The sequence below is a fragment of the Rhinoraja longicauda genome, chromosome 37 (assembly GCF_053455715.1).
Source record: "Rhinoraja longicauda isolate Sanriku21f chromosome 37, sRhiLon1.1, whole genome shotgun sequence".
Taxonomy (NCBI): domain Eukaryota; kingdom Metazoa; phylum Chordata; class Chondrichthyes; order Rajiformes; family Arhynchobatidae; genus Rhinoraja; species Rhinoraja longicauda.
The window spans coordinates 5,370,746-5,473,262 of NC_135989.1; the positions used below are offsets into that span (position 1 = coordinate 5,370,746).

The 102,517-nt window shown below is 50.0% G+C and overlaps 2 protein-coding genes across 4 annotated transcripts; one reads left to right on the top strand and one right to left on the bottom strand.

Moving 5' to 3' along the window:
- Positions 1-2,709: 2,709 nt before the first annotated feature.
- Positions 2,710-11,796, bottom strand: LOC144610690 (volume-regulated anion channel subunit LRRC8D-like). Of its 2 annotated transcripts, none has more exons than XM_078429577.1 (3): positions 11,652-11,796; positions 7,717-7,826; positions 2,710-5,648 (listed from the first exon to the last, which is right to left on the bottom strand). In XM_078429577.1, exon 3 carries the CDS (start codon positions 5,644-5,646, stop codon positions 3,145-3,147), a length of 2,502 nt encoding a protein of 833 aa, XP_078285703.1. In that variant the 5' UTR covers positions 5,647-5,648; positions 7,717-7,826; positions 11,652-11,796; the 3' UTR covers positions 2,710-3,144. The 2 variants fall into 2 exon arrangements, with proteins under 2 accessions (XP_078285703.1, XP_078285704.1); XM_078429578.1 differs by having other exon boundaries at positions 7,717-7,841; positions 11,652-11,794.
- A 6,587-nt stretch (positions 11,797-18,383) lies between these two features.
- mcoln1a (mucolipin TRP cation channel 1a) lies at positions 18,384-73,997 on the top strand. Of its 2 annotated transcripts, none has more exons than XM_078429484.1 (14): positions 18,384-18,521; positions 29,965-30,197; positions 33,678-33,845; positions 36,672-36,828; positions 37,725-37,788; positions 42,331-42,427; positions 49,070-49,169; positions 51,029-51,144; positions 54,207-54,356; positions 56,962-57,063; positions 58,302-58,424; positions 60,209-60,415; positions 66,875-67,005; positions 71,630-73,997. In XM_078429484.1, the coding sequence occupies exons 1-14, from the start codon at positions 18,497-18,499 to the stop codon at positions 71,664-71,666; spliced, it is 1,710 nt and encodes a 569-aa protein (XP_078285610.1). In that variant the 5' UTR covers positions 18,384-18,496; the 3' UTR covers positions 71,667-73,997. The 2 variants fall into 2 exon arrangements, with proteins under 2 accessions (XP_078285610.1, XP_078285611.1); XM_078429485.1 differs by having other exon boundaries at positions 51,035-51,144.
- The last annotated feature ends 28,520 nt before the right edge of the window (positions 73,998-102,517 follow it).

A 102,517-nucleotide genomic window follows, 5' to 3' on the forward strand; every position in this document is an offset into this window, starting at 1 on the left:
CTAACTATGGGTGCCATCTGTACGGAATTTGTGTTCTCCCTGTGACCGCAGGGGTTTTCTCCGGGTGCTCCGCTTTCCCCCCACATGCCAAAAACGTACAGGTTTGTAGATTAATTGGCTTCAGTAAAAGAAAAGTTAATTGTCCCTGCTATGGTGTAGGATAGGTCTGGTGTGCAGGGCTCGGTCGGCATGGACACGGTGGGCCGAAGGGCCTGTTTCCACGCTGTATCTCTAAACTAAACATTTTCTGTGTTTAACCCTCCCTGGCCCTCTAACCCTGTTCGCAGATAGACACACAAAATAATGCTCTTTCTGAACACAGAATCAAGGCTAAATTCTACTTCAAATTTATTTCCAGATAAAAATCACATACAGATGATGAGCATTTAAAAATCTACTGATGAGACAAATACCCTGGCCACAGCAGGTTTGCTGGTGAAACAGATTCTTCCCCTTATCTTTGTTTATGGTAGATTTCAGTGTGATTAGTTGCAAATAAAACGATTGAAAGCCAGATAACTTCATTTGATTTTCCATCTCAAACTGATTCAGAGAATTTCTCAACTTTAAACACTGTGCTTGAAGTTATCGAAAGATTGCCACCATCATCATTGATCTCATGTTACACTAAAACATAATTAGAATAGCTCGTCCTGCCCTGGACCATTTGTTGAACATTTGATCCATTCCATTGGTGATTTTTTGCTTAATTAGTTTAATCAGGGTTTTGTCGCAAAGACAGACCATCATAATTAATCATGCTGTCCTAGATGACCAATATCAATCACTTCATTCAAATAGTAACTGTACAATACTCATCTGCCACTGTCTCTGGGGGGGTCATCAGCCCAATTTAAAACTTAAAGGATCATCCTCATGAAAGTAGACACAAAAAGCTGGAGTAACTCAGCGGGACAGGCAGCATCTCTGGAAGGAAAGAATGGGTGACGTTTCAGTTGTACAGGGCATTGGTGAGACCACACCTGGAGTATTGCGTACAGTTTTGGTCTCCTGACCAAAGACATTCTTGCCATAGAGGGAGTACAGAGAAGGTTCACCAGATTGATTCCTGGGAAGGCAGGACTTTCATATGAAGAAAGACTGGATAGACTCGGCTTGTACTCGCTGGAATTTAGAAGATTGAGGGGGGATCTTATAGAAACTTAGAAAATTCTTAAGGGGTTGGACAGGCTAGATGCAGGAAGATTGTTCCTGATGTTGGGGAAGTCCAGAACAAGGGGTCACAGTTTAAGGATAAGGGGGAAGTCTTTTAGGACCGAGATGAGAACTTTTTTTTCACACAGAGAGTGGTGAATCTGTGGAATTCTCTGCCACAGAAGGTAGTTGAGGCCAGTTCATTGGCTATATTTAAGAGGGAGTTAGATGTGGCCCTTGTGGCTAAAGGGATCAGGGGGTATGGAGAGAAGGCAGGTACGGGATACTGAGTTGGATGATCAGCCATGATCATATTGAATGGCGGTGCAGGTTCGAAGGGCCAAATGGCCTACTCCTGCACCTATTTTCTATGTTTCAGGTCGAGACCCTTCTTCTCGATCCGAAACATCACCCATTCCTTCTCTCCAGAGATGCTGCCTGTCCCGCTGAGTTATTCCAGCTTTCTGTGTCTATCTTCGGTTTAAACCAGCATCTGCAGTTCCTTCCTGCGCATCTTCGTGTGTTCATCGAAAAATTATTCTGAAACAATGAAACTGAGGGTGCAATACAAGAAAAGCGTTCCACTCTGGATGAATCAGAAATCATGTGTGTTCTGCAGCAACGAAGCAGCTCCCCTGACCCTGAAGGGAGACATTAAACAAACTACTGCAAGTTGAAACAAGACAGGTTCAATCTGTGCATTATTGTTCTTTAGAGTGGTTCTGTTACCCTTCAAACATTTATTTGTTACAAATACCTTCCAGTTCTGATAAGAGGATTACGCCAATACACCACAGCTTGCTCATTCTTACCCTACAAGTAAGGTCTTGTCAGCAGTTTCTGGTTTACAATATTAAATACTTTTCTGAAGGTTTAGGTTACAGGTCACAAAATGGTGAGAGTGCAAAAGGGAGTACGGGAGTGAAAGAACAGTGCAAGTGTCAGAGTGCAGACCAGGGAAAGCAAGAGAGACCGTGCAGAACAGAGGATGTGGAAAACGTGAGAGCAAAACAGAGAGAAGGTGCACATAATGGAGAAGCAGACAGCGTGGTTCAGAAAAAGAAAAACCCCAGATTTTGGAAATCTGAAATTAAAACAAAATGCTGGAAATATTAAGTCAAGGATGATCTGCAGGGATTGAAATGATTAAGAATTTGGAAAGATGACCTCTTGGGAGCCATCAACCTAGAACAGTAATTCTGTGTTTCCCTCTCCACAAATACCACTGACATTAAGACACAGCTGTGCTTGTACACATGTGTGTGTGTGTGTGACTATAAGTACATGTGTGCACATTTCTAGCATTTTCCATTTTTATTTCCGGATCTATAGTCCTTTGCTTTTTGAAACGTTTTAATCAATTGCAGTCATCCTGTGAGGACAGACTATTCCCCATGTTATAGATTTCTTCCTTATACATTGTGCCTTTTCCCCTTCTATCTATTCCCACTTTGAACTGGGGTAATTGGATTTTCCCTTCTGGTGAATAAATCAGAACCCCTCTTCCCACCCTGCAACCCCCCCTCTTCCTCCTTCCCCACCCCACCCCCCAAGACATGTGCTTCTGGAGGTCAAACACACACAGACGATGGCATACATCGCCCCAGACCTCACAGTTAGTACTGCCTGCTGCACATAAACCAGTGGCATTTACAAAGTTTTACCTTTGAAATAACAGAATTAATAATAACCCAGAAAATGCCAAAAGGACATGTCAGATCAGAGAGCAACTGGGGAGAGAGAAACAATGTCAATGAGCCTGCAGAGTTCCAGTCTATTTCCAGCGTTTTATTTCAGATTTCCAGCATCTGTAATATATTTTGGTCCCTGGAAGTTGCAGCGTTCCTTTTCCAAACCAGTGGAGCTTTTTCACTCTGGGACACTATTTCTAGTGAATTTTAAACAAGTTACAAAATCTTGCAAGATTCGCAGCACTTGGTCATTGATTCAAGGATAGAAATTCCCCCACGACAACGACAGGGAGACAAATTAAACAACAGATATAAAGTCTTGTTCAGCGAGGTTATCTTTGACATCCGGGGGGAGACGATCAAACAAGATATCCTCAACAATGAGATTGGTCTTCTTCAGTAACAAGCAGTGGCCAATCTCAGCAGGAAGTCTCTCCAAGTGGTTACCTTTCAGCTCCAGGTGAGTGAGTTGTGTCAACTGTCCAATCTCAGGGGGAATGCAAGTGATACAGTTTTGCCCCAGATGTAAAGTCTTCAGTTTTAGGCACAGGAAGAGTTGAATAGACAAGATCTCAACTTTGTTTTTGGTGATGGAGAAATGCTGCAGGTTCTGGAGTAACTGAATGTCTGGCGGGACAATTGTGAGCAGATTGTGGCTTAAGTCCAAGTGCCTCAGCTTTCGAAGGGTGAACAAAGCACTGGGCAAGGACTCCAGTTTGTTGTTGTTTAAGAAAAGCTGCTCAAGGTTTTTGATAAGACCGATGGTCGTTGGGATGGAAAGAATGGAGTTGTGCCAAAGTTTGAGGCATGACAGCCTCTTGAGGTGCTGGAAGCTGACAATCTCCTCAATGGTTTGAATGTTGTTGGACTTCAGGTCTATTTTCTGCAGGTTGGCAAGGCTGAATATTGCGTGTGGGATTCTCTCAAGCTCGCAGTTCTGCAGCTCCAGCTCGGAGAGAGTAGCTAACTTCTTCAGATTATTGAGCACCAGCAGCTTTGTGCCGTCGTTCTGAATGACCAACCTGGACAAGTGCGTGGCAAGTTCCATGACGTTGGAGGGGATTTTCGAGAGATTGCTCTTCAGGATAAGTATTTTCAGGTGCCTGAGCTCCTTCAGGGACTCCAGTCCAATGGCCTTGTTGGTTTCCGAATTCAGATTGCCAGAAAGATGCAGCTCCACCAGGTTTTTGAGTGAGTACACCCACAGAGGGATCTCGCCGATATCCGTGAACTTGACGTGCAAGATGCGAAGGTGATCTCTGAGGAAGTTGAAGGCAATCTGATCGACCTTCGCAGGGCAATGGTAAAGATAGAGCTCCCGCAGAGCTGCCATCTGGGACATTTTAGCCGGCAGCTTGACATCGGGAACCAGCTCCAACTTTAGCACCTCCAAGTCGCTCATATCAAAGACGGCCTTTGGGATTCCCGACAACATGAAGAGCTGCAGTTCCAGCTTCCCTTGGCTGTTTTTGGACACATGCTGCCTCAGCTTCTCGTAGGTCCACTCGTGGTTGAGGTTCATCTCCAGCAGTTTGTTCTCGCAACCTTCGGACAGGAAAATGGCAAACCTCTTGGAGTAGAGCTGGTCATATTGGTCCACCATGTGCAACAAAAAGGCAAAGTCGTTCTTCACGTCGGGGATGTCACTGAAGTTGCTCTCCTCGCGAACCTTCTCAAAGGAGTATTCTTTCAGAGAGCCCCGGAAGAGCCAGAACAGCGTGTAGAGGCACACCGATCCGTAGAGCGCAATGAGGACAATGTAGGCGATGAGGAGCTTCTGCAGCATGTGGGCCATACTATGAGTGCAGAAGAAGACAGCGTAGCCAGTCACGTTCTTTATCTTGGGCTTGCAGATGTGTTCGAATGTGATGGAGTCGACAAAGGTAAACGTGTAGCTCAGGATGATCATGAATTTTAAAGCCTTGACAATGGTCTGGCCAACGTAGAACTTGTAGATCAGGTCTCCGTCCTCAGTGTGGGCCCGGAACCTGCGCACCTTCTCGAAGAGAGCCTTGGCCTGCTCGCCATCCTGCTTATCCAGGATGTTCATCGAAGGCGATCCGGCGACGGGAGGCTCAAAGGTCACTTCGGGGCAGGAGGTGAGTGAGGAGCAGGTGTCGGAGTTCTCACTCGGCTCCAGGGTCACCGACTTGAACATCTTGGTCCGGTGCTGGCTGTTCTCAGAGTCTTCGTTGGCGGTCTCAGAAACCGCTTTGGTGGTCCAAGGCGACTCAAAGCACTTGCCCAGAATGGAGACAAAATGCTCCACCTTGGAGGAGGTTTTCGGGAACTTGAACCAGAAATTGCCACTGATCATCAGGATAATGGAGTGGACAAGGGCCACATAAGGAAAGTACTTGGAATACCACGGCAAGGCCTTCTGGTAACAAACCTGACTGATGTAAACATACTGCTGGTAATCCAAGTTTGTTTTATGGCCTCCTACTCTTCGTTCCTTGGTTGGAGGTAATGGTTTCACTTGGTTGTCACCCACAGGCTCTCCAGCCCTTCCTGGGGAACTGCTTTGATCCACACTCGCCCTCTCTGTGGAAGATTCCTGCTTGTCAGGCAGTGATGCTGTTCTAGGTAAGTTGCACCTCGTCAGGGTGTTCAGACTGTCCACGTTGTTGCACGGTAAACACGCAACTTTGTCGTTGGAAATGAGCAAGGTGGCCGACAAGAGGGACACCATCAGCATCACCACCACAAAGTAGTCCATCAGAACATCCCACCAGGGCTTGAGTAGTCGATGAGTGGAGTGACTCTCTGAGAGAGTGGCAAGCTCTGTCAGAGTGATCATGTCTGCAAAACAAAAGGGGCAACATTAAGCAGGAACAATTCACCAGGGACAATTTACAATTTTACCTAAACCAATGAACCTACAAACTTGCACGTCTTTGGAGTGTGGGGGGAAACTGGAGCACGCGGAGAAAACCCGCACGGTCACAGGGAGCATGTACAAACTCCGTACAGACAGCGCCCGTAGGCAGGATCAAACCCGGGTCTCTGGCGCTATAAAGCAGCAACTCTACCGCTGCGCCACCGTGCCGCCTTTTGGGCTTGTTTACATCTTCATTGGTGAATATACTGGGTTACATTGGTGGCATTCACGGTAGAGTGGTGGCATTCAAGTAGTTTAGTAGAGATACAGCCTGAAAACAGGCCCTTCAGCCCACCGAATCCACACTGACCAACGACCAGCCACCACTACCCACAGTGGCACAGCGGTGGTGTTGCTGCCTTACAACGCCAGAGACCAGGTTCGAACCTGACTACAGATGCTGTCTAAGCGGAGTTTGTACGTTTTCTCCAGTTTCCTCCCACACTCCAAAGACGTGTGGGTTTGTAGGTTAATTGACCTCTGCAAATTGTCCCTAGTGCGTAGGATAGAACTAGTGTTTGGGTGATCGTTGGTCAGTGTGGATTCAGTGGGCCGAAGGGCCTGTTTTCACATGGACACAGATGCAAGTCTCAGACAAGAGATTCAGGAATTATTTTAGTTTTAGAGATACAGCGCGGAAACAAGCCCTTCGGCCCACCGGGTCCGCGCCGACCAGCGATCCCCGCACATTAACACCATCCTACACCCACGAGGGGCAATTTTTACATTTACCAAGCCAATTAACCTACAAACCTGCACGTCTTTGGAGTGTGGGAGGAAAGCGAAGATCTCGGAGAAACCCCACGTAGGTCACGGGGAGAACGTACAAACTCCGGACAGACAGCAACCCTAGTCGGGATGGAACCCGGGTCTCCGGCGCTGCATTCGCTGTAAGGCAGCAACTCTACTGCTGCACCACCGTGGCCGGTTGGTGTCATGAAGATTAACTTTTTCATGCAGTGAGGGATAATGTATCTGGCTCAGAGGAGGGGTGGGGGAATAGATAAGAACTGAACGTACAGGGTGGGGAATTTACAGCAACCAATTAACCCACACGTCCGCACATCTTTGGAACATAGGAGGAAACCAAAGCACCCAGATCAAACGCATACAGTCACATACAAACGCTACACAGACAGCACCAGAGGTCAGGATTGAACCTGGGTCACTGGAACCAAACTGTAAGACAGCTGGTGCTCGAGTCCCCTGGAAGGGCGCCTGGCAGGGCAGTGGGGAGGGATTCACTGGCGGAAGTACCTAGTGAGGGGACAAATGCCTCAGCCTCAGGGGCGGCACTGTGGCGCAGCAGTTCAGCTGCTGCCTTATAGCGCCAGAGACCAGGGTTCGATCCTGACTACGGGTGCTGTCGGTATGGAGTTTGTACGGAGTGATCCGCATGAGTTTTCTCCGGGTGCTCCGGTTTCCTCCCACACTCCAAAGATGTACAGGTTTGTAGGTTAACTGGCTTGGTAATTTTTTAGATTTAGAGATACAGCGCGGAAATAGGCCCTTCGGCCCACCGAGTCCACACCGCCCAGCGATCCCCGCACATTAACACTATCCTACACACACTAGGGACAATTTTTACATTTACCCAGTCAATTAACCTACATACCTGTACGTCTTTGGAGTGTGGGAGGAAACCGAAGATCTCGGAGGAAACCCACGCAGGTCACGGGGAGAACATGCAAACTCCGTACAGACGGCACCCGTGGTCAGGATCGAACCTGCATTCGCTGTAAGGCAGCAACTCTACCGCTGCGCCACCGTGCCGATGCAAATTGCAAATTGTCCCCAGTCTGTGTAGGATAGGGTTTTAACCTGCAGGGATCGTCAACCGGCGTGGACTCTGAGCCGAAGTGCCTATTTCCACGCTGTATCTCTAAACTAAACTCAACTAATCAGATTCCTTGATTTTGGTTTTATTCCAAATCAATCAATTATTCCCAAAGAAAGTATGATAAAGCGAACAAAAAGTTAAATACTCACATAAAAATTGGAGTGGGCTTTGTGCAGCAGTCCCAAACTGATGGAGGTTTGCCGGTTAAAGCTCCAGTCCAGCGGTAACCCTAGTTACAATCACGTGTCCACAAACATAACTGTGGGAACAAGAGCTACTATTAATGTAACAAACTCATCTTTAATGCTTTCAAGGTCAAACCGATCAAATTTGCACTAGATGGAGCAGAGAGCCCAACAAGGATTTATAATGGGCAGCGATAGACTTCAGCCCAGCATGTCTGTGCAAACCATGATGCCAATTTAAACAGTGCATTTGTCTGCATGATCCTTTGATGTCACGTTCTCACATCTTACACTTCCTTATCTCTTATCTCCCCCTCCCCTGACTCAGTCTGAAGCAGGGTCTCGACCCGAAACGTCTTCCAATCCTTCTCTCCAGAGATGCTGCCTGTCCCGCTGAGTTACTCCATTGTCCCGCTGAGTTACTCCAGCATTTTGCATCTATCTTCGGTGTAATCTGCAGTTCCTTCCTACACACACTGTGCTCAAGGTTGCTGGAGTCGTGAGGAATGCTATCAAAGTACACAGCGTGCTCTCGATCAGCTCACAGTGCCTGTTCCGAACATAATCCCAACATTAACTAATCTCCTCTGCCTGCACAGGTTCCAAATCCCTCAATTCCCTGCATATCTATGTCCCCATCTAAAAGTCTCTGAAATGTCACTATCATATCTGCTTTCATCACCATTCCTGATGGCAAGTTCCAAGCACCCACCATTCCGTAAAAAAAAAAAATGCCTTCCACATCTCCTTTAAACTTTCCCCCTCGCACCTTTAAGCTCACCTCTCACCTTCACAGCAGGCAGTGAAGAAAGCTAATGGCATGTTGGCCTTCATAACAAGAGGATTTGAGTGCAGGAGTAAAGAGATCCTTCTGCAGTTGTACAGGGCCCTGGTGAGACCACATCTGAAGTATTGTGTGCAGTTTTGGTCTCCTAATTTGAGGAAGGACGACCTTGCTATTGAGGCAGTGCAGCACAGGTTCACGAGGTTAATCCCTGGGATGGAGAGACTGTCATATGAAGAAAGATTGGAAAGAGTGGCCTTTTATTCACTGGAGTTTAGAAGGATGAGAGGGGATCTTATAGAGACATATAAAATTATAAAAGGACTAGACAAGATAGACGCAGGAAAAATGTTCCCAATGTTAGGGAGGTCCAGAACCAGCGGCCACAGTCTAAGAATAAAGGGAAGGCCATTTAAAACTGAGGTGAGAAGAAACTTTTTCACCCAGAGAGTTGTGAATTTGTGGAATTCTCTGCCACAGAAGGCAGTGGAGGCCAATTCACTGGATGAATTTAAAAGGGAGTTAGATGGAGCTCTAGGGGCTAGTGGAATCAAGGGATATGGGGAGAAGGCAGGCTGATTGTGGATGATCAGCCATGATCACAATGAATGGCGGTGCTGGCTCAAAGGGCCAAATGGTCTCCTCCTGCACCTATTTTCTATGTTTCTGAACTGTGCCCGCTCATTGTTGACATTTGCCACCCTGGGAAAGGAGGTTTTGACTGTCTTCTCTATCTCATGATTTTATATAATTCTATAATGTCTTCCCCCAACCTCTGGTGTTCCAAAGAAAAGGGTAGGTTGGATGCCTGTGATCGATGGTGTTCCACAGGGATCTGTGTTAAGACTCTTGCTGCATGTAGTTTACTTAGATTGATGTAGACGTGAATGCAGGTGGCACGATCAGTAAGTTTGCAGATGACACAAACATCTGTGAAGTTGTTGACTATGTGGAAGGCAGTCTTTCTGCAGTTGTACAGGGCCCTGGTGAGACCGCACCTGGAGTACTGTGTGCAGTTTTGGTCTCCAAATTTGAGGAAGGATATTCTTGCTATTGAGGGCGTGCAGCGTAGGTTCACGAGGTTAATTCTTGGAATGGCGGGACTGTCGTATGTTGAAAGACTGGAGCGACTAGGCTTGTGCACACCCTGGTTTAACTGCACATTTCCCCTTGGTTGGCCTGTTTGCTGCCAGGCAGCTGCATTTCTGACTTGCTACAACTGCACATTACTTAAGTGGAACATTGCAACCAGTTTTGGTCATAATGAAGCATGGATCTACTCCAAGGCTGTGCAGAGAAGATTCACATGAAGCGATTCCTAGAATAGAGTGGTTAGCCCGAGGGAAATATGAGCAATAGTGTAATAAAAATAAACTACAGATGCTAGTTTGTAATAAAGACAGACATAAAATGCAGGAGTATAAGAAAATAACTGCAGATGCTGGTACAAATTGAAGGTATTTATTCACAAAATGCTGGAGTAACTCAGCAGGTCAGGCAGCATCTCAGGAGAGAAGGAATGGGTGACGTTTTGGGTCGAGACCCTTCTTCAGTCTGAAGAAGGGTCTCGACCCAAAACGTCACCCATTCCTTCTCTCCGAGATGCTGCCTGACCTGCTGAGTTACTCCAGCATTTTGTGAATAAAATGCAGGAGTAACTTAGTGGGTCAGGCAGCATCTCTGGAGAACATGGTAGGTGATGTTTCGGGTCAGGACCCTTCTTCAGACTGATTGTAAGGGGGGGGGGGGGGTGACTGGTAACAAGAAAAGATGAGCAATTGGGTCATTGCGTTTAGAAGAACAAAATATTTTTTTATTGAAACATACAGGAATCTGAGTGGCCATATCAAAGGTAGATGTTGAGAGGATGTTTTCCTTGTGAGAGAATCTAAAACAAGTAGACTCAAAATAATGGATGGGGTTGCAAGTCCTTGGGATTCTCTCACACAGAGATTGCAGGGATCGAAACAAATAATATATTTATGGCTGAGAGGGATAACTGTTGAGCAGGGAGGGAGTTGTGTGATTTTGGGAGCAAGCAAGGAAGTGGAGCTGTGTTACCAATCACTCTACGGTATCTCACATTATTCACCAGTGGAAGTGTATTGCGTTGGTCACATCTGCATTTTAAGCACCACTGTCAATGACTGACTCCAACCCCGACTTAGAATTTATAAGCAAGTGGAGAGGAAAGTCGTTCTACTTTCAGAACGTGATACATGTCTGAAGGGTCGAGACCCGAAACGTCTCCCGTTCCTTCTCTCCAGAGGTGCTGCCAGTCCCGCTGAGTTACTCCAGCATCTTGTGTCTGTCTGCGTTGGGTGTAAACCAGCATCTGCGGTTCCTTCCTACACATGAGAGGGGATCTTATCGAAACATATAAGATTATTAAGGGGTTGGACACGTTAGAGGCAGGAAACATGTTCCCAATGTTGGGGGAGTCCAGAACCAGGGGCCACACAGTTTAAGAATAAGGGGTAGGCCATTTAGAACTGAGACGAGGAAAAACTTTTTCAGTCAGAGAGTGGTGAATCTGTGGAATTCTCTGCCTCAGAAGGCAGTGGAGGCCAATTCCCTGAATGCATTCAAGAGAGAGCTAGATAGAGCTCTTAAGGATAGCGGAGTCAGGGGGTATGGGGAGAAGGCAGGAACGGGGTACTGATTGAGAATGATCAGCCATGATCACATTGAATGGTGGTGCTGGTGTGAAGGGCTGAATGGCCTCCTCCTGCACCTATTGTCTATTGTCCCCTGCCTGCAACTGGTCGCCACTCCAGCACTCCAGTGGGTGAGTGCGGGCGGCGGCACAAACAAAGCAGGCATCGTGTAGGGAGGAACTGCAGATGCTGGTTCACACCAACATGCTGGAGGTCGCTCAGCGGGACAGGCGGCGTCCCTGGAGAGGAGGAATGGGCGACGTTCCGTTTCGGGTCCAGACCCTTCTTCAGTGAGAGGGCAGGGGCTGCACATCTGCTCACCAACCGGGCAATGCTTGCACCCCCTGCCTGGCCAAGCAAGCCCAGTCCCGGCTCCTCAACGGCCACGCTGCCTGCACCTTCCCTCAGCTCTGCAGATCAGGCCAGGCCTCCATTGCAAACCACCTCCCCCTCTCTACCTGGCGGCGTCTTGTCCACGGGCTGGCGCTGGCGCTCTAGGCCTCGGCTCTGACAGCGGCGTCTTTGATCGGCAGGCTCGCGCGTGCGCTCTGGAGGCAGGAGACGGGGCGGGGCCACGGAGCGGAGTCACGTGGGCCACCGGGCGGAGTGGGTGAGCGGCGAGGTCACGTGGGCCACGGGGCGGAGTGGGTGAGCGGCGAGGTCACGTGGGCCACGGAGTGGTGTCACGTGGGCCACGGGGCGGAGTGGGAGAGTGGCTAGGTCACGTGGGCCACGGGGCGGGGCCTCGGGTATGGGCGGGGTCACGGAGGAGAGTCACGTGGGCCATGGGGCGGAGTGGGTGAATGGCGAGGTCATGTGGGCCACTGGGCGGGTCCTCGGGCTGTGGGCGGGGCCACGGAGTACAGTCATGGGGGCCAGTGGCGAGGTTACGTGGGCCTCGGGGCGGGGCCTCTGGCGGTGGGAGGAGCTACAGGGGGCGGAGTGTGGTCACATGGGCAATGGGCGGGGACTCGGTTTGTGGGTGGGGCCATGGCTGCTGGGGGCGGGACTCCTCGTGAGGCCGGGGTCACATGGGGCTGAGCTCCTCATGTGGCCAGGGTCTCATGGGGCTGGGCTCCTCTTGTGGCCGGGGTCACATGGGGCTGTGCTCCAGTCTAGACCCGTGACCACCTCCTCCGTGTGTGGGAGGGGAGCTGCTTTACGTCCTCGTGGTCCACCCTGGGTAGTTCTACAGAACTGGCAAAATTTGCAGCAAAATGTCAACGACGGTACTCTGAAGCACCGATTGCCACTTTTGATTGTTGTAGTTGACATATGAAAGAAAGAAGACCACCTCTTAAGGATAGTGGAGGGGGGTTTGGGGAGAAGGCAGGAACGGGGTACTCATTGAGAATGATCAGCCATGATCATCTCCATCTCATCTGCTCCGTCATTTGAACACCTGGCTTTCAAACTCTCTGGCCACACAAAATTAGTCATGGCAGTTGTCTACCGCCCTCCCAAACCACACCCATCATTCCTTTCTGACTTCTCTGACTTTCTGACCCAGTTCTGTTCTCTCTCCCCCTCAATCCTCCTCCTCGGTGATTTCAACATCCACATGGACTCCACTGACTCCACAATAACCGCTGACTTCACTGAAATACTCAACTGCTTTAACCTCACTCAACACGTAAATTTTCCCACCCATAACCGTGGGCACATTCTGGACCTTGTCTGCTCCACTGGACTAAATCTACATCACCTCTCTGGCTCCGACCCCACCCTCTCTGATCACTTAGCCATCACCATGTCCGTCAACATTCCCACCCCAGCTCCAAAGCAAAAACGCAAAATAAACTTCCGCAAGCTGAACTCTGTTTCACCTACCTCGCTCTCATCCTCCCTCTCTGAAATAATGTCCGCCTCTCCCTTCGTTGACCTCCACAGCCCCTCTGACCTCACTGACTACTACAACCGCACTCTCTCCTCCTGCCTCGACCAGCTTGCACCTATAAAAACCAAAACAGTTTCCTTCACCCACTCTGCTCCCTGGTTTACCCCTGAACTCCGCGTGATGAAAACTCATGCCCGTCAACTTGAAAGACTCCGCAACAAAACAGGTCTCACAATTCACTCCCAAGCCTACAAAGACCACATACAGCACTATAAAGATGCCCTCTCCCATGCCCACTCCACCTACTACTCTCAAATAATTCACTCTGGCTCCGGAAACCCCAAAACACTCTTCTCTACAATAAACAAACTCCTCAGCCCCCTGGACACCATCTCCCAATCATTCACAGTTGACAAATGCACCACTTTCCTTTCATTCTTCCAAAGCAAAATAGACAACATCTACAGCACCTTAACCACCAACGCACCTGCTCCCCCTCAAACCACCTGCCCCCCCTTATCCTGTCAGCCCCTGCCTCAGTTCTCCCCAATCTCCACCACCGACCTCTCTGACCTCTTCACAGGAATAAAAACTGCCACCTGCTCTCTGGACCCCATCCCCTCCAGCTTTGTCAAGGCCTGCCTTCCTGCTCTCTCTCCACTTATCACTGCAACAATAAACTCCTCCCTGTCCACTGGCATCGTCCCGCCATCCCTCAAAATCGCTGCTGTCACCCCCATTCTGAAAAAACCTGGTCTAAACCCTGACACCCCAAACAACTTCAGACCAATCTCCAACCTACCCTTTCTGTCCAAAGTTTTGGAACGTGCTGTAGCTTCCCAACTAAAATACCACCTCTCTACCAATAACCTGTATGAAACTTTCCAATCTGGATTCCGCTCAAACCACTGTACTGAAACTGCGCTTCTCAAAATCACAAACGACATTCTCCTCTCCTCCGACGCTGGCAACCTCAACATCCTCATCCTACTTGACCTCAGCGCCGCCTTTGACACCATAAATCACTCCATTCTCCTCACCCGACTTGAAACCTCCCTTAACATCACCGGCACAGCCCTATCCTGGTTTAAATCTTACCTCTCTGACAGACACCAGTTCATCTCCATTAACAACTGTAAATCCCCCACCGCTCCCCTCCCCCAAGGTGTCCCCCAAGGCTCAGTCCTTGGCCCCCTCCTCTTCATCCTCTACCTGTTCCCCCTTGGTCAATTAATCCGCCGTCATGGTCTCAACTTCCACTGCTTCGCCGATGATATCCAGCTCCTCATCTCCACCAAGTCAATCTCCTCCACCACACACTCTACACTGACAAACTGCATTACTGAAATAAAATCTTGGCTTCAATCAAACTTCCTCAAACTCAATTGCAACAAATCTGAAATCATCATCATTGGTCCAAAAATGCTCACCAAATCCACCCAAAACTTCATCCTCAACATTGATGGTCTCCCAGTATCCACCTCACCTCACATCCGGAATCTTGGAATCATCCTTGATCAAACCCTCTCCTTCGACAAACACATCAAACACATCACAAAGGCAGCCTTCTTCCACCTCAAAAACATTGCCCGTCTCCGTCCATCCCTCTCCTCCACAGCTGCAGAAACCCTCATCCACGCCTTCATCACCTCCCGTCTGGACTACTGCAACAGCCTCCTCTATGGCGCACCCTCAAAAATCATCAATAAACTTCAATACATTCAAAACTCCGCTGCCCGTCTACTCACACACACCTCGATCCGTGACCATATCACCCCCGTCCTTTATAAACTCCACTGGCTCCCCATCCCCCAGAGAATCCAGTACAAAATCCTCCTCATAACCTACAAAGCCCTCCATAACCTGGCCCCATCCTACCTGACCGACCTCCTCCACAGGCACACTCCCACCTGCTCCCTCCGCTCTGCCGCTGCCAATCTCCTATCCCCCCACATCCGGACTAAACTCAGATCCTGGGGGGACAGGGCTTTCTCCATCGCTGCTCCCACCCTATGGAACTCACTACCCCAAACCGTTAGAGACTCCCCCACACTCACCACATTCAAAACATCGCTGAAGTCTCACCTGTTCAGCACTGCCTTCAACCACTGAAGGTCACCTCACCTACTGTCTCCTTTCTCTGTTCATTTATTTATTTACTTATTTATCTATTTGTTAATTTCCCTATGTTCTCAAAATCTCTGTAAAGCGTCTTTGAGTTTATGAAAAGCGCTATATAAATAAAATGTATTATTATGATCACATTGAATGGTGGTGCTGGCTCGAAGGGCCGAATGGCCTACTCCTGCACCTATTGTCTATTGTCCTCCCGATCGCATCTTCCACCAGTATCTGGACCCCCTTTCGCCCACTTCCCCCCCCCCCCCCTCCCTCCCACTCTTCTTCTGCCCCTGGGACCCGTTCCGGTTCGCATCTCCTCTGGGACTCTGTACTCCACTCATCCCCCATGACCCGGTCATTTTTCACTGAGCTCCTCCACCCCAGGGGGCATCCTGGTGAATCTCCTCTGCACCCTCTCCAGTGCGATCACATCCCTCCTGTGTACTGCACGCAATGAGACCGCACCTGGAGTATAGTGTGCAATTTTGGTCTCCTAATTTGAGGAATGATATTGCTATCGAGGGAGTGCTGCATAGGTTCACCAGGGTAATTCCCGAGGATATGGGGATAAAGCAGGATCGGGGTACTGATTTTAGATGAGTAGCCACGATCTAATTGTATGGCGGTGCTGGCTCGAAGGGCTGAATGGCCTACTCCTGCACCTATTTTTCTATGTTTCTAATACTCCAGCTGAGGTCTGACCAAGGTTTTACAAAGTTGGAGCATAATTTTCCTGCTCTTGTAATCTTGGCCTAACTTATACGATACAATACGATAGAACTTTATTGATCTCAGGAGGGAAATTGATCAATGGGGGGAAATTAATGAAGGCTAGTATCACATATGCCTTCTTAAATGTTATGTACTTGTATTGCTACCTTCCGGCAGCGGCAGCATGTCGCCCGCCCCGGATCGCGGGGCTTGGGTCGCGGACATTTCACCGTCCAGCGCGGCCTAAGATAGGCCGCGGGATATTTCTCTGCTGGGCGGGGGCTTCAATGTCGGGAGCCACGACCGCCCCGACGTGCAGCAACAGCGGCAGCAGCAGCGTGTTCGCCCGCCCCGGATCGGACTTATCATCGGCGGAGCCGGCCGTCTTCGGAGGCTGCGGGAGCGGCTGCGACTCGCCTTAGGCTCGGGCCGCTGCGGACCGTCCGGCGCGGCCTGCAACCACAACAACCTGACCGCGGGAGAGGACAGCAGGAGAAGGGAAAAGACATTGTGGCCTTCCATCACAGTGAGGAGAGGACTGGAGGAGACTCACTGTGATGGATGTTTTCTTGATGGATGTTTCTTTTGTGTGTTTTGGGGGTTGTGTAATTTTAATGCCTATTTTGATGCTTTTGTTGTTGGACTGTGGGTGACTGAATTTCGTCCAATTTGGATGACAATAAAGCTATCTTGAATCTTGAATCTTGAAGGATCTTTGGGGATAGTTCTATCCAAGACTGCATGAAATTGCAGAGAGTTCTGGACACACCCCAGACTATCACACAAACCAGCCTCCCTTCCATTGACTCCATCTACGCCATCGTGGGAGAAAGCTATCAGGAGGGTGCGAAGATTCAAAGATGTGCTCACACCTTCTGATAAATGCAATGTCCCCACAGATCATCACACAAACCAATCTCCCTTCCATTGACTTCACCTACACCTCACGCTGCCTCGTCAAGGCCACCAGCATATTTAAGGACCAATCTCACCTGGTTACTCCCTCTTCTCCCTTCTCCCATCAGGCAAGACGTTCAGAAATGTGAAAACACAGCCCTCCAGATTCAGGGACAGTTTCTTTCCACATGTTGAAGCATCTCTGGAGAAAAGGAACGGGTTAGAACCCTTCTTCAGACCGGGAGTCAGGGGAAAGGGAAACGAGTCAAGAGTCGAGAGTGTTTTATTGTCATATATGTTCCAGATAGAACAATGAAATTCTTACTTGCAGCAGCGCAAAAGAATATATAAACATAGTGCATAGGGAGGGAGGGAACGGGAACTGTAAAAAATTCTCTCTCCCGAACGGAGACACGAACTTGTTTCTGTGTCGTGTCTCCGTTCCCGCTGCGGCCTACCACTGGCCATGCACCTGGGACCACCTGGGGCTCTGGTTCGCAGAGCCCGCGGCCCGGACTCACCACCTGCGGCGCTGGCTGCCTGCGGATGCTGCGGGAGCGGCTGCGACTCGTCTCCGGAGGCTCCGGCGCGGGCCGCGTGGACGTCGGAAGCCCGCAGGCCCCTGGATGGGGGCCGACATCGGGAGCAGCGGCAGAGGCCGCGTGTTCGCCCGCCCCGAATCGCGGGGCTTGGGTCGGCCCGCCGCGGACCTTTCACCGTCCGGCGCGGCCTGGAATAGGCCGTGGACCTTTCACCGTCCGGCGCTGCGCTTCAATATCAGGAGCCCCGACCGCCCCGACGTGGCAAGTTCACAGCCTGACCTCGGGAGAAGACGGCAGGGAAGAGAAAAGACATTTTGGCCTTCCATCACAGTGAGAAGGGACTGGAGGAGACTCACTGTGATGGATGTTTTCTTTTGTTTGGTGTTAGTGTATGATTGAATGTGTTATTGCATTTTTATTGATTATTCTTATTGGTCTTAGTGTTTCAACTGCGGGTAATGTTTCATTTCACTACACATTTATGTGTATGTGACAAATAAACGACTATTGACTATTGATACATACATGTGTATATTCGCGCGCATATGTGCACATAAAAAACAAACAATAGTAACAAGAATAGTCTATGTTGTGCAGATCTTATTTGGAGGTTGTAGTGTAAGAAAATAACTGCAGATGCTGGTACAAATCGAAGGTATTCATTCACGAAATGCTGTAGTAACTCAGCAGGTCAGGCAGCATCTCAGGAGAATGGAGGTTGTAGTGTTGTAGCCTCATCGCCCCTAATAGACCCAATGCCCCGCACTCCTCATGGTCCCGCTCCCGACCAGGCTCGTCGGAGAATGTGGGCGGGTCCACTGGATGATTGACGTGTCAATGTAACGTACCGTCGGTGAGTGTGGGCGGGGCCTGGGATGAATGACGTGTTTGCGTTACGTATCCGCGGTGAGTGTGGGCGGGGACGGGATGATTGACGCGTGCGTGTCACGTGTCCGCCGTGCGTGTGATCACGTGTCCGCGGCGTTCCCCCGGGGAATGGGGGCGGGCCCAGAGAGGGGAGAGGGGCGGGGGGAGGGGTGATTGACAGGCCCGGGGTGATTGACGGGCCCGGGTCACGGGACCATGGCGACACTGGGCAGGGCCTACGGCGGCGCCGGCGCGACCCGCGGCATCAGCATCAGCATCAGAGAGGGAGAGCGCTGGCCCGGGCAGCGGCAGCAGAAGCAACAACAACATGGCCGGGAGCGGCCGCGGCACAGGTGAGAGTCGTGGCGGAATCGTAGGGGCTGTGAGGGGGGTCTCCTCTTATTCTCTGGACTCTGGTATTCTCTGGACTCTGGTATTCCCTGGACTCTGGTATTCTCTGGGGCTCTGGTATTCTCTGGGGCTCTGGTATTCTCTGGGGCTCTGGTGTTCTCTGGGGCTCTGGTGTTCTCTGGGGCTCTGGTGTTCTCTGGGGCTCTGGTGTTCTCTGGGGCTCTGGTGTTCTCTGGGGCTCTGGTGTTCTCTGGGGCTCTGGTGTTCTCTGGGGCTCTGTTATTCTCTGGGGCTCTGGTGTTCTCTGGGGCTCTGGTGTTCTCTGGGGCTCTGTTATTCTCTGGGGCTCTCTACTCTGGGCTCTGGTGTTCTCTGTTATTCTCTGGGGCTCTGGTGTTCTCTGGGGCTCTGGTGTTCTCTGGTATTCTCTGGGGCTCTCTACTCTGTGCTCTGATGTTCTCTGTTATTCTCTGGGGCTCTCTACTCTGGGCTCTGGTGTTCTCTGTTATTCTCTGGGGCTCTCTACTCTGGGCTCTGGTGTTCTCTGTTATTCTCTGGGGCTCTCTACTCTGGGCTCTGGTGTTCTCTGTTATTCTCTGGGGCTCTCTACTCTGGGCTCTGGTGTTCTCTGTTATTCTCTGGGGCTCTGGTGTTCTCTGTTATTCTCTGGGCTCTGGTATTCTCAGGGGCTCTGTTATTCTCTGGGGCTCTGGTGTTCTCTGGGGGCTCTGGTGTTCTCTGGGGGCTCTGGTGTTCTCTGGGGCTCTGGTGTTCTCTGGTATTCTCTGGGCTCTGGTATTCTCTGGGCTCTGGTGTTCTCTGGGCTCTGGTATTCTCTGGGCTGGTATTCTCTGGGCTCTGGTGTTCTCTGGGGCTCTGGTGTTCTCTGGGGCTCTCTACTCTGGGGCTCTGGTATTCTCTGGGCTCTCGTATTTTCTGGGGCTCTCTACTCTGGGGCTCTGGTGTTCTCTGGGGCTCTGGTTTTCTCTGGGGCTCTGGTGTTCCTGGGGGCTCTGGTGTTCCTGGGGGATCTGGTGTTCTCTGGGGCTCTGGTGTTTTTTCGGGGCTCTGGGCTCTGGTGTTCTCTGGGGCTCTGGTATTGTAGCCCTGGATTCTCTGTCTTTTTGCGCATTGATCTTGTTTATTATGGGTTTTACTGAGTACTGTGTGTGACGTTATCTGTTGTGCTGCTCCAAGTATGAATTTCAGCATTTCATTTTGGAAGATTTGAATAAAACGCTCTTGATCTCCTCAATGGGGGAGGGGATTCCTTCTCTTCCCCCTACTCCCCCCTCAGTGAGGGGGTTCCTTCTCCCCTTCTTGGGGCACTGGTATTTACCTTGCCCTGTATTGGCTTTCCTCTTTTTATATATTGATCTTGTTTATTAGGGTGTTCACTGAGTTGTGTGTTTACATGTCTGTTGTGCTGCTGCAAGTATGAATTTCATTTTGGAAGATTACAACATAACACTCTTGATCTCTACAGTGATGGGGTCTCTTCTCTCCCCCTGAGGCTCTGGTCGGTATTCTCCTAGGCCTGTGTGTCTTTTTTATATATTGTTTATTATGGTGTTCACCAAGTACTGTGTTTCCAAATTCTGTTGTGTAGCACCAAGTAAGAATTTCATTGTATGAGAAAATAACTGCAGATGCTGGTACAAATCGAAGGTATTTATTCACAAAATGCTGGAGTAAATCGAGCCCACAAATCTCGGGAGAGAAGGAATGGGTGACGTTTCGGGTCGGGACCCTTCAGTACCAAGAATTTCATTGTTCCCATTTTGGGAAATGCGACAATAAAATGCTCTTGATCCACTTAGTGAGGGGTGTCCCCTTCTCTCCCCCTTGGCGCACTGACATCCTCCTAGCCCCGTCTTTTTATATATTGATCTTTTTGTCTATTATAGTGTTAGCCGAGTAATGTGTTTACATGTGTAGGAAGGAACTGCAGATGTTGGTTTAAACTGAAGATAGACACAAAATGGTGGAGTAACTCAGCGGGACAGGCAGCATCTCTGGAGCGAAGGAATGGGTGACGTTTCAGGTCGAGACCCTTCTTCAGATCAGAAGAAGGGTCTCGACCCGAAACGTCACCCATTCTTTCTCCCCCTCAGGGCTCCGGAGTTCTCTTTGTATCGTCTTTGTTTTTCAATATGGTGATCTTTTTGTTTTCTACGTGTATTACTGAATACTACGTTTATTTACCTGTTGGGCTGCTGCAAGTAAGAATCTTTAGTCAGAGGGTGGTGAATCTGTGGAATTCATTGCCACGGATGGCTGTGGAGGCCAAGTCAATGGATATTTTTAAGGCAGGGATAGATAGACTTGATTAGTGCGGGTGTCAGGGGTTATGCGGAGAAGGGAGGAGAATGGGATTTGGAGGGAGAGATAGATCAGCCATGGTTGAATGGCAGAGCAGACTTGATGGGCCGAATGGCCTAATTCTGCTCCTATCACTTATGAACTTATGACAATAAAACACTCTTGATACCCTCGATATTATAGACAATAGGTGCAGGAGTAGGCCATTCGTCTCTTCAAGCCAGCACCGCCATTCAATGTGATCATGGCTGATCATTCACAATGTCCTTCTGCCAAGGTCCTTCTGTTCCTCAATACTTCCTGGGGCCCTATTAATCCTGGTGTATGTCCTTCACCTTTGGTAGTCCCAAAATCAGCTCACATTTATCAGGATCCCATTTGCTATTTCTCAGCCCATTTCAGTATCACATTGATATCATCCAGAATTCTAATAGACAATGGGTGCAGGAGTAGGCCATTCGTCCCTTCGAGCCAGCACCACCATTCAATGTGATCATGGCTGATCATTCTCAATCAGTACCCCGTTCCTGCCTTCTCCCCATATCCCCTGACTCCGCCATCTTTAAGAGCTCTATCTAGCTCTCTCTTGAAAGCATCCGGAGAATTGGCCTCCACTGCCTTCTGAGGCAGAGAATTCCACAGATTTACAACTCTGAGAGAGTTGGGGTCCCTTCTCTCCTGCCTATCCCCCCCCCCCCCCCCCCATCCCTACGGTGATGGGCTATCTTCTACCATCACCCTTGAGGCTTTGGTTTTGCCTTTACATTTTTTTTTTTATAAACATTGATCGTTTTGTTTATTATGGTGTTCGCGGAGTACTGCATTTACATATCTGTAGGAAAGAAACTGCAGATGCTGGTCTAAATCAAAGGTAGACGCAAAATGTTGGAGTAACTCAGTGGTCAGGCAGCATCTCGGGAGAGAAGGAATGGGTGACGTTTCGAGTCATATCTGTTGTGCTGCTGTAATTAAGAATTTAATTGTTCCAATTTGGGACATATAATAATTGAACACTCTTGATCCCCTCAATCATAGGGTCCTTTTCTCTCCCCCCCCCTCCTTCTCACCACCATGGTAATGGGGTCCCTTCCCTCACCCCCCCCCCCCAAAGTGACAGGGTATTGTTTCCTTTCCCAGCCCAGCCTTCCACCTGTGAGATAGATAGATAGAGCTCTTAAGGATAGCAGAGTCAGGGGGTATGGGGAGAAGGCAGGAACGGGGTACTGATTGAGAATGATCAGCCATGATCACATTGAATGGCGGTGCTGGCTCGAAGGGCCGAATGGCCTCCTCCTGCACCTATTGTCTATTTTAGTGACGCTTCAGCGGGTTTGCAGCGGCTCCCGTTCACTTCTGCAGTGCAGTTGCCGTGGTTGTAAACTTTTGTCTTGCAATCCAATGTGTCCCACACAATAACACTGAAAATAGACAGAAAATGCTGGAGTAACTCAGCGGGACAGGCAGCATCTCGGGAGATCTTTTTCAGTCAGAGAGTTGTGAATCTGTGGAATTCTCTGCCTCAGAAGGCAGTGGAGGCCAATTCTCTGGATGCTTTCAAGAGAGAGCTAGATAGAGCTCTTAAGGATAGCGGAGTCAGGAGGTATGGGGAGAAGGCAGGAACGGGGTACTGATTGAGAATGATCGGCCATGATCACATTGAATGGTGGTGCTGGCTCGAAGGGCCGAATGGCCTCTTCCTGCACCTATTGTCTGTTGAGTGGGTGATCACTTGGGCAGCTTCAACCCCAGCGGTATGAATATTGACTTCTCTAACTTCAAGTAGCCCTTGCTTTCCCTCTCTCTCCATCCCTCCCCCTTCCTAGTTCTCCGACCAGTCTGACTACATTTTACCTCTGTATGCTTCGTTGTCCCCTTCTCCTAGCTAACAATGATCTATTCTACATTTTCCTTGAACTCCATCTCCTTTGATGTCTCGTTTTCACACCGTATCTCTATCTCCCTCTGCCCTGACTCAGTCTGAAGAAGGGTCTGGACCCGAAGCATCACCCATTCCTTCCGTCCAGCGATGCTGCCTGTCCCGCTGAGTTAGGCCAGCATTTTGGGTCTTATCTTTGGTGTAAACCAGCATCTGCCGTTTCTTCCTACACACAGTGACACCTTGTGCATCACACTATACGCGCACTCCTTTGCTGGAAAAGATGGCTAGAATTTAAAATACCAGCCTCATTTGATGGAATGTTTGTACATCGTGTGGTGGATGTGAAGGAATTCTGTATAATTTCACTCCAATCTTCCATGATCTTGGCTAATCGGAACTTAGTTTAGTCCCTTTGTTCAGTCTGAAGAGGGTCTCTGCTGCCTGTCCTGCTGCAGAACCTGCTGCCTGTCCTGTTGAAATACTCCAGTGTTTTGTGTCTAACATAGGTGTAAACCATCTCCTCCCCTTTCTGCTTTCTGCAGAGACATCTTCCCATCTCCTCCCCTTTCCGTTTTCTGCAGAGACCGTTCCCTCCATAAATCCCTGGTCCACTCGTCCCTTCCCACCCAAACCACCCCCTCCCCAGGCACTTTCCCCTGCAACTGCAGGAGATGCAACACCTGTCCCTTTAGCTCCCCCCTCGACTCCATCCAAGGACCGAAACAGTCTTTCCAGGTGAGGCAGAGGTTCACCTGCGCCTCCTCCAACCTCATCTATTGTATCCACTGTTCCAGATGTCAACTTCTCTACATTGGCGAGACCAAACGCAGGCTCGGCAATTGTTTCGCTCAACACCTTCGCTCAGTCCGCCTTAACCAACCTGATCTCCCGGTGGCTGAGAACTTCAACTCCCCCTCCCACTCAGTCTGACCTTTCTGTCATGGACCTCCTCCATTGTCAGAGTGAGGCCCACCGCAAATTGGAAGAACAGCACCTCATATTTCGCCTGGGCAGCTGTCCGCTTCCTTGTTCAACCTTTGCTATGATTCCTATCCTTCTCTGCTCAACTCTGCAATTTAACAGCTTGTTTAATAAAGTCAAGTTGAGTTTATTGTGATATGCATAAGCACAATGAGGTACATGAAAAGATTCGGACAATGCACATATTCAACACATGGATTTGGACAAAACATAAAATAAGTTACGCGTATAATTTTGCGAAACAGAGTGCGGCGGTAGAGTTGCTGCCTTGCAGCGCCAGAGACCCGGGTTCAATCCCAACTACGGGTGCTGACTGTATGGAGGTTCTATGTTCTCCCTGTGACCTGCGTGGGTTTGCTCCGAGATCTTTGGTTTCCTCCCACACTCCAAAGACGTGCAGGTTTGTAGGTTAATTGGCTTTGGTTTATACACTTTGTATAAATGTAAATTGACCCAAGTGAGTAAGAAAATAACTGCAGATGCTGTTTCGAATCGAAGGTATTTATTTCACAAAATGCTGGAGTAATTCAGCAGGTCAGGCAGCATCTCTGGAAAGAAGGAATGGGTGACCTTTTGGGTCGAGACCTATCTTCAGACTTAAATTCAGAAATTTGGAAAATATATGCACCGAGAGGCAGAATCCACCCTGGGTCAGGAAGTTGCTCTTCCACCTCATGCAGGAAGTGATTGAAAGGCAGACCAGGTTGTTACCACAGTTCACTCTTTCACCACTCTTGAAAACTGACTCAATTACGGCTTTGACATCCCTGGCTTCTTTTCTGTGGGAAACGAGATCGTGGACCCGTGACTGCTCCTCGTTGTCGAGTTTTGGAACTCCAGGGCTGGTGCCTGGATCTGGGTATCTCTGTACGGCTGGGGTGTGTGTGTGTGTGGGTTCGGCTTGTAACTGAAGCCTGGGTGTGCCCAGAGAGAAAGGAAATGCTTACGGAGACACAAGAATGCAAATGTTCCCATCTTGGCAGTGTAGGCAGTTGAAGGCAGAGAGATGAATGTGGGAGAGGGCAGTGAATTAAACTGGCAGCTCAGCATAGGCCCACCAGACTGAACACTCGCAGTCACTCGGCATGCATTTGTTTTCCACTGTGAGGTGTACTGCGTTAACATCATCTATGCATGACATTGCACGTCGACGGAAAGTGCTGCTTCAGCTGCAAATATACTTGTGTCCTGGGGCTGTAGGAGCAGAAAGGGCCGGTTTTGCATCTCCCACAGAATAACACACAGGATGAGAGCACCTACAATTCTTATGCAAAGCACGTAAAGGGAAGGAGACGGAATTGAAGTCACAGAATTGGGACTTCAATTCTATCTCTCCCCCCCCCCCCCCCCCCACTCTCTGTGTGTGTGTCTGTGCATATCTCTATCTGTCTCGTCCTCTCCACCTCCCTTCTGTCTTTTTCTCTATCTCTTCCCTCCCAACCCCTCCTCTCCAAGATGTTACTGTCCGCTTCCTTGTTCAACCTTTGTTCTGATTCCTATCCTTCTCCACTCAACTCTGCAATTTAACAGCTTGTTTAATAAAGTCAAGTTGAGTTTATTGTGATATGCATAAGCACAATGAGGTACATGAAAAGATTTGGACAATGCACATATTCAACACGTGGATTTGGACAAAACATAAAATAAGTTATGCATAAAATTTTGCAAGACAGAGTGCGGCGGTAGAGTTGCTGCCTTGCAGCGCCAGAGACCCGGGTTCAATCCCAACTACGGGTGCTGACTGTATGGAGGGTGTATGTTCTCCCTGTGACCTGCGTGGGTTTGCTCCGAGATCTTTGGTTTCCTCCCACACTCCAAAGACGTGCAGGTTTGTAGGTTAAAGAAGATGGGTCTCGACCCAAAACGTCACCCATTCATTCTCTCCCGAGATGCTGCCTGACCTGCTGAGTTACTCCAGCATTTTGTGAATAAATACCCAGGTTTGTAGGTTAATTGGCTTGGGTTTATATATTTTGTATAAATGTAAATTGACCCAAGTGAGTAAGAAAATAACTGCAGATGCTGGTACAAATCGGAGGTATTTATTTCACAAAATGCTGGAGTAACTCAGCAGGTCAGGCAGCATCTCAGGAGAGAAGGAATGGGTGACGTTTCGGGTCAGGACCCTTCTTCAGACCCAAGTGTGTGTCGGCTTGTGTTAATGTGGGGATCGCTGGTCGGTGCGGACTCGGTGGGCCGAAGGGCCTGTTTCCGCGCTGTATCTCTTAAACTAAAAACAATGGGGGAAAAGGGAGTGTATGAAGGAATTGCAGATGCTGGTTTAAATCAGACAGGCACAAAATGCTGGAGCAACTCAGCGGGTCGGGCAGCATCTCTGGAGAGAAGGAATGGGTGACCTTTCGGGTCGAGACCTATCTTCAGATTTAAATTCAGATATTTGGAAAAGATATGCACCGAGAGGCAGAATCCACCCTGGGTCAGGAAGTTGCTCTTCCACCTCATGCAGGAAGTGGTTGAAAGGCAAACCAGGTTGTTACCACAGTTCACTCTGTCACCATTCTTGAAAACGGACTCAATTACGGCTTTGACATCCCTGGCTTATTTTCTGTGCGAAACGAGATCGTGGACCCGTGACTGCTCCTCGTTGTCGAGTTTTGGAACTCCAGGGCTGGTGCCTGGATCTGGGTATCTCTGTACGGCTGGGGTGTGTGTGTGTGTGGGTCGGCTTGTAACTGAAGCCTGGGTGTGCCCAGAGAGAAAGGGAATGCTTACGGAGACACAAGAATGCAAATGTTCCCATCTTGGCAGTGTAGGCAGTTGAAGGCAGAGGGATGAATGTGGGAGAGGGCAGTGAATTAAACTGGCAGCTCAGCATAGGCCCACCAGACTGAACACTCACAGTCACTCGGCATGCATTTTGTTTTCCACTGTGAGGTGTACTGCGTTAACATCATCTATGCATGACATTGCACGACGACAGAAAGCGTGCTTCTTTAGGTGGGTGACAGGCTGCAAACATGCGATGGCGAACTGCAACATCTGCTGGGCAGCAGTTCAGTAACCACCCTGCATAAACAGAACTACATTGCCACAGGATCAAGTGCAGAAAATATAGATATTAAGAAATAAGTGTAGGAGCCATAGAAAATAGGTGCAGGAGGAGGCCATTCGGCCCTTCGAGCCAGCACCGCCATTCTTTGTGATCATGGCTGATCATCCATTTGTGTTTGTGCTGGATGCTTTGGCAAATTATATTATTTTGTCTAGATTTCTTGCCGTATTATTTTGGACACTCGGGGGCTGTCGTTAGATGAATGTAGATATATGGGCTAAACATACTGGGAGGAACCAGAATTGGGGCATATATCTGGAGACACGCGTACTGGAAGGGGTCAGTCACGGGGAGTTTGGTGAGATACAGCTCTTACCAGACCTACAGTGAGAGCTGGGAGCAGACGGGGAGAACAGGTCAGCCAGCTGTGACTTGAATGTGAAATAAGTACAGCCTGGTATATTGTGTAGGAAAATAGCTGCAGATGCTGGTACAAATCAAAGGTATCACAAAAAGCTGGAGTAACTCAGCGGGTCAGGCAGCATCTCAGGAGAGAAGGAATGGGTGATGTTTCGGGTCGAGGCCTATCTTCGGACTTTTTTTAGATTTAGATTTAGAGATACAGCGCGGAAACAGGCTGTTCAGCCCACCGGGTCCACGCCGCCCAGCGATCCCTGCACATTAACACTATCCTACAAGCACTAGGGGCAATTTTACAATTTACCCACTCAATTAACCTACATACCTGTACGTCTTTGGAGTGGGAGGAAACCGAAGATCTTGGAGAAAACCCATGCAGGTCACGGGGAGAACGTACAAACTCCGTACAGGCAGGATCGAACCTGAGTCTCGGGCGCTGCATTCGCTGTAAGGCGGCAACTCTACCGCTGCGCCACCGTGCCGCTTAAATTCTCGACCCAAAACGTCACCCATTCCTTCTCTCCTGAGATGCTGCCTGACCCGCTGAGTTACTCCAGCTGTTTGTGATACCTTCAGCCTGGTATGTTCTTCATCTTGTTTGCACAACTACTTCAATAAACAACTAATTAAACTGAAAGTACGCTTGGAATATCTCTGCGTTGGTTTGCCTCAAGATTCACTCCCTGTGCAGTAATGGCAATCGGAAAGGACTTAATTGGAAAAGATTGAAGGTGCCATTACAATAAGAGCTGTTGCAGAAATAGGAACAGTGGTGCAGCGGTAGAGTTGCTGCCTTATGGAGTTTGCATGTTCCCCCTGTGACCGCGTGGGTTTTCTCCAGGTGCTCCGGTTTCCTCCTACACTCCAAAGACGTACAGTTTGGTAGGTTAATTGGCTTCGGTAAAAATTGTAAATTGTCCCTAGTGTGTAAGATAGTGCTGGTAAAAGGACTATAACTGCAGATGCTGGTACAAATCGAAGGTATTTATTCACAAAATGCTGGAGTAACTTAGCAGGTCAGGCGGCATCTCAGGAGAGAAGGAATGGGTGACGTTTCAGGTCGACACCCTTCTTCAGACTGATAAACTCTCGTCGAAGAGAGGAGGTGAACGTCTTCAAAGTGGACATACCTTGAGGAGAAATCGCAGTGGAGCAGCAGGTAGTATAAGAAAATAACTGCAGATGCTGGTACAAATCGAGTCTGAAGAAGGGTCTCGACCAGAAACGTCACCCATTCCTTCTCTCCTGAGATGCTGCCTGACCTGCTGAGTTACTCCAGCATTTTGTGAATAAATACCTGGTGTAAGGGGTGATCGATGGTCAGTGAGGATGTGGTGGGTCGAAGGGCCTGTTTCTGCACTGCATCTCTTAAACAAAACGAGCCGCTGGTGGAACTCGGCTGGTCATACACCAGCACTATCCTACGCGCGGTGGACAAGTTCCACTGCTGCCCCCACTGCAAAGTCTCCTCAGATTATGCCCACTGTGAAGACATTCTCCGTTATGCTGCCTGACCCGCTGAGTTCCTCCAGCAGTTTAAGATGATAACTGCAGATGCTGGTACAAATCGAAGGTATTTATTCACAAAATGCTGGAGTAACTCAGCAGGTCAGGCAGCATCTCGGGAGAGAAGGAATGGGTGACGTTTCAGGTCGAGACCCTTCTTCAGTTCCTCCAACAGTTTGTTTTTTGCTCGTGATTAAGGTTTGGAGGAGAGGGTGGGGGGGGGGGGAGGGAGGAAGTGATAGCAGGGAGTGGGTTAGGAGGGAGGGGGTCGGGGCTGGGCGATGTTGGGAGTATTGAGAAGAGACTCAGACATGGGGAGTATGTGACCAGCTGGCCAGAGTCCATCTTGTGAGTGACCAGAGAGAGTTAGTGGTTGCAATGGGTGAGCTGGTGCAAAGGTCTCCCTTAATCTGCAGGCTGTTAATCCTTGTGTTTGATACCATTTCTCAGTTTATTGACTGCAGCTTTACTGCTTGTGTTAATGTTCAATCCGCCCTTTCACACAACAAAAAACACCTTAGTCACCTTAAGAAAGTAACGATGCCTTTTTAATTCACGCATGCGGGTGTGGGAGAGCAGCCCGAGTATGGCTACATGCTCGCTGTCCCTCGTGGTCCCACACACTTGAATTGTGCACAGACAGTACACTTACACCCGAGTATTCACGTGTAGTTAATTCCTCAGCACATTCTTATCTTTCCCGGCACCAGTTCTTGTCTGGATCAGACCTGTCTTTCTGTGTGGTTTCACTTAACAATCGGCCACTTATCTTTTTAGTCACGCCTTGGATCTGTTTCTTTTGTCATGCACAACATCGCAATTTCAGCTAATCACAGCATTTTTATCTTGTATCCACATATTTCTTGCCTGAGTCATTCCTCTGCAGTTCTAAAACTTTCATTTGCTCGTACTATGCCGTGTGTGGCTGTTCAAACAGGTGCCAGGAACACTTTTACTGGATATTTCAATGAGTACCACAGTATAATTATCTGTGGAATTCTCTGCCTCGGAAGGCAGTGGAGGCCAATTCTCTGAATGCATTCAAGAGCGAGCTAGATAGAGCTCTTAAGGATAGCGGAGTCAGGGGGTATGGGCCGAATGACCTCCTCCTGCACCTATTGTCTAATGTCTATTGTTAATTGGCTTGGTGTAAATGTAAAGATTGTCCCTAATGTAGAAGAGTTTTTAAATGTGCGGCGATAGCTGGTTGTTGCTGACACAGTGGGCCGAAGGGCCTGTTTCCGTGCTTTACCTCTTAAGGTGCACTAAGCGTGACATGAGGCTGCTTTATTAAAAGTGTGTCCTTGTGCTCTTTTGTCAATAGAAGGGGAGAAGCTGTTAACTCCCGTCAACAGCTATGGCTCTCAAGACCACGCCCACGTCGCCATTCCGCACGTCATTGTGTCTTCTGGAGCTCCGCCGGTCTTCCAAGAGGAAGAAATGAAGAGGAAACTGAAGTACTACTTCATGAGTCCCTGCGACAAATACCGGGCGAAAGGCCGGAAGCCTTTCAAGCTGGCGGTGCAAATCATCAAGCTCATCTCATTCACAGTGCAGGTAAGGGGTGACGCCCGCAGCCATCCTCTCCACTGGCGTGTCCGTAGGTGAAAGCACATGGCCGAACCTGGAATCTCGGCAACGGTACAACAGAAATAGTGGACTGGAGGCACAAGATACAGCATAGGCCCCGGCCCCTCACAGCATAGGCCAACACAGCATAGGCCCCGGCCCCTCACAGCATAGGCCAACACAGCATAGGCCAACACAGCATAGGCCCCGGCCCCTCAGCCCACTGTGTGTGCTGAGCATGATGCCGAGACAAGCTCTTATACATGCTCCATATCCCTCCATTCCCTGCCTATCCAAAAACCTCTTAAATGCCACTATCGTATCTGCCCGCACCAACACCACCGACCGGGCGGAATGACTTCTCACGGCGGTAGTGTAAGGAAATAACTGCAGATGCTGGAACAGATCGAAGGTATTTATTCACAAAATGCTGGAGAAACTCAGCGGGTCAGGCAGCATCTCGGGAGAGAAGGAATGGGCGACGTTTCGGGTCGAGACCCTTCTTCAGACTGAGTTGCGGTAGAGTTGCTGCCTTACAGCGAATGCAGCGCCGGAGACCCGGGTTCCATCCCGACTACGGGCACCGTCTGTACAGAGTTTGTACGTTCTCCCCGTGACCTGCGTGGGTTTTCTTCGAGATCTTCGCTTTCCTCCCACACTCCAAAGACGTGCAGGTTGGTAGGTTAATTGGCTTGGTAAATGTAAAAATTGTCCCCATTTTGTGTAGGATAGTGTTGTCGGCACGGACCCGGTGGGCAGAAGGGCCTGTTTCCGCGCTGTATCTCTAAACTAAACTAAACAAAACCACCTCTGGCAGTGCATTCCAAACACCCACCTTAAGAGCTAGATAGAGCTCTTAAGGATAGCGGAGTCAGGGGGTATGGGGAGAAGGCAGGAACGGGGTACTGATTGAGAATGATCAGCCATGATCACATTGAATGGCAGTCCTGGCTCGAAGGGCCGAATGGCCTCCTCCTGCAACTATTGTCTATGTAAAAAAAAAAATTGTCCCACACATCATCTTTAAACTTGCCCCTCTCACCTTAAACGTATGCCCTCTAGTATTTGATATTTCCTGTGAAAAAGGTACTGACTGTCTACCTTATCTATCCTTCTCATAATTGTATATTCTTCTATCAGGTCTCCCCTCAATCTCTGGAGTTCCAGAGAAAACAACCAAGTCTGTCCAACCTGTAGCTAATACCCTCTAATCCAGGCATAATTCTGGTATACCTCTTCTGCACCCTCTCCAAACCCTCCACTACCTCCGTGTATTAGGGCGTCCAGAATATGCATGCAATCCCCAAAATGTGGCCTAACCAAAGTCCTATAGAAGGTAGACACAAAATGCTGGAGTGACTCAGCAGGTCAGTCTGCATCTCGGGAGAGAAGGAATGGGTGACATTTCGGGTCGAGACCCTTCTTCTCACCTGACCCAAAACGTCACCCAGGTTTTAAAATTATACCTGCACCTCACTGAGTGGCACGGTCGCGCAGCGGTAGAGTAGCTGCTTTGTAACGCCAGAGACTCGGGTTCGATCCTGACCACGGGTGCTCTCTGAAGAAGGGCCTCGACCCGAAAAGTCACCCATTCCTTCTCCCCAGAGATGCTGCCTGACCTGTTGAGTTACTCTGGCATTTTGTGTCTACCTTCGATTTAAACCAGCGAGTGCAGTTTTCATTACGACACTGTCTGTATGTTCTCCATGTGACCACCTGGGTTTTCCCCGGGTCAATAGTCATTCCAAATTCTTGCCACATTCCAAAGGCATGCAGGTTTGTAGGTCGATTGGCTTCTGTAAAGATAGAACTAGTGTGAACAGATGATCAGGGCTGAACAGCTCGTCTCCACACTGTATCTCTAAACTAAACAGAATTTTGGAAGATGATAACCAATGCATTCACCACCACCTCCCCCAAGATGTGGAAAATGCAAGTCATCAGGCCCCAAGGTTTCATCAGCTTTCCACACCATTAATTTCGCCCACACTTTTGCAGATCTGCGAGCACAAGCTATTTCAACTACCACATTCCCACAGAGGCATGCAGGTTTGTAGGCAGCACCCGGAGAAAACACAATTGGTACAACTGATGCCGAAACAAGTTCGTAAGCGATAGGAGCAGAATTAGGCCATTCGGCCCATCAAGTCTACTCCGCCGTTCAATCGTGGCTGATCTATCTCTCCCTCCTAACCCCATTCTCCTGCCGTCTCTCCATAACCTCTGACACCCGTACTAATCAACAATCAATCTGAAGGGTCTCGACCCGAAACATCACCCATTCCTTCTCTCCCAAGATGCTGCCTGACCCGCTGCGTTACACCAGTATTTTGTGTCTACCCAAGAATCTATCTATCGCTGCCTTAAAAATATCCATTGACTTGGCCTTAACAGCCTTCTGTGGCAATGAACTCCACAGATTCACCACCGTTTGACTCAAGAAATTCCTCCTCTTCTCCTTCCGAAAGGAACGTCCTTTAATTCTACGGCTGTGGCCTCTGGTCTTAGACTCTCCCACACAGATATGGCACACTGATGCCTCCAGTGTGTGCAGACTTGACTCGCCTCAGCAGGTATTGCTGCAGAGGTACATCTGATGACAGAACCAGGGGTCACAAGCACGCCCGAAACATCGACTGCCCATTCCCCTTCACAGATGCTTGGCCCGCTGAGTTCCTCCAGCTGTTCTCTATTATACTGCTGCAGATTCCAGCAAATTCCAGCATCTTTAGGAGGCAACTCTAAAGGACTTTGTAGGGGGAAAAAAACTGCAGAAGCTGGTTTAAATCGAAGGTGGACACAAAATGCTGGAGTAACTTAACAGGTGAGGCAGCATCTCTGGAGAGAAGGAATGGGTGACGTTTCGGGTCGAGACCTTCTTCAGAGAGCACCCGTGGTCAGGATCGAACCTGAGTCTCTGGTGCTGCAAAGCAGCTACTCTACCGCTGCGCCACCGTGCCACTCTCAGTGAGGTGCAGGTATAATTTAAAACCTGGGTTTTCTCCGGGTGCTCTGGTTTCCTCCCACAATCCAAAGACGTACAGATATGTAGGTTAATTGGCTTTGGTAAATGTTTTAAAAAAATTATCCCTAGTGGGTATAGGATAGGGTTAGTGTCCGGGGACTGCTGGTCGGCGCAGACCCGGTGGGCCGAAAGGGCCTGTTTCCACGCTGTATCTCTAAATTAAACTAAACGTACAGGTCTGAAGAAGGGTTTCGACCCGAAACGTCGCCCATTCCTTCTCTCCTGAGATGCTGCCTGAGTTACTCCAGCATTTTGCGATACCTTCTTGGTGTGTAGGATGGTGTTGGTGTACGGGGAACGCTGGTCGGTCGGTGCAGGCTTGGTGGGCCGAACGCCGCATAGCTCCATCTGCAGTCCCTTGCTGTACACAGCGATGGGGAATTCCTGTTACTGGGGCAATGAACTCGTGTTCTGAACCTGATGCCTCGTCCTGTTTCCAACAGTTAATCCTGTTCGGTTTGAGTAACCAGATGGTGGTGGATTTTAAAGAAGAAAACACAATGACATTTAAACACCTATTCTTGAAGGATTACACAGTGGAATCAGAAGGTTCCTTTACCGTGTATACACAGAGGGATGTTTACGATTCTATTTTCTACGCGGTTGACCAGGTATGTTGCTCCATTGCATTAGTTCCTGTCAGGAAATGGGCAGGAGCCCAAATCTCTCTTCTCGCACTCCAATTTGCAGTGTGAGGTAACCACACCTGGTGAATATTTATAGCTTGCTTTGTTAGCTTGTATGCTAATACGAATAACTATTGTTTTGCATTCCAGTGCCCTGCCAGATTAAATGAACTTGTATTGTTATGTAAGAAAATAACTGCAGATGCTGGTACAAATCGAAGGTATTTATTTCACAAAATGCTGGAGTAACTCAGCAGGTCAGGCAGCATCTCAGGAGAGAAGGAATGGGTGACGTTTCGGGTTTCGACCCTTCTTCAGACCGAAACGTCACCCATTCCTTCTCTCCTGAGATGCTGCCTGACCTGCTGAGTTACTCCAGCTTTTTGTGAAATAATTAATACCTTTGTATTGTTATGTGGTGCCCTGCATTGCACTTAAACAGGTGGCGATGCAGTTCTAATACAGGATGTACAGCAGCCAGCTTATGTCTGGCAGCACCTGACCATGACTGCATCAAAGCATGTCAATGATAAATGTTGGTCACAACACCATGGTTATGGCCATTTTGTTGTCGGACAAAGGGAAGCTTTGCGTTCATGTGATATGCCATTGGAAGTCATTTAGATGGGAGCACGGAGATGTTGAGAGGGCTATGGGTCGCACACTGGGGTACCTGTGTTCTGGAGTGCCCACATTGGAGTGTGGGTGGGTGGGTGGGAGGGGGGGGAACACCCAGTGTGTAGGAAGGAACTGCAGATGCTGGTTTATACCGAAGACAGACATGAAATGCTGGAGTAACTCAGCGGGACAGGCAGCATCTCAATAGACAATAGGTGCAGGAGGAGGCCATTCGGCCCTTTGAGCCAGCACCGCCATTTAATGTGATCATGGCTGATCATTCTCTATCAGTGGGCGGCACGGTAGCGCAGCGGTAGAGTTGCTGCTTTACAGCGAATGCAGCGCCGGAGACTCAGGTTCGATCCTGACTACGGGTGCTGCACTGTAAGGAGTTTGTACGTTCTCCCCGTGACCTGCGTGGGTTTTCTCCGAGATCTTCGGTTTCCTCCCACACTCCAAAGACGTACAGGTATGTAGGTTAATTGGCTGGGTAAATGTAAAAATTGTCCCTAGTGGGTGTAGGATAGTGTTAATGTGCGGGGATCACTGGGCGGCACGGACTTGGAGGGCCGAAAAGGCCTGTTTCCGGCTGTATATATATGATATGATATGATTGTACCCCGTTCCTGCCTTCTCCCCATACCCCCTGACTCCCCTATCCTTAAGAGCTCTATCTAGCTCTCTCTTGAATGCATTCAGAGAATTGGCCTCCGCTGCCTTCTGAGGCAGAGAATTCCACAGATTCACAACTCTCTGACTGAAAAAGTTTTTCCTCATCTCAGTTCTAAATGGCCTACCCCTTATTCTTAAACTGTGGCCCCTGGAGAGAAGGAATGGGTGCGGTTTCAAGTCGAGACATCTGCAGAAGTGTCTAAACCGGAAACGTCACCCATTCATTCTCACCAGAGATGCTGCCTGTCCCGCTGAGTTACTCCAGCATTTTGTGTCTACCTTCTGGGGGAGACCCAGTGTTCTTAAGTGTGTCCCTCCCCCCATCGGTGGAGAGGGGGGACAGAGATCTTGAGTCTTCGCGTATTTGTGTTTTGGAGACGACTCATTTTTAGACTGGGTTGCACTTCACCAAAAAAACTCATTTTGTCCCTGTGTGTGTTATTTTTAAGTTAGTCCCACCCGGCAATCTCTGACAAGGCAATTTGAGAGTATTTAGCAGGTCAGGCAGCATCTGTGGGAAGACAAACAATGAATGTTTCAGGCTGTATGGAAAACCCTGGAGACCAGGAGAGGTCTGCATTTATTTCTTGTGTTTATCCCGTGAAAGATTTTAGAGATACAGTGCGGAAACAGGTCCTTCAGCCCACCGAGACCGTGCCAACCTGCGTTCCTGTCCACCTGCACTATCTTGCACACTAGCGACAATTTACAGGTCAATTAACCTACAAACCTGCACAAACCAGTGGTAGAGTCGCTGCCTTACAGTGCCAGAGACCCAGGTTCGATCCAGACCACTGGTCCCTGTCTGTGTGGAGTTTGTACGTTTTCCCGTGAGCTGTGTGGGTTTTCTCCGGGTGCTCTGGTTTCCTCCCACACTTGGGTTAAATGGGCTTTGTTAAAAGGCCGTGTGCGGGTCATTAGTCGGCCCAGACTTGGTGGGCCGAGGGGCCTGTTTCTGCACTGTATCTCTAAACTAAAACAAAAATGTTTGTTCCTTTTTCAATTGGAGATGTTCTTCACATCAGTAAAGGAATACAAGCCTGTGGAAGACTGAGAAAGGTCAGCGTGTGACAGCATGCCCTGCCACATCAGTGTGTTCCCCTCTAAATGGATTGCTTCATTACTGAGACCTTCCCAATGCCGGCTGATGCTACCAATCTGGAAGATGCTAGCTTAAAGTGAGATCTCTTTGGCAGCATGGTTAGACACACAAGATAGGAAGCGTGAAGAAAAAATGAGTTTTCCAACTGACATACCAGGTCATTTTTAATCCTGGACCAAATTCGCAAAAGTTTTGGTGCATGCAAGTCCAAAATGGCTGCTGTATAACCTACTGTGTCGGTAGGAAATAATCTTTGGTCCTATAATATGAAGAATTCCATTGAGATACAAATCTTTTTTATAGTATCCCTCCCTGGTAAGATTCTGCGACTTATTGTATGCTTCTTTCCTGACTGATGACTCCCATTGCATATTAAATTGTTACCCCATTATTTACGCTCATCCCCCACCAATACATAGTACCTGGCTCTGCAAAAAATGTCTCTGGGACGCTACGCCTACGTGTTTGAGAATGACGCGAATCACACCGGCCTCCATCTCTGCCAGCGTTTTTACAAGAAGGGCAGCATCGACCCTGCAAACGACACCTTCAACATCAACCCCCTGGTGATAACAGGTGAGTGACTGCCACCACCACCAGCACAGGACCAGCCTCACCCCGCTCACTCCTCCTTCGTCCCTCCACCATCGGGCACAGAAGCGTGCAAACACACACCTCCAGCTTAGACAATAGACAATAGGTGCAGGATGAGGCCATTCGGCCCTTCGAGCCAGCACCGCCATTCAATGTGATCATGGCTGATCATTCTCAATCAGTACCCCGTTCCTGCCCTCTCCCCATACCCCCTGACTCCGCTATCCTTAAGAGCTCTATCTAGCTCTCTCTTGAATGCATTGAGATAATTAGTCTCCACTGCCTTCTGAGGCAGTGAATTCCACAGATTCACAACTCTCTGACTGAAAAGTTTTTCCTCATCTCCGTTCTAAATGGCCTACCCCTTATTCTTAAACTGTGGCCCCTGGTTCTGGACTCCCCCAACATTGGGAACATGTTTCCTGCCTCTAGCGTGTCCAACCCCTTAATAATCTTATGTTTCGATAAGATCCCCTCTCATCCGTCTAAATTCCAGTGTATACAAGCCTAGTCGCTCCAGTCTTTCAACATATGACAGTCCCGCCATTCCGGGAATTAACCTAGTAAACCTACGCTGCACGCCCTCAATAGCAAGAATATCCTTCCTCAAATTTGGAGACCAAAACTGCACACAGTACTCCAGGTGCGGTCTCACTAGGGCCCTGTACAACTGCAGAAGGACCGCTTTGCTCCTATACTCAACTCCTCTTGTTATGAAGGCCAACATTCCATTGGCTTTCTTCACTGCCTGCTGTACCTGCATGCTTCCTTTCAGTGACTGATGCACTAGGACACCCAGGCTGATATTGAATGCCTCGCAATGTATGGAGCTGTGTGTGTATGTGTGTTCATGCTAATTCTTCCCCCTCTTCTTGCAGACTGTGTGGGTGTGAGCCCCATGGAGACGGAGATGCGCAAGAACCTGACGCTAAAATTCTACAAGTAATGTTATCTTCATTTTTAAAATAAGTTCTTCCACGAACAACCCTCCCAAATCCGTGTTTTTGAAGAAGTCACTGGGAGGATTGATGAGGGGAAGTTGTCTTTTTGGACTTTGTCAAAGCCTTTCACAAAGTCCTGCATGGTAGGTTAATCTAGAAGGTTAAAGCTGATGGAATCTAAGGTGAGCTGGCCAGCTGGATTCAAAATTGGTTTGGCGGAAGGAATCAACGGGAGATGTTTTAGATTTTAATTGAGAGATACAGCGAGGGAACAGGCCCTTCGGCCCACTGAGTCCACACCGACCTGCAATCCACGCACACTAACACTATCCCACACACACTAGGAACAATTTACAATTTTACTACTGTACATTTACAATACAATACAATACAATATATCTTTATTGTCATTATACAGGGGTACAACGAGATTGGGAATGCGCCTCCCATACGATGCAATAAATTAATTAGCTAGTCAGTATTAATTTAAACAACCCAATGAAACAAATTGGAACAGTTTTAAAACAGAATAAAGTGCAAGTAGATCTGTGCCGGATCACTGTGCGATGTGACCATCCGGCTCAGCAGGACCGGTTCATAGCAGCTATGGCCCTGGGGATGAAGATGTTCCTGAGTCTGGAGGTGCGGGCGTAGAAGGCCTTGTATCGTCTGCCCGATGGTAGAAGTTCAAACAGACTGTTGCAGGGGTGTGAAGAGTCTTTGTGGATGCTGGTGGCTTTTCTGAGGCATCTTGTGTTGTAGATGCCCTCCAAGGCTGGTAGCTGTGTTCCGATGGTCCTCTGGGCTCTATGGACTACCCGCTGAAGAGCTCTCCTCTCTGCCTCCGTGCAGCTGAGATACCACACAGGGATGCCCTGTGTTAGGATGCTCTCTATGGTGCAGCGGTAGAATGTCGTCAGCAGTTGTTGGGGTAGACCAGACTTTTTCAGTGTTCTTGGGTAGAACAGTCGTTGCTGTGCCTTCTTGACCAGCGCAGCAGTGTTATTGGACCATGTTAGGTCCTCCGAAATGTGAGCGCCCAGAAACTTGAAGCTGGACACTTGAGTGCCATTTTGGAGTGTGGGCGTAAACCAGAGCACCCAGAGAAAACCCCCACAGGTTAAAGGGAGAACGTGCAAACTCCGTGCAGACAGCATCCTTTGTCTGGATCGAATCTGGCCTCTGGCGCTGTAAGGCAACAACTCTACCGGTGCTTCATCGTGCCACCCTAGTTGTGGAGGGATGTTTTTCAGATTGGAGGCTTGTCATCAGTGGAGTGCCAGCGGGTCCACTGTTGTTTATTGACATTAACTGTCCAGACGACAATGGAGCTAACATTGTTAGTGTAAGAAAATAACTGCAGATGCTGGTACAAATCGAAGTTATTTATTCACAAAATGCTGGAGTAACTCAGCAGGTCAGGCAGCATCTCGGGAGATGAAAGGTCTCGACCCGAAACGTCACCCATTCCTTCTCTCCCGAGATGCTGCCTGACCCGCTGAGTTACTCCAGCATTTTGTGAGCTAACATTGTTAGTAGGTTTGCAGATGGCATCAAAATGAATAGTTTAGTGGACGATAAGGAGGGATATCGCGTATTGCAGTAGGACCTAGATCAGTTGGGGAGGTGGGCCAAGGAATGGTGAATGGAATTTAACTGACAAATGTGTGTAGCTGCACTTTGATGTGTCAAACCAGGACTTACCTGGTGGGTGGTGGAGCCCTGACGAGAGTAGCCAGCTTTCCTCTACTTCTTACTCAGTCTGTTTAAGTAATATTTTGCTTTGATGTTGTAACCTTCATTTCCAAATACTCCCGTGGCATTTCCCCTGTTGCAATAACCACCTCCAGCCTTGACAACCATCTGCCATATCTGTGGTTGTCCATCTAATATATTCTGGAGATGGTCGCAAAATGCTGGAGTAACTCAGCGGGTCTGGCAGCATCTCTGGAGAAAAAGGAATGGGTGACGCTTCAGGTTGGGGGAGTCCAGAACCAGGGGCCACACAGTCTAAGAATAAAGGGGGGGGGGTTTAAAACCGAGGTGAGAAAAAACCTTTTCACCTGGAGAGTTGTGAATTTGAGGCAGTGGAGGCCAATGCACTGAATGAATTTAAAAGAGAGTTAGATAGAGCTCTACGGGCTAGCAGAATCAGGGGATATGGGGAGAAGGCAGGCACGGGTTACTGATTGTGAATGATCAGTCTGAAGAATGGTCTCGACCTGATACGTCACCCATTCCTTCTCCTGAGATGCTGCCTGACCTGCTGAGTTACTCCAGAGTCTGCAGAAGGGTCTCGACCCGAAACGTCACCCATTCCTTCTCTCCTGAGATGCTGCCTGACCTGCTGAGTTACTCCAGCGTTTTGTGAATAAATACCTTCGATTTGTACCAGCATCTGCAGTTATTTTCTTACACGATGAATGGCGGTGCTGGCTCGAAGGGCCAAATGGCCTCCTCCTGCACCTATTTTTCTTTGGAACAGTGAAATTCTTACATGCAGCAGCACAACAGAATATGTAAACATAGTACACTGTAAACAATATAATAAACGAGAGAGAAAAAAGTTCTGTGTGTGTGTGTGTATATATACATATACTCACAAATGCACATGTATGTATAGATCATATATTATATATATCTATATATAAATAACAATTTGAAGAACCGTCTGAAGAAGGGTCTCGACCCGAAACGTCACCCATTGCTTCTCTCCTGTGATGCTGCCTGACCCGCTGAGTTACTCCAGCATTTTGTGAATAAATACCTTCTATTTGTACCAGCATCTGCAGTTATTTTCTTACACTATATATCTATCTATATATATATATATAGATCATATATACAAACATACATATGCATAAACAAACGTACACACATAAAACAAACAATAACAGTGCAATAGTAGCATATAGCTTATTTGAGGTTGTAGTGTTTAATAGCTGAAAGGCCGTAGGGAAGAAGCTGTCCCTGAACCTGGACGTTACAGTTTTCAGGCTCCTGTACCTTCTTCCCGATGGCAGGGGTGAAATGAGTGTGAGACCAGGGTGGGTGGTGTGGGTCCCAGATGATGCTGGCTGCCTTTTTGAGGCAGCGCCTCTGGTAAATCCCTTCGATGGTGGGGGGGTTCGGAGCCGGTGGTGGACTGGGCAGTGTCCACAACTCATCCAGCACGGGAGGAGGCTAATTCGGCCCTTTGTGCTGGTGTGGCAAGGAAAGGCACGGAGGAGATTTGCGAGGATGTTGCCAGGACTCTAGGGACGAAATGTGTGTGAGTCAGCCGGGGCACAGGGAAGTGGGGAAAGGAAGATAAATAAAGGTGGGTTGTTTGTAGAAACAAGGAACTGCAGGCGCTGGTTTACAACAACAAAAAAAAGTCGGTGCTGGAGTGATTCATCGGGTCAGGCAGCATCGCTGGAGAACATGGATAAATGTTCTGTAGAAGAGTCCTGACTCAAAATGCCACGTCTCCATGTTCTCTACGGGGTGCTACCTGACCCACTTTACCAGCAAATCTGACCTGTTATTCCAGCACTTTGTTATTTATGAATGTTTGTAGGTTAGTTAGGTAAAAACGGAGAATACAATGTTCATACCATAACGTCGTAAGGGACCTAAGCATTATGAGGTTTGCGGTTGCAGCTCCTAGACTGTGGAACAGCATCCCTCTCCCCATCAGAACTGCCCCCTCCATCCACTCCTTTAAGTCCAGGCTCAAAACCTATTTCTACTCCCTAGCGTTTGAGGCCCTCTGAGGGGGCGCTGTGAACTGTTTATGTATGTGCTGTTATGTTTGTGTGCCATTGTATGTTCGTTTTCTTAGTACCTGAACTGATGTACAGCACTTTGGTCAACGTGGGTTGTTTTTTAAATGTGCTGTACAAATAAAATTGACTTGACTTGACTGTTCCTCCAGATTGCGTGGGACTTTGCCTTGCTGGCTGGTTAATTTAGTCACTGGAAAGCATTTTGGGTAGACACAAAATGCTGGCGTAACTCAGCGGGACAGGCAGCCTCTCGGGAGACGTTTCGGGTCGAGACCCTTCTTCAAACTTTTGTGGCTACCAATAGACAATAGGTGCAGGAGGAGGCCATTCGGCCCTTCGAGCCAGCACCACCATTCAATGTGATCATGGCTGATCGTTCTCAATCAGTACCCCGTTCCTGCCTTCTCCCCGTACCCCCTGACTCCGCTATCCTTAAGAGCTCTATCAAGCTCTCTCTTGAATGCATTCAGAGAATTGGCCTCCACTGCCTTCTGAGGCAGAGAATTCCAGATTCACAACTCTGACTGAAAAAGTTTTTCCTAATCTCAGTTCTAAATGGCCTACCCCTTATTCTTAAACTGTGGCCCCTTGTGACCACCTATTCCTTCTCTCCCGAGATGCTGCCTGACCCGCTGAGCTACTCCACCATTTTGTGTCTACCTTCGATTTTAATCAACACCTGCAGTTTTTCCTATTCATTAACTGTGGCCCAATGAGAGGGCAAGGCACACATTCAGAGACATCCTCCTGATACCTGTTCTGATTTGTGTTCTCAGGCTCATCGATGTGACCATCAGATTTACACTGAAGGCTATTAACATTCAAACAATCATCAACCATGAAATCCCAGATTGCTACACCTTTAACATTCTAGTAAGTGCCGTTTTCAAACTTACGTTTTCTCTCTAATTGGTTCTCTTAATTTTAGTTACGTTTAGAGATACAGCGCAGAAGCGGGCCCTTCAGCCCACCGAGTCCGCACCGACCAGCGATCCCCGCACACTATCACAATAGACAATGGGAGCAGGAGTAGGCCATTCGGCCCTTCGAGCCAGCACCACCATTCAATGTGATCATGGCTGATCATTCTCAATCAGTACCTACGCGATCCTACACTTTTTTACATTTAACCTACCAAGCCAATTAACCTACAAACCTGCACGTCTTTGGAGTGTGGGAGGATACCGAAGATCTCGGAGAAAACCCGCGCAGGTAACGGGGAGAACGTACAAACTCCGTACAGACAGCGCCCGCAGCCGGGATCGAACCCAGATCCCGAGCGCTGTGAGGCAGCAAGTTCACCGCTGTGCCACTTGCTGCCGATAATGTTGAGCATATTTAGTGCTAACTGTAGTAAGCCCCAGTATTCTCACTTCAGGTCAATGATGAAGGAATCGATCCAAAACTGAAAGCTTGTCCACGGGTGTAAATATTCACGACGCCCGAAATTCCATTGCCACGCTCCACATGGACCCCACCCCCTGTTCCCTGTTGGACTCCTCTCTTTCTCCCTCCCCCCCCCCACGCCCCCCTCATCCTCCAGTCCACCTGGGCACAGCCGGGCCTGGCACCCCCCCACTCCACACTGACCTCTCTCCCCCTTCACAGCGACACGGCAGCTGAGAAGGCTTCAGAAGTTCGCCGTCTCCCCGCCAACTCTCACCAACTTCTACAGATGCGTCGCGAAGAGCATTAAAAAAAAAAAATTGTTTAGAGATACAGCGCAGAAACAGGCCCTTCGGCCCACCGAGTCCGTGCCGACCAGCGATCCCCGCACACTAACACTATCCTACACCCACGAGGGACAATTTTTACATTTACCCAGTCAATTAACCTACATACCTGCACGTCTTTGGAGTGTGGGAGGAAACTGAAGATCTCGGAGAAAACCCACGCAGGTCACGGGGAGAACGTACACACTCCGTACAAACGGCGCCCGTAGTCAGGATCCAATCCCGAGTCTCCGGCGCTGCATTCGCTGTAAGGCAGCAACTCTACCGCTGCACCATCGTGCCGCCCTTTTATCGGGGTGCACCACAGCTTGGTTTGGTAACGGCTCCATCCAAGACCGCCAGAGAAACTGCAGAGAGGTGTGGACGCAGTCCTGCCCATCACGCAAACCAACCTCCCTTTCGTTACTCCATCTACACCTCACGCTGCCTCGGCAAGGCCAGCAGCATCATCAAGGACCAGTCTCACCCCGGCCACTCCCTCTTCTCCCCTCTCCCATCGGTCAAGAACTACAGATGTGAAAACGCACAGCTCCAGATTCAGGGACAGTTTATTCCCGGCTTATAGGCCTGAAAACAGCTGGGAAGAAACTGTCCCTGAATCTGGAGGTGTGCGTTTTCCTATCACCAACTAGAGGGTGGTTTGTCTTAATAATAATAATAATAATAATAATGCATTACATTTATATAGCGCTTTTCTAAAAACTCAAAGACGCTTTACATGGTTTACTAAAACATAGAAAAAATAAATCAATAAATAAGTAAACGAACAGAAAAGGAAAAATAAGGTGAGGTGACGGTCAGTGGTTGAAGGCAGTGCTGAACAGGTGAGACTTCAGTGATGTTTTGAATGTGGTGAGTGAGGAGGAGTCTCTGACGGTCTGAGGTAGTGAGTTCCAGAGGGTGGGAGCAGCGATGGAGAAAGCCCTGTCCCCCCAGGATCTGAGTTTGGTCCGGGTGGGGGGGGACAGGAGATTAGCAGCAGCAGAGCGGAGGGTGCAGGTGGGAGTGTGCCTGTGGAGGAGGTCAGTCAGGTAGGATGGGGCCAGGTTATGGAGGGCTTTGTAGGTCATGAGGAGGATTTTGTACTGGATTCTCTGGGGGATGGGGAGCCAGTGGAGCTTGTAAAGGACGGGGGTTATATGGGCACGGATTGGGGAGTGGGTGAGTAGACGGGCAGCGGAGTTCTGGATGTATTGGAGTTTATTGATGATTTTTTGAGGGTGAACCATAGAGGAGGCTGTTGCAGTAGTCCAGACGGGAGGTGATGAAGGCGTGGATGAGCGTTTCTGCAGCTGTGGAGGAGAGGGATGGACGGAGACGGGCGATGTTTTTGAGGTAGAAGAAGGCTGTCTTGGTGATGTGTTTGATGCCTTGAGCTGCCATTGGAGACCCTCGAACTATCTTTAATCTGATTTTTCTGGACTTTATCGTGCACTAAATGTTATTCCCTTTATCATGTACCTGTCACTGTAAAAGGCTCGATTGTTATCATGTACTAGACCAAGTGGACCTGTTGGGCCCAAACCTCTCCTGCATTGGTGCAGCACCCTCTCCTCTCCTCAACCTCAACTCCCCTCTCCCTTCTCCCCCAATCCCTCCTCCCCTCCCCCTCCCCTCCTTTTAAACTTTAAAATGTGAATAACTTTAAACATATAACTCCGATTTCAATAAAACTACTTGCATTATCACTAAAGTGACGACGGTGAGTAAGGTGGGCCTAAAATTGTCGCGCTATCGTGCACCGTTTTGGCTGAGGTTCAGTCACAGACAAGATAACAAACGAGAGTTTTCGTATATAGATAGTCTTTCTGCTGACTGGTTAGCACACAGCAAAGGTTTTTCACTGCACCTCGGTGCACGTGGCTATAAACTAAACTAAACCTGAACTGCTCTGCACTCCTCCCCAGCCCCATCAGCTCTGTGCGGGCATCTCTCCCACAACATGGGCGTCCCTCCCCCCCACACCACACTGACACCACGGCCCCTCTGCTCAGCGCAGATACGGCTTCTCCTGGCATCGCCCAGTCTCCCAGCCACCACTGCCCTGAGCCACATGCCAGCCGGGCCCTGTGGCTTATACAGGGTTCAGGGTTGAGAATGCTGAGGGTCCCGGTGTTGTGGCTGTGGGAACACCTTCACCCTGGCAGTGGGGGTGCGAATGTGGCTTACTGCTAACTGAAGGGACGATATGGCACTGAACTGCAGCTGTGATGTGTGAGAAGGAACTGCAGATGCTGGTTTAAACCGAAGACGGATACAAAATGCTGGAGTAACTCAGCGGGGCGGGCAGCATCTCTGGAGAGAAGGAATGGGCGACGTTTTGGGTCGAGACCCTTCTGACCGTCCAAGACCCTTCTTCACACCTTGCCTGATGGGGGAGGGGTGAAGAGGGAGTCTGAGAAGAGGCGAGACTGGTCCTTGATGATGCTGCTGGCCTTGCCGAGGCAGAGTGAGGTGTCGATGGAGTCAACGGAATGGAGGTTGACGCAAAATGCTGGGATCAGTCTGGAGAAGGGTCTCGCCCCGAAACGTCACCCATTCCTTCTCTCCTGAGGTGCTGCCTGACCTGCTGAGTTACTCCAGCATTTTGTGAATAAATACCTTCGGGGTAACTCAGTGGGACAGGCAGCATCTCTGGAGAGAAGGAATGGGTGACGTTTTGGGTCGAGACCCCTCTTCAGATGTTAGTTTGCCGACAGTCCTTTATTCATTTAAGGTCCTTCACACTGTATGTGCTGCCTTTGTACAGCTGTTAGATAAGTACAGGTGACCACGTTCCCTCTGGTTCTTTGTTCAGGGACAAACGTTTTGATGAAAGCTGAGCAGCTTTTCATAGCGGGCGGCCATTGTCTCTCCTGCAGTGTGGTGGACCGTCATTAGTTTATTATTGCGTGTATCGAGTGGCAGTGAAAAGCTTCTGTTGCGTGCTATCCAGCCAGTGGAAAGACTGTGCATGATAACAATATAGCCACCCACCGTTTATAGATGCACGACAAAGGGAATGTCGCGAATAACAAGTGCAAGATAAAGAACATAGAACTGGGCTTGCATTTGCAAGTCAAATCGCTGGCTGAGTGTTGTAACCCTGTTCTGTACGTCATCAGCTGGCACAAACTGAGTTAACATCTCACAGGCCCTTCGGCCCAACTTGCCATGCCAACCAAGATGCCCCATCTATACTAGTCCCACCTGCCTGTGTTTGGCCCATATCCCTCTAAACCTTTTCTTTGCAGGTATCTGTCCAAGTGTCTTTTAAATGTTGCAATAATACAAGCCTCAATAAACAATAGGTGCAGGAGTAGGCCATTCGGCCCTTCGAGCCAGCACCACCATTCAATGTGATCATGGCTGATCATTCTCAATCAGTACCCCGTTCCTGCCTTCTCCCCATACCCCCTGACTCCGCTATCCTTAAGAGCTCTATCTAGCTCTCACTTGAATGCATTCAGAGAATTGGCCTCCACTGCCTTCTGAGGCAGAGAATTCCACAGATTCACAACTCTCGGACTGAAAAAGCATTCAACTATCGTCTCTGGCAACTTGTTCCATATACGCACCACCCTCTCTATGGAAACATTGCCCCTTAGGCTCCGACTAAATCTCTTCCCCCCTCATCTTCAACCTATGGCCTCTGGTTCTTGATTAACCAGCTCTGGCTAAAAGAATAAGCCCATACCTCTCTTTCCGATCCAAGCTAGTCCTCCATCTCCCAGTGGGAAGAGTGTGGGAGATGTTTTTATTGTCGCGTGCACAGAGGTACAGTGAAAAGCTTTTTGTTGTCTGCTGCCCAGGCGGTCAGGGGCTTGGCTGCAAAGCCACCTTCTGGGTTTATCTCGGGAGGGAAGGAATGGGTGACGTTTCGGATCGAGGCCCTTCTTCAGTCCGAAGAAGGATCGCGACTCGAAACGCCACCCATTCCTTCTCCTCCGAGATGCTGCCCGACCCGCTCCGGCATTTTGTGTCTACCTTCGATTTAAACCAGCAGCTGCAGTTCTTTCCGACGCCTTCTGGGTTTCATTGTTTGGATTCCTTGAGAGAGCACGAGCTTTGGGAAGCTGGGATTTATATATTTCCAGCAGGAGGAGCAGTCGTTCTGCAGATGTGAGCAATATTTGACACACTGAAGAAATCAGTGTGTCAAAGGAAATGTTGGCGGCCGAACGGTTTCTGAAACCATGGGCATTTCCATATTACTGCAGCGCTCCCAAGGGATAATGAAGGTTTTTCATTCATTGTTTTGCGTAGGGTTAAGCAGTCTGTCATTTCCTGAAGGGTCTCATTATGATGCTACACAAACACATGATTAAAAGAGCATTGTAATGTCCAGCGTGTGAAGCCTGGGCTCGGTGGATTGAGCGGAGGAAACCACCAGAAGGTTCAACGGGCAGAAAGACGATCCCAGCAAAGCGTCGTGGAGCACAAACAGGGCAGAGTGAGATATGTAGGACACGTCTAACCATCCACTGCATCCCAATAGACAATAGGTGCAGGAGGAGGCCATTCGGCCCTTCGAGCCTGTACGCACCGCCATTCAATGTGATCATGGCTGATCATTCTCAATCAGTACCCTGTTCCTGCCTTCTCCCCATACCCCCTAACTCCGCTATCCTTAAGAGCTCTATCTAGCTCTCTCTTGAATGCATTCAGAGACTTAGCCTCCACTGCCTTCTGAGGCAGAGAATTCCACAGATTCACAACTCTCTGACTGAAAATGTTTTTCCTCATCTCGGTTCTAAATGGCCTACCCCTTATTCTTAAACTGTGGCCCCTGGTTCTGGACTCCCCCAACATTGGGAACATGTTTCCTGCCTCTAACGTGTCCAACCCCTTAATAATCTTTTATGTTTCAATAAGATCCCCTCTCATCCTTCTAAATTTCAGTGTATACAAGCCTAGTCGCTCCAGTCTTTCGACATATGACAGTCCCGCCATTCCGGGAATTTACCTAGTAAACCTATGCTGCACGCCCTCAATAGCAAGAATATCCTCCCTCAAATTTGGAGACCAAAACTGCACACAGTACTCCAGGTGCGGTCTCACTAGGGCCCTGTCCCCAGCCGTCCCGACTATGTCTTGCTGGTGGGGCCCGATAGGCCGGGATGAGAGAGTGAGGCCGGCGATCTGCACAACTCCCCCTCACTTAAACCCAAGTCAAGCGCAAGGCATGACTTCAACCTCGGCCAGCGTACCGCGTGCGGTTGGCGGCGATCCCAATCAGCGGTCGAAATAATAAGATTTCACCGTCAGGCGGACATTTCACCGTCCGGCGCGGCTCTGAAATAGGCTGCGGGATTTTTCTCTGCTCGCCGGGGGCTTCAATGTCGGGAGCCACGACCGCCCCGTCGTGCAGTGGCAGCGGCGACGTCTTCGCCCGCCCCGGATCGCGGGGCTTGAGTCGGCCCGCTGCGGACCTTTCACCATCCGACGCGGCCTGGAACGTGGCAAGTTCAACAGCCTGACCACGGGAGAAGACGGCAGGGGAAGAGAAAAGACATTCTGGCCTTCCATCACAGTGAGGAGGTGACTGGAGGAGATTCACTGTGATGGATGTTTCTTTTTGTTGTGTTTTGTGTCGGTTGGGGTTGTGTAATTTGCTTATTTTATTGCTCTTATTGTTGGACTGTGGGTGACGGAATCTCCTCCAAAAGACGGGTTTTTTGGATGACAAATAAAGATATCCTGAGATTGAAAGTGAAGTCACGGTCCTCTTCGAACCCGAAGGACGAACAACAATGTGGGAGCAACTGGAGGAAATGTGACTGTTGTTTCAATTTCTTTACAGATCCTGTTTGACAACAAGGCACACAGTGGCCGGATAAAGGTCAGTCTGGATAACGAAGTGTTCATCAAAGAGTGTGCTGACCCGAGTGTTACTGGATATGGTGAGCATACATGATAGACTTCCCTGTAATCAAACGTCTCCAAACTGGAAATGGTGGTCAGTCTGGGTTGGACATACAGCGTGGAAATGGGCCGCTCGGCCCACCGAGTCCGCACCGACCAGCGATCACCCTGAACACTAACACCATCCTACACTCACTCGGGACAATTTACAATTGGCGCAGCGGTAGAGTTGCTGCCTTACAGCGAATGCAGCGCCGGAGACTCGGGATTGGATCCTGACTACGGGCGCCGTCTGTACGGAGTGTGTACGTTCTCCCCGTGACCTGCGTGGGTTTTCTCCGAGATCTTCGGTTTCCTCCCACACTCCAAAGACGTGCAGGTATGTAGGTTAATTGACTGGGTAAATGTAAAAATTGTCCCTAGTGGGTGTAGGATAGTGTTAATGTGCAGGGATCGCTGGGCGGCGCGGACTCGGTGGGCCGAAGGGCCTGTTTCCGCGCTGTATCTCTAAATCTAAAAATCAATTAGCCTACAAACTGCACCTCTTTGGGGTGTGGGGGGGGGAAACCGGGTCACCCGGAGAAAGCCCACGGGGTCAGAGGGAGAACGTGCAAACTCCATGAAGACAGCAGCTGTAGCCGGGATTGAACCTGTGTCTCTGGCGCTGTGAGGCAGCAACTCTACCGCTGCGCCACCGTGCCGCCCTATTTACAAGCAAAAACATGGAGGATTTGGAAGTGATCGCGGAACTGTGGAGTTGTGGTGGCCAATAGACCATGGGTCACGTTGAGCGGTGGCTCAGTCACGTGGGTCAAAAGACCTGCTCCTACTTGGAGGCAAGGGACTGCAAATACCAGCTTACCAAATAAAGCATCAAGTGCTGAAATAGCCCAGCAGGTCAGGCAGTATCTCTGGAGGACACAGATCGGTGCTGCTTTGGGTCGAGACTCTTCTTCAGACCTTACTCCTACTTATTCCATGCATAAGTTCTCTACTCATTGAACCTCTGAAGCAGGGTCTCAACCAGAAACGTCACCCATTCCTTCTATCCCGAGATGCTGCCTGACCCGCTGAGTTGCGTTGAGTATAGGAGCAAAGAAGTCCTTCTGCAGTTGTACAGGGCCCTAGTGAGACCGCACCTGGAGTACTGTGTGCAGTTTTGGTCTCCAAATTTGAGGAAGGATATTCTTGCTATTGAGGGCATGCAGCGTAGGTTTACTAGGTTAATTCCCGGAATGGCGGGACTGTCAAATGTTGAAAGACTGGAGCGACTAGGCTTGTATACACTGGAATTTAGAAGGATGAGAGGAGATCTTATCGAAAAGTATAAGATTATTAAGGGGTTGGACACGTTAGAGGCAGGAAACATGTTCCCAATGTTGGGAGAGTCCAGAACAAGGGGCCACAGTTTAAGAATAAGGGGTAGGCCATTTAGAACTGAGATGAGGAAAAACGTTTTCAGTCAGAGAGTAGTGAATCTGTGGAATTCTCTGCCTCAGAAGGCAGTGGAGGCCAATTCTCTGAATGCATTCAAGAGAGAGCTAGATAGAGCTCTTAAGGATAGCGGAGTCGGGGGTATGGGGAGAAGGAAGGAACGGGGTACTGATTGAGAATGATCAGCCATGATCACATTGAATGGCGGTGCTGGCTCGAAGGGCCGAATGACCACCTCCTGCACCTATTGTCTAGTGCTCCAGCTTTTTGTTCCTTTGAGTTGACATGAACATTGACAACCTCTGAAACTTGGCCTGGTGGAAAGGCCGAGGAGCTGCAAGCTCCCGTTCATTTCTGCTTGTAACGTCTTTGCAGTGGGTTTACGAGCCATGGAAGTATTTATTTAATTGAAGGGTTTTTTCTTCTCCTCTCCTGCCCCTGCTCCCCTCCACCCCCGCTCTAGTTACAGGTAGGAATCAGGCGAGCCTCCTGACATTTGACACTTGCATCATCCTCTTGTGTGGACTATCGTTCGTCCTGTGCGTGAGGTCCATCGTTCAAGGTATCATGCTGCAACATGTGAGTTCAATCGTCCTACTGGACGGCATAGTAACGCAGCGGTAGACTTGCTGCCTTACAGCGAATGCAGCGCCGGAGACCCGGGTTCCATCCCGACTACGGGCGCTGTCTGTATGTACGATCCCCCCAGCGTGGGTTTTCTCCAAGATCTTCGGTTTCCTCCCACACTCCAAAGATGTGCAGGTTTGTAGGTGAATTGGCTTGGTAAATGTAAAAATTGTCCCTAGTGGGTGTAGGATAGTGTTAGTGTGCGGGGATCGCTGGGCGGCGCGGACCCGGTGGGCCGAAGGGCCTGTTTCCGTCCGCGCTGTGTCTCTAAAACCTAAAACTAAAACCCAAGATGGAGGGCGATAGAGGAAGGCTGCTGGCCTTCGTTGCAGGGTCACGTAAGAGGTGGCTGTGGGGTGACGGTGGATACACTTCATTGTCAATGTTCAAAGTTCCAGAATGATCTAGAATGCTCTAGAATGATCCCCGCCGACTGGTCGGCAGCAAATGTAACCCGACCCACTCATTACGAAATGAGTGAAAACCCAAACTGGGGGCGATCGACCAAGAGACGGTGTGGGGGCGCGGTGGTAGACTTGCTGCCTCACAGCGCCGGAGACCCGGGTTCAGTCCTGACTACGGGCGCTGTCTGTACGGAGTTTGCATGTTCTCCCTGCGACCGTGCTCGTTTGCTGAGATGAGGAAAAACTTCTTCAGTCAGAGAGTTGTAAATAGACAATAGACAATAGGTGCAGGAGTAGGCCATTCAGCCCTTCGAGCCAGCACCGCCATTCAATGCGATCATGGCTGATCACTCTCAATCAGTACCCCGTTCCTGCCTTCTCCCCATACCCCCTCACTCCGCTATCCTTAAGAGCTCTATCCAGCTCTCTCTTGAAAGCATCCAACGAACTGGCCTCCACTGCCTTCTGAGGCAGAGAATTCCACACCTTCACCACCCTCTGACTGAAAAAGTTCTTCCTCATCTCCGTTCTAAATGGCCTACCCCTTATTCTTAAACTGTGGCCCCTTGTTCTGGACTCCCCCAACATTGGGAACATGTTATCTGCCTCTAATGTGTCCAATCCCCTAATTATCTTATATGTTTCAATAAGATCCCCCCCTCATCCTTCTAAATTCCAGTGTATACAAGCCCAATCCCTCCAGCCTTTCAACATACGACAGTCCCGCCATTCCGGGAATTAACCTAGTGAACCTACGCTGCACGCCCTCCATAGCAAGAATATCCTTCCTCAAATTTGGAGACCAAAACTGCACACAGTACTCCAGGTGCGGTCTCACCAGGGCCCGGTACAACTGTAGAAGGACCTCTTTGCTCCTATACTCAACTCCTCTTGTTACGAAGGCCAACATTCCATTGGCTTTCTTCACTGCCTGCTCTACCTGCATGCTTCCTTTCATTGACTGATGCACTAGGACACCCAGATCTCGTTGAACTCCCCCTCCTCCTAACTTGACACCATTCAGATAATAATCTGCCTTTCTATTCTTACTTCCAAAGTGAATAACCTCACACTTATCTACATTAAACTGCATCTGCCATGTATCCGCCCACTCACACAACCTGTCCAAGTCACCCTGCAGCCTTATTGCATCTTCCTCACAATTCACACTACCCCCCAACTTAGTATCTTCTGCAAATTTGCTAATGGTACTTTTAATCCCTTCGTCTAAGTCATTAATGTGGAATTCTCTGCCTCGGAATTCTCTGCCTCGGAAGGCACTGGAGGCCAATTCTCTGAATGCATTCAAGAGAGAGCTGGATAGAGCTCTTAAGGATAGCGGAGTCAGGGTATTACGGGGAGAAGGCAGGAACGGGGTACTGATTGAGAATGATCAGCCATGATCACATTGAATGGCGGTGCTGGCTCGAAGGGCCGAATGGCCTCCTCCTGCACCTATTGTCTATTGCTCCGGTTCCCTCCCACACTCCAAAGACGTGCAGGTTTGTAGGTTAATTTCCTTTGATAAAATTGTAAAATTATCCCTAGCGTGTAGGATAGTGTTACTGTACGGGGTGATCGCTGGTCAGCTCGGACTCGGGGTCTAAAGAGACGTGAGAAACTGCAGCTGCTTGAACCGTGAGCTAAGAACAAAATGGTGGATGACCCCTGCGGGTCAGGCAGTATCGGTGGAGGGAAATGTACAGGTGAAGTTTAGTGTCTGGCCCCGAATCAAAATTTCAATCTGAAGAAGAGTCCCAACCCGAAACGCCACCCAACCTTTTTCTCCAGAGATGCTGCCTGACCCACTGAGTTACTCCAGCACTTTGTGCCTATCTCCAGTATAAACCAGCATCTGCGGTTCCTTCCGACACAACAAAGATGGGCGTCTTGGTCATTTGCAATACAGCACGGCTCTGACCTAGTTTAGTTTAGAGATACAGCCCGGAAACAGGCCCTTTCGGCCCACCGGGTCCGCGCCGACCAGCGATCCCCGCACACTAACACTATCCTACACCCACTAGGGACAGTTTTTACATTTGCACAGCCAATTAACCGACAAACCTGCACGTCTTGAGTGTGGGAGGAAACCGAAGATCTCGAAGAAAACCCCACGCAGGTCACGGGGAGAACAAGGGCCCACAGTTTAAGAATAAGGGGTAGGCCATTTAGAACTGAGATGAGGAAAAACTTTCGGTCAGAGAGTTATGAATCTGTGGAATTCTCTGCCTCGGAAGGGAGTGGGGGCCAATTCTCTGAATGCATTCAAGAATGAGCTAGATAGAGCTCTTAAGGATAGCGGAGTCAAGGGGTATGGGGAGAAGGCAGGAACAGAGTACTGATTGAGAATGATCAGCCATGATCACATTGAATGGCGGTGCTGGCTCGAAGGGCCGTATGGCCTCCTCCTGCACCTATTGTCTATAGAACGTGCAAACTCCGTATAGACAGCGCCCATAGTCAGGATGGAACCCGGGTCTCCGGCGCTGCACTCGCTGTAAGGCGGCAACTCTACCTCTATCACCGTAGATTGACAGTGTGCAGGAGCTGCGAAGAGATTTAAAACTGTGGATGTTAAATTGTTTGGCAAACCTCGTCCTCTTTATGCAGGAATTTGGGAGGTTTTTCCTCCAGAAGAACAAGAGGAATGTGTCATTAGCCACTCGCATGGAGTTTGTCAATGGCTGGTACGTGCTGCTGATAGTCAGCGACGTGTTCACCTTCGTGGGCACGGTCATGAAGATCGGAATCGAGTCCAAGGTACGTGACGTTGCGCCACGCCACTCTGCCGGTTACTGATCTCGTGTCTGCATTCAGTGTGGCAAAGACTGTCGACAAAACCCCGCTCTGAGCTTTGCATTCTGAGGAAGACGTCTCCCCCTGGGAATGACGATAGACACAAAATGCTGGAGTAACTCAGCGGGAGAGGCAGCATCTCTGGAGAGAAGGAATGGGTGACGTTTCGGGTCTCGACCTGCCTCCAGACGGGTCTTGACCCGAAACGTCTCCCATTCCTTCTCTCCAGAGATGCTGCCTGTCCCGCTGAGTTACTCCAGCTTTTTGTGTCTATCTTCGGCTTACCAAAACATTATGACCTGATGAGCCAAAACATTATGCCCACCTGCCTAATATGCTGTTGGTCCTCCGTGTGCAGCCCCATACGCAGCAGGGTGCGATGCACTGTGTATTGTGACACATTCCTCCCGTGACCGCCATTAACATTTTCTGTGACTTGTGCCACAGTCGACCTTCTGTCGGTTCGGACCAGACGGGATAGCCTTCGTTGCCCTCGCGCATCGATGAGCCTTGGGCGCCCAACACCCTGCCTGTCGCCGGTTTGTGGTTTGTCTCTCCTCGGACCACTGTCGGTCGGTACTCACCACTGCTGACTGGGAGCACCCCACAAGCCTTGCCGTTTCAGAGACGCTCTGACCCAGTCGTCTGGCCGTAACAATTTGTCCCTTGTCAAAGTCGCTCAGGTCTTTACTCCTGCCCATTTCTCCTGCATCCGACGCATCAACTTCAAGAACTAACTGACTTCACTTGCTGCCTAATATATCCCACCCCTTGACAGGTGCCATTGTTACAAGACAATCAACGTTATTCACTTCGCCTGTCAGTGGTCATAATGTTTTGGCTGATCAGTGTAAACCAGCATCTGCAGTTCCTTCTTACACATTCCCCCTGGGGATGAGCTCTTTTAGCGTCTTTTCCAGTGAAAGGGAAACAGTGTGTGTCCTAGATTAGGATCAGATCTGCGGGTGTTGGTGCAAAGGACATGTCCTTTATGTGAGAGGTTAACGTTTAATATGGCGCCGATCCTGGTGCCTCTTGCATGCGGTCTCAGTGGACTACTTCAGTACACTACTAAATCAGGGATCGTGCTTGGGCAAGCCAATACTTTACAGAACTTTATTGTCATCTCGTTCTCAACTTCCACCCCACCAACAAATCATCCGCCAACATTTCCGTCACCTACCACGGGACCCCACCACTGGCCATATCTTCCCATCCCCTCCCCTCTCCGCGTTCCGCAGAGACCGTTCCCTCCGTAACTCCCTGCTCCACTCGTCCCTTCCCACCCAAACCACCCCATCCCCGGGCACTTTCCCCTGCAACCGCAGGAGATGCAACACCTGTCCCTTTACCTCCCCCCTCAACTCCATCCAAGGACCCAAACAGTCTTTCCAGGTGAGACAGAGGTTCACCTGCACCTCCTCCAACCTCATCTATTGCATCCGCTGCTCCAGATGTCAACTTATTTACATCGGCGAAACCAAATGCAGGCTCGGCGATCGTTTTGCTCAACACCTTCGCTCAGTCCACGTTAACCAATTTGATCTCCCGGTGGCTGAGCACTTCAACTCCCCCTCCCACTCCCAGTCTGACCTTTCTGTAATGGGCCTCCTCCAGTGCCATAGTGAGGCCCAGTGGTATGAACGTTGACTTCTCCAACTTTAGATAGTTCCTTTGTCCCTCTCTTCCCCTCCCCCTTCCCAGTTCTCCCTCTATCTTCCTGTCTCCACCTATATCCTTCCTTTGTCCCGCCCCCCCGACATCAGTCTGAAGAAGGGTCTCAACCCGAAACGTCGCCCATTCCTTCTCCCCTGAGATGCTGCCTGACCTGCTGAGTTACTCTGGCAGTTTGTGAATAAATACTTTGATTTGTACCAGCATCTGCAGTTATTTTCTTATAAATCACCTTTAGGTCATCAGTGATAGGAGCAGATTAGGCCATTTGGCCCATCTAGTCTATTCTGCCATTTAATCATGGCTGATCTATCTCTCCCTCCCAACCCCATTCTCCTGCCTTCTCCCCATAACCTCCGGCACCTGTACAAATCAAAAATCTCTATTTCTGCCTTAAAAATATCCATTGACTTAACCTCAGCCACACATAACCTTGTTGCCTAACTTGGGTTTTACTTAGAGAGTTAGGTATAGCTTACAAACTAACAGAATCAAGGGATATGGGGAGAAGGCAGGAACAGGGTACTGATTGTGGATGATCAGCCATGATCGTATTGAATGGCGGTGCTGGCTCGAAGGGCCAAATGGCCGCCTCCTGCGCCTATTTTCGATGTGTTTCTATTATTGTCACTTGTAGAGAGACAGTGAAATGCTTTGTTTTGCATTCAATCCAGCACTGTCATACTTGAGTCCAAGAGTGCAACGATTGTGTAAAAATCTAGATTTCTGCTGATACCGTACATAGTCGCCAATTTAGGAATGGACCGAATTGTAAAGATGAAAAATTGTGAGCCAGTTAAAAAAAAATGGTTTCACTCTCGCCTTCCCCACCCCCCCCACCCCACTAATCTCATCTACATTGTGTTTAATCCATCCTGTCTGTCTTGTTTTTCAGAATTTTGCATCCTATGACCTGTGCAGTATTCTACTAGGAACCTCAACTTTGTTAGTCTGGGTTGGAGTGATTCGCTATTTAAGTTTCTTTCAGAAATACAACGTAAGTAAGAGTAATGTGAAATAAAGTCTAAACCTCCGCTCCTACAGAATCCTGCAGATTAGACCAAAAGAAAATTAGGTCAACACTATTTTGTAACTTTAGTTGCTGAAACCTCTGCTACTGTTTAATTAATCCATGGTTTAGCTTTGTCGCAGCTGCATTTACCTGTCTGACTTGGTCTTGAAACCTTACATTAATATCCCCATCTGACTCTCGCCCTCCCTCTCCCCTCTCCCTGCGCCACCATGCTGCCCCCACTAGAAGAAGCATCCTCTCCACATCAAAATCCACGTGGTTCCCTAAACCGATCTCAATCCCAGGAAGAGTTCCCCATGTTGGGGGAGTCCAGAACCAGGGGCCACAGTTTAAGAATAAGAGGTCGGCCATTTTGGACTGAGATGAGGAAAAACTTTTTCACCCAGGGAGTTGTGAATCTGTGGGATTCTCCGCCACAGAAGGCAGTGGAGGCCAATTCACTGGATGTTTTCTAGAGAGAGTTAGATTTTGCTCCTAGGGCTAAAGGAATCAAGGGATACGGGGAGAAAGCAGGAACGGGTTACTGATTTTGGATGATCAGCCATGATCATATTGAATGGCAGTGCTGGCTCGAATGGCCGACTCCTGCACCTATTTTCTATGTTTCCCCAAGGTTTAATAGTGGATAGGAGAAAAGTTAAAGCCACCACCACACGTTGTGTGAAAGAAGTAGTTCCTATTCCTGCCTCCAAACCACGTGGACTCGTTCTGATGTTACTTGTCCTATTTATGCTGAAACTTTTTCACCCAGAGAATTGTGAATTTGTGGAATTCTCTGCCACAGAAGGCAGTGGAGGCCGATTCACTGGATGAATTTAAGAGTTAGATAGAGCTTTTGGGGGCTAGCGGAATCGAGGGATATGGGGAGAAGGCAGGCACGGGCTACTGATTGTGGATGATCAGCCATGATCACAATGAATGGCAGTGCTGGCTTGATGGGCCAAATGGCCTCCTCCTGCACCTATTTTCTGTTTCTGTGTTTCTACACGCCTAACTCTGCAGGGATTCCTCAAGATGCCTTTCTGAACCAGGCTTTTGGTTTTCAACATTGTCCTAAGTGTTTTCCATCGAGCTCTCATTGTGCGATATATTTATCAGGTCACGGCTGGGGTGGGTGGTTGAGTGTGTGTGTGTGTGTGTGTGTGTGTGTCTACATGGCAGCTTCCGACCTGGGTCATTAATGGGCACTGCCTTCATTTCAGATCCTCATCGTAACTCTCCGAGCTGCTTTCCCAAACGTGATCCGGTTCTGCTGCTGTGTTGCCGTCATCTACATGGGCTACTGCTTCTGCGGATGGATAGTGCTGGGGCCTTATCACGACAAGGTAGGTCGGGACAAAGCTCCCAGAGTGAAGGGAGTGGGAGAAGTGGAGACTGGACTGCTGTTGGAGCTGGAGGGTGACACGGTGGTGCAGCAGTAGTGCAGGAGGTGCACAATAGGTGCAGGAGGAGGCCATTCGGCCCTTCGAGCCTGTACGCACCGCCATTCAATATGATCATGGCTGATCATCCAGCTCAGTATCCCGTACCTGCCTTCTCTCCATACCCCCTGATCCCTTTAGCCACAAGGGCCACATCTAACTCCCTCTTAAATATAGCCAATGAACTGGCCTCACCTACCTTCTGTGGCAGAGAATTCCACAGACTCACCATTCTCTGTGTGAAGAAATGTTTTCTCATCTCGGTCCTAAAAGACTTCCCCCTTATCCTTAAGCTGTGACCCCTTGTTCTGGACTTATCGAAACGTATAAGATTATTAAGGGGTTGGACATGTTAGAGGCAGGAAACATGTTCCCAATGTTGGGGGAGTCCAGAACCAGGGGCCACAGTTTAAGAATAAGGGGTAGGCCATTTAGAACGGAGATGAGGAAAAACTTATTTAATCAGAGAGTTGTGAATCTGTGGAATTCTCTGCCTCAGAGGGCAGTGGAGGCCAATTCTCTGAATGCATTCAAGAGAGAGCTAGATAGAGCTCTTAAGGATAGCGATATCAGGGGGTATGGGGAGAAGGCAGGAACGGGGTACTGATTGAGAATGATCAACCATGATCACATTGAATGGTGGTGCTGGCTCGAAGGGCCGAATGGCCTACTCCTGCACCTATTGTCTATTGACTTCACCAACATCGGGAACAATCTTCCCGCATCTAGCCTCTCCAACCCCTTAAGAATTTTATATGTTTCTATAAGATCCCCTAGTTTGAGTTAATGTAATTCTGGGTAAAATAATTTAGTTTAGAGACCCACGCGGCAACAGGCCCTTCGGCCCACCGAGTATGCACTGACCAACAATCCCCTCACACTAACACCATCCTGCACACACTAGGGACATTTTACACATACACCAAGCCAATTAACCTACAAACCTGCACTTCTTTGGAGTGTGGGAGGAAACCGAAGATCTCGGAGGAAACCCACGCAGGTCACGGGGAGAACGTACAAACTCCGTACGGACAGCGCCCGTAGTCGGGATGGAACCCGGGTCTCTGGCGCTGCATTCGCTGTAAGGCAGCAACTCTACCGCTGCGCCACCCAATCGTAGTTCCTCAAAGTCGGATCATGAGGTTCTGTGAGAGAAATGATGAAAGACAATAGACAATAGATGCAGGAGGAGGCCATTCGGCCCTTCGAGCCAGCACAGCCATTCAATGTGATCATGGCTGATCATTCTCAATCAGTACCCCGTTCCTGCCTTCTCCCCATAACCCCCTGACTCCGCTATCCTTAAGAGCTCTATCTAGCTCTCTCTTGAATGCATTCAGAGAATTGGCCCCCACTGCCTTCTGAGGCAGAGAATTCCACAGATTCACAACTCTCTGACTGAAAAAGTTTTTCCTCATCTCCGTTCTAAATGGCCTACCCCTTATTCTTAAACTGTGGCCCTTGTTCTGGACTCCCCCAACATTGGGAACATGTTTCCTGCCTCTAACGTGTCCAACCCCTTAATAATCTTATATGTTTCGATAAGATCCCCTCTCATCCTTCTGATGTCTGACCCACTGAGTTGCTCCACCATTTTGTGTATCTTCGTTTTAAACCGGCATCCGCAGTTCCTTCCTACATATGCCTATCTGAAGGTCTCTTAGATGAATCTCTTTGTCGCCTTGCAGTTCCGAACACTCTCGATGGTCTCGGAGTGTTTGTTCTCGCTCATCAATGGGGACGACATGTTTGTGACGTTCGCACACATGCGGCAGAAGAGTACGCTGGTTTGGTTGTTCAGCCAGGTCTACCTGTACACCTTCATCAGCCTCTTCATCTACATGGTTCTCAGCCTCTTTATCGCCCTCATCACTGGCTCCTATGAAGCCATCAAGGTTAGTAGCCGCAGGCCTGTGAGGACAGGGGGCGGGTGGCTCGGAAGACTTCAAGGTGTAGCTTGAGATACGCTGGATGGAGGAGAGTGGACAGAACAGGTGGCATTGGACCAGGGCCCAGTGTGAGCAGAGTTAATATGCAGAAAGGAAATGCCTGAGTTTTTAGATTTTAGATTTAGATTTAGAGATACAGTGCGGAAACAGGCCCTTCGGCCCACCGAGTCCGCGCCGCCCAGCGATCCCCGCACACTAACACTATCCTACACACGCCAGGGACAATTTTATTTTAATTTTTTTTACATTTACCCAGTCAATTAACCTACATACCTGTACGCCTTTGGAGAGTGGGAGGAAACCGAAGATCTCGGAGAAAACCCACGCAGGTCACGGGGAGAACGTACAAACTCCGTACAGACGGTGCCGGTAGTCAGGATCGAACCCGAGTCTCCGGCGCTGCATTCGCTGTAAGGCAGCAACTCTACCGCTGCGCCACCGTGCCGCCCAAATACCATTTGTTGGACTCAACCCGAGTGTTGCCTCAGTTCTGCTGCATGTGAGAACGGGTGTCAAGGGGCGGTCACGGTGGCGCAGCGGTAGAGTTGCTGCCCTACAGCGAATGTTGCGCCGGAGACCCGGGTTCCATCCCGACTACGGGCGCCGTCTGTACGGAGTTTGTACGTTCTCCCCATGACCTGCGTGGGTTTTCTCCGAGATCTTCGGTTTCCTCCCACACTCCAAAGACGTACAGGTTGTAGGTTAATTGGCTGGGTAAATGTAAAAATTGTCCTCAGTGTGTGTGGGATAGTGTTAGTGTGCGGGGATCGCTGGGCCGAAGGGCCTGTTTCTGCATTGTATCTCTAAACTAAACTAAAAATAAACTGAAGGGTTATGGGGAGAAGGCAGGAAAATGGGATTAGGAGGCAGAGATCAGCCATGATTTAATGTGCAGGAAGGAACAGTAGATGCTGGTTTACACCGAAGGGAGACACAAAAAGCTGGAGTAACTCAGCGGGACAGGCAGCATCTCTGGAGAGAAGGAATGGGTGACGTTTTGGGTCGAGACCCTTCTGCATGATTGAATAGCGGAGATAACTCGATGGGCAGAATAGCCTAATCTACTCCTGTAACTTGTGAACATGTGCGTTGAACACCGGAACGCAAACATCCTCTCTTCTCAGGACATTTTGCTGGAGTAACAGATGCTGCCTGACCCGCTGAGTTACTCCAGCACTTTGTGTAATTTTGTGTATTAACCTGCATCTGCAGTTCTTTGCTTCTACTTCCTCTCTTCTGGCATTGTGACAGAAGTCACAAGAAGGGCCAAAAGGCCTCCTCCTGCACCTATTTTCTAAGTCATGCGGTTGACAATACGATGGGTCGTCAACGCTCAGTCCACCTTGGCCGACACAATTTCTCGGTTGTGGAACATTTTAACTCCCATTCCCACACTGAGCTTTCTGTTCTGGGCCTCCTCCATTGTCAGAATGAGGCCAAATGCAAATTGGAGGAACACGACCTCGTATTATGCTTGGGCAGTTTACACCCCAGTGGTATGAATATTGATTTCTCTAGCTTCAAGGAACCCCTGCATTCCCCCTCTCTCCGTCCCTCCTGCACCCTAGTCGTCTGCTCGTCCCACTGTTCGCCTACATATATTCCTTCATTATTATCTCTTCCCCAGCCAACAATGGACCATTGTGGGCTCCACCTTCCCTTGGTCATCAGTGCCGGCTCTTTGTATACTTTGTGCCTTTTCATACCTCTAGTTTCCTTCTCCCATGGCTCTCTGTCTGAAGAAGGATTTCAACCCGAAACGTCGCCCATTAACTTTTCTCCAGAGATGCTGCCTGACCCGCTGAGTTACTCCATCTCGCGGCGCAATGGTAGGCTTGCTGCCTAACAGCGCCAGAGACCCGGGTTCGATCCCACCTACGGATGCTTGTCAGTACGGAGTTTGTACGTTCTCCCCGTGGCCTGCGTGGGCTTTCTCCAGGAGCTCAGGTTTCCTCCCGCACTCCAAAGACGTGCAGGTTTGTAGGCTAATTGGTTTGGTGTAATTGTAAATTGTCCCTAGTGTGTGTTAGTGTGCAGGGATCGCTGGTCGGCATGTTTCAGGCCCGTTGTGACTAACTGGGTGAACTTGTGTGGGTGGCTATTTCGCTCCAACCACACGGGGGTGCTGTTGTATCAAATGTGACCACTGGCCAATTTGCTTCAGCAAGCTTCCCCTTTGTCACAGGTAGACCCAAAATGCTGGAGTAACTCAGCGGGTCAGGCAGCATCTCGGGAGAGAAGGAATGCCTGACGTTTCGGGGCCAGACCCTTCTTCAGACTGTCTCGACCCGAAACGTCACCCATTCCTTCTCTCCTGAGATGCTGCCTGACCTGCTGAGTTACTCCAGCATTTTGTGAATAAATACCTCTGAAGTTAGAGAAGTCAATGTTCATACCGCTGGGGTGTAAGCTGACCGAACGAAATATGAGGTGCTGTTCCTCCAATTTGTGCTGGGCCTCACTCTGACAATGGAGGAGACCCATGACAGAAAGGTCAAGTCAAGTCAATTTTATTTGTATAGCACATTTAAAAACAACCCACGTTGACCAAAGTGCTGCACATCTGATTAGGAAAAAAAAGACTGGGAGTGGGAGGGGGAGTTGAAGTGCTGAGCCACCGGGAGATCAGGTTGGTTGAGACGGACTGAGCGAAGGTGTTGAGCGAAACGATCGCCGAGCCTGCGCATAGTCTCGCCGATGCAGAGACGTTGACACCTGGAACAGCGGATACAATAGACACCCCCCTTTGCCATTCTCTCCCTCAGCCCAAACGTCAACTCGAAATTAAAGGATTCACTCCGTGTGTGCAAATGTCCGCACTGCTGAGGTTTAATGAGTTCCAGTAGATTGTAGACACAAAAGGCTGGAGTAACTCAGCGGGGCAGGCAGCATCTCTGGAGAGAAGGAATGGGTGACGTTTTGTGTCTACCTTCTGAATCTGAATCAGAATTACCTTTAGTGTCATTCAAAATGAATTGAACGAAAATCATTGGCCACGCAGCCACAACAGTACAGGGTAAAAGACACAAGACACACAATTTTAACACAAACATCCATCACAGTGACTCCTCCAGACACCCCTTCACTGTGATGGAAGGCAAAAAAAATTATTCTTCTCTTCCCCCATGCTTCTCTCATGGACAGATAGTTCGACTTCTGCCTAGAAAGAAAGGGAATGCCGGGGCTACCTGAAGTTAGAGAAATCAATATTCGTACCAGCTATATACAGTATGCTACCATATTCATAGTAGATTGTAATTGCCTTGAGAATAAAAGGTGCCAAAGTAGAGATGGTCAAAAGCTTCAAGTTCTTAAGACTAAATATCACCAGCAATTTGATGTGGGCCAGCCACATCGAAACTGTGGCCAAGAAAGCACACACTTCCGTAGAAGGCTTACAATGTCTCCAACAATACCGTTGGGTTGTAGGCCATCCAAGCATAAAATGATGTGCTGCCCCTCCAGTTTGCATGTGGCTTAATTCTGGCATTGGAGGAGGCCTGGGAAAGGAAGAGAAAGGTCGGCGTGGGAGTGGGAAGGACAGTTGAAATGGGTAGCAATTAACCATTGAGTTAACCATTCAGTAGACCTTGACGGAATGAGCGCAAGTATTCAGCAAAATGGTTGCCCAATCTATGCCCAGTCTCGCCATGGTAATGGAGGCCTGGTCTATGCCCAGTCTCGCCATGGTAATGGAGGCCCGATCTATGCCCAGTCTCGCCATGGTAATGGAGGCCCAGTCTATGCCCAGTTTCGCCATGGTAATGGAGGCCCGGTCTATCTCTCCACTTATCACTGCAACAATAAACTCCTCCCTGTCCACTGGCATCGTCCCGCCATCCCTCAAAATCGCTGCTGTCACCCCCATTCTGAAAAAACCTGGTCTCAACCCTGACACCCCAAACAACTTCAGACCAATCTCCAACCTACCCTTTCTGTCCAAAGTTTTGGAACGTGCTGTAGCTTCCCAACTCAAATACCACCTCTCTACCAATAACCTGTATGAAACTTTCCAATCCGGATTCCGCTCCAACCACTGTACTGAAACTGCGCTCCTCAAAATCACAAACGACATTCTCCTCTCCTCCGACGCTGGCAACCTCAACATCCTCATCCTACTTGACCTCAGCGCCGCCTTTGACACCATAAATCACTCCATTCTCCTCACCCGACTTGAAACCTCCCTTAACATCACCGGCACAGCCCTATCCTGGTTCAAATCTTACCTCTCTGACAGACACCAGTTCATCTCCATTAACAACTGTAAATCCCTCACCGCTCCCCTCCCCCAAGGTGTCCCCCAAGGCTCAGTCCTTGGCCCCCTCCTCTTCATCCTCTACCTGTTCCCCCTTGGTCAATTAATCCGCCGTCATGGTCTCAACTTCCACTGCTTCGCCGATGATATCCAGCTCCTCATCTCCACCAAGTCAATCTCCTCCACCACACACTCTACACTGACAAACTGCATTACTGAAATAAAATCTTGGCTTCAATCAAACTTCCTCAAACTCAATTGCAACAAATCTGAAATCATTATCATTGGTCCAAAAATGCTCACCAAATCCACCCAAAACTTCATCCTCAACATTGATGGTCTCCCAGTATCCACCTCACCTCACATCCGGAATCTTGGAATCATCCTTGATCAAACCCTCTCCTTCGACAAACACATCAAACACATCACAAAGACAGCCTTCTTCCACCTCAAAAACATTGCCTGTCTCCGTCCATCCCTCTCCTCCACAGCTGCAGAAACCCTCATCCACGCCTTCATCACCTCCCGTCTGGACTACTGCAACAGCCTCCTCTATGGCGCACCCTCAAAAATCATCAATAAACTTCAATACATTCAAAACTCCGCTGCCCGTCTACTCACACACACCTCGATCCGTGACCATATCACCCCCGTCCTTTATAAACTCCACTGGCTCCCCATCCCCCAGAGAATCCAGTACAAAATCCTCCTCATAACCTACAAAGCCCTCCATAACCTGGCCCCATCCTACCTGACCGACCTCCTCCACAGGCACACTCCCACCTGCACCCTCCGCTCTGCCGCTGCCAATCTCCTATCCCCCCACATCCGGACTAAACTCAGATCCTGGGGGGACAGGGCTTTCTCCATCGCTGCTCCCACCCTATGGAACTCACTACCCCAAACCGTTAGAGACTCCCCCACACTCACCACATTCAAAACATCGCTGAAGTCTCACCTGTTCAGTACTGCCTTCAACCACTGAAGGTCACCTCACCTTCTGTCTCCTTTCTCTGTTCATTTATTTATTTACTTATTTATCTATTTATTCATTTCCCCTATGTTCTCAAAATCTCTGTAAAGCGTCTTTGAGTATATGAAAAGCGCTATATAAATAAAATGTATTATTATTATTATTATTATGCCCAGTCTCGCCATCGAAATGGAGGCCCGGTCTATGCCCAGTCTCGCCATGGTAATGGAGGCCCCGGTCTATGCCCAGTCTCGCCATGGTAATGGAGGCCCCGGTCTATGCCCAGTCTCGCCATGGTAATGGAGGCTCGGTCTATGCCCAGTCTCGCCATGGTAATGGAGGCCCGGTCTATGCCCAGTCTCGCCATGGTAATGGAGGCCACATTGGGAGCAGATACAGGTGCTCCTCGACTTACGATGAGGTTACGTTCCGATAAACCCATCGTAAACCGAACATATCGCAAGTCGGAAATGCATTGGATACACCTGATCACGGGGCCGGAAGCGAGCTGTGGCTCACTGCTGTTGCCCGGCATTTGCACCATCCTCGAGTCAAAATATCGTAAGTCGGGGAGCATCTGTAATGTTGAGGGAATCCTTTGAATGGAGGGCGTGTGTGGAACATAGTAATTGGCCGCCTTTGGGAAGGAGACAAACTGTGGTGACCGAAGAAGGGTCTCGACCCTAAACGTCACCCATTCCTTTTCTCCAGAGATGCTGCCTGACCTGCTGAGTTACTCCAGCATTATGTGTCTACTCTGGCGACGTGTTGGTGTGGGAAGGAACTGCCGATGCTGGTTGACACTGACGATCGACACAAAAAGCTGGTGTAACTCAGCGGGACAGGCGGCATCTCTGGAGAGACGGAATAGGTGACGTTTCGGGTCGAGATCCTTCTTTATCTTCGACTTAAACCAGCATCTGCAGTTCTATCCTACACATGTTATTCCTGCATCCTGCCCAAAGTTTGTCCATCGGAAGCAAACCTCCAACTTCCAAGGAATAGGTGACGTTTCGGGTCAAGAACCTTCTTCAGACCTGAAACGTCACCTCTTCCTTTTCTCCAGAGATGCTGTGTGACCCGCTGGGTTACTCCAGCTTTTAGTGATGTGTTGGTGTCTCTGTCCGTCTGACAGTTACCCAGTGTGATTGTTGTTTGTGTGGCTCCTCTGTTTCAGCACCACGGGATCAGTGGGGTGCACCCCATCGAGCTGCGCGAGTTCATCGCGGAGTGCACGGATGCTCCAAACTCTGGAAAGTTCCGCGAGGTGGAGAGCTCGGTCTGCTCCTTGTTCTGTTGCTGTGACAGGTGAGAGGGGGTGGGGGCGCTGGGGGAAGCACCGTGTTCTGGAGGGGGGTGGGGCGCTCTGTGCCGTGGGGCGCTGTGTTCCGGGGGCAGCGTCTGAGCGTGGCCTTGCTCTGGCGGTGGAGGAGGCAGTGTGAGCTGTGAGGAAGATGCTTTGAGGTTGCAGGGTGACTTGGACAGGTTTGTGTGAGTGGGCGGATGCATGGCAGATGCAGTTTAATGTGGATAACTGTGAGGTTTTCCACTTTGGTGGTAAGAATAGGAAGGCAGAGTATTATCTGAATGGTGTCAAGTTAGGAAAAGGGGACGTACAACGAGATCTGGGTGTCCTAGTGCATCAGTCACTGAAAGGAAGCATACAGGTACAGCAGGCAGTAAAGAAAGCCAATGGAATGTTAGCCTTCATAACAAGAGGAGTTGAGTATAGGAGCAAAGAGGTCCTTCTGCAGTTGTACCGGGCCCTCGTGAGACCGCACCTGGAGTACTGTGTGCAGTTTTGGTCTCCAAATTTGAGGAAGGATATTCTTGCTATTGAGGGCGTGCAGCGTAGGTTTACTAGGTTAATTCCCGGAATGGCGGGATTGTCATATGTTGAAAGGCTGGAGCGACTAGGCTTGTAAACACTGGAATTTAGAAGGATGAGAGGAGATCTTAACAAAACGTATAAGATTATTAAAGGTTGGGCACGTTAGAGGCAGGAAACATGTTTCGCAATGTTGGGGGAGTCCAGAACCATGGGCCACAGTTTAAGAATAAGGGGTAGGCCATTTAGAACGGAGATGGGGAAAAACTTTTTCAGTCAGAGAGTTGTGAATCTGTGGAATTCTCTGCCTCAGAAGGCAGTGGAGGTCAATTCTCTGAATGCATTCAAGAGAGAGCTAGATAGAGCTCTTCAGGATAGCGGAGTCAGGGGGTATGGGGAGAAGGCAGGAACGGGGTACTGATTGAGAATGATCAGCCATGATCACATTGAATGGCGGTGCTGGCTCCAAGGGCCGAATGGCCTCCTCCTGCACCTATTGTCTATTGGCAGAAAGGCTGGCATGGGAACAAGAAGGAGTTAAAATGGTTGGCGACCGGCTCGAGTGAGCTTTTGCATGCCAAATCCACCCAGTCCTTGTCAAGTATTGAACTTTTTAGTTTAGTTTAGGGATACTGCAGGGAAGCAAGCCCTTTGGCTCACGAGTGCATGCCGACCAGCGATCATCCTATAGATTTTAGATTTTTAGATTTAGAGATACAGCCCGGAAACTGGCCCTTCGGCCCACCGAGTCCGCGACGCCCAGCGATCCCCGCACATTAACACTATCCTACACCCACTTGGGACAATTTTTACATTTGCCCAGCCAATTAACCCACATACCTGCATGTCTTTGGAGTGTGGGAGGAAACCGAACATCTCGGAGAAAACCCACGCAGGTCACGGGGAGAACGTACAAACTCCGTACAGACGGCGCACTGTACACCAGTACTATCCTGCACTGGGGACAATTTACAATTTTACCAAAGCCAATTACCAACGCTGTTGCGCAGCGGTAGAGTTGCTGCCTCACATCGCCGGAGACCCGGGTTCCATCCCGACTATGGGCGCTGTCTGTACGGAGTTTGTACGTTCTCCCCATGACCTGCGTGGGTTTTCTCTGAGATCTTCTGTTTCCTCCCACACTCCAAAGACGTGCAGGTTTGTAGGTTAATTGGCTTGGTAAATGTAAAAATTGTCCCTAGTGGGTGGAGGATAGTGTTAGTGTGCGGGGATCGCTGGGCGGCACGGACCCGGAGGGCCGAAGGGCCCGTTTCCGCGCTGTATCTCTAAATCTAAAGAAATAATTAACCTACAAACTGGTTTTACTATCATTTGTCCCGAAATGGAGCAATTAAATTATTTATTGCATCAGCACAATAGACATGTAAATGTATGTTTTGCAAGCAACTGTTTCACTGAATACTTGGCTAGGCCGCAAAGATCTACTGGAGCTCTATTGGAGTTTAAATGCTGAGTCTTGAAGCACCGTCAGTAAACACCAAAAAAAGGTTCAGTCTAGATATTTAAAAAACAAATAATAATAGTACAAAGACAAACAATGCCCACAAAACTCTGCAGTTCAGGGCTTTCACCCATTCACACTAGTTCTATGTTATCAAACTTTCTCATCCACTTAGTGGGACAATTTACGAGGGCCAATTAACCTACAAACCCGCACGTCTTTAGGGCGTTGGAGGAAACCCACACGGTTACGGGAAGGACGTGAAAACACCACACAGTCACGGGGAGAACGTGAAAACACAACACAGACAACACCCAGGGTCAGCATCGAAGACAGTGGAGGCCAATTCACTGGATGAATTTAAAAGAGAGTTAGGTCGAGCTCTAGGGGCCAGTGGAATCAAGGGATACGGGGAGAAGGCCGGCACGGGTTACTGATTGTGGATGATCAGCCATGATCACAGTGAATGGCTCGAAGGGCTAAATGGCCTCCTCCTGCACCTGTTTTCTATGTTTCTATGAACCTGGGTCTCTGGCACTGTGAGACAATAGACAATAGGTGCAGGAGGAGGCCATTCGACCCTTCGAGCCAGCACCGCCATTCAATGTGATCATGGCTGATCATTCTCAATCAGTACCCCGTTCCTGCCTTCTCCCCGTACCCCCTGACTCCACTATCCTTAAGAGCTCTATCCAGCTCTCTCTTGAATGCATTCAGAGAATTGGCCCCCACTGCCTTCTGAGGCAGAGAATTCCACAGATTCACAACTCTCTGACTGAAAAAGTTTTTCCTCATCTCAGTTCTAAATGGCCTCCCCCTTATTCTTAAACTGTGGCCCCTTGTTCTGGACTCCCCCAACATTGGGAACATGTTTCCTGCCTCTAACGTGTCCAACCCCTTAATAATCTTATACGTTCCGATGAGGCAGCAGCTGAGCCACTATTCTGCCCTCAGTCCAAGTCATTCAGATGTACAGACCCACCACCGACTTCCCGGCACCCTCGGTTCCAGAGTCTTTGTGGGTTATCCGCTTTATCAGACCAGTAGAGGTCACGGCCTCATTGGAGTCCAACGGCGCTGGGATGGTTTGCCGAGATACCGGCAGGCAAAGTCGGCCTCGGAAGTCGGCTATGGGAACGGATCTGCCGGCTCCGGCTGGGCCAGAGTTCCAGAGCCTCGGGCAGCAGATTCGACCGCTGTGCAAGTCCCAATGAGGACGAGATCAACTCATAGGCAGTATATTTTCGAGGGTACCTCCGGGTAGGTTGGGGGGGGGGTGTCCAGATGTCAACGTCTCTGCATCGTCGAGGCTAAGCGCAGGCTCGGTGATCGTTTCGCTCAACACCTTCGCTCAGTCCGTCTCGACCAACCTGATCTCCCGGTGGCTCAGCACTTCAACCTCCCCCTCCCACTCCCAGTCTGACCTTTCTGTCATGGGCCTCCTCCATTGTCAGAGTGAGGCCCACCGCAAATTGGAGGAACAGCATCTCGTATTTTGCTCGGGTGCCTTGCACCCCAGCGGTATGAACATTGACTTCTCTAACGTCAGAGGTATTTATTCACAAAATGCTGGAGTAACTCAGCAGGTCAGGCAGCATCTCAGGAGAGAAGGAATGGGTGACGTTTCGGGACGAAACGTCACCCATTCCTTCTCTCCTGAGATGCTGCCTGACCTGCTGAGTTACTCCAGCATTTTGTGAATAAATACCTTCGATTTGTACCAGCATCTGCAGTTATTTTCTTACACTCTCTAACTTCAAATAGTCCCTGCTTCCTCTTTATATCCCCTCCCCCTTCCCAGTACAAGTCTGCTTGTAATGCTGTCCGGATTAGAGGATGTGCCAGGCCACAAGTTGCCGGTGGTGGACAAAGGCCCCAGCTCAGAACCCTGTGGAACTCTGAGTTGGATAACAGCTGTGACTAGGTTAGTTGGTCAGTTGTATTATGTTGGTGCTACCCGGGGTCAGATTGCCTGGCGTGGGGGAGCTGGAGCTTGATCGCCCCGACATGGAGGGCCTGACCACTGGCCATGGAAGCAAAGATCGTCCTGTCAACGGAAGGCTCGAGGCCCCCCGAGAACATCGAAGGGAAAAGATTGAACTATTTTTTTGCCTTCCATCACAGTGAGGAATGTGGAGGAGTCACTGTGGTGGATGTTCATGTTAAAATGTACTTTGTGTGGGTTTTTTTGTTTTGTATTGGCATGACTGTATGGCAAATCAAATTCCCTAGTGTGTTGCAAAACATACTTGGCTAATAAAGTGTGATTATAAAGTATGGCACGGTGGCGTAGCGGTAGAGTTGCCGCCTTACACCGAATGCAGCGCCGGAGACTCAGGTTCGATCCTGACTACGGGCGCCGTCTGTACGGAGTTTGTACGTTCTCCCCGAGACCTGCGTGGGTTTTCTCCGAGATCTTCGGTTTCCTCCCACACTCCAAAGACATGCAGGTTTGTAGGTTAATTGGCTGGGTAAATGTAAAAATTGTCCCTAGTGGGTGTAGGATAGTGTTAGTGTGCGGGGATCGCTGGGCGGCGCGGACTCGGTGGGCCGAAGGGCCTGTTTCCGCGTTGTATCTCTAAACATAAAATCTAAATTATGATTATGCACCAAAATCTAATTGCAATCTGTCTCCCCTGCAGAATGACCACGTATGAGGAGACACTATTGGTGAACTGACCCACTTGAGGAAGCTGCTCGTGATCCCAGCTGCCTGAGTGCATCCCACACTAAACCCTCCGGGAAGCCTCCGGACTCTGGGAAGGCCTCGTCATGACGATCTTGAGGTGATACCGGAGAACAACTTGGTGCATCTGTTCCCAGGAGACTTGTATATTTGCTGGTATCGTTGACGCCACACTCAATGATCGGAGGAGTGACCAATATATTTATTGCACAGTGGAGTGCAGGTTCCTATGTGTGTCGATTTGAAGGGAACATTTCAGAGACAATCATGTTCATGATCTTAACATTGAGAATTGGAGGCCTTGCGATCTCACCTGGACCTTTCCACTGCCTCTCCAAATCTGCACAGAGTAGTAAACACAATGATGGCCGGCTCTCTCAATGGTTGAATAGATTAGATCCACAACTAAACACAGGTCCACAGTCTCTAGATAATTACACATTGCCAAAACTTTTATTTCAGATTGTCAGCAGATTATAATTTCAGGTGCGGGTCCACCACTGGTTTTCCGTCACGCTCGGTTCCAGAGCCTTTCTGGATTCTCCGATTTGCCGGATCAACAGAGGTCGCGGCCTCCGAGAGGAGTCCAGCGGTACCGGAACGTTCCGCCTGGGCCGCCGAGGAGCCGAGATACCAGAGTTCCAGAGCCCCGGCCGCAGGGAGCAAATTCAACCCGCCGATCGTCCGCGGAAGTCCCGATGAGGTCGAGATCGGCCGCCTCACGCGGCCTGGGGGATGTCAGGGGCGTATCTCAAGTGCACCCTCGTGACTTTGCTCGGATTAAAGGAGCTGCCCGACCACCAGTTGCCGAAACATCGGTGGTGGACCTGCCGTTCGGTAATGTTCTCATCTACTGGAGAAGACCCCTTCTTCGTGCATTTCCTACTTTTAGCTGCACTCGTGAACAAATTAGAAATGGTGGGGAATAAAACTGGAAGCACGATGGTTGTCCAGCTTTGAGACATTTAGCATTAGCCGGCACCACTGTTCATTTAGACTCTGGCTCCGTGTTCTCCAGAGATGATGCCTGACTCCCTGAGTTACTCCAGCACTTTGAGTTCAAATTGAACTTAAGGCTGTTGATTTTTCCTCCCACCTCTGTTTGATCGAGGAGTTTAATTGCTGAGTGGACCAACCCGCGGTTTTAATTGGTAAGCAGCGCGTACAAATTACGTGCGGAAAAGCAGCCCATTTCTGTCTTCAGACTGTTTATTGATCCGTTCAGTCATCAGCCAGTGGATACGCTAGGACTTGTGAACTATCAAAAGGATTAATCTGCAGTAAACTGCCCACACAGCCCATCCAATGCTTTGTGGACAAAAGGTGCTGGAATGCAAATCAATGAACAATTAAGCCACATTTATCACAAAAAAATAATATATATCCCCCATATATATTATCTCCCTAAGATAGACACAATGCTGGAGTCACTCAGTGGGTCAGGCAGCATCTCTGGAGAAAAGGAGTAGGTGACGTTTTGGATCAGAGCCCTTCACTGCCTGACCCGCTGAGTTAACTGGCAGTGTAAACTGGCATCTGCAGTTCCTTCCCACATATGTTATGTCCCTCTTGTGTTTCGATGACCAATCAACTCATTTAATAAACTAACAACTAAAGTATAAAATCAACACATATTGAAAATTAGTCACAATCATATACATTGCCAAAATTATCAGAATGAGTTTCTTTGATTGAAGATCAAGAACGGTCCCGACCCAAACTATTGCCTATCCATGTTCTCCAGAGATGCTGCCTGACTCGCTGAGTTACTCCAGCACTCTGCGTCCACCTATCACTTGCCAGGCTTTGTTCCGCACCCACCTCTCTCCCAGCTTTTTCCCTCCAACTACAATCAGTCTGAAGGGTCTCAAGCCGAAACATCACCTATCCATCTTATTCCTGCCAGACACAAAAAGCTGGAGTAACTCAGCGGGTCAGGCAGCATCTCTGGAGAGAAGGAATGGGTGACGTTTCGGGTCGAGACCATTCTTTATCTTCGATTTAAACCAGCATCTGCAGTTCTATCCTACACATGTTATTCCTGCATCCTGCCCAAATCTTGTCCATCGGAAGCAAACCTCCAACTTCACCCAATACTGCTGGTATCTATGATTGATTAGACAATAGGTGCAGGAGGAGGCCATTCAGCCCTTCGAGCCAGCACCGCCATTCAATGTGATCATTGTAGACCTAGATAAGCTGCTGAAGCTGTTTAAGGAACTGACAGCCTAAATTTTTTTAAATTATGTTTTAAACATCAGTATTTACTCACAAAATGCTGGAGTAACTCAGCAGGTCAGGCAGCATCTCAGGAGAGAAGGAATGGGTGACGTTTCGGGTCGAGACCCTTCTTCAGTCTGAAGAGGGGTCTCGACCCGAAACGTCACCCATTCCTTCTCTCCTGAGCTGCTGCCTGACCTGCTGAGTGAGTTATCCCAGCATTTTGTGAAATAAATACCTTCGATTTGTACCAGCATCTGCAGTTATTTTCTTACTTTTTAAACATCAGTCATCTTTTTGTAATAAAACTTGATTGAAGAGCACAAAAATTTAAGTTCTGAAAATTTGTAAATCTAGTTTTAAATTTGTTAGCTTGTCGCACAAAGTGCTGCTACAGTGTATTTTGGTTTACAGGATGCACTCTACACCACTGCCAGCTCTCCTCAAGGAAAGGGTGGAAGATAACAAGTGTGCACACAAACAATCACTGTCCATTGAAGCTGTGTGGTTTTTGGACTTTAGACTTTAGTGATACAGGGCAGAAACAGGCCCTTGGGCCCACCGAGTCCGCGCCGAACAGCGATCACCCTGTGCAGAAGCACTATTCCACACACAATATCCAGAAGCCAATTAACCTACAACCCTGCTCGTCTTTGGAGTGTTGGAGGAGACCGGAGCACCCGGAGAAAACCCACGCTGGTCACGGGGTGAACGTACAAACTCCGCACAGACAGCACCCGTAGTCAGGATGGAGGAGCAGTCTCTGGCGCTGTAAGGCAGCAATTCTAACGCTGTGCCGCCATAACGCCTTTACACTTTCCGTTTGCTGGGATGGTATCTCTCTGGTCTAGTTTGTGACCGCAGTCCGGCTGCCTCTGGTGTTGTTACCATGCCTGCTGGGGCTGTCTCTCTTGGTCCCGCAGCGATTTTCAGAGAGAAGTTCACTGGCACTTAATAACATGGGCAGTGCAGTGGTAGAGTTGCTGCCTTACAGCACCAGAGACCCGGCTTAGATCCTGACTACAGCTGCTGTCTGCGGAGTTTGTACACTCTCCCTGTGACCACGTGGATACTCTCCGGGTTCTCCGGTTTCTTCCCACGTTCCAACGATGTACAGGTTTGTAGGCTAAAAGAAAAAACTGCAGATGCTGGTCTAAATCGAAGGTGGACACAAAATGCTGGAGTAACTCAGCGGGTCAGGCGGCATCTCAGGAGAGAAGGAATGGGTGACGTTTCTGAAGAAACGTCACCCATTCCTTCTCTCCCGAGATGCCGCCTGACCCGCTGAGTTACTCCAGCATTTTGTGTCTACCTCAGGCTAATTGGCTTGTTAAAATCTTAAATTGTCCCTGGTGTATGTTGGACCGTTCTAGTGTATGCGGGGATCGCTGGTCCACGCGGAATCGGTGGGCCAAAGAGCCTATTTCTACGCTGTATCTCCAAACGTAACATTTTTAATTCGACCATAACACAAGTTCAGAATTTGGCCATTGAGCCCTACTTTGACATTCCATCATGACCGATCTATTTTTCCCCTCTCCTCCCCGCTCTCCTGCCTTCTCCCTGTAATGTTTGGCACCCGTACTAATCAAGAACCTTTATCAACCTCTGCTTTTAAAAAATACCCGGTCAGGGTGGCACAGCGGTAGAGTTGCCGCCTTACAGCGAATGCAGCGCCGGAGACCCGGGTTCCATCCCGACTACGGGCGCCGTCTACGGAGTTTGTACGTTCTCCCCGTGACCTGCGTGGGTTTTCTCCGAGATCTTCGGTTTCCTCCCGCACTCCAAAGACGTGCAGGTATATAGGTTAATTGGCTTGGTAAATGTAAAAATCATTCCTGGTGAGTGTAGGATAGTGTTAATGTGCGGGGATCGCTGGTGGGTGCGGACCCGGTGGGCCGAAGGGCCTGTTTCCGCGCTGTATCTCTAAACCACCCAATGACTTGGTCTCCACAGCCGTCTGTGGCAATGAATTCCACAGATTCGCCACCCTCTGGCTGAAGAAATTCCACCTCATCTCTTGTCTAAGCCTTCGAGGCCTCGCCTCTAATTCCAGCTCTGGTTCTGGACTCTCCACTCTAGCTGAGGATAGATTTGCAGCAGAGGCAATCTATTCATTGGGAGTTGGGATTTGGAGTGCCATCATCATTGGTTCCAAAGCTGCTCAAAATGTAAGGAGCCCTTTTGAAATAAAATTTTAATGTTTGAAAACTAGATTTGAAAATGATCTTGATTCAATCCTTGCAAATGGTTTGTCTACTTATACTAGCCTGGCTGCTGCTTGATTGAGAGTGTGGGCCTCTAACTGTGACCGGCTAAATGTAGAAACATAGAAAATAGGTGCAGGAGGATAGCAGAGTCAGGGGGTATGGGGAGAAGGCAGGAACGGGGTACTGATTGTGAATGATCAGCCATGATCACATTGAATGGTGGTGCTGGCTCGAAGGGCCGAATGGCCTCCTCCTGCACCTATTGCCATTTGGCCCTTCCAGCCAGCACCGCAGATGCTGGATTACACAAAATGATGCAGTGCTGGAGTAACAGCGGGTCAAGCAGCATCTGTGGAGCGCAAAAGGACACTGGTCCGGACCTGAAATAAGTTCATAGGTTCTAGGAGCAGACGAAGGCCATTCGGCCCATCAAGTCTACTCCGCCAATCAATCATGACTGACCTATCTCCCTCTCAACCCCGTTCTCCTACCTTCTCCCCATAACCCCTGAAACCCTTATGCCACTTATCCACGTTCTCCAGAGATGCTGCCTGACCCGCTGAGTTACTCCAGCACTTTGTGTCCTTTTGCTGTTAGCAGGATGTGGGGGATGTGGTCAGAGATAAGATCATGAGAGGAATAGATCGGGTAGATGCACAGAGTCTCTTGCCCAGAGTGGGGGAATCGAGGAGCAGAGGACATAGGTTCAAGTGGAGGGGTAAAATATTTAACAGGAATCTGAAGGGTAACCTTTTCACACAAAGGGTGACGGGTGTATGGAACAAGCTGCCGGAGGATGTAGTTGAGGCTGGGACTATCCCAACGTTTAAAAAACTGTTAGACATGTACATGGATAGGACACGTTTGGAGGGATATGGACCAAACGCAGGCAGGTGGAACTGGTGCAGCTGGGACATTGTTGGCCGGTGTGGGCAAGTCGGGCTGAAGGTTCTGTTTCCACACTGTATGACTATGAGAGACGGTACCAAGAGTCATCAACAGTGTAAAAGTCGTCTGCTAGCCATGTGGTGATGGTGTGGCACTTTGATAATGTCATGTTGGTCTTCCGTCTGTACTCTGTGCCCAGCAGCCTCTCCTCCCATGCCCTCTTACGTACAGGCCAATGTCCACTGCTTTATCTATTTTCCTGTAGCACGGTCCTTGGTGAAGATGCAGCCTAGACTGATGCCGACAAAAAGGAGCGTGCTGCGTATCCGCCGCGTGAAATAAAAGCGCGTTGTACATTCTGAGGCACTGGCGACGTGGCAGCGCAGAGGCTGGAGAGTTAAAGTGGCGCAGCGGTAGAGTTGCTGCCCCACAGCGCCAGAGACTCGGGTTCGATCCTGACTACGGGTGCCGTCTGTACGGAGTTTGTACGTTCTCCCCGTGACCTGCGTGGGTTTGCTCCGGGTGCTCTGGTTTCCTCCCACACTCCAAAGACGTGCAGGTTTGTAGGTTAATTGGCTTCTGCAAATCGTCCCTGGTGCGTAGGATAGAACTAGTGTTCGGGCAATCGCTGGTCGGCGCGGACTCGATGGGCCGAAGGGTGTGTTTTTATGCTCTACCTCTAAACTAAATGGAACTAAATCAGAAAGTAGAAATTTAAGTCTGAAGAAGGGTTGGAATTAGGGTTGCCAACTGTCCCGTATTAGCCGGGACATCCCGTATATTGGGCTATTATTGTTTTGTCCCATACGGGACCGCCCTTGTCCTGTATTAGGCCCGGGGGGGGCGCTGTAGGCCCGGACAGTGTAGGCCCGGGGGTCGCTGTCGGCCTGAACAGTGTAGGCCCGGGGGTCGCTGTCGGCCTGAACAGTGTAGGCCCGGGGGCCGCTGTCGGCCTGAACAGTGTAGGCCCGGGGGCTGCTGTAGGCCTGAACAGTGTAGGCCCGCGGGCCGCTGTCGGCCTGAACAGTGTAGGCCCGGGGGCCGCTATAGGCCCGGACAGTGTAGACCCGGGGGCCGCTGTAGGCCCGGAGGCCCGGGCGCCACCTAATGGAAGTTGCGTAGCAACCCTCCCGGCTCGGGCGGCCGCCATTGGTGGAGCGGGAGCACGTGGCCGCTGGCTGGGTGAGGTCACGTGGGGCGCGGGCCGGTGACGTCACCTTGTCCCGTATTTGGGAGTGAGAAAGTTGGCAACTGGCGACCCTAGTCACAACCCAAAACGTCACCTGTACGTTCTCCGGAGATGCTACCTGTCCCGCTGAGTTATTCCAGCATTTTGTGTCGAAACTAAATCAGTCTCGGGTGTGATTTGTCTCGTGAGGTGAAAACAGAGTCCATTCCCCACCCTGAGTTCTGGTTCGGGTTTTGAGCGCAGCCATGTTTCTCCAGTGCAGTCAGTGGATGTGTTTGACCCTCTTTCCCAGTGTCAGGCAGCTGGTGCCGAAGTTTGTATGCCAGAGCGATAAATCTTATCCTCTGACCCTTCTACGGATCATTCTGGAAGCTTGGCTTCCATCTGGTGATGCCTTGTGTTCCCCTCAGCCTACAGTTGGACCAGCTGACTGGCACAAAAAGCTGGAGTAACTAATAACAATCATATACATTGCAAATATTATCCAAATGAGTTTCTTTGATAGAAGATCAAGAACGGTCTCGATCCAAAATATTGCCTTTCCATGTTCTCCGGAGATGCTGCCCGACCCGCTGAGTTACTCCAGCACTCTGTGTCCACCTATCACTCGCCAGGCTTTGTTCCGCCCCCATCTCTCTCCCAGCTTTTTCTCTCCAACTACAATCAGTCTGAAGGGTCCCGAGCCGAAACGTCCCCTATCCATCTTATTCCTGCTTGACCCAAAATGCTGGAGTAACTCAGCGGGACAGGCAGCATCTCTGGAGAGAAGGAATGGGTGACGTTTCGGGTTGAGACCCTTCTTCAGTCTGAGATGCTGCCTGTCCCGCTGAGTTACTGCAGATTTTTGTGTCTATCTACCTGCACAGTTGGCCCAGCTCTTCAGTTTTGAAGCGGTCACGGTGGCGCAGCGGTAGAGTTGTTGCCTCACAGCGAATGCAGCGCCGGAGACCCGGGTTCCATCCCGACTACGGGTGCTGTCTGTACGGAGTTTGTACGTTCTCCCCGCGACCTGCGTTAATTGGCTTGGTAAATGTGGAACAAAATTGTCCCTAGTGGGTATAGGATGGTGTCAGTGTGCGGGGATCGCTGGTCGGCATGGACCCGGTGGGCCGAAGGGCCTGTCTCCACGCGGTATCTCTAAACTGAATGATGTGGAAAACTCGTACAGTTTGCGATGGACCTTGTCAGAGTCGCTTGCTAAATATGCGCATCTTTCATGGCCAGGGCCTCCATCAATCTATTCGAGGGATCAGAAGGCCCAGGGTGGGGCGGCACGGTGGCGCAGCGGTAGATTTTACTGCCTTACAGCACCAGAGACCCGGGTTCGAACATCACGCAGAGAGTCACCACGCTGGACGCCATCTTGCAAATTCTAAGTCTTTTCAGAGACTTGATTTTGCAAGTGGCGCAGGAAGGTCATAAGGGACAGGAGTAGAAATGGGCCATTCGGCCCATCAAGTCCACTCCGCCATTCAATCATGGCTGATCTATCTCTCCCTCCTAACCCCATCCTCCTGCCTTCTCCACATGACCCCTAACACCCGTACTAATCATGAATCTATCTGTCTCTGCCTTTAAAATCCACTGATATTTGTAAATGGTAAATGTAAAAATTGTCCCTAGTTGGTGTAGGATAGTGTTAATGTGCGGGGATCGCTGGTCGGCGCGGACTCGGTGGGTCGAAGGGCCTGGTTCCGCGCTGTCTGTCTAAACTAAATTTTTACATATACCAAGCCAATTTACCTACATACCTGCATGTCTTTGGAGTGTGGGAGGAAAGTGAAGATCTCGGAGAAAACACACGCAGGTCACGGGGAGAACGTACAAACTCCGTGCAGACGGCGCCCGTAGTCGGGATGGAACCCGGGTCTCCGGCGCTGCATTCATTGTAAGGCAGCAACTCTACCGCTGCGCCACCGTGACCGCCCCGATTCTCCTGAATCTTGTCCAGTGTGAGCTGGCATTGACTCCTGTTGTAACCTAGTTGTACCGTGTCTGGGCCTCACCCATTCCCCATCCTGTAAACTCTCCTGTTTGTGCAAGCAGGCACAGCGGGTTGAAAATAATTCTTGTGCGATGAAACATTGTAAAACCAATAAACTACAGCAGTTTATATGAAATTTACAGATGATCATAATCTTTCTTCATAGTAAGCTTCAACTTGCATTCCCTGGAAGATGCCGCACGAAAACGGGCCCTTCATCCCACAGAGTCTGCATCGATCATCGATCTCTCTTTAGACTTCAGAGGTAGAGTGTGGTGACACCCCTTCGACCTGCCTAGTCAGTGCAGACCAGAAATTAACCTGTGCACTTGCACTATATTACACATGGGGTTGCCAACTGTCCCGTATTAGCGGGACATCCTGTATTTTGGGGTAAATTGGTTTGTCCCGTACGGGACCGCCCTTGTCCCGTATTAGGCCCGGCCCGGGCGCTGTAGGCCCGGACACAGTAGGCCCGGACGGTGTAGGTCCAGACGGTGTAGGTCTGGACAGCACGGGCGCTGCCTAACGGAGGTCGCGTAGCAACCCGCCTCCCGGCGCGGGCGGCCGCCATTGTTCGAGCGGGAGCACGTGACCGCTGGCTGGGTGAGGTCACCTTGTCCCTTATTTGGGAGTGAGATAGTTGGCAACCCTAATTACACACTAGGGACAATTTACCAAAAACCCATTAACCTACAAACCTATACGTATTTGGAATGTGGGAGGAAACCGGAGCACCCGGAGAAAACCCACGTGGACAATAGACAATAGGTGCAGGAGGAGGCCATTCGGCCCTTCGAGCCAGCACCGCCATTCAATGTGATCATGGCTGATCATTCTCAATCAGTACCCCGTTCCTGCCTTCTCCCCATACCCCCTGACTCCGCTATCCTTAAGAGCTCTATCTCGCTCTCTCTTGAATGCATTCAGAGAATTGGCCTCCACTGCCTTCTGAGGCAGAGAATTCCACAGATTCACAACTCTCTGACTGAAAAAGTTTTTCCTCATCACAGTTCTAAATGGCCTACCCCTTATTCTTAAACTGTGGCCCCCTGTTCTGGACTCCCCCAACATTGGGAACATGTTTCCTGCCTCTAACGTGTCCAACCCCTTAATAATCTTATACGTTTCGATAAGATCTCACGGTGAGAACGTACACACTCCGTACAGACAGCACCCGTAGTCAGGATGGAAGCCGGGCCTCTGGCGCTGTGAGGCAGCAACTCTACCGCTGCGTCACTGGTACCAGTTCACACCAGCTCTATGTTATCCCACTTACTCACGCAATCCCACATAGTTGGCCAATGAACGTGCACACCCTCACATCTTTGGGATGTGGGAGGAAACTCAAGCAGTCGCGGGGAGAACGTGCTACCTCCGTACAGAGAGCAGCCGAGGTCAGGATCGAACCCAGGCCTCTGGCGCTGTGAGGCAGCAACTCTATCGCTGGGCCACCCATGTCTAGCATCGCCACCCAGTGAACCACCAGCGTTGACCAGAGGACCTCCTGATCGTGGATCTACGGCTGACACCCATCTGACGGTGAAGCTCGTTGGTGTGGATGACAATAAAGGGTGGGGATGGAACCAGGGTCTCTGGTGCTGTTTGGCAGCAGCTCCCCCACCTGCGCCACCCTTTGTGTCTGTATTTTTAATAAATTTAATATTTGTATGCCGCAAGTATACACTCGACAAGATTTGGCATTCTCTTCTAGTTTAAACCTGAAACCTAAGAGCAAATAAAGACTGCCTCCTGTGTTTAGTTCAATTTATTATTGTCAAGGTGTACATATCCAAGTGCTCCGGTTTACTCCCACATCCCAAAGACGTGCAGGTTTTGTAGGTTAATTGGCTCCTGTAAATTGTGTCTATTTTAGCTTATTGTCACATGTACCATAGAAAATAGGTGTAGGAGGAGGCCATTTGGCCCTTCAAGCCAGCACCGCCATTCATTGTGATCATAGACAATAGGTGAAGGAGTAGGACATTTGGCCTTTCGAGCCAGCACCACCATTCAATGTGATAATGGCTGATCATTCTCAATCAGTACCCCGTTCCTGCCTTCTCCCCATACCCCCTGACTCCGCTATCCTTAAGAGCTCTATCTAGCTCTCTCTTGAATGACAATAGACAATAGACAATAGACAATAGGTGCAGGAGTAGGCCATTCAGCCCTTCGAGCCAGCACCGCCATTCAATGCGATCATGGCTGATCACTCTCAATCAGTACCCCGTTCCTGCCTTCTCCCCATACCCCCTCACTCCGCTATCCTTAAGAGCTCTATCCAGCTCAGAGAATTGGCCTCCACTGCCTTCTGAGGCAGAGAATTCCACAGATTCACAACTCTCTGACTGAAAAAGTTTTTCCTCATCTCCGTTCTAAATGGCCTACCCCTTATTCTTAAACCGTGGCCCCTGGTTCTGGACTCCCCCAACATTGGGAACATGTTTCCTGCCTCTAACGTGTCCGACCCCTTAATAATCTTATATGTTTCAATAAGATTCCCTCTCATCCGTCTAAATTCCAGTGTATACAAGCCTAGCCGCTCCAGTCTTTCAACATATGACAGTCCCGCCATTCCGAGAATCAACCTAGTAAACCTATGCTGCACGCCCTCAATAGCAAGAATATCCTTCCTCAAATTTGGAGACCAAAACTGCACACAGTACTCCAGGTGCGGTCTCACTAGGGCCCTGTACAACTGCAGAAGGACCGCTTTGCTCCTATACTCAACTCCTCTTGTTATGAAGGCCAACATTTCATTGGCTTTCTTCACTGCCTGCTGTACCTGCATGCTTCCTTTCAGTGACTGATGCACTAGGACACCTAGATCTCGTTGTACGTCCCCTTTTCCTAACTTGACATCATTCAGATAATAATCTGCCTTCTTATTCTTACCACCAAAGTGGATAACCTCACACTTATCCACATCAAACTGCATCTGCCATGCATCCGCCCACTCACACAACCTGTCCAAGTCACCCTGCAACCTCACAGCAGCTTCCTCACAGCTCACACTGCCACCCAGCTTTGTATCATCTGCAAATTTGCTAATGGTACTTTTAATCCCTTCATCCATGATCATGGCTGGTCATCCACAATCAGTAACCCGTGCCTGCCTTCTCCCCATATCCCTTGATTCCGCTATCCCTGAGGGCTCTAGGGTACCTCTGTACCGAGGTACAGTGAAAAGCTTTCTTTGTTTGTGTGTTGTCCAGTCAGTGGAAAGACTGCACACGATTGCAGTCAATCCGTCCACAGTGTGCAGATACAGGATAAAGGGTATAGCGTTTAATGCAAGGTGAAGTCTGATTAAAGATAGTCCGAGGGTCTCCTATGAGGTAGATGGTAGCTCAGGACCGCTCTCTAGTTGGTGATGGGACGGTTGTGTTGCGTGACAACAGCTGAGAAGAATGTCCATAAATCTGGAAACGACTGAGATTTCTGTAGGTGTATCTCAGGATCCATCGTTCTGAATTTGACTGACAATTTAGTATGGCTGTAAGGTAATCGAGTTTCACTGTACCTTAATTGGTCCACATGACAGACCTTTGAAACCTTTGATTATTCAAAATCCAAGGTGAGGTAAAATTGGATTAATAGACAATAGGTGCAGGAGGAGGCCATTCGGCCCTTCGAGCCAGCACTGCCATTCACTGTGATCATGGCTGATCATCCACAATCAGTACCCCGTTCCTGCCTTCTCCCCATTTCCCTTGACTCTGCTATCTTTAAGAGCTCTATCTAAAGGGTGGCGCAGCGGTAGAGTTGCTGCCTTACAGCGAATGCAGCGCCGGAGACTCGGGTTCGATCCTGACTACAGGCGGCATCTGTACGGAGTTTGTACGTTCTCCCCGAGACCTGCGTGGGTTTTCTCCGAGTAGTTCGGTTTCCTCCCACACTCCAAAGACGCGCAGGTATGTAAGTTAATTGGCTGGATAAAATGTTAAAAATATATTTAAAATTATCCCTAGTATGTGTAGGATAGTGTTAATGTGCGGGGATCGCTGGGCGGAGCGGACTCGGTGGGCCGAAGGGCCTGTTTCCGTGCTGTATCTCTAAATCTAAAAAAAAAAAAAAGCTCTTGAAAACATCCAGTGAATTGGCCTCCACTGCCTTCTGAGGCAGAGAATTTCACAGTTTCACAACTCTCTGGGTGAAATAGTTTTTCCTCATCTCAGTTCTAAATGGCCTACCCCTTATTCTTAAACTGTGGCCCCTGGTTCTGGATTAAATATAGTACGAGGGCCTCTATAGGGTAGATGGTGGGTCAGGACTGCTCTCTAGTTGGTGATGGGATGGTTCAGATGCCTGATTTGGGAGTTGGCTTGTTCATACATTCTAGGAGCAGAATTAGGCCATTCGGCCTATCAAGTCTACTCCGCCATTCAATCATGGCTGATCTATCTTCCCCTCCTAACCCCATTCTCCTGGTACACTATTCCCTGGAGCACAGGAGGATGAGGGGAGGGTTATAGACCAAACACGGGCAGTTGGAACTAGTGTAGCTGGGACATTGCTGGCCGGTCCGGGCAAGTTGGGCCGAAGGGCCTGTTTCCACACTGTATCACTCTATGACTCTAAACCCTGACACCCGTACCAATCAACAGCAATGTGGCAATGCCGCTGTACCCGACTGCTCAGCCCGAGTTTGCTGCTGACTGAACGAAATGGAAATCGCCTTGGAGTTCAGATGCGCAAAGAAGTCGTTTCATAGCCGCTGAATGCTCAAGAGCACACTGATTCTCCTTGTTCACTGACTTCCAGTGGCAGCAAGCCAGACCACACTGGCTTAGGAGATTTATGCATTCATAACAGCATGGAAATTAGCTGATTAGGTAACCTAATTCATTTTTGATCCCTATTAAACTGTTCGTGTCACAGGAGCATCAACATGTTTCCTCTTCCACAGATTTTCCCCACACAGATAATTGGGTCCAGGGATTAATGAAAGTCCAAGATTAACGCACGAGAAGCATTTGACGGGACTGGGCCTGCACTCGCAAGGAGTTTAGAAGGATGAAGGGTAAGGTTGCCAACTGTCCCGTATTAGCCGGGACATCCCGTATTTTGGGCTAAATTGTTTTGTCCCGTACGGGACCGCCCTTGTCCCGTATTAGGCCCGGGGGCCGCTGTAGGCCCGGACACTATAGGCCGCGACGATGTAGGCCCCGACGGTTTAGGTCCTGACAGTCAAGGGCCAAAGGCCTGGACTCCGCCTAATGGAGGTTGCATAGCAACCCACCTCCCGGCCCGGGCGGCCGGCATTGGTGGAGCGGGAGCATGTGGCCGCTGGCTGGGTGAGGTCACGTGGGGCGCGGGGCGGTGACGTCACCTTGTCCCGTATTTGGGAGTGAGGAAGTTGGCAACCCCTAATGAAGGGGGATCTCACTGAAACTTATCGAATAATGAAAGGCCTGGGTAGAGTGGGTGTCCTTTAATCTATATACTAAAAGTCTTGTTTGTTTGTTTGTTCCTGAACTACAGGCAAAACGGTACACGATAGCGGGCAATTTTAGGCCCCCCTTACTCACCGTCGTCTCTTTGGTGCTAATGGAAGACGTTTCATTGAAATCGGTGTTATATTTTTAAAGTTATTCACTTTTTAAGTTTAAATCCATCTCCTAGGGAGGGAGGGGTGCAGGAAGGTGGGGAGAGAGGGAGGGAGGGGGAGGAGGGAGGATAAGGGGGTTGAGGGGATGGAATGGGGGAAGGGGGAGGGGGAGAGGGGGAGGGGGGGGAGAGGGGGAGGGGGGAGAGGAGGGAGAGGGTGCTGCACCAATGCAGGAGAGGTTTGGGCCCAATGGGTCCAGTTGGTCTTGTTCTTAATGTACGTGTAAGTGGTTCACAGCTACTCCAGGCTCTGGCAGCTCCGAACACACCGAGACAGGGATGTGGTGATCCCAGTGAATATTCTTTCCCCCCATCCCTCAGTATTGACAAAGACTGCAATCCTTTCAAGGTCACGTCGGGCTGGGAGTGGAAGGAGATACGGCTGATGATTCAGACTCATTAACAGGGAACAAACCGTCCTTGCAAGATCATGGATACTCCCCCTGCTTAGTCTGGGCTGGGCTGGGCTACAGTAAACACTGATCCAGCCACAGACTCTCTCTCCCACCCCCCCCCCCCCCCCCCCCCCCCCATTGTCCCAGCCGAACTCTCGATGAAATGCAGGGTTGAGAGCCGCAGAGAAGCTGTGGGCCGAGAAGGTTGCCAAGGACAATGTGTTCAGGACTGCTGGAACTTGTAGAGTGGCCACAATAAGTGAAGGCACTTGTTGCTTATGACACACACTTGGAGTGATACCGTGTGGAAACAAGCCCTTCGGCCCAGCTTGCCCACACCGGCCAACAATGTCCCAGCTACACTCGTCCTTCTCTTAAGGGGTTGGACAGGCCAGATGCAGGAAGATTGTTCCCAATGTTGGGGAAGTCCAGAACAAGGGGTCACAGTTTAAGGATAAGGGGGAAGTCTTTTAGGACCGAGATGAGAACGTTTTTTTTCACACAGAGAGTGGTGAATCTGTGGAATTCTCTGCCACAGAAGGTAGTTGAGGCCAGTTCATTGGCTATATTTAAGAGGGAGTTGGATGTGGCCCTTGTGGCTAAAGGGATCAGGGGGTATGGAGAGAAGGCAGGTACGGGATACTGAGTTGGATGATCAGCCATGATCGTACTGAATGGCGGTGCAGGCTCGAAGGGCCGAATGGCCTACTCCTGCACCTATTTTCTATGTTTCTATGTCCCACCTGCCTGCGTTTTGGCCCACATCCTTCTGAACCTTTCCTATCCATGTTCCTGTCCAAGTTTCGTTTAAATGTTGTTATAGTATCGGTCTCGATGTGGTCGGACCAGGACAAGTTGCTGGTGATAACCATATAACCATATAACAACTACAGCACGGAAACAGGCCCGTTCGGCCCTACCAGTCCATGCCGACCACTCTCCCTGACCTAGTCTCATCTACCTGCTCTCAGACCATAACCCTCTAATCTCCTCTTATCCATATACCTATCCAATTTACTCTTAAATAATAAAATCGAGCCTGCCTCCACCACTTCCACCGGAAGCTCATTCCATACAACCACCACCCTCTGAGTAAAGAAGTTACCCCTCATGTTACCCCTAAACTTTTGTCCCTCAATTCTGAAGCTATGTCCCCTTGTTGGAATCTTCCCCACTCTCAAAGGGAAAAGCCTACCCACGTCAACTCTGTCCGTCCCTCTTAAAATTTTTAAAACCTCTATCAAGTCCCCCCTCAACCTTCTACGCTCCAAAGAATAAAGACCCAACCTGTTCAACCTCTCTCTGTAGCTTAAGTGCTGAAACCCAGGCAACATTCTAGTAAATCTCCTCTGTACCCTCTCCATTTTGTCGACATCCTTCCTATAATTTGGCGACCAGAACTACACACCATACTCCAGATTCGGCCTCACCAATGCCCTGTACAATTTTAACATTACATCCCAACTTCTATATTCACTGCGAGGAACTTATAGGGTGATAGAGCGTGGAAACAGGCTCCTTCCTCGGCCCAACTTGCCCACACCGGCCAACATGTCCCATCTACTGTAGTCCCACCTGCCTGCGTTTGGCCCATAAATAATAAATAGGAAAATGAGTGACTTTCACTTTCGTGCGGCACGGTGGCGCAGCGGTAGAGTTGCTGCCTCACGGCGCCAGAGACCCGGGTTCAATCTCGACTAAGGGGTGCTGTCTGTACGGAGTTGTGTAGGAAAATAACTGAAGATGCTGGTACAAATCGAAGGTATCACAAAATGCTGGAGTAACTCAGCAGGTCAGGCAGCATTTTGGAGAGAAGGAATGGGTGACGTTTCGGGTCGAGACCCTTCTTCAGAGTTTGTACGTTCTCCCCGTGACCTGCGTGGGTTTTCTCCGAGATCTTCGGTTTCCTCCCACATTTCGAAGACATACAGGTTTGTAGGTTAATTGGCTTGGTGTATGTGTAAATTGTCCCTAGAGCGTTTAGGATAGTGTTAGTGTGCGGGGATCGCTGGTCGGTGAAGGCCCGGTGGGCCGAAGGGCCTGTTTCTGCGCTGTATCTCTAAACTAAACTAAACTAAAATCCCTCCAAACCTGTCTTAACAGTTTCTTAAATGTTGCGATAGTCCCTGCCTCACCTGCTTGTTCCATACTGGCAGCTTGTTCCATACACCCACCACCCTCTGTGTGAAAAAGATGTCCCTCAGATTCTTATTAAAACTTTCCCCTCTTAAACCTACAATCCTCTAGTTCTTGATTCCCCTACCCAAGGTAAAAGACTCAGTGCATTCACCTTATCTATTCCCCTCATGATTTGATATACCTCTATAACATCATCCCTTATCTCAAAGCATTTTGCCTTTTCGTTTCCTGCCCTCGTCTACCCATCTGCCTATCATCACCTGTATCCACCTATCACTCGCCAGGTCTTATCCTGCTCCCACCTCTCTTCCAGCTTTCTCACCCCCACCCCCAACCCCTTACCAAAATCAGTCTGATGAAGGGTCTCGATCTGAAGCATCACCTATCCATGTTCTCCAGAGATGCTGCCTGACCCGCTGAGTTACTCCAGCACTCTGTGAAACGTCACCTATCCATGTTCTCCAGAGATGCTGCCTGACCCGCTGAGTTACTCCAGCACTCTGTGAAACGTCACCTATCCATGTTCTCCAGAGATGCTGCCTGACCCGCTGAGTTACTCCAGCACTCTGTGAAACGTCACCTATCCATGTTCTCCACAGATGCTGCCTGACCCGCTGAGTTGTGCAGGAAAGAACTGCAGATGCTGGTTTAAATCGAAGGTAGACACAAAAATGCTGGAGTAACTCAGCGGGACAGGCAGCATCTCTGGGGAGAAGGAATGGGTGACGTTTCGGGTCGAGACACCCCTTCAGACCTGCTGAGTTACTCCAGCACATTGTGTGTTTTGTTTTTGACAGAAAGGATCCTGTTCCCTGTTGCTGATGTGTGGCACTGTGATATTCATCTTGAATTTCCCATTTGGATACCTCTGGTAACTTTGGAGAGCTGACCTTTCACCTCTCGCCCAGTTGGCACTTTCAATGGTTCAATGGTAGTTTATTGTCACATAGGCTCGGTGAAGTTCAATTTTGTGCATGCAGTTCATTAAAAGTCTTACTATCTAATTAGGGACTATCATAACCAGGTACGAGAGAGGCAGAATAGTAGATGACTCTGAGGCAGTACCGAAGGGTTGCCACATTCCCAGCTCCATCGTGAGGTCAGGCAACAAATCTCTGCAGAGTACAGGTGGCGCAACTGTAGAGTTGCTGCCTTACAGCGAATGCAGCGCTGGAGACCCAGGTTCGATCCCGACTACTGTCTGTACGGAGTTTGTACGTTCTCCCCGTGACCTGCGTGGGTTTTCTCCGAGATCTTCGGTTTCGTCCCACACTCCAAAGACGTACAGGTTTGTCGGTTAATTGGCTTGGGTTTGTATACTTGGTATAAGTGTAAGTTGTCCTTAGTGTGTGTAGGCTTGTGTCAATGTGCGGGGATCGCTGGTCGGCGCGGAGTTGGAGGGCCAAAGGAGGCTGTATCTCCTAACTAAAGTAAACGAAACAGGACTCGAAACGTCACCTATCCACGTTCTCCACAGATGCTGCCTGACCCTCTGAGTTACTCCAGCACTCTGTGAAACATCACCTATCCATGTTCTCCAGAGATGCTGCCTGACCCGCTGAGTTACTCCAGCATTCTGTGAAACATCACCTATCCATGTTCTCCACAGATGCTGCCTGACCCTCTGAGTTACTCCAGCACTTGGTAAACCAGCATCGACGATTCCTTGTATCCTCATGGTCTGATGGATCTGATGGGCATGCCTCTCCCTCCACAGATGCTGACTGACCCACTGAGCCCCTCCAGCACCTTGTTTCCCTGGCTGGGATTTTGAGTTATTCCTTATTCCTTACTGAAAGACACAAAGTGCTGGAGTAACTTGGCGGGCCAGGCAGCATCTCTGGAGAACATGGATAGGTGACGTTTCAGGTCCAAAACTTCACTCAGCGGTAGAGTTACTGCCTCACGGCGCCAGAGACCCGGGTTCCATCCTGACTACGGGCGCCGTCTGCACGGAGTTTGTACGTTCTCCCCGTGACCTGCGTGGGTTTTCTCCGGGTGCTCCGGTTTCCTCCCACACTCCAAAGACGTGCAGGTTTGTAGGTTAATTGGCGCTGGTATAATTGTAAATTGTCCCTGGTGTGTGTGTAGGATAGTGTTAGCGTGCTGGGATCGCTGGTCGGCACGGACTCGGTGGGCCGAAGGGCCTGTGTCTATAAACGCCAAACTCTAAATTACAACCATGCTGTCCACTTTCTACGGCAACCTCTGGCGGCTCTTTCTAAATGCAGACTTCCCTCTGAGTGAAAAGTTATTTTTGAGGTCCCCCTTAAATCGTTTCCCTCTCCCTTTAAGACTAGTTATGTTCTCAGCCATAACCTTGTTCTGTTCTTCCCCTTAACCACAACAACACTTCCTTCGGTTTGATGTCTCAGGATTTACTCATACATCCTTTTATTTTCCAACTCCTCCTTATTTTCACTCCCACACATTCCTCGACTGCACAAAACACTCTGTGTCTGTCCATTTCCCCCTTATCTTACAATCTTCGCACCATAACACTCAGGGGAATCTGACTTGACCGTTCCCCCATTTTCGGGGAACAAATTCACCATGAGCCCCTGAAATCTTTTTCAAAACCCCTTCCAAGTTAATAGGCAATAGACAATAGGTGCAGGAGGAGGCCATTCGGCCCTTCGAGCCAGCACCGCCATTCAATGTGATCATGGCTGATCATTCTCAATCAGTACCCCGTTCCTGCCTTCTCCCCATACCCCCTGACTCCGCTATCCTTAAGAGCTCTATCTAGCTCTCTCTTGAATGCATTCAGAGAATTGGCCTCCACTGCCTTACTGAGGCAGAGAATTCCACAGATTTACAACTCTCTGGCTGAAAAAGATTTCCTCATCTCCGTTCTAATTGGCCTACCCCTTATTCTTAAACTGTGGCCCCTTGTTCTGGACTCCCCCAACATTGGGAACATGTCCTCGTTCTTCAGAAAACGGGGCTTCCCCTCCTCCATTATAGATGAGGCTCTCACTCGGGTCTCTTCTACATCCAGCAGCTCCACTCTTGCTCCCCCTCCCCCCACTCGCAACAAGGACAGAATCCCCCTCGTTCTCACCTTCCACCCCACCAGCCAGCGGATCCAACATATCATCCACCAACATTTCCGTCACCTACAACGGGACCCCACCACTGGCCATATCTTCCCATCCCCTCCCCTCTCTGCGTTCCGCAGAGACCGTTCCCTCCGTAACTCCCTGGTCCACTCGTCCCTTCCCACCCAAACCACCCCAACCCCGGGCACTTTCCCCTGCAACCGCACGAGATGCAACACCTGTCCCTATACCTCCCCCCTCAACTCCATCCAAGGACCCAAACAGTCTTTCCAGGTGAGACAAAGGTTCACCTGCACCTCCTCCAACCTCATCTATTGCATCCGCTGCTCTAGATGCCAACTTATTTACATCGGCGAAACCAATCGCAGGCTCGCCGATCGCTTCGCTGAACACCTGCGCTCGGTCCGCATTAATAAAACTGATCTCCCGGTGGCCGAGCACTTTAACTCCCCCTCCCATTCCCAGTCTGACCTTTCTGTCATGGGCCTCCTCCAGTGCCATAGTGAGGCCCACCGGAAATTGGAGGAACAGCACCTCATATTTCACCTGGGCAGTTTGCAGCCCGGTGGTATGAACATCGACTTCTCCATCTTTAGATAGTTCCTCTGTCTCTCTCTTCCCCTCCTCCTTCCCAGATCTCCCTCTATCTTCCTGTCTCCATCTATATCCTTCCTTTGTCCCGCCCTCCTGACATCAGTCTGAAGAAGGGTCTCGACCCCAAACGTCACCCATTCCTTCTCTCCCGAGATGCTGCCTGACCTGCTGAGTTACTCCAGCATTTTGTGAATAAATTGGGAACATGTTTCCTGCCTCTAACGTGTCCAACCCCTTAATAATCTTATACGTTTCAATAAGATCTCCTCTCATCCTTCTAAATGTCTTAAGTTTAGTTTAGTTGCACAGCATGGAAACAGGCCCCACCAAGTCCGCACCGACCAGCAGTAGAGTGTGCAGCAACTCGATCTCTGCTCCACCACCATTTGTTCTATCCTGCACATGAGGGACAATTTACCAAAGCCAATTAAACATAGAAACATAGAAAATAGGTGCAGGAGTAGGCCATTCGGCCCTTCGAGCCTGTACGCACCGCCATTCAATATGATCATGGCTGATCATCCAACTCAGTATCCCGTACCTGCCTTCTCTCCATACCCCCTGATCCCTTTAGCCACAAGGGCCACATCTAACTCCCTCTTAAATATAGCCAATGAACTGGCAATGAAACCTACAAACCTGAACGTCTTTGGAGTGTGGGAGGAAACCGGAGCACCCGGAGAAAACCCACGCAGGTCACGGGGAGAACGTGCAAACTCCGTACAGACAGCGCCCGTGGTCGGGATGGAACCCGGATCCCTGGCGCTGTGAGGCAGCAACTCTACCGCTGCGCTACAGAACCTTCGAAACAGCTGCAGTTCACCTCTGCTCAGTCATTTCCTGGCTGGTTAAAGCCGGCCGTCTCCATAACAACATTGTCCCTGTCCTGCTCCCTCCACCTGTTCCAGTTTCATTCCCTGAAACTGAATCCAGATGTTTCCCCACCCCCCTCTCCTGCAGCTCGGCTTGTTACGCTTCTCCGAAACGTCAGAGGTTGAGGGGAGACCTGATAGAAGTATATAAGATTATCAGAGGCTCAGAGAAGGTAGACAGTCAGAACCTTTTTCCCCCCGGGTGAAAATATCAAAGACTAAAGGGCATAGCTTTAAGGTGAGAGGGGCAAAGTTTAAAGGAGAATGTGCCGGGCATTGTTTAATACTTCGAGTGTGGTGGGTGCCTGGAACACACTGACTGGGGTGGTGGTGGAGCAGATACGATAGTGGTGTTAGTGAGGCATTTAGACAGCCACAGTGGCACTGTGGTAGAGTTGCTGTCTTGCAGACCCGGGTTCCATCCCGACTACGGGCGCTGTCTGTACGGAGTTTGTACGTTCTCCCCGTTACCTGCGTGGGTTTTCTCCGGGAGCTCCGGTTTCCTCCCACACTCCAAAGTTGCGCAGGTTTGCAGGTTAATTGGCTTCTGTAAATTGCCTCCAGTGTGCAGGATGGGTTAGACAATAGACAACAGACAATAGGTGCAGGAGGAGGCCATTCGGCCCTTCCAGCCAGCACCGCCATTCAATGTGATCATGGCTGATCATTCTCAATCAGTACCCCGTTCCTGCCTTCTCCCCATACCCCCTGACTCCGCTATCCTAAAGAGCTCTATCTAGCTCTCTCTTGAATGCATTCAGAGAATTGGCCTCCACTGCCTTCTGAGGCAGGCGGTGGGAGAGAGGAGGATGATGGCAAAGCTAACATCGCTGCTGGACAACGACTCCCACCCCATGCAGGACACTGGCACTGCACTGAGTAGCTCCTTCAGTGACAGACTCCCTCACCCCAAGTGCGTGAAGGAGAGATATCGGAGGTTGTTCCTTCCCGCTGCTGTGAGACCGCACAACCAGCACTGCTCCCAGCAGACGAGTCAACAGTAACAGCTAAGAACACACAGAAAACTGATGACAATTTATGTATCTTTTATTTATAATGAATGATCTCTTGCCATCCACTTTGCTGCTGTAACACTGTAAATTTCCCCGGTGTGGGACGAATAAAGGAATATATTACCGATGCGCCACTGTGCAGCAACTCTGCCGCTGCACCACTGTGCCGCCCTTGCTTGCTTGGCACCTCTGGGTCAGTGCCCGCTCTTTAAGGGCAGCTGCCCGTGCAGTCACTGGCACAGAGGTGCCTTGCTGAACGATCCCTGACCCCAGCCTCGCGGGGAAGTGGAACTTTCCAGCCTGGGTTTTGAACGACAAATATGAAGTGTTTATTTCTGTCTGGGCCGAGACATTGGCACCTTTGTGCAGCGTAGCCCTCACCAACCGCCTCCCCAACAGGAAATAACAAGGTCCTGGCTCGCTGGCAGGCCCTGTCTCCAGCAGGGTGCCCACACCAGTCTGCTCTCACCCCGCCGGCACCCGCGGGCAGCCCCCATCGACCCCACGGAAGGAACTGCAGATGCTGGTTGACACCGAAGGTAGGCACAAAGTGCTGGAGTAACTCAGCGGGACAGGCAGCATCTATAGAGAGAAGGAATGGGTGATGTTTGGGGTTGAGACAAAGATACTAGAGGAATAAGATGAACCACTCTTGTTGAAATCTCTGGAGAGAAGCAATATTGAGGGCGTGCAGCGTAGGTTTACTAGGTTAATTCCCGGAATGGCGGGACTGTCGTATGTTGAAAGACTGGAGCGACTGGGCTTGTATACGTCGGAATTTAGAAGGATGAGAGGGGATCTTATCGAAACGTATAGGATTATTAAGGGATTGGACACGTTAGAGGCAGGAAACATGTTCCCAATGTTGGGGGAGTCCAGAACCAGAGTTTAAGAATAAGGGGTAGGCGGTTTAGAACGGAGATGAGGAAAAACTGATTGTGTTGGTTGTGATTGTACTGATTGTGAATGATCAGCCACGATCACATTGAATGGCGGTGCTGGTTCGAAGGGCCGAATGGCCTACTCCTGCACCTATTGTCTATTGTCTATTGTCTATGGAATAGGTGGCGTTTCGGGTCGGGTCGAGACCCTTCTTCAGACTGAGAGCATAGTTCTGTGTTAGAGGGGAGAGTTCGCCTCTCACCAATATCACCAGTTCACGTGATGTGGTGGGATTGTGAAGTGGAAGAGGGTTGTGGGGGGGGGGGGTAGGATGTGGTGGGATTGTGAAGCGGAGGAGGGTTGTGGGTGGGGGGGGGGGGAGGGGGAGGCGTTGGGCTGTTTTCCTACGGCGAGGTTTTTGAAGTTGGGCCCTGGGTTCACACACTGGTCTCTCTCAGTGTGCAGGCTCAGCAGTCGAAAGCACAGGCAGATTACTCCCTGCCTTCAGCCACAACTGCTCATGTGTACCTTTCCCTTGTTTGTGTTGGAAGGAAGCTTCGTTACACACAGCAGGCTGCCACAAACCTCACCATGTGTGTCAGCAAAGAACCTCGAGACACAAGCAACTACAGATGCTGCTTTACACGAATAAAAACACACGCAAAGTGCCGGGGTAACTGAGCGGGTCAGGCAGCATCTCTGGAGAACATGGACAGGTAACGTTTCGTGTTGAGATCCTTCTACAGACTGATATTTATCAGAGATCTACAGTCTGAAGAAGGGTCCCGACCCGAAGCGTCACCTATTCATGTTCTCCACAGATGCTGCCTGACCCACTGAGTTACTCCGGCACTCTGTGAAACGTCACCTATCCATGTTCTCCAGAGATGCTGCCTGACCTGCTGAGTTACTCCAGCACTCTGTGAAACGTCACCTATCCATGTTCTCCACAGATGCTGCCTGACCCGCTGAGTTACTCCAGCACTCTGTGTGTTATTTTATAAACCAGCACCTGCAGTTCTTTGTTTCTCCAAGTGATAGTTAATTGGCTTCGGTAAAAAATGTCCCTAAGTGCGCCTAAGGATAGTGTTAATGTGCGGGGATCGCTGGTCGGCGCGGACCCGGTGGGCCGAAGGGCCTGTTTCCACGCTGTATCTATAAACTAAATAAGGAGATATAGACACAAAATGCTGGAGTAACTCAGCGGGTCAGGCAGCCTCTCTGGAGAGAAGGAATGGGTGACGTTTTGGATCGAGACCCTTCTTCAGACTGAGAGTCAGGGGAGAGGGAAACAAGGGATATAGATGGTATGCAGAGAGATACAGTATAAGGGAAGGAAATTCCACTGACTTCATACTTCTCCCCTCTTCTCCCCTTATCCCACTCTTTTTGACTTTTCATCTCTGGCCTTTGTTCACTCTTTTTCACCCAGAGAGTTGTGAATCTGTGGAATTCTCTGCCACAGAAGGCAGTGGGGGCCAATTCACAGGATGTTTGCGCACGAGAGAGCTAGATTTAACTCTAAGGGCTAACGGAATCGGGGGATATGGGGAGAAAGCAGGAACGGGGTACTGATTTTGGATGATCAGCCGTGACCATATTGAATGGCGGTGCTGGCTGGAAGGGCCGAATGGCCTCCTCCTACACCTATTTTCTGTGTTTCTATCCTCTCCCCACAAACCCATGCATACACACCCATCAAATGATCAATTTTGCCACCCCACCCCATTTTTGTTCTTCCCACCCCCCTGCTTCCTGTGTTCCACCCCCTCACCCTTTATCCCCCAGCCCTGTCCCTTCCACCTGTATTCCTCCCTCTGGCTAATACGCTCTAAACCAGGCAGCATCCTGCTAAACCTCTTCTAATTCCACACCAAAGCCTCCATATCCTTCCTGTGGTAAGATGGCCAGAACTGCACACAATATTCCAAATGCAGCCAAAACCAACAGTTTATAAAGCTGCAAGATGACTTCCTGATTCTTCTACTCAAATGAGGGTAGACAAAACCTTTTTGACCACCCTATTTACCTACAATGCTAAATTCAACCTGTCGACGAAGGTAGACACAAAATGCTGGAGTAACTCAGCGGGACAGGCAGCATCTCTGGAGAGAAGGAATGGGTGATGTTTTGGGTCGAGACCCTTCTTCAGACTGAGCGTCGGGGGAGAGAGAAATATAGACATATGGAAAGGTGAGGTGTGAAAACGAGAGATCAAATGGGATGCTGGTCAAGGGAAATGTACAGTGGATCATTGTCCGCTTTGGGGAAGAAGCCAACGAGGCACACAATCAGTAAAACTTAATCAGGGGGACAGTGAAACTAGTTGGAGAACTGGGAAGGGGGAAGGATGGAGAGAGAGAGGGAAAGCAAGTTAGAGAAGTCAATGTTCATACCGCTGGGGTGTAGGCTACCCAAGCGAAATATGACGTGCTGTTCCTCCAATTTCCATTGGGCCTCACTCTGACAGTGGAGGTGGCCCAGGACAGAAAGGTCAGTGTGGGAATGGAAGGGGGTTAAAGCCTTTAGCAACTGGGAGATCACGTATTCCCAATGAAATACGGCGGTCACGGTGGCACAGCGGTAGAGTTGCTGCCTTACAGCGAATGCAGCGCCAGAGACAGCGCCGGAGACCCGGGTTCCATCCCGACTACGGGCGCCGTCTGTACGGAGTTTGTACGTTCTCCCCGTGACCTGCGTGGGTTTTCTCCGAGATCTTCGGTTTCCTCCCACACTCCAAAGATGTGCCGGTATGTAGGTTAATTGGCTTGGTAAATGTAAATTTTTTCATATTTCCATATTTCAGATACAGCGTGGAAACAGGCCTTTTCGAACCACCAAGTCCACCAAGTCCGCACCGCCCAGCGATCCCCACATATTAACACTATCCTACACACACTAGGGACAATTTTTACATTTACCCAGTCAATTAACCTACATACCTGCACGTCTGGAGTGTGGGAGGAAACCGAAGATCTCGGAGAAAACCCACGCAGGTCAGGATCGAACCTGAGTCTCCGGTGCTGCATTCGCTGTAAGGCAGCAACTCTACCGCTGCACCACCGTGCCACCCTAGCCGTCCCTAGTGGGTGTAGGATAGTGTTAGTGTGCGGGGATCGCTGGTCGGCGCGGACCCGGTGGGCCGAAGGGCCTGTTTCTGCGCTGTATCTCTAAACTAAACTAAATAAATTATACTAAAAATAATGATTCTGCCTGCTTTTTTTAACCACTGTGTTGATACTTTGATGGAGCTAATGACTAGCACATCAAGATCCCTCTGCTCATCAATGTTGGTTCGGGCTCTGCCATTCATTATATACATTTGACCTCCTAAAGTGCAACATCTCACACTTGCTCAGATTGAACTCCATCTGCCATCTACCCACCTACCTCTAGAACTGATCTACTCACTGTATCCTTCAACAGTCTTCCACACTGTCCACAACCCCATCGAGATATGGCACAGAAACAGGCCCTTCGGCCCACCGGGTCCGCGCCGACCAGCGATCCCCGCACATTAACACTATCCTACACACACTAGGGACAATTTTACTATTTTATACCAAGCCAATTAACCTACAAACCTGCACGTCTTTGGAGTGTGGGAGGAAACCGAAGATCTCGGAGAAAACCCCACGCAGGTCACGGGGAGAACGTACAAACTCCGCACAGACGGCGCCCGTAGTCAGGATCGAACCCGGGTCTCTGGCGCTGTAAGGCAGTCGCTCTACCGCTGCTCCACCCAAAAGGTTACTCAGTTCCCTTCTACATTTTCTACCAAGTCATTTATTTATATTACAAACAAGCACTGATCCCTGTGAACACAATTAATCGCAGAACAACTGCTACAAGAACCCCAGATGGTTGAAAGCTTTGTTCCTAAGAGTAAATATCATCGGTAAGGTGTCCTGGGGCAGCTACATCGAAGTATTGGCAATCAAAAGCACACCAACGCCTCTACTTCCTTAGGAACCTTTGGAAGTTCGGCATGCCCCCAACAACTCTCACAAACTTCTACAGATGCGCCGTAGAAAGCATTTTATCGGGATGCACCACTGCACAGTTTGGCCGCAAGAAATTGCAGAGAATTGTGGGTGCAGCCCAGACCATCAGGCTGACCGTTCCCCCCTGTCTTTCCAGGTGAGACAGAGGTTCACCTGCACCTCCTCCAACCTCATCTATTGCATCCGCTGCTCTAGATGTCAACTTATTTACATCGGCGAAACCAAACGCAGGCTCGGCGATCGCTTCGCTCAACACCTTCATTCAGTCCGCCTTAACCAACCTGATCTCCCGGTGGCTGAGCAACTCCCCCTCCCACTCCCAGTCTGACCTTTCTGTCATGGGCCTCCTCCAGTGCCATAGTGAGGCCCACTGGAAATTTGAGGAACTGCACCTCATATTTCGCCTGGGCAGCTTGCAGCCCAGCGGTATGAACATCGACTTCTCCAACTTTAGACAGTTCCTCTGTCCCTCTCTTCCCCTCCCCCTTCCCAGATCTCCTTCTATCTTCCTGTCTCCACCTATATCCTTCCTTTGTCCCGCCCCCCTGACATCAGTCTGAAGAAGGCTCTCGACCCGAAACGTCACCCATTCCTTCTCTCCTGAGATGCTGCCTGACCTGCTGAGTTACTCCAGCATTTTGTGAATGAATACCTCCCTGATGGTTATTGATTGTTCTTTATGATTTCAAGTTCCTCCTATTCACATACAAAGCCCTAAACGGGCTCCCCCCCCCCCTATGAAAAATCTTCTAACCCACCACTCTATCTCCAGGTCCCTCAGGTCGGCCGACTTGGGCTACTGACTATCCCGCGGTCTAGGCTTAAGCTCAGGGGTGACCGCGCTTTTGCGGTTGCTGCTCCTAGACTGTGGAACAGCATCCCTCTCCCCATCAGAACTGCCCCCTCCATCGACTCCTTTAAGTCCAGGCTCAAAACCTATTTCTACTCCCTAGTGTTTGAGGCCCTCTGAGGGGACGCTGTGAAATGTTTATGTATGTGCTGTTATGTTTGTGTGCCATTGTATGTTCGTTTCTTAGTACCTGAACTGATGTACAGCACTTTGGTTAATGTGTGTTGTGTTTAAATGTGCTGTACAAATAAAATGGACTTGACTTTATCTCCCCACATCACTGTCTCTATCTCTCGTATCCCTTATCCCTAACCAGTCTGAAGAAGGATCTGGACCCGAAACGTCACCAATTCCTTCTCTCCAGAGATGCTGCCTGTCCCGCTGAGTTACCCCAGCATTTTGTATCAACCTCCCTTCTGTTGAATCCATCCACACCTCAGTCCGCCAAGGCAAGGCCAGCAGCATCATCAAGGATCAGTCTCACCTCTTCTCAGATTGGGACTGCCTCTTCTCCCCTCTCCCATCAGGCAAGAGGTACAGAAGTGTGAAAACGCACACCTCCAGATTCAGGGACAGTTTCTTCCCGGCTGTTATCAGGCAACTGAACCATCCTACCACCGACATAGAGAGCGGTCCTGACCTCCCATCTACCTCACTGGAGACCCTCGGACTGTCTTCAATCGGACTTTATCTTGCACTAAACGTTATTTCCTTTATCCTGTCTCTGTACGCTGTTAACGCCTTGATGGCAACCTGTATTGTCTGAAGTAGGGGCTCGATGTCTATATCTCTCCAGCACTTTGTGTCTGTCCACATCAATGTCTATATCTCACGTTTCCCTTATCCCTAACCAGTCTGAAGAAGGGTCTCGACCCGAAACGTCGCCCATTCCTTCTCTCCTGAGATGCTGCCTGACCTGCTGAGTTACTCCAGCATTTTGTGAATAAATACCTTCGGTTTGTACCAGCATCTGCAGTTATTTTCTTATACACACTATGTGTATTGTCTTTCTGCTGACTGGTTAGCATGCAACCAAAAAGCTTTTCACTGTCCCTCGGCACAGGTGACACTGATAAACTGAAGACCACTCTCTGTCTTCATGGATGAGCAGGATCTGAGTCCCAACTTCCACACAGACTGGTGTGAACCCCAGAGACCATGTCGGGGGTGGGTGGGTCGTGCGTGTGTCGTGTGTGTCGGGGCTTGTCGTGTGTGTCGGGGCGTGTCGTGTGTGTCGGGGCGTGTCGTGTGTGTGTCGGGGCGTGTCGTGTGTGTTGGGGCGGGTCGTGTGTGTGTCGGGGCGTGTCGTGTGTGTCGGGGCGTGTCGTGTGTGTCGGGGCATGTCGTGTGTGTGTCGGGGCGTGTCGTGTGTGTCGGGGCATGTCATGTGTGTGTCGGGGCGGGTCGTGTGTGTGTCGGGGCGTGTCGTGTGTGTGTCGGGGCGTGTCGTGTGTGTCAGGGCGGGTCGTGTGTGTGTCGGGGCGTGTCGTGTGTGTCGGGGCGTGTCGTGTGTGTCGGGGCGGGGCGGGTCGTGTGTGTCGGGGCGGGGCGGGTCGTGTGTGTGTCGGGGCGTGTCGTGTGTGTGTCGGGGCATGTCGTGTGTGTCAGGGCGTGTCGTGTGTGTCGGGGCGTGTCGTGTGTGTCGGGGCGGGTCGTGTGTGTGTCGGGGCGGGTCGTGTGTGTGTCGGGGCGTGTCGTGTGTGTGTCGGGGCGGGTCGTGTGTGTCGGGGCGGGTCGTGTGTGTCGTGTGTGTCGTGTGTGTCGTGTGTGTCGTGTGTGTCGGGGCGTGTCGTGTGTGTCGGGGCATGTCGTGTGTGTCGGGGCGGGTCGTGTGTGTCGGGGCGGGGCGGGTCGTGTGTGTCGGGGCGGGTCGTGTGTGTCGGGGCGGGTCGTGTGTGTTGGGGCGGGGCGGGTCGTGTGTGTCGGGGCGGGTCGTGTGTGTCGGGGCGGGTCGTGTGTGTCGGGGCGGGGCGGGTCGTGTGTGTCGGGGCGGGTCGTGTGTGTCGGGGGCAGGTCGTGTGTGTCGGGGGCGGGTCGTGTGTGTCGGGCGTGTCGTGTGTGTTGGGGGCGGGTCGTGTGTGTCGGGGCGGGGCGTGTGTGTCGGGGGCGGGTCGTGTGTGTCGGGGGCGGGTCGTGTGTGTCGGGGCGGGTCGTGTGTGTCAGGGGCGGGTCGTGTGTGTCGAGGCGGGTCGTGTGTGTCGGGGGCGGGTCGTGTGTGTCGGGGCGGGTCATGTCGTGTGTGTCGGGGCGGGTCGTGTGTGTCGGGTCGGGGGCGGATCGTGTGTGTCAGGGCGGGTCGTGTGTGTCGGGGGCGGGTCGTGTGTGTCGGGTCGGGGGCGGGTCGTGTTTGTCGGGGCGGGTCGTGTGTGTCGGGGCGGGGCGGGTCGTGTGTGTCGGGGCGGGTCGTGTGTGTCGGGGGCAGGTCGTGTGTGTCGGGGGCGGGTCGTGTGTGTCGGGCGTGTCGTGTGTGTTGGGGGCGGGTCGTGTGTGTCGGGGCGGGGCGTGTGTGTCAGGGCGGGGCGGGTCGTGTGTGTCGGGGCGGGTCGTGTGTGTCGGGGCGGGTCGTGTGTGTTGGGGCGGGGCGGGTCGTGTGTGTCGGGGCGGGTAGTGTGTGTCGGGGCGGGTCGTGTGTGTCGGGGCGGGGCGGGTCGTGTGTGTCGGGGCGGGTCGTGTGTGTCGGGGGCAGGTCGTGTGTGTCGGGGGCGGGTCGTGTGTGTCGGGCGTGTCGTGTGTGTTGGGGGCGGGTCGTGTGTGTCGGGGCGGGGCGTGTGTGTCGGGGGCGGGTCGTGTGTGTCGGGGGCGGGTCGTGTGTGTCGGGGCGGGTCGTGTGTGTCAGGGGCGGGTCGTGTGTGTCGAGGCGGGTCGTGTGTGTCGGGGGCGGGTCGTGTGTGTCGGGGCAGGTCATGTCGTGTGTGTCGGGGCGGGTCGT

Bases quoted from the DNA above. Each gene is read 5' to 3' on its own strand.
- LOC144610690 (XM_078429577.1), bottom strand. From the start codon at position 5,646: ATGATCACTCTGACAGAGCTTGCCACTCTCTCAGAGAGTCACTCCACT.
- mcoln1a (XM_078429484.1), top strand. From the start codon at position 18,497: ATGGCCGGGAGCGGCCGCGGCACAG. The intron at 37,789-42,330 runs GTAATGTTATCT...TTGTGTTCTCAG, and splicing joins CTGACGCTAAAATTCTACAA to GCTCATCGATGTGACCATCA. The intron at 67,006-71,629 runs GTGAGAGGGGGT...TCTCCCCTGCAG, and splicing joins TTGTTCTGTTGCTGTGACAG to AATGACCACGTATGAGGAGA.